The 125,791-nt window shown below is 41.9% G+C and overlaps 4 protein-coding genes and 1 long non-coding RNA gene across 7 annotated transcripts; 2 read left to right on the top strand and 3 right to left on the bottom strand.

The window, feature by feature from the left end:
- Positions 1-33,900: 33,900 nt before the first annotated feature.
- LOC115148219 (uncharacterized) lies at positions 33,901-34,481 on the top strand. Its single transcript, XR_003866600.1, has 2 exons — positions 33,901-34,092; positions 34,304-34,481. It is a non-coding gene; the product is annotated as an uncharacterized LOC115148219 (long non-coding RNA).
- Positions 34,482-41,407: 6,926 nt separating this feature from the next.
- LOC115149629 (stanniocalcin-2) lies at positions 41,408-68,268 on the top strand. Its single transcript, XM_029692579.1, has 7 exons — positions 41,408-41,743; positions 41,950-42,074; positions 42,280-42,478; positions 59,965-60,181; positions 63,428-63,570; positions 65,861-66,072; positions 66,207-68,268. The coding sequence occupies exons 1-7, from the start codon at positions 41,606-41,608 to the stop codon at positions 66,436-66,438; spliced, it is 1,266 nt and encodes a 421-aa protein (XP_029548439.1). The 5' UTR covers positions 41,408-41,605; the 3' UTR covers positions 66,439-68,268.
- A 1,084-nt stretch (positions 68,269-69,352) lies between these two features.
- bnip1b (BCL2 interacting protein 1b) lies at positions 69,353-75,990 on the bottom strand. Its single transcript, XM_029690439.1, has 6 exons — positions 75,875-75,990; positions 75,534-75,626; positions 75,344-75,435; positions 75,141-75,245; positions 74,751-74,869; positions 69,353-70,562 (listed from the first exon to the last, which is right to left on the bottom strand). Exons 1-6 carry the CDS (start codon positions 75,956-75,958, stop codon positions 70,366-70,368), a joined length of 690 nt encoding a protein of 229 aa, XP_029546299.1. The 5' UTR covers positions 75,959-75,990; the 3' UTR covers positions 69,353-70,365.
- Positions 75,991-90,412: 14,422 nt separating this feature from the next.
- Positions 90,413-113,563, bottom strand: crebrf (creb3 regulatory factor). 3 transcript variants are annotated; one of them, XM_029690435.1, is made up of 9 exons: positions 113,435-113,563; positions 105,628-105,814; positions 104,931-105,056; positions 103,412-104,663; positions 100,534-100,728; positions 97,752-97,941; positions 96,085-96,158; positions 91,602-91,721; positions 90,413-91,327 (listed from the first exon to the last, which is right to left on the bottom strand). In XM_029690435.1, the coding sequence occupies exons 2-9, from the start codon at positions 105,634-105,636 to the stop codon at positions 91,209-91,211; spliced, it is 2,085 nt and encodes a 694-aa protein (XP_029546295.1). In that variant the 5' UTR covers positions 105,637-105,814; positions 113,435-113,563; the 3' UTR covers positions 90,413-91,208. The 3 variants fall into 3 exon arrangements, with proteins under 3 accessions (XP_029546295.1, XP_029546296.1, XP_029546297.1); XM_029690436.1 differs by having other exon boundaries at positions 103,427-104,663; XM_029690437.1 differs by having other exon boundaries at positions 104,931-104,990.
- Positions 113,564-121,757: 8,194 nt separating this feature from the next.
- Positions 121,758-125,186, bottom strand: pcyox1l (prenylcysteine oxidase 1 like). The gene is made up of 6 exons (XM_029690434.1): positions 124,830-125,186; positions 124,339-124,545; positions 123,915-124,089; positions 123,540-123,751; positions 123,027-123,167; positions 121,758-122,892 (listed from the first exon to the last, which is right to left on the bottom strand). Exons 1-6 carry the CDS (start codon positions 124,936-124,938, stop codon positions 122,231-122,233), a joined length of 1,506 nt encoding a protein of 501 aa, XP_029546294.1. The 5' UTR covers positions 124,939-125,186; the 3' UTR covers positions 121,758-122,230.
- Positions 125,187-125,791: the final 605 nt, after the last annotated feature.

Here is a 125,791-nt window from a genome sequence, read left to right as displayed (position 1 = left end):
ACCCTCTACAACCACTGTGATTAGTATTTGACCCTGCTGGTCATCTATGAACGTTTGAACGTCTTGAAGAACGATCTAGCCTTAATGGCCATGTACTCTTATAATCTCTACCAGCACAGCCAGAAGAGGAATGACCTCCCCTCAGAGCCTGGTTCCTCTCTAGGTTTCTTCATAGGTTCCTGCCTTTCTAGGGAGTTTTTCCTAGCCACTGTGCTTCTACATCTGCATTGCTTGCTGTTTGGGGTTTTAGGCTGGGTTTCTGTATAAGCACTTTGTGACATCTGCTGATGTAAAAAGGGCTTTATAAATACATCTGATTCGATGACTAAGGTATGGAAATAACAGGGTTTGGATGTGCAGCAAATAGCTGGATATAGGTTACTGTTGGTTACTTGGAATACAGGCCAAAGGAAAGTGGGTAACAGGGCTGAGATAGGCAATTAACATGAATATTAACATGTATTGGCAAAATAACTGGGGTCTATGAGTAACAAATAGGGCATTTAGGGCTAGGATATGGGTGTATAGGTACTTGATTGTATCAGTATTAGGGTGTTGACATGTGGGTGTAGGGTTAGGGTATGGGAGTAACAGGGCTGGGGTGTGTGGGTAATTGGGTTTAGGTGTGTGGTTAAGTGGGCTGAGGTATATATAGATATTGGGGTTGAGGAATAGAGGTGAGTGTCTGTTAATTGTATTATAGGCAGAGCACTGTATGTTTTTTAAAGCAACATGTATTACATGTTAGGATTACTAATGGCAAAAGATTTGCATAGTGGCATGTCTGGTAAAAATGTGGGAACAAATGGTGCTACCTCACCGGGATTCACTTTGGTCTTAAACATAATGATCAAATATCCAGAAATTGCTATTTGAACAAACAAAAGCAGAATGCACAGGAGCTAGTTCAGAAGGCAAAACCTTTACAGGAAAGTGCCAGCCAGGAAGACCCTGTCATAGTGTATTTACATATACAGTAGCACAGGGACAGGGAAGGTCTGCTATAGGCTAAATGGATTGCGCTGTGGAGACTTTGATGTGCGTAGGGTGTGGTGCAGGGGGCTAGCGCCCACCCCAACCAACCCCACCCCATCCCACCCTTTCACAGTCCAAGACCAGACCAGGACCAGCCTAGGTCAACCCCACCCCATCTCATCTAACCCACCCCATCCTATCCCAGCCCGGTTTGGCACGGTTAACAGACAGGATGCATGTGAGAGCCATAAATAGAGGCACAGAGCTGCAGATCTCAGATCCCAGCCAAGCGGCCCAAGATTACACCTGCTGAGAGAGAGAGTGAGAGCGAGAGCGAGAGAGAGAGAGAGAGAGAGAGAGAGAGCTACTCTTCATAATATTCTCTTCCTGTTTCTGTCTTGTTCATAGATCATTAGATCTGCCATATTGAAGATATCCTGTACTGGAACATTGTTAGTTCCCATGTAGAAGCTGATATACAAACCACATCCTGATCCTCTACTGTTTTTATGTCATTTAGACCATCATCTTGGGTTTCTCCATCTCCTCTCTGTGTGATACAGTGTACCTCATCATTGCTGGCTAGATGAGCTTTTCAAATAAATCCTCTCTATAATTGACCATGGAAAACCTCTGTAGAGGAACTGTATTAATGAATCAGTCATGTGAAAGATGAATGTGATAAAGCATGAGAGTTTTAGCCTGAGAAAGACAGAGATTTTACAGGGACAAAGGAAAAGAGAAGAAGGGATAAGCCCCGCTCTCTTTAACCTTATTCTTTAACCATTTGTTTTACTATCCTTGTGGGGACCAAACAATAACAAATAAAAACATATTTTCCCTAACCTCAAACCCATAACCTTAACCTAATTGTAGCCCTAAACCTAATCCCTAAGCCTAAAATAGCCTTTTCCTTATGGGGACCGGCAAAATGTCCCCACTTTACGAATTGTCCTTGTTTTACTATCCTTGTGTGGATTTCTGGTCCCCGACATAGCTGGGGAGGGGGCACAGGGGAGACTGGGTCAGACGTATCCTTCTGCCTGCCTTTATCACAATCAAAGGCCAGAGAGGAACAGGGGGAGCTACAGGAAGTGTGTTCCTTTGGAGATTAGTTGCCATGGTCTGTGGTGGTACTAATAGCGAATTTAAAGCCCTGTTCTCTCTCTCTCTCCTGCTCTCTAGAACAACAAGCTCTAACTACAGTCTAACTGTAGCCTGCCAATATGATGGGAGCCTGAGAGTGGCACAGTGCCGTTCTACCATTCTACCAGCCATGACCGTCGTGTGCCCGAGGAGGGCTACACTCATGTGGTAATCAGACCTCGCATGTGCACCGGATCCCTACTAGTATTCATAGCCTATATTTAGAATCCTAATGGATGGAAAATGGGGGCATGAAAGGATTACGCTTATAATCAACTGAGATTTGAACATTTCTCAGAATGAGTTGCTCCTGAGCTCCTGCTGGATAATGCTGAATGGATAATGCATGGGATACCTGAATGGAAGCAATTTTATAGCTATAGCTGACCCTGCAGGAAACGCTATGAATACAATATGACTTGATATGAGATATATCAAATTCAGCATGGTTTATTGGTGACTAGCACCTGTTCCCAATGCCTATATCAGACAATATGGCCTTAGGCTGGCCATCATCTGATTCAGCCAAGTATGCATGCTCCGTATTTTAACTGGGTCTGGAGGGTACAATGGATTGTCACAGTATCACAGGACAGGAGTCTGGCAGGGGTACCACTCAGTCTGCAGGCTGCCTGCCTGGGATCCCATAAGCCAGAGGCAAGCAGCATATTGAGCTCTTCTCATTAAAGTGTCACCATGAGCTTACAATCTGGGCATTTTGGGCTTGCATCCATCACACCCACCCCCACCCCCACACACACCCACTGCTACATGAATCTCTCCCCGTCCCAACCAGGGCACAATACTGTCTCATGTGGAGGCAACAGAGACTAACACGCACGCATGCACAAACGCAAGTACACACACACACGCACACACACACACACACACAGAGAGAGAGAGCACAACACACAGTTGGTGTCTTAATTAGCTTTGGATTCGAGTACAGCATGTGCAGGAACAGAAGAATAGGGGAGAGGAGAGGGGAGAGGAGACTGGGGAATGTGGGAAGTGTGGCGTGGTTTTGGTGGGGAATCGGCTGTTTATTTCCATTTGGTCAGGCAATGTCGGGGAAGATACTCTGAAAATATAGCTTACCAAGCTACCAATTACTTCACACTGGAAGAAGTTAAGCTACACCAAAGCTACTCTTAAGAAAAATCTATCTTAGGCCAACTTAATAACATGTTCCGGAACTTTGGCAACTACTGAGTCATTTTTAAATCTCCCGCTTCGGACTGGATGTGTAGTTCATTCATGCATAATCTATGAGCAGAATTACTGTCTTACCTCAGTTAGCCACAAAATCCCTAGTTTGAAAGTGATCGTTTTTTCTGGAAGCCATGCTGCGCCATTTCCCCCCACGTGGGCAGGCCCCCGAGCACTTCAAGTTCTAGCCAATGAACTTCAGCCTCTCGCCATTTGAGTGACGGCTAGCAAGATACACACAGCAGAGAGAGAGCAATGACCAAATAAGGCCATCTTCTGTATGCCACCCCTACATTGTCACAGCACAACTGATTGGCTCAAACGCATTAAGAAGGAAAGAAATTCCACAAATTAGGCACACCTGTTAAAACCTGTTGGGGATAGGGGGCAGTATTTGCACGACCGGATAAAAAACGTACCCGATTTAATCTGGTTACTACTCCTGCCCAGTAACTAGAATATGCATATAATGAGTAGATTTGGATAGAAAACACTCTAAAGTTTCTAAAACTGTTTGAATGGTGTCTGTGAGTATAACAGAACTCATATGTCAGTCAAAACCCTGAGACAAATCCTAACAGGAAGTGGACATCTGATGTGTGGAATCACTTCAAACCTTTGCCATTGAAACACACAGGGACTTATTGATCATTTAGCACTTCCTAAGGCTTCCACTAGATGTCAACAGTCTTTACAAAGTGGTTTGAGTCTTCTATGGTAGAAACTGACCCAAAGAGAGGCTTGGGAAGTTGGTCACAGGGGGAGGGCCATTACTACTATGACGCGGGCGCCCATGGGAACCCTTTTGTTCCAAAACGTTTAGTAAGACAATGCAATCGTCCGCCTTGAATATTATTGAAGCTCTGGTTGAAAAAGGCCCTAAAGATTTATGTTATACAACGTTTGACATGTTTGAACGAACGTAAATATATATTTTTTGCACATTTGTGACAACAGGTCCCGCGCGCTTCAGTACATTATGAGTAGCCTTCGGAACGCGCTAACAAGAAGGAACTATTGGGACATAAATGATTAACTTTTTTGAACAAAACTACATTTGTTGTGGACCTGGGATTCCTGGAAGTGCCTTCTGATGAAGATAATCAAAGGTAAGGGAATATTTACAATAGTATTTTTGATTTTAGATGGTTCCAAGATGGCACTAACATGTATCGCCTAGCCTATTTTTCTGAGCATACCACGTCGTTTATTGCAAAGTGTGATTTCCTAGTAAAGTTATTTTTAAATCTGGCAATGCGGTTGCATTCACGAGATGTTAATCTATAATTCTTTGAATGACAATATTACCTTTGAACAATGTTTTCGAATAGTAATTTTGTAAATTGTAGCGCTGATTCACCGGAAGAATTTGAGGGAAAATATTTTCTGAACATCACGCGCCGATGTAAAATGCTGTTTTTATATATAAATATGAACTTTATCGAACAAAAAATGCATGTATTGTGTAACATGATGTCCTAGTAGTGTCATCTGATGAAGATTGTCAAAGGTTAGTGCTGCATTTAGCTGTGTTTTGGGTATTTGTGATGCATCTAGTTGCTTTGAAAATGGCAGTGTGATTTTTTTTGGCAGGGTACTAACATAACATAATAACATAATCTAACATAATCTAATGTTTTGCTTTTGCTGTAAAGCCTTTTTGAAATCGGACAACGTGGTTCGATTCAGGAGAGGTGTATCTATAAAATGGTGTAAAATAGTCATATGTTTGAGAAATTGAAGTTATAGCATTTATGAGGTTTTGTATTTCGCGCGACGCGATTCCACTGGCTGTTGACTAGGGTGGGACGCAAGCGTCCCACGTTCCCAGACAGGTTAATTGAAATGCATTCCAGGTGACTACCTCATGAAGCTGGTTGAGAGAATGCAAAATCGTGTGCAAAGCTGTCATCAAGGCAAAGGGTGGCTTCTTTGACGAATCTCAAATTTAAAATGTATTTTGATTTGTTTAACACTTTTTTGGTTACTACATGATTCCATATGTGTTATTTCATAGTTGTGATGTCTTAACTGTTATTCTACAATGTAGAAAATAGTCAAAATAAAGAAAAACCCTTGAATGAGTAGGTGTGTCCAAATTTTTGACTGGTACTGTACGTAACGTAGTATGCAATTGTCGGGGACTACTTTTTGCTTGTGCGCGCTACTTTCAGAACTACTGGCTAAAAAGTATACACAACTACCGGAGAATCTCTTTAACTGAAGTTACTTAGAAAAAGTAGTTCACTACATCCAAACTACTTAGTGAAAAATGTGCCTATCTAAATCTGAAATGTCATAGACTACAAATTGCAAGAACAGTTCAATCTGGAGTCAGATGTAAACAGAAGGTGTCATTTAGCCTATTAAACACAGTTTAATTAGGCACACAAACCATTTTTAAAGTGAGAATTAGGTTGGTCTGATGCTGAAAATGAAAGGACCTTCTTGCCTACTTCACCCATATTTAATTTTTTGCAAAAGAAAGTAATGTGTAGTTCCAGTAGTTAGCAACACCACTACGTGGCAAAAAAGTAATTAACTACTGAAAACACTACCAAGGTTTGAATTTAGTTCAACTACCACCAATCTACTGCAAAATGTAATGAAATGACTAGTTGAACTAAATGTTGTTCACTACTCCCCAACACTGTGGGCAGGTCCCAACAAGGTATGGTTGTTCAAACTGGACTGGGCAGGAGGAGGAGCAGGAGCAGGAGAACAGGACATGCCTCAACACACATGTCAGTGTTGGGGAAACCTGGCCCTGGCATTGGTTAGATTGGTGACCCTTGACCCCCCCCAAGCTGTATTGACATGTCATCTCTTTCTGCCTCCACAGACTTTTCAATAATTAATCCACTCCCACTTATTTCTTTATTGGACACAGAGGGAAAGAGGCAGGCTTCTCAAGTTGCCCCCTACTGAAAACAAAAGCACACAATCACAGATCACGGCCTGCCTGTAATGTCAACCCCCACACTAGCATAGAAACACACACACACAGTAACTCAAACAAATGCACACACACACACACACACACACCGGCAAACACATACACACTCATGCACACAGATATACACAAACAAAGACGCACACAGCCGCAGACACAAACACACACAGCACACACACACACACCTGCCCGCACTTTGTAAATCCGATCGGCCTCGGCTCGCCAACTCAATTGAATTACTGTTATCATACACCCCCGGCTGGGAGTGAGGTCCAGTCTGCCCGCCATGAACCATGCCCCATATGTCTGGCCTTCACTGGAGTACATACACAAGACCAAACACACACACAGACAAATGCAGGGCCAAACACACACACACACACACACACACACACAACCAAAAACAGAGACAAACACAAGCACCACCACTGCCTCCCATTATGGCAACCACTTACAGGCTGTATTGATTCCCCTTGAGCTCTGAGTCATAGTTTGGGCAGGAGAGATGTTACCCAGCTAACAATTCTAGGGAGAGTGTACATGTTTGTAATGTTACCCATAATGTTCCCCTGATGTTTGAGTGTCCAGTTTTCCGTTAGTTAAAGGAACATTCTATCTATGTTAGCAAAAACCTTCTGAGAACATTTTTAGCATGTTTTGGCATTAGAGGTAATGTCAAAGAGGACCTACCAATTTTCTGAGGGTTAGGAGAATATTCCATCAACGTCCCACCAAATATACACAGAACGTGGTTGCCATGTTCTCAGAATATAATATATACATTTCCAAGACACGTTTCATGAGAACGTTGCAAGAACATTCATGTTTCCAGTTTTCTGAGGGTTAGGAGAATATTTCATCAACGTTCCACCAAACAAACACAGAACATTGTTGCCATATTCTCAGAACATAAGATATTCATGTTCTAGACCCTTTTTTTATGGGAACGTTGCAAGAACATTCCTGTGTGTCAGTTGTCAGGTCATCGCCTGATGGAACCAATGAAACGTTCTCCCCGCCAAAAATGGTTCCATTACACATCACGCCTATCGCCGTGCCAACCGAGACCCTGATTGGGGAACTACTGATCCATTCACAGCTCTTTGTCTGTCGGCAAGGTTATGGATACTCACACACACAACGCTTTTAACATACAGCACACCGTTCCCACATCATTTCAACAACATAAAACTCTATGCGATGACGTTGAAAAGTCACCGACATAAGGGAATTTCATATTTTTTTCGCCCCAACTTTCAATCGAGATTCAAAGACATGGTGACATTTTTTGGTTGATTTCACGTTGAATTCACGTTAGTTGACAACTCAACCAAATGTAAATCAAAACTAGGTGTTGAAATGACATCTGTGCCCAGTGGGAGTGTTTCCAACTTGCATATTTGACACACTTGAGATACCTGATGACATTGTGCATTTTCATTTACACAGTAATTATTATTCAACATTCCTCACCTGGGATTTGAACTCAAAACCTCTTGGTTCACGGTACACCAATTGTCCTGCTACGACACTATGTTTGTGTCTTGTATCGGTTAGTCTAACTATTCTAATCATTGATTTGATTGACTTATTTCAGCAATTTAAGGGCTTTCAGTATAATTGTCTAATGTTGGTGGGGCATGATAACCTGATACTTCTGAATCCCTATCATCAATACAAGTGTATATTGAATGTACTTTTAACAGAACTGAGATTTACTTCAAAGTGCATTCACCCTATTGCTTACAGCCTTACACCTATCAAGTTGCTTCAGATCTACACAAGGACCTAGGGAGGACGGGGGTAGAGTTTCATCTGGACAGGACAGGGCCTAACTATTCTGAACAAAAATATTAATGTAACATGTAAAGTGTTGATCCCTGAAATAAATGACAAACAGATGCATATCTGGGGAAGGCCCTCTCTTGTTTCAGCGTGACAATAGCCCCATGCACAAAGCGAGGTCCATACAGAAATGGTTTGTCGAGATTGGTGTGAAAGAACTTGACTGGCTTGCACAGAGCCCTGACCTCAACCCCATACTTTTGGTAATGTATTGTATATATATATATCTTTGTCAGGTGAATGCTGTATATAAAAGTAACATTTATGTAGTATATAAAATGTAATATGTAAATTATATGTATAAGTAACAACAACAAAAAAGCTCAACAAAAAAAAGTGAGAGTAGGATGATTCTCCTAGTTAGTCTCGAATGCCCTAACCACTGTTCCAATAAGGGATATCGCTCATGTGCTTGTTGGGCCAGTATAGTTAGGCCCTGTCCAAAATAAACCATAACCCCTCCTCCCTAGGCACTTATGTAGATGAAACAACGTGATAGGTGTAAGCAATAGGGTGAATGCACTTTTCTGTAAATCTCAGCTCTGTTAAAAGTACACTCAAGAAAAAATATGTTATTCAGGAGTATCATTAAAACAGGTTAACATGCCCCACCAACATTAGACAACTTTACAAATTAACCAATACCTGACACAAGGTGGCGTAGCGGGAAGCTCAGTGTAACGTGAACCAAGTGGCTGTGAGTTCAAATCCCAGGCGAGGACATGTTGAATAATAATTACTGTATAAATGGATCAGTGGTTAACCAATCAGGGCCTTGATGGGCTTGGCAACAGTAACAAGGTGTAATTCAACTTTTTTTTTGGGGGGGGGAGAACGTTTCTTTGGGAATGTCCTAACAACTGATACACAGAAATGTTCTTGCAGCGTTCCCATTAAACGTGTATATAACATTAACATATTTTGTTCTGAGAACATGGAAACAACGCTCCGTGTACATGTTTGGTGGGACATGGATAAAATATTCTCCTTAACCATCAGAAAACTGGACACATGAATGTTCTTGAAACGTTCCCATGAAACGTGTCTAGAACATGAATATCTTCAATTCTGAGAACATAGTAACCACGTCCTGGGTAAGTTCTGTTTTACATGAAGGGAATAGTCTCTTGGAAACATTCTTTGCACATCACGGGAACGTTCCTATTAAAACGTTAGTTAATAACCTAATGAGACTCTTAAGGGAATGTCATCTAAAATTGTGGGGAGGTTTATTGTTAGCTGGGTAGATCCCAGGCTATTGATTTGTTCACTGTGGAAATTGCTGCCCAGCGTTACGCTGTTCTTTTCCTTCTGTTCTGTTTCATTCTGGCAGGTTTTTGTTGCTAGGCAAATGGAAAAGGAGATTAATGAAACCAGCCAGGCTCATGTATGGAAAACAAAAACACCAGTCCACTGCATTACAGAGGCAGGCAGAGAGGGCTGGAAGCAGAGAGGAAAACCCAACTGAATAATGAATCAACACACTTGGACCAAAGAGGCTGAAAAAGATGAGAGCGTACTGAAATACAGTAGCTGGTTTAACACACCTTATTCTTCCAGCCTCATTGACCATTTTACGTCATAAGAACATGCTTATAATTGGAACCACTGACACGTTTCTGAGCACACAATTATGTACACTGAACAAAAATAATAACACAACATGTAAAGCGTTGGTCCCACGTTTCATGAGCTGAAATAAAATATATATCACTGTTAGTGAGCATTTCTCCTTTGCCAAGATAATCCATCCACCGGTGTGGCATATCAAGAAGCTGATTAAACAGCATCATCATTAAACAGGTGCACCTTGTGCTGGGGACAATAAAAGGCCACAAAAAAAAAATGTGCGCACCACACAATGCCACAGATGTCTCAGGTTTTGAGGGAGCATGCAGTTGGCATGCTGACTGCAGGAATGTCCACCAGAGCTGTTGCCAGATAATTGAATGTTCATTTTTTGACCATAAGCTGACTGCCACGTCGTTTTAGAGAATTTTGCGCATACCATGTATTTCTGTCTCTAATAAAGCCCTTTTGTGGATAAAAACTAATTCTGGTTGGCTGGGCGTGGCTCCCTAGTGGGTGGGCCTGTCTGCCAAGTGGGTGGAACTATGCCTTCCCAGGCCCACCCATGGCTGCACCCCTGCAAAGTCATGTGAAATCCATAGAATAGGGTCTAATGAATGTATTTAAATTGACTGATTTCCTTATATGAAATGTAACTCAGTCAAATCTTTGAAATTGTTGCATGTTGCGTTTATATTTCTGTTCAGTATTAATGTGGAGCCTGAATCATTTTAGCGGATCTACTGAGGCAGATCTGCACAGTGTTAGCAACCATGCTAAGAGGACAGGAGAGGAAAGGAGAGGAGAAGAGAGAGAGAGAGAGAAGACACACTGGGGCTTTCCCCAGAGCCACTCTGTTCTGAGCCAAAGAGAAGGGGTTTCCATGGCAGCCACATCCACTCCCTCTCACGCTACATCCCACACCGCCCTCACCACGCTCCGCATGGGGGCACAGCCTTCACTACACCAGAAAAAAAGGTGCTATCTAGAACCTTAAAGAATTATTTGGCTGTCCCCATAGGATAACCCTTTTTGGTTCCATGTATAACCCTTTTGGTTTCAGGTAGAACTCATTTGGCTTCTACCTTCCCCTCTGTGGAAAGGGTTCTACATGGAACCCAAAAGGATTTCTACCTGAAACCCAAAAGGGTTCTCCTATGGGGACAGCCGAAGAACCTTTTCGGAACCCTTTTTTTGAAGAATGCACGCCCCCCCATGAACATGGCAGCCACAGACAGATTACCCATGCCCCCTAAAATAACTCATGTCTTATCGATGCTGCCGTATGCTAAGGAAGTCTTATACACAGACTATGCCAGGGCAGTCTGAAATCTGAATCATGCCCTGCTAGCTGGAGATGGTTCATTTGTTTCACCATGCAAGGGAGAGATATAGTCTATGACTCTTATCTATTAATGGGTCTGCCTTGCGCCCCCCAAATTCCCAGGGTCCTATCCACAAACTGTGCCATAAGCTTCTTTATGCTCTCCTGTTTTTATTGGACTCTGTGAATCGTGGAGAGATGGGAGTAATTGGAGAGCCCATCCCCCCTCTCACTGGTTCTAATGTACATATATCATGAATATTTTGTAATTTGATATCCCCCACCCGTTGTATTTGCTGCTAATTAGACAGTTGATGAGCTTTGCATGCTTGGTGATGTCTGCCAGACAGAGATTGACTTCTGGCTGATAATGTTTCACGATGCCAGGGATTTTTTTTGCATAACGATGCATAATGCATGTCTTCTATTGTTCTACATTAAACAACAACTAAATCAGTCAAATAGTCACTTATGTCAGAGCTAAGTCAAAGATGGTCTACATAATGAACAGGATTGATAGAAATCTATCAATCCACGCTGACACATAATTCATATCAGTACCTGCAAGCAGTTTAATACTGTAGTGTACAGATGGTGATGTGGAGTCACTTTACGTGTCGACAAGTCGATGGCGTTTAAGTAACAGAGAATGACTCAGCTGTTACCTACAACTAGAGCCACAGATCCAGAACATAAAACGTCCTACAGTGTAGTAGAACCACCCATCACTCTTATCCACCCTCCTGACTCCTGAGTAGCTGAAACAGAAGCAAGGGGGAATGGTTACGAGACACCTTGAAAAGGGATCATGGTTAGGGACCAATCCTATTGGCGTGACAGACCAGTGGCACGCACAAGCATGCTTTTAGCCCTCACCCCAGGGAGCTGTGACACCAGCCCGCAGGACCAGACCTGCAGTGCTGATCCAATGCACACCCATCCCATCCCAAGCATCAGTGGAGCTGGAGTATCTGGCCCTAGTGTGAAAGATCTAGACAAGCAACACGCTGATAGCTTCCTAAATCAAAGTTACCCGTTTGTGCATGAAAGCCTCTTTGATTGATACAATGCTGAAGCATCAATCATTTCCTCTCCCAATGCTCTCTGCCCCCCCCCCTCTCTCTCTCTATCTCTCTCTCTCTCTTTATATCATCCATCTACATTTTTAGCTACATTTCTTTCTCATAAAAAAAAAAGACAAGGCATGCATGCATGTTTAATTGACCAAGCCTCTGTTTTAGCTAATCAATCTGAGAGGTAGGAAGGCTTAACAGGCTTGCTAGAAAAGGAAGGCGAGGGAGGGGGGAGTGGAGGTCAACAGAAGAAGGGGCAGATGCTTGGGCCTCAGATGCCTGTGAGCAAATAATTATCCTGATGATATTTGTAGCACGACGCAGAGGAGAGGGCATCGGGATTTGGGGAATACCTCACAACACAAGAGGAGAGGGCATCGGGATTTGGGGAATACCTCACAACACAAGAGAAGAGGGCATCGGGATTTGGGGAATACCTCACAACACAAGAGGAGAGGGCATCAGGATTTGGGGAATACCTCACAACACAAGAGGAGAGGGCATCAGGATTTGGGGAATACCTCACAACACAAGAGGAGAGGGCATCAGGATTTGGGGAATACCTCACAACACAAGAGGAGAGGGCATCAGGATTTGGGGAATACCTCACAACACAAGAGGAGAGGGCATCGGGATTTGGGGAATACCTCACAACACAAGAGGAGAGGGCATCGGGATTTGGGGAATACCTCACAACACAAGAGGAGAGGGCATCGAGATTTGGGGAATACCTCACAACACAAGAGGAGAGGGCATCGGGATTTGGGGAATACCTCACAACACAAGAGGAGAGGGCATCGGGATTTGGGGAATACCTCACAACACAAGAGGAGAGGGCATCAGGATTTGGGGAATACCTCACAACACAAGAGGAGAGGGCATCGAGATTTGGGGAATACCTCACAACACAAGAGGAGAGGGAGAGAGAGGAGGAGAGAGTGGCTTTTAATTGCAGAGGGATATGCTGCCTGCCTCCCACACACTCTCTCTGTTCCTATTACTCTCTCTCTCTCCTGCTCTCTCTCTCCCCCGTTCTCCCGCTTCGTCATACATAGCGTGAGAAAGTGGAGCCTCGCTCCCGTGTTTGTAGTGGAGTCATGTCCTCCATAAAAACTCCTCCATTGATCCACACTAACACATTCATTTTCTGCGTAAAAATACAGATCTTTGGGGAAGCTAGCTTGCATTAGCATGGAATGTGCATTAAATACTGACAAGGAAACTGCTTTGAATTCACACCAGCACCCATCTGCAGGCCTTACACACAGACTGGAGAGTACAGAGATGCAACACAGAAAAAGCATGCAAAGCTCATCAACTGTCTAATTAGCAGCAAATAAAATGGGTGGGGAGATCAATAGACAGAGAGAGAGATATATACTGAGTGTAGAAAACATTAAGAACACCTTCCCCCCCTACAAGCAGGCGAAAAAATCCAGCAGCGTTGCAGTTCTTGACACAAACCGGTGGGCCGGCCTGGCACCTACTGCCATACCCCGTTCAAAGGCACTTAAATCTTTTGTCTTGCCCATTCACCCTCTCAATGGCACATGTACACACTCCATGCCTCAATTGTCTCAAGGCTTAAAAATCCTTCTTTAACCTGTCTCCTCCCCTTCATCTAAATCAAATCAAATCAAATGTATTTATATAGCCCTTCTTACATTAGCTGATATCACAAAGTGCTGTACAGAAACCCAGCCTAAAACCCCAAACAGCAAGCAATGCAGGTGTAGAAGCACGGTGGCTAGGAAAAACTCCCTAGAAAGGCCAAAACCTAGGAAGAAACCTAGAGAGGAACCAGGCTATGAGGGGTGGCCAGTCGTCTTCTGGCTGTGCCGGGTGGAGATTATAACAGCACATGGCCTAGATGTTCAAATGTTCATAAATGACCAGCATGGTCAAATAATAATAATCATAGTAGTTGTCGAGGGTGCAACAAGTCAGTAACACAAGAGTAAGTGCCAGTTGGCTTTTTCATAGCCGATCTTTGAGAGTATCTCTACCGCTCCTGCTGTCTCTAGAGAGTTGAAAACAGCAGGTCTGGGACAGATAGCACGTCCGGTGAACAGGTCAGGGTTCCATAGCTGCAGGCAGAACAGTTACTGATTGAAGTGAATTTAACAATTGACAACAATAAGGGATCATAGCTTTCATCTGGATTCACCTGGTCAGTCTATGTCATTGAAAGAGCAGATGTCCTTAATGTTTTGTACACTCAGTGTATATATATATCATTAGAAAACCTTTTTGCAATGATGTTAACACAGCTGAAAACTGTTGTTCTGATTATACGGGTATGGCTGAAATAGCCGAATCCACTAATTTGAAGGGTTGTACATTACTTATATATATATAAGTATGTACACACAAGCTCACAGAACAGGACCGCCGAGTGCTGAAGCGCATACCAGGTAAAAATTGTCTGTCCTCGGTTACCACGCTCACTACCGAATTAGCATCAGCACAACAACTGTTCATTGGGAGATTCATGAAATGGGTTTCCATGGCCGAGCAGCCTAAGCCTAAGATCCCCATGTGCAATGCCAAGCGTCGGCTGGAGTGGTGTAAAGCTCGCCGCCATTGGACTCTGGAGCAGTGGAAACGCGTTCTCTGGAGTGATGAATCACACTTCACCGTCTGGCAGTCAAACAGACGAATCTGGGTTTGGAGGATGTCATGAGAACACTACCTGCCTGAATACATAGTGCCAACTGTAAAGTTTGTTGGAGGAGGAATAATGGTCTGGACTGTTTTTTATGGTTCAGGCTAGGCCCCTTAGTTCCAGCCAGTGAAGGAAAATCTTAACGCTACAGCATACCATTACATTCTAGACGATTCTGTGCTTCTAACTTTGTGCCAACAATTTGGGGACGGTCCTTTCCTGTTTCAGCATGGCAATGCCCCCATTCACAAAGCGAAATCCATACAGAAATGGTTTGTCGAGATCAGTGTGGAAGAACTTGACTGACCTGCACAGAGCACTGATCTCAACCTCATCAAAAACCTTTGGGATGAATTGGAACGCCGAATGCGAACCAGACCTAATCGCCCAACAAGTCCCTGCAGCAATGTTCCAACATATAGTGGAAAGCCTTCCCTGAAGAGTGGAGTTTGTTATAGCAGCAAACGGGTGACCAACTCCATGTTAATGCCCATGATTTTGCAATGAGATGTTCGACGAGCAGGTGCCCATTTACTTTTGGTCATGTAGTGTATATAGAGCGAGAGAGGAAGAGAGAGACACCTTTTTAAATATTTCATACAGCGCTGAATTCCTATTAAAATAAGCCTATCAAAAAACAAAAGCCAGCTCTTTGTTTCGAGGGGGCTTGATCTCTCTCCAGAATATGGCAAGATGAAAAGAGATTTGGGAACTTTTGCTTCGGTACAAGAACCTTCCGGCCCCTTTGTGTGTCATCCTGCCTGCCCGCCCACCTATGATGTCCTCAAATGGGAGTCATTCTCATTACATTTGACACGACGTGACACATTGATCGATTGAGGTTTTATAAATGTCAGGAAGGTGACGATACTCCGGTGGTGCTGATTTGACCTGGTTTTCATGAATTCCTCTGATTTCTTTCTTGTTTGAGAGCATCAAACTTCACAGGCATATTTAGAAGTGGTTTGAGGAACCTATTTCTATTCAGATCCTATTGAATTATAGGTCATACTGCAGAAAGTTCCATTAGAACATGACTCTTCACAACTGAAAGAGACTTATCTCTCTGCGTTCTCTGAGTAATGAGTGAAGGGGTAAGGTGATGTGTAAAGTAGAGCAGGGAGTGAGCAGTGAGACACATGCCCTCTAGTGGCCGACGACGGCCTCCAGCTTCTGTCAAGGACGTTTCCTCCGTGCCTGCCTGACACCTGCAGTGGCTCAACCTGTCTGTTTCCTCAGTCTGTCTGTCTCCTCAGCCTGTCTGTCTCCTCAGCCTGCTTCAACCCAGCATAGCCAAATCACAAATACACACAATACTAAACTCACAAATTATGCATCTGGTGAGGAGAGCAGCCTCAGGCAAGCATATGGCCCAGGCCTGCTAACCAGCCAGGCAGACCTGCACATCTGGGTTTGAATTTGGTTTTCTCGATGTCACTTACAATCTCCATTTTATTGAGATTCACCATTTTGTTTGGGTTTCACACTTTGCTAAGGGAAGAAGGAGCCTGAGTTAATTCCAGCTGCAAGGAGACTGGCAACCTGGTGGGATAAGACAATGACATGTTAGTATCCTGAAGGCACACCAGCCTATCAGGCCCCAACGTTTCAGACTGACAGTCCCTCCTGTGACTGAGTGATGACTGTAATGTCTAATTGAATTAGCATGCATTTGCAAACATGGTTTGCAGATGTGAGTGAAGGTTTGCAGCAGACAATGTGGATAATCTCTGTCCCCACGATGATTAGCATAATTGGAGACTAACGGCATCAAATAGAACGACTTGGCTGCCAGGCAACAGAGGAACCCCTGCAGAAGTTTAAGAGACAGCTGTGCATTGTCTTGAGGTATAGTAAAACACACACATTCACACATGCACGCACACAAGCAGACACACGCATTTTGCATTAAAAAAAAACACCCAGTGCAGATGTACACGTTGTGTATACATTTTCAATGAACAGAGGGAAAATGTCATAGTTGGTTATTCACATTCAGTAAGAAAAGTCTAGCTAATGTAACAGGATGCGCCACCCCTGGATAGAGAACAGACTTTCCTCAAAGTAGACTTTTTGTGTTGGTTTAACATCACCTCAATTTCGCTGTTTGATTGGAGCGTCTAGTGTACGAATGTGTGAACGCGAGGACATGTCACATCATTTCCTCTCCCCTTAGTGGCTTGCCTTGAGACGACAGTGACTTAATATTTCACGGTCTCCTGTGCGCATAACACACACACGCTCGTGCTTCAAGCAGTGCAGCTCATCTATGAGGAAAACAAATGGGAGCGATTCTCTGGAGGCATGAATAAAACAACACACAGAATTCAATCTAGCACTTCAGCAGGATGCAGAGGACAATTTTCATCTCAAACAAAACCATTCACACCTGGGTTGGGAAAGGGGTGGGCAATCCGCAAATCAGATATTCATCCCCTTGATATTTACTTAATATCTCTGTAATGTCCGGCAGGAATGCATAAGATCATGTGACACTAGATGATGTCATCAGCTGCAGTTGCCATGACAGAGTACTGGCTTCTATCTGTGGAAGCCATTTTCCTCCAGCCCTATATTGTTCATCTATATTACAGAGCTATTAGAACCCCGTCAGGGTGTTAGAAGGATGGAGCATACAGACAGTAATTAGTGTTATTCTAGTAGCTGTGTGCACGTGCACGTGCGTGTGTCAGGAGATGACGACTGGAATCTGCTGCCATCCATCCCCCATGATCTCTTCCTCCTCCACCGCCTTGCCTCGCCTTGGATCTGTGGGCGTCATTTTTAAAGGCAACAATTTAATACTTCAAGGCTGTTAGCCCTCATTATTGTTCATGGATCTGTTTTACAATGACAGATATAAATCATCCATTCTTTTTTTTCAAAGCATCAATCTAAAAATGTAATTGTGCTTTTGTGAACTTCCAAATTCACCCCTCCCAACCTAATTCCAATTGCAGTAGAGGAAAAATCAATGAAGGGTTATCATGGCAGTTAACACGGCAGTTGCAGTGCATTCGGAAAGTATTCAGACCCCTTGACTTATTCCAATTGTTGTTACGTTACAGCCATATTATAAAATTGATTCAATCAGGGTTTTTTTTCCCTCATCAGTCTACACACAATACCCCATAATGACATGGCAAAAACAGGTTTTTAGAAATGTATCACATTTACATCCCCGAGTCTTCTTAGGTATGACGCTACACGTTTGGTACACCTGTATTTGGGGAGTTTGTCCCATTCTTCTCTGCAGATCCTCTCAAGCTCTGTCATGTTGGATGGGGAGCGTCGCTGCACAGCTATTTTCAGGTCTCTCCAGAGATGTTAGATTGGGTTCAAGTCCGGGCTCTGGCTGGGCCACTCAAGTACATTCAGAGACTTGTCCCGAAGCCACTTCTGTGATGTCTTGGCTGTGTGCTTAGGGTCATTGTCCTGTTGGAAGGTGAACCGTCGGCCCCAGTCTATGGTTCTGAGCATTCTGGAGCAGGGTTTCATCAAGGACCTCTCTGTACTTTGCTCCATTCATCTTTCACTTGATCCTGACTAGTCTCACAGTCCCTGCCGCTGAAAAACATTCCCCCATCATGATGCTGCCACCACCATGCTTCACCGTAGGGATAGTACCAGTTTTCCTCCAGACATGACACTTGGTATTCAGTCCAAAGAGTTCCAACTTGGTTTCATCAGATCAGAGAATTTTGTTTCTCATGGTCTGAGAGTCCTTTAGGTGCCTTTTGGCAAACTCCAAGTGGGCTGTCGTGTGCCTTTTACTGAGGAGGGGCTTCTGTCTGGCCAATCTACCATAAAGGCCTGATTGGTGGAGTGCTGCAGAGATGGTTGCCTTTCTGAAAGGTTTTCCCATCTCCACACAGGACCTCTGTAGCTCTGTCAGAGTGGCCATTGGGTTCTTGGTCACCTCCCTGACCAAGACCCTTCTCCCCCGATTGCTCAGTTTGGCTGGGCGGCCATCTCTAGGAAGAGTCTTGGTGGTTCCAAACTTCTTCCATTTAAGAATGATGGAGGCCACTGTGTTCTTGGGGACCTTCAATGCTGCAGACATTTTTTGGTACCCTTCCCCAGATCTGTGCCTTGACACAATCCTGTCTCGGAGCTCTGCAGACAAATCCTTCGACCTCATGGATTGGTTTTTGCTCTGACATGAACTATGAACTGTGGGACCTTATATAGACAGGTGTGTGCCTTTCCAAATCATGTCCAGTCAATTGAATTTACCACAGGTGGACTCCAATTAAGTTGTAGAAACATCCCAAGGATGATCAATTTCGAGTCTCTTAGCAAAGGGTCTGAATACTTATGTAAATAAGTTTTTATGTTTTTTGCAAAACAATTCTAAAAACCTGTTTTCACTTTGTCATTGGGGGGAATTGTGTGTAGATTAATGAGAAAAAAAATATTTAATCCATTTTAGAATAAGGCTGTAATGTAACAAAATGTGTAAAAAATCAAGGGGTGTGAATACTTTCCAAATGCACGGTACATCTTGCTCTTGATATGGGATGTCTCAGGATGCATTCTGTACAAGGCATACCATTTTAACCTGCCATTTTCAATTAGTAGAATATATGTGTTCACTGATTTAGTTTAGTTTATTAATTTGACAATTTTAAAAACAAGCGCACATCAAACTTGAAAAAGACATACAAGTACAAACTTGAAAAAGACATACAAGTACATGAGTAAAATCATCAAGGATAACACACAACAATGTCTGGGCCTTATTTCCATTGTGGTCCTCTTCCAGTAGTACATTTGCTGGTTTAGTAGAGACAGTCAGCAGGTCCTAATCAGGGCCACACACATCTGGGTAGTACTGTTTGTTGCTAGATGATACAGCTTTAAGACAGTGACACATTGAGTCAGCTACTGCAATCTCAAAATGGCTTCGCTCCAACTGTTTCCATCTGAGCAGAAAGAGAAGGAGCCATAATTCAGAGCTTTCCTGAAGCCTGCCTTATATCTATGGCCTTACTGCTATTAGTCTATAGAAACGCATTGAATAATACATTCAGCGACAACAATAAAACAACACTTCTTCAAAAAAAGCCTATTCAAGTGTATTCGTTTTCACTAATCATTTACCGCACAATTACGGGTGACCTTCTCACAAGTCCTGTTAATCTTGTGGGTGTCATAGTGGGGTCCATAGTGGGTTCACATTAGTTTGAAGCTCAAACCGTTCTGAATTTACAAAGCTTTAGTTAAAAAATATATAATTGGTACGCCGAAGGGACCGACTTCAGACGAGTCCTGTAAAGCTTATGGCCGTCGTAGAGCAAAACAGAGAACCGCTGCCCATGCAAAAACCTGGAAATCTCTAGCTTAATCAGATGGATTTTGATGAATAAAATGACAATTTAAATACAAATAAAACAATGATTCCAAGCGGACATTTCCTCTAGGGGGTTCTAGTCTCTTGGTCCTCTGGTTGGAGGATAAGCAAACGTCTTCAGAAGTCTTCTCTGCTCAGCAATGTAGTACCCAAACCTCACTGCACATCAAACCTCACTGCACATCAAACCTCACTGCACATCAAACCTCACTTGGCCTTGGGCTGGATGGCAGAGTGAGCATCAGACTTTTTGAAAAATACATTATTTTCTCTCGCTTTTTTTTTTTACCGCAAAATACTTACAGTTGAAGTCAGAAGTTTACATACACCTTAGCTGAATACATTTAAACTCCGTTTTTCACAATTCCTAGTAAAAATTCCCTGTCTTGGGTCAGTTTGGATCACCACTTTGTTTTAAGAATGTGAAATGTCAGAATAATAGTAGAGAGAATGATTTATTTCAGCTTTTATTTCTTTCATCACATTCCCAGTGGGTCAGAAGTTTACATACACTCAATTAGTATTTGGTAGCATTGCCTTTAAATTGTTTAACTTGGGTCAAACGTTTCGGGTAGCCTTCCACAACCTTCCCACAATAAGTTGGGTGTAACTGAGTCAGGTTTGTAGACCTCCTTGCTCGCACACGCTTTTTCAGTTCTGCCCACAAATTTCATATAGGATTGAGGTCAGGGCTTTGTGTTGGCCACTCCAATACCCTGACTTTGTTGTCCTTAAGCCATTTTGCCACAACTTTGGAAGTATGCTTGGGGTAATTGTCCATTTGGAAGACTCATTTGCGACCAAGCTTTAACTTCCTGACTGATGTCTTGAGATGTTGCTTCAATATATCCACAAAATTTCCTTCCTCATGATGCCATCTATTTTGTGAAGTGCACCTGTCCCTCCTGCAGCAAAGCACCCCCAACACATGATGCTGCCACCCCCGTGCTTCACGGTTGAGATGCTGTTCTTCGGCTTGCAAGCCTCCCCCTTTTTCCTCCAAACATAACGATGGTCATTATGGCCATTTTTGTTTCATCAGACCAGAGGACATTGTGCAGTTGCAAACCGTAGTCTGGCTTTTTTATGGCGGTTTTGGATCAGTGGCTTCTTCCTTGCTGAGCGGCCTTTCAGGTTATGTCGATATAGGACTCGTTTTACTGTGGATATAGATACCTTTGTACCTGTTTCCTCCAGCATCTTCACAAGGTCCTTTGCTGTTGTTCTGGGATTGATTTTCACTTTTCGCGACAAAGTACATTCATCTCTAGGAGACAGAACGCGTCTCCTTCAAGAACGGTGTGACGGCTGCGTGGTCCCATGGTGTTTATACTTACGTACTATTGTTTGTACAGATGACTCTGTAATTATTATTACGCGATTAAACTGATTAATCGTGTAACTGTAATTAACTAGGAGGTCGGGGCACCAAGGAAAATATTCAGATTACAAAGTTATAATTTTCCTAATATAACTTTCAGATATCATAATATCTGATCTCTGAGTCTTCTGATTTAATGACGTATTCTTTACCTCTCATTCCAAATGTCGTAAATTGTTGGTTATCTTCACGAACCCTGGCTAACAAGTTGAATCAGCAATACAAAATTGGGTTTAATTATTTATTTACCAAATACCTAAACTATTCACACAGAATTACATATACACAGAATATAAATTATGTCATACAGAAAACGTCCCTGGTGGACGGAAGATGTATGAAGCTTGTTACACAAAGAGAGGGGGTTGGGCTTGAATGAAAGAGCGGGAAGACTGAGAAACAAAGGGAGAAGCTGTGCTATCGTAAATACAGAATCTTATGCATTCTAAATTACCGCCCATTTGGAAAAGGAAAATGCAATAAATATTTACTCTGAGCTGCGCTTCGGTAGGTTGGTCGTAGATGCTGGCCGGGTTGGCCAACAGAGATCTTCCTGTCCTCGGAAGAATGTCTCTGGTGGTAAATTGGATACGTTGTAGTATCTTCGTTGTGTGTTAGACTGGATCCGTCGTCCGTCCTTTAATAGCCCACGTTTACAGTGGCCGCTGCTAACTCAACGGCTAGGAAGTATCACCTCTGTAGTGAATAAGAGTTCCAAGTTCATACCATTCACAACCAAAGCTCACGCCCGGAACAGGCTGGTTACCTTTTCGTCAAAGGCTTATATAGTGGAGAGGGAGAAGGGTGTGTTTCATCGTTTATAACCCATGTCTCTTCACAGGGGCGGGCCACTGATTAAGCAGGGCACTTTCCTTATGAAAACCCAATTCTCTCATTTGGAAGCTAAAATTACATTTAATCTTCTAACAAACAGTTTCAATATCAAACATTTAAATTGCACAACAATTCCATGTGAATCTGATAACTACAATGTGTAGACTTTCCCAGATACAGTTTATGTCGTCCTGTCATCAGTCATAATGTCTCAGATGACAACCAAACTGACATACATACTCATCAAGTTCCAACGCATATTTCCAACTGGTTCTATTACCGAAATATGGTTCCTTTCCCCCACTTGTTTGATGTTCCCAGACTCTCTATATTTAACAAAGGCTATTCAAAAGTCTTTCAGTAGGGTCAGAGAGAGAGGGGAAGGGAGAAAGTTATTTATGGGGGGGTCATAAACCTTACCCACAGGCCAACGTCATGACAGTGGCATGGTTGGTGCTTGCTCCTCTTGACCTGAGGATGGTGGGAGGGGATTCTTCACATTAAAGTCCAACATTACGAAGATGAATCATCTGTGAGGAGGAAATGGATACCCTGTCCCCATAGTGTGCACATAGATACACGCATGTGTTTGTGCATAAACACACATACACACACAAACTTCCAGAGCATTAGTCTGTCAGCACAGTACTGTGGGTCTGACCTCCCACTCTGTCTCACTTCCTATCAGTTGTGTTCTACAAAGTGTTTGAGTGGATAATTACTCAGGCGGGATTAGACACACAATCATGACGCACACATGCACGCACGCACACACGCACGCACGCACACACACACACACACACAAACGCACACACACACAAATATGCTGTGGAAGCTCAAATCTTTATAGCATACTTTACATATAGGCCCACTTGAATTAAGTGGAATTCTAACGAAAAAGCTGAAAAGAAAACTGCAACAACATTCTGAGCAGAACTCAGCAGCATCTACAGTCTCCTTGAACCAGGACTCTGCTCCATTGTTCCATTCCAGTAACCAAGCCAACCACACAGATGGCCATACAATCCATTCCAATCATACTGATTTGCACTGTAAAACCCACATAAATCATGCATGGTATCCATCGTTATCATAATCATTTGCCTTGATGAATTACGATGTTGTGTACAAGGGAGATGACGGATGGAACACTGCACAAACTTCATGCAGTGAAACAGGACCTCCATTTTGAGGTTGCTACTGAAACCCACAAGGATAATTTGCTGGGCCATGTGAGACTGGATGAGCACCAGTGGAGGGTAAATGGCCAGTGGATGAATGGGTGTTACAGGGATGAGTTTCAAGGACCATTGTGTGAGTATTCATGTCACTCAGACAGAGCATTACACTTTGTCTATGAGACTTGTGGGGTTGAGAGCTGATGCTAAGGTGTGACAGAGTATGGTGACCTATATAGGCAGAGAGAGAGAGAGAGAGAGAGAGAGAGAGAGAGAGAGAGAGAGAGAGAGAGTGATGAATGAATGAAGACAATGTTCTGGGTGGAGGTTAAATCTTAATGTCCAACGGAAAATGGACTCTTAACCAAACCATTTCCAACATTATCATCCTAAGAGAGCAATGCGTGCACTTCAAACAGTAAAATGGCTCTTTGGCTAGCTTTTGCTACAGCCTATGTCAATGAGCATTAGCATTCTAGCAAACTGCTGCTGCATCCAAAATAGGAATTTTGCAAAGATCACAACCAAATATAATCTTAACAAATGCTCAAGCAAAAAAAAACATTGTAGGGGTATGAAAACTGCAAAAAGTAGCTTTGTTTAGAAGTAAAAAAACAACAACATCTAGACTATGTTGAATGGGGCTTTCTTTCTGCAGCCATGAGTTGCGCGCATCTGTACGTGACGTCAGTGTGTCGTGTACTGAAAAGGGGCCTTTGATATAGACGTGACATTGCATATACTGTATATTGCCGTTGTTTGTCACAGTTATAGGAGTAATAAGAATATGAATTGAATAGGATCTCTGTGGTCACATTGCCCTAGAATCATTGTTGCCATGGAAATAGGCTAGGGGAGAGCTGGGACAAAAGGAACACGGGGTAAAAGCAACACCCATTTTCTCAGATAACACAGAAGCTACAATGACGTGGTGAAGTCAGCACATTCCTAATGCGGAGGACGAGTTCCCTGCAAAACAACTGCCCAGTCCGACCATGTTTTTCCGAGGTGTAAGTAAGAGAGGTGTAAGTAAAAAATGGACCCGGAGGGTTTTTCAGTTGTAGAGTTGTATTTAGCCATTTTCTTAACCCATCTAGTGACTAAATGACAGCATAGGTTTTAAGTATCATGCTAGCTAGTCTTGGGTGTTAGCCTTGGAGAAGCTACAGGAGAGACATTTGGGACGAAAGTAACACAATGTTAACTGATGACCTGGAATAAATCAAAATAAACATTTAATCGCAGGCGTTGTCTCCTCTAGTTCATATTGCTTTTATAATGTTAGCAAAATATCAACAAGTGTCAATGTTTGAAAATGATATATGACGTCATTAGAATTATGCCTTAATCAACTGAATGGATGGATCAGCTGCTCGCATAAGCTTTTATCGACAGGTTAGTGGTTAAAAATATATATCTTTGTGATTCTGGGGGTTCAATTACCTTGTGGCAAGCCATGGGGATGTGATAAGCATGATGAGTTTGCCATTTGTGAAGAGAATGATAACGTCTAGTCTATCAAGACACGAGGAGCACGCATGACAAGGACAGCCACAGAGCACCTGATTGGTGGGGCTAAGCATTAGTCAAGGAAAATGGTGAAAAACATCTCCTACTGCATTCCCATTGAAGTGAGATGAGAAAATGATGGTTAATATAGCAATGTTGCGATGTTGACGCATGGTTCATTTTCATATATTTCAAACCTATATCATGAATTATTCAAATCGACACTAACGTGAAATGATGGCTTATAGTACATTTGTTAAAAGTAACTAGCATTACAAACCAAAAACATGGAGATAATATGAATATTGCGTACTTCTCGCCAGCTATTACTTCCATCCCAAGGCTGTGTTACTCCCACCCTACAGGCAGGTACAAAGGTAACGTTGCAGTAGTTCTGTTCTCGGTCTATTTCATTTAAAGAACTACCCTAGAAATGAAATTACAGTTGCTAATGGTAGCTGATATATATACGTTGTTTGTCATAGAATATGGTGTCTTTAGCTCTATTGATCTCTGAGTAATTAGGAATGAAACAAAAAGTGTTACTTTCGTCCTGGTTCTCCCCTACTCTTGACTGTTCCAAAGATATCCGACCTCAGCATTCAGAAAAGTGAACTTCTGATATTTGACGTACATTATTAGCCTGATTTTTTTACCTCTGTAGCTACGCTGCTAATACCCCTGCTGTGTTATCTTCAGTTAGCATATGTAGTTACTTCCATACTTTCATACAGTCCTTTCTTACACTGCTGTTGTTTATTACATCTTGTTAGAAAACATGCTAGTTGTTTCTCTTGTGTTACTATGTAATACATGGTTACTAGATACAGTCCTTTCCTATTGTGCTATTGTTGTTTATCATGCTACTACACTGTTGTAGCTTATTCATGTTCATTCACTACTCTGCTCTATCCATTGTAGCTTGTATGTGAATTTTCAGTATTCCTTTCTCTGGAAAGTCCATCTACGTGGCAGTTCTGACTTTTGGTACTTGGTGTCGTAGGTGTGTGCTGACAACATAGCCCACCTTTGCATTCTTCTTGCAGCAAATGACGGAATCCCAGTATGCGATCCAAAGGTGCTCGTCAGGTGCTCCCGAGTATAGCAGCGGTGTGCGTCGCGGTGCTATAGGCGTTACTACAGACACGGGTTCATTCCCGGGCTATGCCACAACCGGCCGTGAGAGAGAGTCCCATAGGACAACGCACAATAGGCCCAGCGTTGTCCGGGTTAAGGGATGGGTTTGTCCGGGGTGGCTCTACGCTCTAGCGACTCCTTGTGGTGGGCCAGGTGCCTGCAGGCTGACCACGGTCACCAGTTGAACGGTGTTTCCTCTGACACATTTTTGCATGACTCCAATACGCATGATTCCACCTTTGCCTCTCCCGAGCCCGGTGGGTAGTTGCAGAGACGATACATGATCAAAATTGGGGAGAAAAGGGGGGGTAAAACACAACAACAACAAATAAAGAAAAAAGAAAGATGCTCATCAGCAGATGATGACCTGTAAGAAAGGTGTACTTCCTCCCATACAGATACTGGTGAACTTGCGTACTCCAAAAACAATGCTTAGGGCTTCTCATTCTATCTGTGCATAGTTACTTTCTGCTTTGTTCAATGTCCTCGATGCGAAAGCGATTGGCTTCTCTTCACCAGAAAGCATGATATGGGACATGACTGCTCCCACACTATATGGACTAGTATCACAAGCTAGTTGGATGGGCAATGATGGGTCAAAATGGGTCAGTGCCTCAGATTTTAGGAGTGTTTCCTTGGTTTTCATGAATGCTTCCTTGCATTGTTCAGTCCATTTCCATGTTTTGTCCTAACAAATCAACTGATGCAGTGGCTTCAGCTTCGTTGCTAAGTTCGGGATAAAGCCTCCTTAGTAATTCAGTAACCCCAGGAAAGAACGTAGTTGGCTCACGTTCTGAGGAGCTGGGGCGTCCAAGATAGCCTTGACCTTGGATGAAGCCTTGTGAAGGTCCGTGGCATTGATGACATGTCCAATGATTGGAAGAATACACATTCGTCCTTACGAACTTGCAGTCCGTAGTCCTTCAATCTTTGTAAGGTCACATTCAAGTTCTGGAGATGGTCCTCTTCATCTTTCGTGGATGTCATCCAGGTCATTCATTGTACTCCTGGCAATCCACGCAAGATCTGGTCCATCACCCTCTGGAACAGCGCTGGTGCATACTTGTGATGCCATACGGCAGACGACAGTACCTGAAGAGCCCCTCGTGTGTCACGACGGTCAGCAGATCCTTTGACTTTTCATCCACATGCATCTGCAAGTAGGCAGAGGTAGATTTTGCTGAACTTTTAACCCCCAGGTAAACTCGCAAAAAGGTTGTAGATGTGTGGTAGCGGATACTGCTCAGCAGACAACACAGGATTAACTGTGATTTGAGTTGTTTTCCCGTTCCAACGTCCATCTCAAATCATTTTCTGCCGTCCATCACGATGCTAACTCTCTCGCTTGGCTAGCTCTACTATGCACTTGCTTCTGCTAGCAATACACTGCTTACATTAGCCTAGATTGCACCACAAAAAATAACAGCTTTAAACTTATTTTTAAATTACTTATTCTGGACAGAATAGTTCCCGTAGGTTAGAGGTATTGGTAGGCAGGATAGATCACTTACATTCAGGGATCAATTTGGTATTTTGTTGGGGTTGAACTGTCAACATAATTAATGGATTTTCTATCACTATTTTTTTACTGTAACGTAACTCTATTCCATTCCATTGCTGTCACTACACCATGGTGGTGGAACTCTTTTCCATGCAGTTCCTCCCTATTTTACCCCAGTAAAAGCCCATAGGAATATCCATTCATGAATATTATCTGAACTGTAACTACTGCAGCACAGACTAAGACCTGATATGATAATTGATGTCATAATCCTAAAGACATAAAGTAAAGATAAATGAAGCCGTTAGTGCATAATGATGTAGGATCTTAATTTGAGCCAGTTTGCTACAGCAGGAAAATAATCCTACAGCAATAGGACATTACAAACTTCAGAAGCCTTTGTAAACCTCAAATACACTACACGTTTTACATTTCCAGCATTGCAGGAAAGTTCTCCTGCAACATGGTAATCAAATTAAGATCCTACATCCGTAAAATGTCTCTTCAGTTGAAAATGTTAAATCTGGAGAAGTTGCCTCAGACAATGGAGAAAATGTAAGTCGCTAAATGACTTAAATGTAATGTAAATGTAAATGGGTCTCTGTGGTCAACTGGTTTCATTTGTGTGCATTATACTACATTAACTATTCCCGGTGGTGGTAAGTGTCTACAATTAACATACAGATGTTAGATCATAAAATCTTAATTTGAGACAGTTTGCTACAGCAGGAAAATAATCCTGCAGCAATCATGTGAATTATTATGGGGATTATAATTAATGTAGGGGTTGATATTTCAAATTGGAAATGATAAACTTCAGAATCCTTTTTAAACTTCAAATAATATCACGTTTTAGGAAAGACCCAGATGCAGACAGTGTCGAAGTAAAAAAATGTCTTGCTAGAACAGGGGGCATGCAAAACGACAGGTCAAGGGCAGGCAGAGGTCAGTAATCCAGATCAGAGTCCAAAAGATACAGAACGGCAGGCAGTCTCAGGGTCAGGGCAGGCAGAATGGTCAAAATCAGGAAAACTAGAAACTAGAAACAGACAGGAGCAAGGGGGAAAACACTGGTAGACTTGATGTACAAAAACGAACTGGCAACAGACAAACAGAGAACAGAGGTATAAATACACTGGGGATAATGGGGAAGATAGGCGACACCTGGAGGGGGGTGGAGACAAGCACAAAGAAAGGTGAAACAGATCAGCGTGTGACTGTGCCTCACGAACCTGTTTCCCTATTCCCCAGCTGAGTGCCGTCACCAGGCACGAGGTGGGAAGGATGGTTCGGGTTCCGGGGTTGTAGCTGTGGAGCTATAGCGGCATGACTGTGTATCCGGCTTGACATTCTTGGATCCCGGTCGATACAAGAGGGAGAAGTTGAACTGGGTGAAAAGCAGGGCCCACCAAGCTTGACAGGAATTGAGACACTTGGCAGTGGGGAGATACTCCGGGTTCTTGTGATGATCGGTCCACACAATGAACGGATGTTCCACCCCCTCCAGCCAGTGCCTCCACTTGTCCAACGCCATCTTCACCGCAAGAAGCTCACGATTCCCCACATCGTAGTTCCTCCCAGTGGTGTTGAGGCGATGGGAGAAGAAGGCACAGGGATGTAACTTGAGGTCCAGGGCAGAATGCTGGGACAGGACAGCCCCCACTCCGACATCCGAAGCATTGGCCTCCACCACGAACTGGCGGGACGGGTCAAGATGAACCAAGATGGGAGCTGTGGTGAAATGGTGTTTGAGATCCCAGAACGCCCGGTCAGCAGCTGGAGACCACGTGAACGGAACCTTGGGAGAGGTGAGTGCAGGCAGAGGGGAAGCCAGGCTGCTGTAACCCCGGATAAAGCGCCGATAAAAGTTGGAATCCCAGGAAACGTTGCAGTTGCACCCTGGACGTAGGCTGGGGCCAATCCACCACCACTCTCACCTTCCCCGGGATCTATCTGTACACTCCCTGCAGCGATGATGTAACCCAGGAAGGGTATGGTGGAGCGATGGAATTTGCACTTCTCTGCTTTCACAAAAAGGTTCTCCAGGAGGCGTTGGAGAATGCCAGATGTGGAGCACGTGTTCTTGGGCGGAGCGGGAGAAGACGAAGATCAACCGGTTCAACGTGTCGCTGAGAACATCATTAACCAGAGCCTGGAACACAGCTGGGGCGTTGGTATGGCCAAAAGGCATGACCAGATACTCGTAGTGACCACTGGCCTTGTTGAAGGCCGTCTTCCACTTGTCCCCTTCCCGTATCAGCACCAGGTGGTAGGAGTTCCGTAGGTCCAGCTTGGAGAACACGGTGGCCCCCTGGAGCAGCTTGAAGGCCGAGGAGATGAGTGGTAGCGGGTAGCGGTTCTTCACTGTGATGTCGTTGAGGCCCCGGTAGTCGATGCACGGGAGCAGGGTTTTGACCTTCTTCTCCACAAAGAAGAACCCTGCACCGACGGGGGAGGCAGAAGGACGAATGAACCATGCAGCTAGAATGTCCTCAATGTAGGTCTCCATAGCCTTGGTCTCCAGACCCTACAGAGAGTTCAGTCATCCCTGGGGCATAGTGGTGCCTGGGAGAAGGTCAATCCCGCAGTCATAAGGTCGGTGTGTCCCGGGCCTTACTGAACACCTCCCAGAGGTCCTGGTACTCCGCGGGAATGGCAAAGAGGTCCGGAGCAACTTCCGAGCCCCCGGGAAGATGTCCCGGGGCAGGCTGCACTGACTTCAGGCAATGAGCATGGCAGAATGGACTCCAGCCCATGATGGCACCAGCAGACTAGTCAATAAGGGGATTGTGTCGCTGGAGCCAAAAGAATCCTAATACCATGTGAACCTGAAGAGACTTAATGAGTAGGAATTGTATCGTCTCGCTGTGGTTCCCTGACACACGTAGGTTGATGGGGGTGGTATTGTGGGTGACCCGGCCTATAGAGCGCCCGTCCAGTGCTCTAACATCCATGGGAATGGAGAGGGGCCGAGTGGGGATGCCCAGCTCGGACTCCAGGGTAGCGTCGATAGACCACTCATCGGCCCCAGAGTCGATGAGTACCCGCAGAGATTTCGACTGGTTTCCCCACAGCAAAATGGCACGAAAAGGGGTGCGAGCAAGGAGAGAGGAAAAGTTATCCGTATCGCCCACCAGAGTACTCGCTCCTACCGATGAGCCTGGTCTTTTAATGGACAGGTGGAGACGAAATGACCAGTAGTCCCGCAATCCATGCAACTCTGAGTGTGAAGCCTGGATAGCCGTTCGGCTGGAGACAGTCTAGCTATGCCTAGTTGCATTGGCTCAGGAAGCGGTGAATCGGCAGACTTCGGAGACTCTCAGGGACTTCCAGGATGCCTCAGAGGCAAGGTGGAATCCTTGGGCGGGCCCGTGAAATCGAATCTCGTCTCCTTCCTTCGTTCCCCATCAATCCGAATGGTCAAGGCGGTGAGCGAGTCGAGATCCGTCGATAGTTCCCAGGCTGCAAGGTCACCCTTTACTTCCTCCGATACCCTGTGCAGGAACATGTCAAACAGCGCTTCCGGGTTCCAGACACTCTCCGCTGCCAACATGCGGAAATCCACTGGATACTGTAGTCTGCCACAGTGCGGGAGTCTTGCCGAAGCTGGAGTCACTTCCGGGCAGCCTCTCTCCAGGACAATGGAGCATCGAAAACTTTCACCGGGAGGGGAGTGGAGACATTTTTTACATTTTAGTGATTTAGCAGACGCTCTTATCCAGAGCGAGTTACAGTAGTGAATGCATACATTTCGTACATATTTATTATATATATTTTTTTCCGTACTGGTCCCCCGTGGGAATCAAACCCACAACCCTGGCATTGCAAACACCATGCCCTACCAACTGAGCCACACGGGACCCCAACAAGCACAAAGACAGGTGAAACAGATCAGGGTGTGACAAATACACTACAAGTTAGAAATGTCCTGCATTGCAGGAAAGTTCTCCTGCAACAGGGTGATCAAATTACATAGGTAAATACATGCCCCATGTGAATCCACATTATACTGTCACAACTCAGCTTTACTTTTGTTGTGCCTTTGACACCTCTATCTCAGCGTATACTGTCCCCATAAGGGACTAAAATGCATTTGTAAATTGAATGGAATACAAATCTGGAAAAACCTTTCAGTTCCAAGCTCTCATATTCCCTCATATGCCAGATTGCCTGGACCATTTTTAGTTGGGTGGGCTGGTCGAAATTGCCACACAAAGAAATATGAAAAAGGTGACATGGCTGGCGACCAATCGGCCTGTTAAAGGGATACATCGGGATTTTGGCAATGATGCCCTTTATCTAGTTTCCCAGAGTTAGATGAACTAGTGGATACCATTTTTAAGTCTCTGTGTGCAGTATGAAAGAAGATAGAGGTAGTTTTGTGAGCCAATGCTAACTAGCGTTAGCACAATGACTGAAAGTCTATGGGTATCTAGCAGATAACAATAGACTTCCAGTTATTCTGCTAACGCTAGTGAGCAGTAGTTAGCAACTCCCCTAAAGCTAAACGAAACTGCTAAATTTCTCTTATACTAATCTATAATGAGCTTTTGGCTGATCAGTGATTAACGGCTGCCCCCCTACCAAGATGGGCCGGCCTGGTTTTCTGAGGTCGCGCAAACTCACATTCAAAGTCAAACACAGCATCAGCAAAGAGACCTGCTCCAACTCCTCATCAGTTAAATAGCAAAGATCAATGATCGTAAACAAGAGACCGAGCACATTTTTACCTCACTCAAAACGTCCTATTTTATGTGGCGGCTAAAACCATGATATGGTCAAACAGTAAAGTACACTATTCTCATGATTAATGTAATGAACGTGTCTGCACTGCCCCTGTGCCTCTCTGGGGCCTGTTGCTGTGATGAGCGAGCCACTCTCCTTCCATGACGTGCTCTAAAGAAAAATGTGTTTGATCATTTAACATTTCAAAACGAAAAACACAGCTTTGGAAGCTTCGTCCCCTTGTCCCTGTCGAATAGAGAGGTTCTCAGCTTTTTGTAGGTATTTTATTTCTCAAGTCTCAATATTCAGCTCAATAGCAACTATTTTACTACCAAGATATTTCATATGGCTTTGACATATGGAGCGGGGCGCTCGCACTATTTTAAGCTTTTCATTTGACGGGTCAAATAACACAATTCTATTATAGAATGTTGTGTGCGCTGAATTTGCATGCGCAAGACAAGCCCCACCACTACGGACAGTAGCACAGGACATCCTGCTGCTTCTGTCTGCCAGTCAGCCGCATCCCAAGCAGTTGCACTTGATTCATCCTACCTAGTCAACGCACTAAATAATCATCAAGCATCTTGTCAACATTGATGACAGTTTGGTAACTGGAGGTAGGTTGTCTCCCTACTACGTTGACTTCGGTTTGCAGTGTGACAAAGTCACATATCTTTGCACTGGGCGAAAAGGGTCCATATCAGGGGATATCTTTACATGACACGTTTTTGATTTTCTAGAGAATACAGACCATTTCCAATGCATATTTGGAGTTTTGTGGATATCCACTATATAATTGTCAGGTTCTGAATCCAGATGTGTCTTTAAGACCGATTTGATTTTGTGATTATTCAGAATATCACACATGGACATTTACTATGGCCGGGTATGGACTCATTAGATATCCTGAGATAAGTGAATTCCTATGTTCTCTCTTCATGTTGACAAATACTGACTGTATACATAGCATATGCGTTTTCTCAGCACATTTCTGATGCTTATTTGAGTTTTGAGGACATGCTCAATAATTTGAGAAATATTAAATCCATATCATTATTTCAGACACTAGGCCTATATTTTTATTTTTATTTTACTTCTGGATAAAGGCACACGCAAACCGCAAGCTAAAAAAAAGCATTAATTTGTAGCTTAGCAACAAGAATGACGTGTTTTCTGCCACAAATGAGTGCATAAACGGTGTGATTGAACTGACAACTAGAGAAACAAAGAAGTAAGAAGCTGTTCAGAAAATACCTCAATGAAGTAAATGCTAAAATGAGTAGCTAATTTGAGATCTGTTTTAATTATCTTAGTAACTTGAATCAATAACGCTAGTGTAACCGATGTGAAATGGCTAGTTAGTTAGCGGTGGTGCGCGCTAATAGTGTTTCAATCGGTGACGTCACTCTCTCTGAGACTTGAAGTAGGCGTTGCAAGGGCCGTGGCTCTTGTGGCGCGATGGGTAACGATGCTTCGGTGGGTGTCAGTTGTTGATGTGTGCAAGGGCCCCTGGTTCGAGCCCGGGTTGGGGCGAAGAGAGGGACGGAACCTACACTGTTACACTAACTAATTTGTCCAGTAGCAGTAGGGTTAGCTAGCTAGGCTTGATAGGGGGGGTAAAAGCTAACTGGTAACGTTAGCCTAGCTAACAAATAACGAAATCGCCTTCCCTTCAGGGGAAATATTTTTTTGCCCCCCAATCAAGCATCAAGGTGACAGCTAATGTTTTAAAACGTTTAGGCGTATTTTATATTACTAGTTAACATAAGCTAACTAGTTAGCTTGCTGGCTATCTGTCTAACGTTAGTTTCAGTTACTATAGTTATTTCGTCATGATGTAGCAGCTACAGTAGCGCTACCTTGTGGTATGGTTATGTGAAATTGCAATATCAGAATTTTGATTTACAATTTATGTATTGACAGTTTTGAGTGGATCACAGACCAACACTACCACCACGTTGGGTCTGAACTCCGAGGGACCACCGCTGACGACCCAATCTGCACCCATCGCATCGTCCATAATAACAAACAGGGCAGGCAGGGGTATTGAGCGTGTGCAACTTGGACTTTCTGTTAAATGAATAAAATAACTTTTGGCAAAGATTGGCCTACGTTTTTATCTTCCAGAAGAGGTTTTATGATTGGAGCTCTGGATTTTCTAGGCAGCATTTTTTTTTTTTTTTACAGAAATAGCAACTTGGATTAAATATGTCGATGTTTGCCTTTCCATGGCTTGTATAGCCTACTACTGAATGTGGTGCAAATGTATGCTCAGATATGTCACCTTCATGTGAAGAAGCACAATGATTTTCGGCGCCTGAACAGGTAACATCATTTGGGCGCTGGACATTTCATTAGCCCATTTTCAATCAGACATAGGAGGATAAAACATTAATCTGAGCACCCTGTTGCAGGATAACTTTGAGAATTTGAGGTTTAAAAAGGCTTCAGAAGTTTGTAATTTCCACTTTGAAATTTCAGACTTGAGTTTCCCTTGTGAAAAATGTATCAACCCCTACAAAAATGTCCATTAATTATAATCCACATAATAATTCACATTTCCTGTTGTGACTGGTTTGATTCCAGGCTGTATCACAACCTGCCGTGAATGGGAGGCCCATTGGGCGGCGTACAATTGGCCCAGTGTCATTGGGGTTTGGCCGGGGTAGGCCATCATAAATAAGAATTTGTTCTTAACTGACATGCCTAGTTAAAGATTAAATGAAATAAAATGTTCCTGCTTGACCAAACTGTCTCAAATTAAGATCCTACAACTGTTATTTATGAGTTGTATTGCCGGTGCTGTTTTTACATATTGTATTTGTTTTAAACATGCGCTGCTTAAAAAAGAGGACCATGTCTCACCAGTCACTGGTAAAGAAATGGTTGAGAAACGCTGTAGAGTACTGTACTGCCAATGTTATGTGTCAGCACTACTGCCTGTGTCTAACTAGGGTGTAGGGTCTGAGTTGTATGTGTGGGTTGAGTTGACACCGCGCACAATGATGTGGGCTGGTGTGAAAAAAATACCAGGGCTGAATTCTTGTCCCAGTCCACCCCTGATTACATTACGCCTGCCTGATTCTGATAAATTGGCAGAGTTATGCATTGGACTAGTTCCATTAAGAATTGTGTGTGTGGGCGTGCGTGTGTGTTTCTGCCGGAGTGCTTTGTTTTTGTTATTTGGTGGCCATTACAGAATATCTTATTCTAAAGATCAAATATACATATGCCGCTGCACATGTCGAAAACTGTCAACTACAACCGGAGAATAAATGAGAGGGTATTGCATAATTAAACCTCTGCTCAAACTGCTTTAACTCTGACACATATTGATGTTATGTCACCACCTTGTGGCCTAAATCTGGAAGATTAAATTACTTTTTCATATTAAATTGAACCTTTATTGAGATGAAATTACTTTGCTCGAACCAGGCTACTTTATGAAATTAATTCAATGGATTAATATGCATAACTGCATGTGAAAAAGACAATGCCGTACAGAAGTGTCTGAAAAATACGTTTGGATCATCTGGTTGGCCTCTACCTCTCCAAACACATTGACAATGGCAGAAGGGTTGTCATTTCACATTTGGCCTATTTGCATTTTTCATCTTCCAATGAGAGTCAAATTTACCAGGCCTTCAGGCTCCAGCCACAATACATAGAATGCTGTAGGGCTAAATAATATTTAACAATCTACATTTAACAAATCTGACTTAATACTTTTAATATTATGGTAAAACCATGTGCAATCAAGCATTATGAGTACCTGACTAAGATCAGGAAATAGTAATGAGAACGAATATCAAAGCAAGTATTTAAATAACATTGTAAGATGAACAAGTTCCATAATACAAGGTGAAATGATATGTTACAAGGCATTACTGGCATTAACCAGGCATTATTCAAGGCATACATATCCTAACACCTTAGGCGACAGCATCATTGTGCAAATTGACCAATAGCATTAGTGTAACTCAGCCTCAGACCTACAGGACCAGCAGAATCTGGTCCCCAGAGGTGTCAAGATTGGGGTGTTGGAAAGAAACACAGATAAGGTAGAATTCCTGAAAAGATAATAAACTCTCTTTCTTACAGTAGTTTAGAGTTCACTCTGAACGGATACAAGTTGCCACAGAGATCATACATCCATATAGATGGCATCAACGTTCTCCTTAGGGAAAAAGTTTCAGATACCAAACATGGATGCCATAGTATTACTCTAACACACATTTATTTTAGCAGTCAGTCCTCTGGGAACTGTGTGAGAGAGAGAGGGGCATTTTGACCTCTTGACGGGGGAAGGGCTGACTGGCCCTTGAGTATTATCCTTGTGTTCCTGGGCCATTTGCCTCATGGCCCCAGATGACAAAAAGCACATGAGTTGGGGCAAGGCCTACAAGGCCATTGTGTACTTAAATAGACCCAACGCTACAATACATTTGATATACTTGTCACGGCCCTCCTCATCAGATCCTCTTGTTTCTCCCCCCTCTTCCCTCAGGGTCACCATGGTTCCTCTCCCGAGTTGCCTGGCAACCAGCTCCTCCTGGAAATTGAGACTACAGTTGACTTCATAATTAAAGACCACGCCCACACTTTACAATAACTACATTTATTTGAGAAATAATTGCAAGGCCAAATCATATCGCCGTAGTTTATATTACAACTAGGCCTTACAAACACATTCACGTTCAAGTTCTTTATAAATCATCAACTTGACCAATAGTTTTCCAAACAACAATTGCCTCAATGGTTTTTAAAAGAGCCATTTGGAATTAATATTCAAATAAACAGAAGATGCTGTCTGACAATATGAGTCAGACATAATTGAGAATGTGCAAAGTGAGTGTGCAAAGTGCAATGTCGGTGTGATTAGGTGTGTCCAAACCTTTGACCGGTACTGTATATGTGATGGGATGTATAGACAATATGGACACTATATGGATACAATATGTAGTATACCTGAATAATAGTACACATGCAGCAACAGTTAAAAAGGATAGGCCTTGACTAGAATACAGTATACACATATGAAGTGGGTAAAACAGTATGTAAACATTCTTAAAGTGACCAGTATTCCATGACTATGTACATAGGGCAGCAGCCTCTAAAGTGCCAACCTTCTTTTTTTTCATCTTTATTTAACCAGGTAGGCTAGTTGAGAACAAGTTCTCATTTACAACCGCGATCTGGCCAAAATAAAGCAAAGCAGTGCGACACAAACAACAACACAGAGTTACACATGGAATAAGCAAGCATACAGTCAATAATACAATAGAAAAAGTCTATATACAGTCGTGGCCAAAAGTTTTGAGAATATACACTGCTCAAAAAAATAAAGGGAACACTTAAACAACACAATGTAACTCCAAGTCAATCACACTTCTGTGAAATCAAACTGTCCACTTAGGAAGCAACACTGATTGACAATAAATCTCACATGCTGTTGTGCAAATGGAATAGACAACAGGTGGAAATTATAGGCAATTAGCAAGACACCCCCAATAAAGGAGTGGTTTGGCAGGTGGTGACCACAGACCACAGACCACTTCTCAGTTCCTATGCTTCCTGGCTGATGTTTTGGTCACTTTTGAATGCTGGCGGTGCTTTCACTCTAGTGGTAGCATGAGACGGAGTCTACAACCCACACAAGTGGCTCAGGTAGTGCAGCTCATCCAGGATGGCACATCAATGCGAGCTGTGGCAAGAAGGTTTGCTGTGTCTGTCAGCGTAGTGTCCAGAGCATGGAGGCGCTACCAGGAGACAGGCCAGTACATCAGGAGACGTGGAGGAGGCCGTAGGAGGGCAACAACCCAGCAACAGGACCGCTACCTCCGCCTTTGTGCAAGGAGGAGCAGGAGGAGCACTGCCAGAGCCCTGCAAATTGACCTCCAGCAGGCCACAAATGTGCATGTGTCTGCTCAAACGGTCAGAAACAGACTCCATGAGGGTGGTATGAGGGCCCGACGTCCACAGGTGGGGGTTGTGCTTACAGCCCAACACCGTGCAGGACGTTTGGCATTTGCCAGAGAACACCAAGATTGGCAAATTCGCCACCGGCCCCCTGTGCTCTTCACAGATGAAAGCAGGTTCACACTGAGCACGTGACAGACGTGACAGAGTCTGGAGACGCCGTGGAGAACGTTCTGCTGCCTGCAACATCCTCCAGCATGACCGGTTTGGCGGTGGGTCAGTCATGGTGTGGGGTGGCATTTCTTTGGGGGGCCGCACAGCCCTCCATGTGCTCGCCAGAGGTAGCCTGACTGCCATTAGGTACCGAGATGAGATCCTCAGACCCCTTGTGAGACCATATGCTGGTGCGGTTGGCCCTGGGTTCCTCCTAATGCAAGACAATGCTAGACCTCATGTGGCTGGAGTGTGTCAGCAGTTCCTGCAAGAGGAAGGCATTGATGCTATGGACTGCCCCGCCCGTTCCCCAGACCTGAATCCAATAGAGCACATCTGGGACATCATGTCTCGCTCCATCCACCAACGCCACGTTGCACCACAGACTGTCCAAGAGTTGGCGGATGCTTTAGTCCAGGTCTGGGAGGAGATCCCTCAGGAGACCATCCGCCACCTCATCAGGAGCATGCCCAGGCGTTGTAGGGAGGTCATACAGGCACGTGGAGGCCACACACACTACTGAGCCTCATTTTGACTTGTTTTAAGGACATTACATCAATGTTGGATCAGCCTGTAGTGTGGTTTTCCACTTTAATTTTGAGTGTGACTCCAAATACAGACCTCCATGGGTTGATAAATTGGATTTCCATTGATTATTTTTGTGTGATTTTGTTGTCAGCACATTCAACTATGTAAAGAAAAAAGTATTTAATAAGATTATTTCTTTCATTCAGATCTAGGATGTGTTGTTGTTTAAGTGTTCCCTTTATTTTTTTGAGCAGTTTATATTAATTTTCACAAAGTTTGCTGCTTCAGTGTCTTTAGATATTTTTGTCAGATGTTACTATGGAATACTGACGTATAATTACAAGCATTTCATAAGTGTCAAAGCCTTTTATTGATAATTACATGAAGTTGATGCAAAGAGTCAATATTTGCAGTGTTGACCCTTCTTTTTCAAGACCTCTGCAATCCGCCCTGGCATGCTGTCAATTAACTTCTGGGCCACATCCTGACTGATGGCAGCCAATAATCAATGCTTGGAGTTTGTCAGAATTTGTGGGTTTTTGTTTGTCCACCCGCCTCTTGAAGATTGACCACAAGTTCTTGGGGAGTATTATGTACAGTGTGTGCAAATGAGGTAGGATAAGGGAGATAAGGCAATAAATAGGCCGTAGTGGCGAAATAATTACAATTTAGCAATTAAACACTGGAGTAATAGATGTGCAGAAGATGAGTGTGCAAGTAGAGATACTGGGGTGCAAAGGAGCAAAATAAATAAAATGAATAACAGTATGGGGTTGGATGTACAGGTGCAGTGATCTGTGAGCTGCTCTGACAGGTGGTGCTTAAAGTTAGTGAGGGAGATATTAGTCTCCAGTTTCAGTGATTTTTGCAGTTCGTTCCAGTCATTGGTAGCAGAGAACTGGAAGGAAAGGCAGCCAAAGGAGGAATTATACCTGCTGGAGCGCGTGTTACGGGTGGGTGCTGCTATGGTGACCAGTGAGCTGAGATAAGGCGGAGCTTTACCTAGCAAAGACTTATAGATGACCTGGAGCTAGTGGGTTTGGCGACGAATATGAAGCAAGGGCCAGCCAACGAGAGCATACAGGTCACAGTGGTGGGTAGTATATGGGGCTTTGGTGACAAAACGGATGGCACTGTGACAGACTGCATCCAATATGCTGAGTAGAGCGTTGGAGGCTATTTTGTAAATGACATCGCCGAAGTCAAGGATCGGTAGGATAGTCAGTTTTACAAGGGTATGTTTGGCAGCATGAGTGAAGGATGCTTTGTTGCGAAATAGGAAGCCAATTCTAGATTTAATTTTGGATTGGAGATGCTTGATGTGAGTCTGGAAGGAGAGTTTACAGTCTAACCTAGGTATTTGTAGTTGTCCACATATTCTAAGTCAGAACCGTCCAGAGTAGTGATGCTGGACGGGCGGGCAGGTGCGGGCAGCGATCGGTTGAAGAGCATGCATTTAGTTTTACTTTCATTTAAGAGCAGTTGGAGGCCACGGAAGGAGAGTTGTATGGCATTGAAGCTCGTCTGGAGGTTAGTTAACAGTGTCCAAAGAAAGGCCAGATGTATACAGAATGGTGTCGTCTGCGTAGAGGTGGATCAGAGAATCACCAGCAGCAAGAGCGACACCACCCGCCTTCTGGGTGGTAGCAGGGTGAATAGGCCATGGTTTGGGTGGCTGAGGTCCTTGATGATCTTCTTGGCCTTCCTGTGACACCGGGTGCTGTAGATGTCCTGGAGGTCAGGCAGTGTGCCCCCGGTGATGCGTTAGGCAGACCGCACCACCCTCTGAAGAACCCAATATTGATAAATGTCACCTTATCCTAGAGAGATTTACGAGGTTATCAAAACGTCACGCCAGGGTAACCTACACAAAAGTGTTTCTAAAATCTCATATGGGAAAAATGCATGGTGGAAAAACGATTGGAATAATTTCCCTGTTTGACCGCTAGGTTTTATGGGTATTATGACTCATACTGTTGTACTCTATATCACCTGTTTCCTCAAAAATGATCATGCAAATGATCTGGTCATACTCACTGTCATCAGTATATTTGGTCGTTTTTAGGCAGAACTGTGTGTAACCATGAAAAGATAATACAGTTCCTTCCCTCTGTAAACCAAAACTAAAGGTAAAACTAGCTAAGTAAATACTACATATCCCAAGATGCAATGTGCCTCTTCCCGCAATGTAATATATATTTTTTAATAACCCTTACAGTAGGTGGCGGAAATACACCAATATGTGTAGTCTACTATCATGCCCGTAACATAAAATGTTAAAGAAGACGCAATGGGCACGTTCGTAAATTCGCTCTGGCTATCTACTCCGATTTCAGAGCACTCCCGTCTGAGAGAGCAGAATAACTGATTAATTTAGGAACGCACCCAACGGAAGAGACTTCCTATTGCAAAGCATGTTGGTACTTGTGTACACTTCTAAATAATGTAGCTAGGTTTTAGAGCCACCAGCAGTTATTTTGTGTCATTTCTTGAAATTATATCGATACTGCTACACTTCTATATGTACAAAACTTATTGACGGGCTGAAATTCAACAAACATCGGTATGGCGGAGGGTGTCGGTAACGCAGTGAATCTTCCCCCCGGAGATCCGCAACTCATCGGGCTCATCGTGGAGCATCTCAAGAGCCGAGGCCTGTTCGACGAGTTCCGCAGAGACTGCCTGGCAGATGTGGATACAAAGGTAGCTAATCTAGCTTTAAACTTTTTCTGACTAGCTATCAACGTTCCTTTAAGCCTGCTATTTAACGTTAGATAGCAAATAGTTTCCGCTTTATTTGTCCCACCTTGTTGTTTTTAGCTTAGCTAACTAGCTAGCGAGCTGTTGGAAATGTTGCGGCTATTGATCAATGGGTAACGTAAATGATGTGCTTCTGTCATTGTCATCAGCCTGCCTACCAGAATCTACGACAGAAAGTTGACAACTTCGTCTCCACTCATTTGAACACCCAAGACTGGAACCCATCAATCAACAAAAATCAAGTGCGAAATGTGCTAAGACAAAGCGTCGTGCAGTGAGTAGCTACTATATATATGATTATAATTCTGCTTGTAAATGTCTAATGCATTGTAATTGTTGACAGTACATAACAATTAAATCACTTTCTCAAGCCAAAGACAGTTCCAACTGCTCATGTACCCAGTCTGGATTGCAATCAGGTGTTCCTGCTAATGCCAGTATATGTGACAGTCATATGTATTGTCTCTGTGGTGTGTCAGGTCAGGCATGCTGGAGTCCGGAGTGGACAGAATCATCACCCAGGTGGTGGATCCCAAGCTTAACCACACCTTCAGGCCCCACATTGAGGATGCCATTCACGACTTCCTGTCTGCTGAGAAGAAGGAGGAGGGTCCATCCAACACTCCATCAGAGACAGAACAGCAAGAGGCTCCAAGCCACACTGGACCCAAAACACCATGAGGTCAGTGTGTCACACCTATGGTCAACATTGCTGAAATCAACATAAACGTACAAATCATGGGAAAATCTATAGGTATTAAAACTAAAATCTCCTCAGAATGTTTCAGGTTCTCAGTTTGTCATTTATGTTTATTTCAGGTGCAGAGAAACATATTCTGCTAAAGGTAGACTTTTCTAGAGCTCCATCAGACTGGACAAGGAACTCCAACTTTAAAAACTAGTGTGGAGGAATCATGGCGCAAGGGCTTCGCAAGAGGTTTCCACAACTCTTAGTCATTCTTCATGTGGAGAAACCAAGCCATGGATTTTAGCAGTCAATGCTGGACACAGGAGGAATTGTGCAAATGACACTTTATTGTGTAGTTAGTACAATGGGCTAAATATGCCATTTTTTACTTCCAGATAAAGTTGTATAAATTGCTCTGATTTAAATTGCATTTGTGGTTATTGAATTAACAATAGAATGGTCACTTTTATTTCTTAAAAGCCAGAAGTAGTCATTGTTTGCTAACTGATTTTTTTCCCGCAATGTTTAGCAACTTTTCTTTGTGAATTTTGTAAATAAATGTTTTCAACAATAAATTATTTGGTAGAAATATTTACACTGCCCTTTCATTTTTAAACTGGGTCAATAGAAAATGTGCTGTACTGGCCATGGTAAGACTTCATTGCTGAGTTAGCCTAGATTAAATGATCCATACCTCTGCTACATTTGACTATATTCTTATTAGATTAGAATGATCTCAGCATTATTATCCAATTTGGAGCCATCCAGAGCACAGTCAGATCTCTTGAGGGGAGGGAGGTGCAATGTGTTCCTTATAGAGCACACAGTCCTGGGCAAAACCTTAGCCATAAAAGGGTGTTACAGTCTTTGCCAATTTGAGAATTGACATCTGGAGTACAACCGAGGTTATGAAACTAGCTCCCAGGGGGGGATCCAACAGGCTGCCTCTGACAGGTTTGTTGGCATTTCTCTGGGCAGACAGGGTGCAAGGTGATTGGCAGTGCCTGGGGGCACGACATGCTGCCGTCTCCACATCCATGCTATATTTCTCTTGCTACCCTCGGCCGTGTAGGAGAGGCTTAGCTCAATGGCCCTAAGATGCAGCCCCCAGGAAGGGGACGATGAGCTGTGCAGTGTTCCCACCTGGCTGGGACAAAGGTTAAATTGATAGAGCTGCTTCTGTCTTTCGCCACCTCGCCTTTGAGGACGTGCAGACTAGCAGGCCCTCTATGCTGCATCACTGAGAACTGGCAAGCAGGCCTTTCTGTTGTCTTTTTTAATATATCAGAGACTTCCACACACCCGACACAACAGAATGAGTTTTCTTTGCTCTCCTGATCTTTGTACAAGTAGTAGGAGAAAAGTCAAAAGAATGTCAGAAGGAAATTATATATACACTCCTATGTGTATTTATTTGGACAGTGAAGCTAAAACATTTATCTTGGCTCTATAATCTAGCATTTTGGATTTGAGATCAAATGTTTCATGACAACAGAATGTCACCTTTTATTTGAGGGTATTTTCATACATATGTTTTACCGTTTAGAAATTATAGCACGTTATGTATCTAGTCCCCCCCTTTTGAAGGTGTCTGTCATATATTTTTTGACAAATTTGCATATATATATATATATATATATATATATATATATATATATATATACAGGGGCACAAAAATCATACCCCCGAGACATGCTAACCTCTCAATTTTACCAATAACAGTGGAGGTTAGCCTTTTTTGGGGGGGGTTGGATATTTATACCTCTAACTTTCTCACTCAACATTATTCACGTTTCATTCATGATTATCTGTAATCATGGGAGCTTCCACATTAATGTGGAAGTGTTCAGAAACATATTCTATTCTTATTTACCATAAAAGTGACTCCAAAATGTCACAATACATTATTTACCATTTATTTCTATTAGGCACAACATAATCTGAAACACAACCAAAACAAACTGCAAACACATCCAAGTTTGTAGTCACAAGCTTGATGTAATTGCGTGCTAGGGCTATGGGACCAAATACTAAACTTTTGACCACTTTAATACAAATATAAGGGAATTTGCCCAAATACTTGACACCTTCAAATGGGGGGACTAGATACATAAAGTGCTTTCATTTCTAAACGGTAAAACAGATATGTATGAAAATACCATCAAATAAAAGGTGACATTCTGTACTGTCACCTCATATGAAACATTTGATCGCAAATCCAAAATGCTGGATTTGCTGGAAAATGCCCCCCCTCAACACATACCCACGTACACAGTTCACACACACACATATTAAATAAAGGTCCTTGTGGAAGTCTTACTGCCGTGTCAGGCTTACAGAGACCAGGGCCAAGGCTACGCGACTCCAGCCCCCCCTGACGTCAGTGTCTGCTCATGCTAATTAAGATGCTTTGCCACAGTTCCTCCATCTGGGGAAATCCGATCTTGTCCTGATTTTAACACTACAATTGTCAGCTGTCTGGCGTGAGTAATCAGAAATCAGGGCGAGGAATTGAATGACCTGGCTCCGTTGCACTCTAGCTGTCTGGCGTGAGTAATCAGAAATCAGGGCGAGGAATTGAATGACCTGGCTCCGTTGCACTCTAGCTGGAAGTCTCTCGTCCTCACTCCCTCCTGTCTGTACCTGTTATGCAGGTCATAGTATGTGGTTGGGATTATCGACTAACACTCTTTGTGTTTAGGCTAAGTCAAGTAAATCCACTTATTACACACGCATAATACCAGTAACTCAATTAAAAGCAACGGCAATTTACGACCAGATGGTCTGAACACAATACTTTCTTTCTGAATGGTAAAGGTCAAGTGGTGACGAAGTTGTGTTTCAGAACTCTCACGACAACTGCATCTTCCTCCCACACAATGGAGGAGTACTGTACAGTGTACAGGGCAACACAAGGCTGTGCTGAAGCAGATGCTTTGGCAGTATCTCAAATGTAAGACAAAACCCACAAAGGGGGCATAGTGATCCAAACTAGCTAAGGGACATCATCCTCTAGCCGTGTCTCTTGAGTCTGGCTTGACATAGCTGACAAAGTATGATGTATCATTTCTGGCGAAGAACAATGTACGCAACCAATACAACAGGAAGGGGTATTCATTGGGAGATAGCTGGTTGCCTGTGGGGTTACTTGTTGTGCCTCGGCTCTGGTACTGGCTACTACCACTATTTTGTCTATACTTGGGCAACAAATCATGACATGCAATCATGACTCCCTAATTGGAATTTTTCATATTGCATAATGATAACGATAAATTCAAGGTTTTTTATCATATTTGTAGGACAGAGCAAGTCAATAATTTATCATCACATATAAAAAACTCAAATCCACAGATGTACCCAATCACTCAGTGATGAGAGAGGACACCAGTACAAATAAAAATGTATCCACTCACTACTGTAAGTCGCTCTGGATAAGAGTGTCTGCTAAATGACTAAAATGTCAAATGCAAATGACACACATGGTTGAACAGTGCATTATGTAAGGAACCAAGTGACACAGCACTTTTGGCCTTAGAACTGCAGCAATTCAATTTGGGGTCCTTGGGGGGCACAGGTAATATAGTGTGAACTTGTGTGTTCACTGCACATCTTGGGTGGGGAAGTCTCAGTTGACGTTGCATTTGTCTTCTGGACATTTTAAATCACTAGAGTTATTATTGAAAGAGGACAGAGGGGAGATAAAGTCACCCCCCACGCCCCTCCCCTTACCCCCATTAGAGCACAGCTGCACGTTGGTCCCAGAGTTGGCTCTCAGAGGCCCAAGCCACAACAATTAAATCCCCGTTCCTCTGCAAAGCCTTAGTGCATCTGTTCATTTTATTGCCCCTCAGATTTTTATCACACATTAGTAGGGGGATTCATTACATAAAGTGGCAGACTGAGGTTGCCCGATCTAGGCAAGGTCACTTTTACCACTAGGCACAAGTTCCTCAGTCTCTTCTCTCCACTTCAGCCAGGGAATATGCAGACATAATGTGTATTGAAATCTGTGGTGTAGTGATTAGGGCGGCCGATAGGTGCAATCCTCTTTTAAAAGTTTGATGGAGGACATACATACAAACATAAAGTTTGATAGGTACAAAATTATTGGCACCCTTGATAAAGATGAGCAAAAAAACTGTAGAAAAATAAATAATACAAATACTGAGCTATAGTTAACTGACAAAGTAAAGGAAACACTTGAGTAAATGAGGGATACAAAGTATATTGAAAGCAGGTGCTTCCACACAGGTGTGGTCCATGAGTTAATTAACATCCCATCATGCTTAGGGTCATGTTTAAAAATGCTGGCAATTATTTTTATTTTGGCTACCATGGTAATGCCCCCATAGGATGACATTGTCCCCATCCCCAGGGCACAAGTGGTCACTGAATGGTTTGATGAGCATGAAAACAATGTAAACCATATGCCAAGGCAGTCTCAGTTACCAGATCTCAACCCAATTGAACACTAGAGTGGTGCCTGAGACAGCGTTTTCCACCATCATCAACAAAACCCCAAATTATGGAATTTCTCATGGAAGAATGGTGTTGCATTCCTCCAATAGAGTTCCAGACACTTGCGGAATATATGACAAGGTGCATTGAAGCTGCTCTGGCTTGTGGTGGCCCAACACCCAATTCATTAAGAAACTTTATATTGGTGTTTCCTGTATTTTGTCAGTTACCTGTATATTGCATTCACATTTATTTTGTTGAAATTGCATTATTTTATACTAATACAATTGCTCAGAGAAAGAGATTTTGTTTAACAGGTAATATACAAAATTATTGGCACCCCTGTTTTCAGTACTCAAGCACCCTCCCCTTGTGAGGATAAAAAAAAGGCTTTTTCTAAATTGTTTTATGAGTTGGAGAACACATTGGGAGGGATCTTAGACCATTGCTCCATACAGAATCTTTCCAGATCCTTGATATCTTTCGTCTGCGTTTATGGACTGCCCTCTTCAATTCAAACCACAGGTTTCTGAGATTGCCATTGCAAAATTTTGATTTTGTTGTCAATTAACCATGTCTTTATCGATTTTGATGTGTGCTTGAGGTTATTGTCTTGCTGGAAGATCCACTTGCAGCCAATTGTCAGCCTCCTGGCTAAAAGTTGATGATGCCGTTGACCTTAAGGGCCCCAGGACCAGTAGAAGCAAAATAGCCCCATAACATCAAACATCCACCATCATATTTTACAGTAGGTATGAGACCCTTTTCTGCATATGCTTCCGTTTTTCGACACCAAACCCACCACTGGTGTGTGTTTTAGACATTTTAGAAAAAGGCTCAGTATCCTTATCCCCACAATGGGAGGGTGCTCTAGTACTGAAAACAGCGGTGCCAATCATTTTGACTGTTTTTATTACTTGTTAAACCAAACCTCTTTCTCTGAGCAAATGTATTAGCAGAAAAGAATATAATTTTCAATCTTTTTTTTGCATACAATATAGCAGTATTCTTTGTATTTATTTTACAGGCCTACAGTCTTTTTTGCACATCTTTATCAACGTTGCCAATCATTTTGGACCTGACTGTACGCATGGTGAATATCTTAGCAAATTTTCTTAGCAAATTTGTGATTTATATCCTATTTGGAAAGTTATATTTTGAAGTAATTAGTTGCGGAATAAAGACTCAATAAGGACAGAGTATAGCGGCTGGCTACAGTATATATGTCCAAAAAAAAATGAAGGATCAATTCATTACACAGAGATAATTATTAGCAGGCGTATATACATATTAGGCAATTGTATTCATTGTACATTTTATTTAAAAAATATTATGAATTTGGCCATTACAAGCACATTCTGCTGTTTTTCAGTGAGAAAGAAGAAAGTAAGTTCGTAAACATGAGCACAGCTTGGCTATTCTATTCATCTGCAGATGTCAGCGCTGATGTAATTTCATTGATTTATCCACTTGTTTTTGGCATGAGTCTGAAGCACAATGCCCTAACAGGGCAAAGTGTATGCAACTCACATGTTTAATGTCAGGCAATGTGCAGATTTGAGTAGACGTTGTGTGTAGTGGGCCCTGTTGTCTTTTCCCACGTGCTTAGGGGCCGCTAGTAGGGGACAGGACAAATACTCTCTCTGTATGCATTGTCATGACCTACTGTATCACAGTGGAACACAAACCAGGTGCCTTCAACACTATCGGAAAGTTTTACTTCAGTGTCTCACAGAGTTCATTCTCAACCCACATCTTTCATCTATTCACTCCAATACTTTTGCTACCATTATTAGTTGATTTAGAATGGGGAAAATGTACCCAAATACATTTACATTTAAGTAAATTATTTCCAAAATGCCAATCCCAAATGCCACCGTAATTCAAGAATGACCCCAATATCAAAATTCAGTCTCTGGGATGCTTATACTACACCTGCATTACCTTTTCTTTTGTGTTTAATCCATCTTCATTTAAAAGCTACTCAAATTGTGTTCATACAGCATGCACACACAAGACTTGCATTTTACAACTCTGACAGTTAGACAATACATAAAACCAGTTTTACGTTTTGCATTTTTCATAATATCATCATGTGAGAGACAGGGGGTACAAGAAAGCACATGAACATTGTGTGTTTGAGACAATGTGTAGGCATATGTTTCTAGGGCAGGGGTCATTCAGTGGGTGATCAACACAGAGGCTGCCTGAAGTTGGAACTGTTCTCTTTGGTTGTTTTGAAAGCTCTCTGCGAGGATGAAAGAGAGCTGGACAGTCACCAGTCCGAACATGGGGCCCACTATGTGTAAACCCACCCACCCACACACACACACAAGACCTCTTCGCCCCCTTCCCAAAACAAAACAGCTCCCCCTCCCATCTTCAATCGCCCAGGGCCAGGGGGAGGAGATCGGAGATCACCATGTCTGTGTGGCGCTACTCCACTGGGACCATGTGATGTCATCATGGAGTGCTGAACATGATCATTCTGCCCTTGGGCTTTACTAAACTGTCACAAAGTCCAGGGGGATCGTTCACAAAAACAGGTTATGCACCCTGGGACTTTCCTCCAATGTGCCAGTCTCTGCTTCAAGACAGCACGCCCATCTGAGTTTTCCCCATAACACACAAGAAGCTGTTCTGTTTGACGGACAGTTCTTGTCGCAGCAAGATAGGCACTCAATGCCCTAACAGGGCAAAGTGTATGCAACTCACGACTCTCCAGTGAGGAGTAGGGAGGCGGGTGAAATGCTGCTATGATTAAGGGCTGGTTAACATGTGATGATGAAAGGACCTTTGGTAAGAATACTGGATTTGGTCAATGCTGGATTTGCCTTAGATCCATCTTCTGCTAAAGTGAGGCATGACGGATAGGTAGAAAGCGCATGTACTGTAATTCTCCAACACGCTTGGCTGAAACAATAGCCAATAGAACGGCAGTCTTGACTGAGAGCTCCCATAGCTCAAGTGAAGACGGGCTCAAATGGTAGACTCATAAATGATCGTACGACAACATCTAACTCCCATGAGGGTACTGAAGGAGCCTGAGGGCACCATTCATGAATTACGATACTAGAGGGTGTGCCCGTAGTAATGCATCCGTAATCTGGTCATGACCCATAGAGATGGCTGCCGTACACACTTTCAATGTAGATGAAAGCCATAAACTCCTGGAGGAAAGTAAAAATGACAGAAATTGGGCAGGAAGTTAACAATTCTGCATGGTCGACACACCACTTCCTGAACACACATCCCTTGTAGGAATACAGGGTTTGCATAGAGGATGCCTTGGCTGCCTGAATTGTATCAATTACCAAAGAAAGCAACCCTGCAGCTACAAGGCGGTTACTTTCAGGGGCCACATCCACAACTTCAGTATGCTGGTTTGGGGTGCCAAAGCTTGCCGTTCGCTTGTGACATGAGGTCCGCTCGAAGCAGGAGTTCCCATGGTTGGGAGGTTGTCAGCTGTATAAGGTCTGAAAACCAGTGAGACTGTGGCCTATGTGAAGCAACAAGCATAACTTACACACTCTCAAGACTGATCTTCTTCAAGACCTGAGGGAGCAAGGGAATTGGTGGAAACGCATACAGCAGCCCCTTTGGCCATCTGTGTGATAGGGCATCGCCCCAAGTGGGCCTGCAGGACCCTTGGAGAACTGCATAGGACAATGGGTTGAATCTTGCGATGCAAACAGATCGGTGACGTCCATTCTGAATCGCACCAAGATCCTCTCCACTACAGAGGAAGAAGGCCTCCTCTGGAGAAGAAGTTCTGCTGCCTGATTCTCCACCCATGGCAGGTGTATTGCTTTGAGGGATGTAAGGTGTCTGTTTGCCCAAAGCAGTAGCTCCTTTGCTAGTGCAGTGTCATTGACCTCAATCCTTCCCGGGTGGTTGATATGTGAAACCACGGTTGTGTTGTCTCTCCGTATCAGTGCATGTTGTCTTCTCAATACTGGGAGGAAGTGCCGGAGTGCAAGGTGAACCACCTTGAGCTCCAGTACGTTGATGTGAGCCGTTGTCCATGGTGCTGACCATACACCATGGACCCCAGACTGGTTCAAGACTACACCCCATCCCTGTAGGGAGGCTCTGTGGTCAAAGACCCGGTTGTGAACCGGGCGTAGGAGAACTCCACTGGGAGTTTGATGTGCTAGGCACCACCATTGTATTGCTCTCCAGTAACTCATTGAAATTGTCAGCTTTTTGTGTTTGTCCCTTTTGGGACATAGATTATGTCTGTTGTACCAGCATTGTATTGGCCGAATGTGGAGCAAGCCCAATGGTACAACATGGACTGCAGCAGCTAGGAGGCCTAGGAGCCTCACACTCTATAGTGCTGACACCTGTTTTTTCAGTTTGAATGTTGAAAGACAATTTGTCAAAGATACCACTCTTTCTGGAGACTGTTGCTCGCATGATTTGAGTGTACAGTGTCAAGGCCAGGAAGTGCACACACTGAGTTGGGACCAGAGAACTCTTTTCCAAGTTCATTGTTAGTCCCAACTCGGAGAGGTCATGTGAGATCATGGATGTGTGTGTCAAAGCTTGGTTTTGTGACCCTGCAAATACACTATATATACATAAGTCAGTTCATCAAATTTCTGCACTGCTAGAGCTGTCCCAGTCAACTGTAAGTGATTTTTATTGTGTAATGGAAATATCTAGGAGCAACAACGGCTCAGCCGCAAAGTGGTAGGAAACACAAGCTCACAGAATTGGACCGGCGTGTGCTGAAGCGCATAGCGTGTAAACATTGTCTGTTCTCAGTTGCTACACTCACTACCGAGTTCCAAACTGCCTCTGGAAGCAATGTCAGCACAACAACAGTTCGTCGGGAGCTTTATGAAATGGGTTTCCATGGCCAAGCAGCCGCACACAAGCCTAAGATCACCATGCGCAATGCAAGCGTCGGCTGGAGTGGTGTAAAGCTTGCTGCCATTGGACTCTGGAGCAGTGGAAACGCGTTCTCTGGAGTGATGAATCACGCTTCACCATCTGGCAGTCTGCCGGACGAATCTGGGTTTGGCGGATGCCAAGAGAACGCTACCTGCCCCAATGCATACTGACAACTGTAACGTTTGGTGGAGGAGGAATAATGGTCTGGGGCTGTTTTTCATGGTTCGTGCTAGGCCCCTTAGTTCCAGTGAAGGGAAATCTTAACGCTGCAGCATACAATGACATTCTAGACGATTCTGTGCTTCCAACTTTGTGGCAACAGTTTGGAGAAGGCCCTTTCCTGCTTCAGCATGACAATACTGCCGTGCACAAAGCGAAGTCCATACAGAAATGGTTTGTCGAGATCGGTGTGGAAGAACTTGACTGGCCTGCACAGACCCCTGACCTCAACCCGTGAATTGGAACGCCAACTGCGAGCCAGGCCTAACCGCCCAACATCAGTGCCCGACCTCACTAATACTCATGTGCCTGAATGGAAGCAAGTCCCCACAGCAATGTTCCAACATCTAGTGGAAAGCCTTCCCAGAAGAGTGGAGGCTGTTATTGCAGCAAAGGGGGGACCAACTCCACATTAATGCCCATGATTTTGGAATGAGATGTTCGACGAGCAGGTGTCCATATACTTTTGGTCATGTAGCGTATGATAGCAAAATGTGTTGAATTGCAGGAAAATAGCTTTAAAACTGCAACATTGTCTCTAAGCCTCATGGACAAATGGGAAAAATAGAGCTTTAAAATAGCCAATTTTTCTCTCTGACCCATGGCAAAAAGTGTAGAATTGCAGGAAATTTGCTTTTACTGCAAAATTCTCTCAGCCTCATGACAAAATGTGTAGAATAGCAGGAAACTTACTTTAAAACTGCAACATTTTCTCATAGACTCGTGAGGAAATTTGAAGAATAGCATTATAAAACTGCACAGAAGGTGTGTTCAAATGTGTAAAAGAAAAAGAAAACAGTTTTCAGGGGGCCAAATGCGGTAGTCCTGCCCTGGGGAAGGCCTGCCTGGCCCTGCAGCCTGTACTCTTTTATCAGCATGGTAAAGTGTGTTTAATTGAATAGCAGCAGCAACCCTCCTAAACCCAAACTTACCACCCTCCTGAGAAGCCTGCTCCTTTTCTTGGCAGCATGCGGGGCCTGTTAAATGTGTCCTGACATTAGAGGCTGAGACTATCGTTGCTTTCCTCTGACAGTTCAGATTCACTTTGCAGAGTCAGCATCTGCTGCCACCAGAGACCCGAGACCAGCTCCATTAGGCCCGCTGCCTGAGAGCAGCACACCCACAGCACACCCAGAGAACACCACCCCTTAACCACACCGTCAACAGTGTGGTTAATCCTATGTCATTGTGTTGCCACAGCTAATGAGGACATATGCGTGTAGGTCTGGAAAAGCAGGCTATTCAATACCTTCCACCAGTCAGCAATAGCCACTTTTATTGATGACAACTGTTTGCATGAAGTAATTTTGTTTAATCTGACTCCAGAGTGGTTACACAGGTTTTACATGTGGTGGTATCGGTATTACACAAGAGACATATGATGTAGACTGTTTTGAGGACCACATTCTTTGGATGTGTTGGGTGAGAGTCAGAAGGGTAAACAGTATACATTTACTACTGAACAACAGAGTATGGCCAGTATCCCTGTATCGGTTACCTGCATATGGGAAAAATGGAATCGGACTATTTCACAGTCATGATTGCACACAGAGAAATATTATTGTGGGAAAAACTGTGGCTGAGCAAAACCAGAGGTTTCAGATATTCTCTCTTCCAACACTTTAGATTAAAATCCCCTGATTTCAAGCAGAGGTCTTGGAAAAACAGGACACTATGGTAGTAATTAGCTACCAACATGGTCAATCGCTTTAGAACGTTACACCTTTTACTTGTTGATAAACCAAACATTGTATTCTTCCAACTCCCTGCTCATAACTCATCCATTGTAGGGTTCTATTGTCTCAAAGTAAGGAACAACCAACCACATTCCATGACAACGCATAGCTATAATGATGTGGTCCTTGTAGTCCACTTCATGGTTGATTGTCATCACCCCTGCCTGACATGCAGTAGATAGAGTGCATCCGCAAAGTATTCAGACCCTTTGATTTTTTCCACATTTTTGTTACGTTATTTTAAAATTGATTAAATTGTTTTTCTCATCAATCTACACATAATACCCCATAATGACAAAACAAAACCAGAAATGTTCGCAAATGTAAAAAAAAAAATGTAAAAATGAAATGTCACATTTACATAAGTATTCAGACCCTTTACTCATTACTTTGTTAAAGCACCTTTGGCAGCGATTACAGCATCAAGTCTTCTTGGGTAGGACGCAACAAGTTTGGCACACCTGTATTTGGGGAGTTTCTGCCATTCTTCTCTGCAGATCCTCTCAAGTTCTGTCAGGTTGGATGGGGAGTGTCGCTGCACAACAATTTTCAGGTCTCTCCAGAGATGTTCGATTGGGTTCATGTCCGGGCTCTGGCTGCGCCACTCAAGGACATTCAGAGACTTGTCCCGAAGCCATTCCTGCGTTGTCTTGGCTATGTGCTTAGGGTTGTTGTCCTGCTGGAAGGTGAACCTTCGCCCCAGTCTGAGGTCCTAAGCACTCTGGAGCAGGTTTTGATCAAGGATCTCTCTGTGCTTTGCTCCGTTCATCTTTCCCTCGATCCTGACTAGTCTCCCAGTCCCTACCGCTGAAAAACATCCCCACAGCATGATGCTGCCACCACCATGCCTCACCGTAGGGACAGTGCCAGGTTTCCTCCATTCTGGCCAAATAGTTTAATCTTGGTTTCATCAGACCAGTGAATCTTGTTTCTCATGGTCTGAGGCCTTTCTCCCCAGATTGCTCAGTTTGGCCGGGCAGCCAGCTCTAGGAAGAGTCTTGGTGGTTCCAAACTTCTTCCATTTAAGAATGATGGAGGCCACTGTGTTCTTGGGGACCTTCAATGCTCCAGAAATGTTTTGGTACCCTTCCCCAGATTTGTGCCTCGACACAATCCTGTCTCGGAGCTCTACAGGCAATTCCATCGACCTCATGGCTTGGTTTTTGCTCCGACATTATATAAACATGTGTGTGCCTTTCCAAATCATGTCCAATCAATTGAATTTACTACAACTCCAATAAATTTGTAGAAACATCTCAAGGATGATCAATGGAAACAGGATGCACCTGAGCTCAATTTTGAGTCTCATAGCAAAGGGTCTGAATACTTATGTCAATAAAATTAAAATATATTTTTTTTATACATTTGCAAAACCTGTTTTCGCTTTGTCATTATGGGGTATTGTATGTAGAGAGATGATAATGTTTTTTTATTTAATCAATTTTAGAATAAGGCTGAAATGTAACAAAATGTGGAAAAAGTAATTGGGTCTGAATACTTTCCGAATGTACTGTATGTCCCGATTTGACTGTTCTTCAGTGTCACTTATGCTCCTGGCGCCGTTATGGCACTGAACACTTTCACTAAGGAAGTTTAGAGAGTGATATGTCTATGCTATGTAAACACTTGAGCTGTTGTTAATAAAGTAAATATCGGTATATTCAACAGCCTAAACATTCAGCACCCACGCTATTGAGGGAATGAATTAAACTCGGTTTAACTGGAGTTGTGCAATCAGCTCGCAAAATTCTTTCAACCCTAAACCATTTACAGCCATTTCAGAGGGCCATAAAGTTATAGCACCATAACATTTGACCATATTTGGCAATGGAGGAACATACATCTTTGGAGAGAGGGTGAAAGCCGTTGCTGAACTTGCCTTCTGCTGGGAGACAGATAGCTTCTCATCCTATCCCATTACTGGATCTCACCCATTCTGTAACATTAATATTAGCCTAACTAAACACTGGGGCCATCCCTAGGGGCCTGCTACTACTGAGGGAAGTATGCCATTATTCCTAGACCTCAGTACACAGCCGTGAATGATATATACTTTGTAAACCTCAGACCCCCCCCCCCTCCTTACCAGGCCGCTGGGAGTAATGCTAATGATATTAACTAAGCCAATTGGACTTCTCAAAACAAACACAGGCCAACTACTCTATTGCTCAGAGGACTATTATAATATCTATTCTACACAATTATAGGATGATGGATGTAGGATGATGTGGAACCTCAATATATGCAATAATTTACAGAACACTTTGTGATTCACCATACAACTGATCTTAGTTCTCTTGGTTCTTGGAATCCATCCCCCCTTCCATTTTTCCAGAATTATATTTGGATGAGGTCAGTGTTGAGGTCATCAGCTTGTTCTACTCTGTTCTCTGTGTGACCTTCCCCTGACCTCCACCTTCTCTGACCACCAGACTCATATTTCAGCTGCGGTTTTGACATACTGAATCACTTGAACCACTGCCTCAGGTAATTGATCATCCAAAATTGAACCGCTTGGGCAAAGATTAGCATTCTTCTTTTCAAGTTGAGGTGCTGGTGCCTCTGAAAAGTTAACACATCTGGCACTGCACAAAAAAGGATACGTTACACCTGTTTGCTTACAGATGAGTGTAGTTGATTCTTCTGGGAGTAGTGGTGCAATGGAGGCAGATGGCTGTGTTTCCTGAGAGAGGGGGGTAGTATGACCCAGCGATCAGTGTGTGACCCTGTTAACAAGTGCAGGTCCTATATCAGCTAGAGTGATGGACGGTGCTTCGCGGGTTGGGTCAGCATTGCAACCAGACCTAGGTTTGATTCCCCCCTGATTTTCCAGTAATAATCATTCAATCTAATCTTCTATTAAGCACCTTACTACTGAAAGCAAAGACAAATTGTTTTGAAATGTAGCTATGACGTCTGAGTTGAAGATGTTGGTTGTGGGCATTTCTGTGGTCCTCTGTACCTCAGTTGGCAGCGCCAAGATAATGTGTTCGATTCCCGGGACCACCCATACATAAAATGTATGCATGAATGACTACGTCGCTTTGGATGAAAGCGTCTGCTGAATGTGAAAATATAAAAGCAACAATTTTAAAGATTTTACTGAGTTACAGTTCATGTATGGCAACCAGCCAATTGAAAACAATTAATTAGGCACTCATCTATGGATTTCACAACTCAGAATACAGATATGCATCTGGTGTTGGTCACAAATGAGCTTCCCTGAGACGGTTTCTGACAGTTTGTACAGAAATTCTTTGGTTGTGCAAGCCCACAGTTTCATCAGCTGCCCGGGTGGCTGGTCTCAGACCATCCCACAGGTGAAGAAGCCAGATGTGTAGGTCCTGGGCTGCCTTGGTTACAAGTCGTCTACGGTTGAGAGGCCGGTTGGACGTACTGCCAAATTCTCTAAAACAATGTTGGAGGTGGCTTATGGTAAAGAAATGAACATTCAATTACCTAGCAACAGCTCTGGTGAATATTCCTGCAGTCAGGATTCCAATTGCACACTCCCTCACAACTTGAGACATCTGTGGCATTGTGTTGTGTTTCAAAACTGCACATTTTAAAGTGGCCTTTAATTGCTCCCAGCACAAGGTGCACCTGTGTAATGATCATCCTGTCTAATCAGCTTCTTGATATGTCACACCTGTCAGGTGGATGGATTATCTTGGCAAAGGAGAAATGCTCACGAACAGGGTTGTAAACAAATTTGTGTACACAATTTGAGAGAAATAAGCTTTTTGTGCATATGGACAATTTCTTTGATATTTTATTTTAGCTCATGAAACTTGGGACCAACACTTTACCTGTTGCCTTTATATTTTTATTCAGTATATACTGTATATACACATTTCTAAACTGTACCGGAAGAGAATGAATTGTCACTCAAGTGACTTCAAGAGTCCGCTTTAAGGTACAGTGGTTTCAGAAAGTATTCACACCCCTTGACTTAGACTGATATTTTTTGGTCTTTTGTCACTGGCCTACACACAATACCCTATAATGTCAAAGTGGAATTATGTTTTTCGAAAATGTTCCTAATTAATACCAAAAATAAAAAGCTGAAATGTCTTGAGTCAATAAGTATTCAACCCCGTTGTTATGGCAAGCCTAAATAAGTTCAGGAGTAAACATGTGCTTAACAACTCAAATCATAAGTTGTAGGGACTCACTGTGTACAATAATAGTGTTTAACATTAATTTTGAATGACTACCTAATCTCTGTACACCCACACATACAATTATCTGTAAGGTCCCTCAGTCAAAGAGTGCATTTCAAACACAGATTCAACCACAAAGACAAGTGAGGTTTTCCAGTGCTGGAAAGAAGGGCACCTATTGATAGATGGGTAAAAAAAAGCAGATATTGAATATCCCCTTGAGCATGGTGAAGTTATGAATTACTTTTTGGATGGTGTATCGACACACCCAGTCACTACAAAGATACAGATACTCAGTTGCCAGAAAATAAGGAAACTGCTCAAGGATTTCACAATGAGGCTAATGGTGACTTTAAAACAGGTACAGAGTTTAACGGCTGTGATAAGAGAAAACTGAGGATGGATCCACAACATTGTAGTTACTCCACACTACTAACCTAATTGACAGCCTGTACAGAATAAAAATATTCCAAAACATGCATCCTGTTTGCAACAAGGCACTAAAGTAATACTGCAAAAGAAATTGCAAAGCAATTCCATTTTTGTCCTGAATACAAAGTGTTATGTTTGGGCAAATCCATTTCAACACATTACCGAGTACCACTCTCCATATTTTCAAGCATAGTGGTGGCTGCATCATGTTATGGGTATGCTTGTAATTCTTAATGACTGGGGTGTTTTTCAGGATAAAAAAGAAACAGAATGCAGCTAAGCACAGGTAAAATCCAAGAGTGAAAACTTGGTTCAGTCTGCTTTCCACCAGATAATGGGAGATTAATTCACCTTTCAACAGGACAATAAGTACAAATGTTAGAATTGTTCTGCCACTGACTGAGTATTTTTTGGGGGTGTAAACCCATGTTAATCCCACTTTGTAACACAACAAAGGGGTGTGAATACTTTCTGATGGCCTCCTGAAGTGTGCCTCTGACACACAGTGCCAATATAAGGATGACAGGGGATATGTTTGCCTTGGCACTGAGCCCTGGTAAAGGCATCGGATTCTCTCTCACCTCATGTTCCTTTGGGATTCTTTGGCACTATAGGCCACTTTGACACATTCTGTTTTCCATGGTATGTACTATGCCTCTCATGCATTTGTAACCTTGAGGCAAGACAGCAGGATGTTTCCCACAAATCACTGCCCAGGCTATGGGAACTAAGGCTCCTGATTTCCACTCAACTATTTTGAATAGCACCACTTCACAGTACACACCCCCTCATTGACTCTCTCTCCGTTAAAGACTCAAAACTAAGTAACATTTTTCTGGGGTATTGCAAAACTGATCCCTCAAGCATGTCCCTCATGAAGGCTACTACTTTGCAGCTGCCTACCGCCACACTGGCTGTCACGGCACGCTGACATTCTCTCACCCCCGTTAGCTGCCTTAATTGAGGCTGGAAGTGATAATCCCATCAGTGTAACTGATTTACAATGTGCTTAGGTTCTTTGGGGGTAAGGGACATTGCTTTCCTGTGCCACTGTAAACATTCAGGCAATGGCAATATCATGTGTCCTAGTAGTCCACAAGCCTTTGTTACCCATGTCTATGTGCATGCACACTCTTCAAGAAACTACATTTCAACATTTTATTCTGTCTTTTTCAAATGCCACCTCAACAGCAGTAATTACTAGCCTCCATTGTTATAACAAACAGCTCCGAATCCGAAAAACCTAACTCCACCCTTACTTTGTAGTTTTACATCACATAAATTCAAAACCACAAATGCATCACTGCGTTGTAATATGAAATATATTGCAGCCTTTGACTTCAATACTTCCAATTCTTTAGTACAGTATGGCGAAATGTTATTGAACGCAGGCCATTTAAACTTTGGCCGTGGATGCCTGACATGTGATTGGTCGGCAGCCACAAACGACAGCACCTGTTTAGCGCCTTCATTAAAACAGACGTAAGAGTTGAGGGGACTATAGGCAGCATCCATTCCCCAGCAATGCTCGTTTCGATTCACGTCTCTCCTGGAAAGTTTTCCATTTAGTTGAATTTAATACAAAAAAATATATATATATTCCAAATGCTGTTTTTTTCTTGGAGTGTATTAGTGCGAATGGAGATGCTACTTAAATGTTGTTTGGCGGTCTTTCTTTGTATAGCCTTTCAGCAAGTAAAGGCGACAGATCCAAACGAATTTCACGAAAGCCCTCAAGAGAAACAATTGAACCAGCAGAAAAGACGACTCTCACTGCAAAACACAGGTATGTCGGCTAAATGCTGCTTGTGGGCTATAACTACTGCCTCGTACTTGTATGTCAGAAATGCGGATTATACGTTCACCAGAGTCTAATAAATACCCTGCTTTAAACGTTTCACACGTTTTCATTAAATGGTCTGCACAATGCCCTTGTGACTCTCAGGTCGTATTCTTTGTAGGCCACATTTTAAACTATTTCACTGTGGAAGTGTTTACAAAATGCTGTCCCCGAAATGACCTGTGGTAGAACTTGGTTTTATAGTGTCGTCCTACGCAGGTACGCAGTGATCTCTAGTTCTGTCACTTCACTGTAATTCAATGCGCCAAGTGACCAACTCTTATCCAAGCACATTCCCGTTGAAATGCCAACACAAGCTCTGACAGCAAGCTGTTCTTACCCCCGGCGCAGCCACACACCACTGTGAATATGTTGACGACATTTTTTAACTTTTTTTTTTTTTTATGTCCTGGGTTTATGTAATCCATCAATGTAATGCCACATGGACGCGGGACCGTGCATAACTCGCGAATCATGGTCCCAGCGTTCCATGTGCCTTGTCTCCAGCAGAGTTTTAATTATTATTTTTTTGCTGCGGGGTATAGGCGCAGTGGCGATTTTAGCATGTAAATCTTGGTGCTCCTATTTTCTGCTGGCCTGCCCCACCACGACAAAGCAATGAGCTAGGCTGAAACGCCTGCATTTTGGAGCTGCCTGTTTTGTAAGCAGCTTTAACAAAATTACATTTTTTTTTTTTACATTGCATGTCACATCAGTTTGTGAACATTCAAAAAGTAGTACTAAGAACAGGTATAGCCCTTGGTTCACCCCAGATTTTGACTGCCCTTGACCAGCACAAAAACATCCTGTGGCGTTCTGCATTAGCATTGAATAGCCCCCACGATATGCAACTTTTCAGGCAAGTCAGGGACCAATATACACTGTCAGTTAGGAAAGCTAAGGCTAGCTTTTTCAAACAAATTTGCATCCTGTAGCACTAATTCTAAAAAGTTTTGGGACACTGAAAGTCCATGATGAATAAGAGCACCTCCTCCCAGCTGCCCACTGCACTGAGGCTAGGAGACACTGTCACCACCGATAACTCTACGATAATCGATCATTTCAATAAGCATTTTTCTACGGCTGGCCATACTTTCCACCTGGCTACCCCTACCCTGGCCAACAGCTCTGCACCCCCTACAGCAACTTGACCTCTTTCATATCGTCTGAGATCCCCAAAGAGTAGAAAGCTGCTGTGGTCATCCCCCTCTTCAAAGGGAGACGTTATAGGCCCACTGTTATAGGCCCACTGTTATAGGCCCACTGTTATAGGCCTGTCTTTCTAAAATCTTCGAAACCAAGTTAACAGATCACCGACCATTTCGAATCCCACCGTACCTTCTCCACTATGCAATCTGGTTTCTGAGCTGGTCATGGGTGCACCTCAGCCACGCTCAAGGTCCTAAAGGATATCATAACCGCCATCGATAAAAGACCGTACTTACTGTGCAGCCGTCTTTATCGAACTGGCCAAGGCTTTCGACACTGTCAATAACTGCATTCTTATCGGCAGACTGAATAGCCTTGGTTTCTCAAATGACAGCCTCGCCTGGTTCACCAACTACTTATCAGAGTTCAGTGTGAAATCGGAGGGGCTGTTGTCTGGACCTCTGGCATTCTCTATGGGGGTGCTACAGGGTTCAATTCTCGGGCCGACTCTTTTCTCTGTATATCAATGTCGCTCTTGCTGCTGGTGGTTCTCTGATCCACCTCTACGCAGACGACACCATTCTGTATACATCTGGCCCTTTGGACACTGTTTACAAACTTCCAAATGAGCTTCAATGCCATACAACACTCCTTCCATGGCCTCCAACTGCTCTTAAATGCAAGTAAAACTAAATGCATGCTCTTCAACCTGCCCGACTAGCATCACTACTCTGGACGGTTCTGACTTGAATATGTGGACAAATACCTAGGTGTCTGGTTAGACTGTAAACTCTCATATAGCATCTCCAATCCAAAATTAAATCTAGAATTGGTTTCCTATTTCACAACAAAGCCTCCTACACTCATGCTGGCAAACATTCCCTCGTAAAACTGACTATCCTACCGATACATGACTTTGGCTATGTCATTTACAAAATGGCCTCCAACACTCTACTCAGCAGATTGGATGCAGTCTGTCACAGTGCCATCCGTTTTGTCACCAAAGCCCCATATACTACCCACCACTTCGACCTGTATGCTCTCGTTGGCTGGCCCTCGCTACATATTCGTCGTCAAACTCACTGGCTCCAGGTCATCTATAAGTCTTTGCCAGGTAAAGTTCTGCCTTATCTCAGCTCGCTGGTCACCATAGCAACACCCACCCGTAGCACACGCACCAGCAGGTATATTTCACTGGTCATCCCCAAAGCCAATTCCTCCTTTGGCTGCCTTTCCTTCCAGTTATCTGCTGCCAATGACATGGAACGAATTGCAAAAATACAGCCCATCTGTAAATGGCACACCCAACTACCTCATCCCCCATATTGTTTATCTTCTTGGTCTTTTGCACCCCAGTATCTCTACTTGCACATCTATCACTTCAGTGTTTAATTGCTAAATTGTAATTATTTTCCACTATGGCCTATTTATTGCCTTATCTCCCTGATCTTACTACATTTGCATACAGTCTATATAGATTTGTTTATCCCATGTGTGACTGTTTGTCACGCTGCTTTGCGCCATCTTGGCCAGGTTGCAGTTGTAAATGAACTTGTTCTGGCCAACCTGGTTAAATAAAGGTGAAATAATTGTTTTAATAAAATGTATTAATACCAAAATTACATGCAAAACAGGCAAGCTCTACCTTTTTTGGGAGGGCAAAAAATGTGCCTGCCCTGAATGACAGGTCGCCACTGTATAGGAGGGACGCATTTTTCTTTGTCTCTAGGGCGGCAGAAAGACCAGGACCAGTCCTGACGGCACTAGTCTAATCCTATAATATTGTAGAAGTATTTTAGTTGGCTACTAAGGATCACATATTTAAAGTGTTTCATCTCTACAGTTGGCTGTATATTTCGTAAGAGGATTATTATTTACTGAAAAAGCAGCAGTCATATTTGGAGGACTTTTCAATTATTCCCTAGGAACCAGCACATTGACACAAGATCAACTGTTGCATTATTATTAACAAGCTACTGGTCTCTGAAGGGACCACAAACATGTTTGCCACCCTCATGTTAAGTAACACGTTCCCTCCATCAGCGGAGATCCAGCACTGTCTGGTGAATGCTGGGGATGTGGGCTGTGGCATGTTCGAATGCTTCAACAACAACTCCTGTGAAATACAAGGCCTACATGAGATCTGCGTGACATTTCTGCACAACGCCGGCAAGTTTGACTCCCAGGTATTCCACTTCTCCTAAACATATGATCTACCCTTCTGAAGTGTGCTGCTGTCAGAGTGCCAGTATCTATTCCACAAATGCTCTCCACTCTCTCAGATAAAGGGGTCCAAAAGTGTTCGTCTGTCCCCCCCGTAGAAAAAAAATATAATACCTTTGGGGTTCATGTTGAACCTGCTGTAGAAAGGGTTCTACATGCAGCAAAAAGGGTTCTCCTATGGGGACAGCTGAAGAACCTCAAGATTCTAGATAGAAAACAGGTGCTAAGAGTACTGCAGCCTACATACAGTACATCCTTTATGTAACTTTATGAACATGTTTATGTTATAGAACAACAACTTGGAAAATGACACCTATGATGTGACTATTCTGGAATTTGGTGTAACAATTGACATTTTTGTAAAACTATTGAGCTTATCATAATGCATCTTTGCAAATTAGCTACAACATGCAGTTGAAGTCGGAAGTTTACATACTCCTTAGCCAATTACATTTAAACTCCGTTTTTACAATTCCTGACATTTAATCCTAGTAAAAAATTCCGTCTTAGGTCAATTAGGATCACCACTTTATTTTATGAATGTGAAGTGTCAGAATAATAGTGGAGAATTATTTCAGCTTTTATTTCTTTCATCACATTCCCAGTGGGTCAGAAGTTTACATACACTCAATTAGTATTTGGTAGCATTGCCTTTACATTTAACTTGGATGAAATGTTTCGGGTAGCCTTCCACAAGCTTCGCACAATAAGTTGGGTGAATTTTGGCCTATTCCTCCTGACAGATGGTGTAACTGAGTCGGGTTTGTAGGCTTCCTTGCTCGCACACGCTTTCAGTTCTGCTCACAAATGTTCTATGGGATTGAGATCAGGGCTTTGTGATGGCCACTCCAATACCTTGACTTTATGGTCCTTAAGCCATTTTGCCGCAACGTTGGAAGTATGCTTGGGGTCATTGTCCATTTGGAAGACCCATTTGCGACCAAGCTTTAATTTCCTGACTGATGTCTTGAGATGTTGCTTCAATATAGCCACAATTTTCCTTATTATCCCATCTATTTTGTGAAATGCACCAGTCCCTCCTGCAGCAAAGCACCCCCAAACAACATGATGCTGCCACCCCGTGCTTCACGGTTGGGATGGTGTTCTTCGGCTTGTAAGCCTCCCCCTTTTCCTCCAAACATAACGATGGTCATTATGGCTAAACCTTTCTATTTTTGTTTCATCAGACCAGAGGCCATTTCTCCAAAAAGTACGATCTTTGTCCCCATGTGCAATTGCAAACCGTAGTCTGACTTTTTTTATGGTGGTTTTGGAGCAGTAGCTTCTTTGCTGTGCGGCCTTTCAGGTTGTCAATATAGGACTCGTTTTACTGTGGATATAGATGCCTTTGTACCCGTTTCTTCCAGCATCTTCACAGGGGCCTTTGCTGTTCTGGGATTAATTTGCTCTTTTCGCACCATCTCTAAGAGACAGAACATGTGTCCTTCCTGAATGGTATGACGGCTGCATGGTCTCATGGTGTTAATACTTCTGTACTATTGTTAGTATAGATGAATGTGGTACCTTCAGGCGTATGGAAATTGCGCCTAAGGATGAACTAGACTTGTGGAGGTCTACAATTTATTTTTCTGAGGTCTTGGCTGATTTTTCTTTTGATTTTCCGATGTCAAGCAGAGGCACTGAGTTTGAAGGTAGGCCTTAAAATGCATTCACAGGTACCTCCAATTGACTCAAATGATGTCAATTAGCATATCAGAAGCTTCTAAAGCCATGACGTCATTTTCTGGAATTTTCCAAGCTGTTTTAAAGGCAGTCAACTTAGTGTATGTAAACGTCTGACCCACTGGAATTGTGATACAGTGAAATCTGTCTGTAAACAATTGTTGGAAAATTACCTGTCATGCACGAAGTAGATGTCCTAACCGACTTGCCAAAACTATAGGTTGTTAACAAGAAATTTGTGGAGTGGTTGAAAAACGAGTTTTAATGACTCCAACCTAAGTGTTTGTAAGCTTCCGACTTCAACTGTATGTAATTAGTAGGGGTGTCGCCAAAGCTCTGTTCTGCTTCAAACAGTTTTGACTGCTTGGAACTTTTGGAAATTAAGATTCTCCTCCCGAACCTTCTGCTTGTAAAATGATTACCTGCTATTGGGTAAACTATATCGACTCAAATGAAATTGAACCCCTCAAATGTAGTATGACTTTTTGTCCATAATTGTAGGTTACATGATTATACAATTATTGTGCCAGCCCTGAAGTGACGTGTCAGCTGTTGTGTTGAACTCTGTAGGGGAAGTCCTTCATCAAGAATGCCCTGAAGTGCATGGCCCACAGCCTGAGGCACCGGTTCAGCTGTGTGAGCAGGAAGTGCCTGGCAGTGAAGGAGATGATGATCCACCTGCAGAGAGAGTGCTACGTCAAACACAACCTTTGTTCCGCCATCCAGGAGAACATCAACGTCATGGTGGAGATGATCCACTTCCAGGACCTCTTCCCCAAAGGGTGAGCATAAGAGGCCTTTTTCCATTTCATGCTAAACTCAGTAGGTTTCCAGGGTCCAGACTTCACATGATCCGAAATGCAATTACTGTAGTAGTCTGCATTCAGAAATATTTTTTTCCCCCCTCCTACCTCAGGACTCATGTGGAGCTGGTGAACATCCTGCTGGGCTGTGGTGAGGAGGTGAGGACGGCCATAGCACAGAGAGTGAGGATGCAGTGTGAGCAGAACTGGGGGGCCCTGTGTGACAGCCTGAGCCCGTGCTCCCTTGGTCGTTCAGATGACCCCCAACACATCACTGTCCCTCCCGCTGGACAGCTCTTCCTTCCAGACATTGAACAGAAGAAACCTAAGACAGCCCCTGTCTAGCTGGCCTACCTCCACCCCTCTGAGTTTCAGTCAGGAGCCCCTGGACAACGCCACAGACCTTGGGCTCGCTGTGGCCAGTCACCCACCCAATACCGCCATCCAGGGGTGAAACACTGAGTGCAATGTCTTTAGCTTGTAGACACACAACAGAGCAGCCACTAACCTCTAACCCCTTTCCCCCCCTCAAACAGCCCTACTACTGATAACCTCAGTGGTTACAAACAATGACAGAAAGGAAGAGTAATGGTCCTGTACCATGCTCCTCAATTCATACTCTCCTAAATTGTGAAGGTGACAGGGTATGTGTGGTCAAATGTAGATTTGAGACATGCACTTGTTTTTCAGTAGTAGTTCCTTTTGATTTGTTAATTACAGGTGCAATGCAAAACATTTTATTGTAAAATGGCTTTCATTTGATTCCTTTCAAAGTAAATAGGCATATACAATTTATAGTATGACCATTTTTATAAAGAGCCAGTTATCAATATTAGTTCAGTGACGACGTACGAGTGCTTGTCATAGCAAGGATTCTTGCAGAAAGTTGGAAGTTTTCCATTTCTTAATTGTGGCTGTAATCTAGTTTTAGCTGGACACTTAACTTGGTACACACACACAATGTATTGAGACCGCGAGCTATTGATTTTTCTAGATGCTATGATGTCTCTTAAAAGTACATTTCCTAATATACTTAAACACCCACATCTTGGATGGCTGACTCCAGGTCAAAGATTTCTAGGTATTCAGAAGATGAGGTAAATATAATTAAACTGTCCCTTTGCTACTACGCTTTACATTCTGTAAAATAGCTAATACTGCATTTGCTCTACCTATTTATACTGTCACTACTGAAAAACATGTGTATAGAGGTTAGTGCTTTTGCAAGCTCAACGTTTCTGTGGAAACATTTCTTTTCTACTTTTATTTGCAGCACAAAAGTGAACCGCATAAGGATTATTTTAATTTGTAGGTCTAAGACAGGTTTACGTTCTCTTCCAACTCTGTAATTGCACATCAACTCTGCAAAGAGAAGTCCATCTCTGGCACATATGATGCATTGTGCATGATCACTAATTACAAGGAAGAAGTGGCCTTCTACCACAATCAGGAAAGTTCGTAACGACTCTGCAACATGGTTATGCATGTTCACTCAAAGACAAACCTCAGGTCTCGTAACAAAACAATGAGACCCATTTCTTGGTTAAAATATTATGGGCCTTAGACTATTCTCACTGAGGTCTTTGATAATACGCATGTATCAAATAGGGTCTACTGCAATGTGTTTTTCAACTACAAAGTGTTTGTCACAGGATGACTACATAGTGTCTTGCCAGAACATTTTGCCACGGACAGTTCAACATTTTACTAGCTTTTGATGCAAATGGTTAGCTGCAGTACATCATAAATGCTTGTTCTAACTTCATTAGTACTCCAAGGAACCTACCTCACGCCATGCCAGCTCTAGAGATGTTTCATACTGTACACATTGAGGACATTGAACTGGTATGAATACAACTCAGCTATCTCACATTCATTTTTACATGCATTTTGTACAGTTGGCTTGTATGACAGTACTGACAGAAGTTGTCAGTACTATCACCTAATTGTAATCAAATGAATGACTTAATTTACTATTACTATCGGGAAATGAAGGTCTGTACTTGAAAAGGCAACTTATTTCTTATGAAGTTTGTACTCTGATTCAATGTCTGTATTTAAACCTTTTTTTATTTAGATTTTTCTTAAGCTACGCATAACAGGCCTTGATGCAAGCAAACCATTTTATACATCTCTTTTGTTCTGTACTTTTGGACATTAAACATTTTTACATACTTTGCTGTTTTGACTGCATTTATTGACAATTTTATAAGCAGAATAAAATGCTACTTGTTTGAGTGCAATTTGTCTAATTGAGACTAGTTGAAAGTAACTCGCACGCACAATTTGAAGTGGGAGCAGTCAACAAAACTGACTGCGCAAAAGTTGCAGTGTCAATTACATCGTAACACCAGAGGAAGGCGAAGGGAGAGGGCAGACTCCGCTCAAATATGTCAGCGTGAAAATAAAGCGTTATGACTGCCAAATTAGACAAGCCATTTCCAAATATCTATATAATGACGAGACAGGACTCAATGCCCTAACAATCTAAATATATTTCCAAAGGCGGAGACATACCAGCCAACCTTAAACATTACAAAACTTAGTCAATTAAGCCTCAAGCAAATTATAAATATTATTTTGACACTCCCATTGACCGCCATACAAACAAATCGTCTTCAGGATCGGTGGGTCCCGAGGTACACGAGCTAACGTGGGCTAATGCGATTAGCATGTAACAGAATTTCCCAGGACACAGACATCTGATATTGGCAAAGCTTAACAAGAATTTCATCTAACTGCACTGTCCAACTTTCAGTAGCTATTACATTGAAATAATACCATGCTATTGTTTGAGAGCGCAGTTTAACAAAAGTTATTAAACAAATTAGGCACATTTAGGCAGTCTTCATACAAAATTAACAGATGCAATTGGTTCATTGCCTAAAACTTTACACATACACTGCCATCTAGTGGCCACCTGGGCTGGAATAATACATTATGGCCTTTCTCTTGCATTTCAAAGATGATGGTACAAAAAATGTTTTTCTTTGATTTGGTAAAAGTTACAATGTTACATTCCTTTCACATTTCCACATGGTACCAAGAAAATGCATATCCTTGCTTCAGGGCCCGAGTTACGTCAATTTAAGTAAAACATTGAAAAAAAGGGTCCGCTCCTTAAGACATTTAACTGGCAAATCTGGCCATAATACCTTGGTTGCTTACTGCCATCTACTGGTAATATGTAGAACACGTATTGGAGGAATCCAAAGACTATCGAAGTCTTATGGAAAGCAAGATATTTCCGCTACCAAGCAATAAGAGACACAGGAAACATTTGTTTATTCAATACATTTTGAAGTTGAAAAACTAAACTCAATATCCTACACTAATGCGAAGAACTGACCAGAACCAGGTGGAGCAAGCAGAGCGGAAAGGACAGGACAGGACGAGCAGTGACTATTGTTAGCAGGATTGCAATGTTTCCATAAGTGGATGAATTGGTCTAATTTACCATGTATGGTAAAACCTCAACCCTTAGCTACCTCTTCCAAAAAAAGTGAATAATTGGCCACATTTTTGTTGTGACTAGCAGCACCAGCGATTAAAACTTTACAATGGAGACTTAATTGAGCGAGGCGTCAAAGTGGAAAACCCGCTCGGCTTCAGTTGAGTCATAATTCAAATTACACACACTTTGGTGAGTTTAGGCCATATGTAATGTTTTCTATCCAAAAACAATTTTTAGACATTACGTCCAAACTTTATTATTCTGTTTCGGGTGTACAGTAACCATTGTCATTTCCTCCTTGTATGGACTAACACCAGGTTGTACATTTGAGGTATACTATACAGTAAGAATAAGGTAATGGAATAAAAAAAAGTATTCCTGCCAGTAAATACTCAGCGAGATGACGTTGCATGCACGAAGTTAACGCACAGTGGATCAATTTCCGCAACTAAGAGCGTTGAAGCGCGAGGCTAAAGTTATGTTTTGGTCCTGTAGCTACCACGTCGTAGCAGCGTGAAGTGCACATGCTCAAGATGCTCTTGACTATTTCATCACGCTCATCTCAACATCTGCGGTGCAATGTCATCTCATTGAGTTTACCATTAAAGGTCATTCCTCTGTGGTATAGATAGATAATACATGTCAAACAGACAGTTTTGAAGATGCAAAATGGCCATGCACAAGACAATAGGGCACAAGGCTGTAGTAGGGCAAGAAAGGCATTGAAAGGTTAGAAATGCAGCATGACTGCAGTGACATTACAGATGGGGAGTAATATCAAAGGACAAAAAAAAACAGGCAATTACTTACAATTTCCTCTAAATGAATGGGAACAGCCTTTTTTTCAAAATGTACAAGACAGTTGCTAAAAACAAAGCTACTGCTAGAAAGATTAGTAGTTTGTCAGTCAATTCTCGTCGATTATACTTCGAGATCAGTTTCCTTCCCAAATGTATGGTTCCTGTCATGGATTTGAACTCTTCATCCGTTTCCAGGACTGTTCTTGAAGATGTAGCTACATAGAGGACAAGTACTGTATGAGTGAATGTGCATTTCTACAAAACATAATGACTACTGTAAAATGTCAATAACAGCTCGGGCGTTTATTTGCTGAAATCACTGAACACAACAGGCTCTTATTTGAGCCAGGCGTCTATTTCCTTAATGCACACAGCTTTTGCTCATTTGCATAGTTAATTGTTTAATTCCAGCATTCACTTCCAGCATATTAATACATTTCTTGGAGTAATGTGTTATCATTTACACACTGCGTCACATTTATTTATTTTTGATTAATTCATCCACCTCTTCCGAGGACATCTTTAGTTTTACAGCTTTTCTGCTACATACATGGTACTTTTATATAAAGCAATCACATAATACATTATCAAACAAACTCTTTAATCCCACCCCTTAGGCACTCTCCGCCCATCAACATAGACCACCCTCGTTTGGTTTCCATGTGCCATATATTTTCAAATTGTGCTGTTTTACATGAATTTTGAACCTTTCTAATCACATAGTATCCACAGGCTTTTTTAGCATCCCACAATAAGTTGGGTGAATTTTGGCCCATTCCTCCTGACAGAGCTGGAGTAACTGAGTCAGGTTACTCCAGCTCTGTTACTCCAGCTCCAGCTCTGAACACGCTTTCAGTTCTGCACACAAATGTTCTATGGGATTGAGGTCAGGGCTTTGTGATGGCCACTCCAATACCTTGACTTTATGGTCCTTAAGCCATTTTGCCACAACTTTGGAAGTATGCTTGGGGTCATTGTCCATTTGGAAGACCCATTTGTGACCAAGCTTTAACTTCCTGACTGATGTCTTGAGATGTTGCTTCAATGTATCCACATAATTTCCCTCCCTCATGATGCCATCTATTTTGTGAAGTGCACCAGTCCCTCCTGCAGCAAAGCACCCCCAAAACATGATGCTGCCACCCCCGTGCTTCACGGTTGGGATGCTGTTCTTCGGCTTGCAAGCCTCCCCCTTTTTCCTCCAAACATAACAATGGTCATTATGGCCAAACAGTTCTATTTTTGTTTCATCAGACCAGAGGACATTTCTCCAAAAAGTACGATCTTTGTCCCCATGTGCAGTTGCAAACCGTAGTCTGGCTTTTTTATGGTGGTTTTGGAGCAGTGGCTTCTTCCTTGCTGAGCGGCCATTCAGGTTATGTCGATATAGGACTCGTTTTACTGTGGCTATAGATACTTTTGTAACCGTTTCCTCCAGCATCTTCACGTTATTTGCTGTTGTTCTGGGATTGATTTGCACTTTTCGCACCAAAGTACGTTCATCTCTAGGAGACAGAACGTGTCTCCTTCCTGAACGGTATGACGGCTGTGTGGTCCCATGGTGTTTATACTTGCGTACTATTGTTTGTACAGATGAACGTGGTACCTTCAGGCGTTTGGAAATTGCTCCCAAGGATGAACCAGACTTGTGGAGGTCCACAATTTTTTTCTGGGGTCTTGCCTGATTTGATTTTCCCATGATGTCAAGCAAAGAGGCACTGAGTTTAAAGGTAGGCCTTAAAATACATCCACAGGTACACCTCCAATTGACTCAAATTATGTCAATTAGCCTATCAGAAGCTTTTAAAGCCATGACATAATTGTTTTGAATTTTCCAAGCTGTTTAAACGCAGAGTCAACTTAGTGTATGTACACTTCTGACCCAATGGAATTGTGATACAGTGAATTATAAGTGAAATAATCTATCTGTAAACAATTGTTGGAAAAATGACTTGTCATGCACAAAGTAGATGTCCTAACCGACTTGCCAAAATTATAGTTTGTTAACAAGAAATTTGTGGAGTGGTTGAAAAACTAGTTTTAATGACTCCAACATAAGTGTATGTAAACTTCTGACTTCAACTGTACATACATACACATAAACATTCATACATACATATACTTTTCTTAGAATATACCTTCATTATTCCATGCAAACCCTACCACCCCTCCCCCAATTGGAGTAAACTAACAAACAATAACACTTAGGCTTCTACCTTCAGTTTATACACATTTTAAAGACACAATCTATTTTACAATAGTTATATTTTCTTTGTTTTTAGTCCTTCCTCTATTTCTGATGTCCATCCAGTTTGATTTCTATTTGTAACTGTGCTATTTAACATTTCTGAACCTATATACATTTTGTTGTTATTAGTTGCTATTAGTCCCACCCTTCAGCTCCATTCAACCCTTCCCATCTATCTCTTAACACCATCCATTTTGGATTTCTATTTGCCATATATGTTTCAACTGTGCTGTGACGCTTCACAGAAGTACTAAACCTTTCTATTCTCATAGCTTATACACATTTTTTGCTAAAATAATTATTATATTATTGATTGATTGACTATGACTTTTCAAATCACCCAGTATTGCTATCTGCAGCGTTAGTTCTAGGCAAATGTTGCAATTCTTCAGCCATTCCTGGACCTGTGACCAAAAACGAGCTACATATGGACAGTACCAAAATAGATAAATGAAATAACATTCTATTAATTACAAAAATATTGTATAATCATTTAAATTGAAAAATTTGAAGTTTTGAATCCGGCATTGTTTTGCGTGTCAATTCATAAGCCATGTGCCATGGAATAGGTACATCGAAAATCTCTTCCCAACTATTTTGCAATTTATATGCCACAGCTGTCAACTTTTTGGTCCTTAAATTAAATTGGTATATGTTTTTATTTATCACAATTTTCTTTAACCATTTATGGTCTTTAATGCAGGGCCGACAGACAAGTTCCTTACTTTTTCGCCCTTCCACTTGCCTTTTCCTTTTTTGTGGTAATGCTAGGTTGTAATTTTGGGTAGAGCAGACATTTCCATATGTCTGTGTTAGCTGCATATGTGACATAACTCCAGCAGTCCTATTTATGATATAATTTACAAAAATTATCTTTTTTTTAAATCAATTAGTATATTTGAGTTTAACCACAATATTTGTAATATTTGTTCAGTTTTTTTCAGGTGGATTAAACTAAAATTGCAACCAACTTTCTAAGGCTTGTTTAAAAAATAACCATATTTTGGAGATGATTCCGTTTTCAAACAATCAAAAGTGAGCAGTTGTAATCTGAATAAAGGGAAAAAGGCAATTCTTGAACATGGGGTGAGACATTCCTACCAATTTACTAAAGAACCATTTCAGATTTAAATATTACTTTTGTATGACTGATGCCTTTTAGTGAGAGGTCTAGTGCTTTAATAATTTCTGCCCCACAAATTCATATTCGTTATATAAATAGGCCCTTTTAATTTTGTCTGGCTTGCCATTCCAAATAAAATTGAATATTTTTTGTTCATATAATTTAAAACGTTTAACCATAATATTTGTTCTATCTTTTCTGGAGGATGAAATTGTAACCAGCTTTGTATGGCTTGTTTAAGAAAGGGTGATACTTTAAACAAAGTTTCATTTTCAATTAGTCAGAAATGAAAAATTGTAATCTGTATAAAGGCAAAAAGGCCTCTATGGGAAAAAAATATTCTCCTCGACTGCATTTTCGGCGATTCTTACTTTCGCCGCTAGAGGGCGATCTGCCGATTTCTGGGGGTCTGTATCCCCGAAGTTCTGTTTTGTGCTTGCCACTTAGCTAGCAGTTTCTTACTGCTGATAAAAACAGATTAAATAATTCAGTAGTGACTCAAATTATGGCAATGTAACAAATCAAAGATTAAACCTCGGAAACGATTCATGTTAATTCATAGTAACCTCGTAAACAAGTCATTTAGAATTCATTTATTTTGAAACCAGCGTTTATTAGCTGAAATGTGTGCCGTTGCCTGGATAATAAAAAGGCATATGCGGCTATTTGAGACTCAGCGTTTAATTAAAGTTTTACAGTAATTTATCGTAGCTTAATAAGAGAGTGGCTTGCATGAATTAGAATAGATGCTGGAAATGCAAAGTGTTCTAGCCTAATGAACGAATTCTGGAACCACCCAGGGACACTGAGGACAGTATGCCAAAGGGACTAGGCATGTTAATGTGTTCTCACTTTCCAGCCATTTTTGGATTGCATTTTTTGTATTATAGTGTATTGATTGTGTATTTTGTATGCTAACTTTTTTTTTCTTGTGAATGGACAAAGTTATCGTATCTTATATTTGTCTTCAAGCCCTAACCACTGGCACCCATTTCGTGACTGTTCTCCCTTCCTGAATGAGTAGTCTCTTACCCAGAGTGCCGATGGTCTCCTCGCTCTGAGACACCGACTGGGCCATCATACGACTGATGCTCATCAGGCTCTCTGTGATGTCACCAGACGTCTGGACCAGACTCTCCTTAGTTGCCTTCCTGAGAACACACACACACAAACACAAACACACACACACACACACACACAGAGAGAGAGAGGGGATGACACACTAGAACTAAATTCAATGCAATCTCAACTTTCCGTCCCTGTCACCCTGTTAGAAGGGTATCTTTCAGCCTGTACATTAGGGTGTGTTGAAAATATGATTTTTCAGGCTGTGAAGAATAATGTTTGTAGGAATAAGAAACTGGACATTGAGCATTAATAAAATAGCTAACAGCTGTGTCTGATGAGAAGAGCACAACTCACCGCTGTCTCACAGTTGAGTCTCCACCATTCAGAAGTTGATCTTTCTCAAGGTTGTCAATGGACAGTTTACATGCCAAGTTTGCCTTCCTCCAAGCTGTCTGGTTACTGTAGATGGACATATTATGAAAATATTCAGTCAGGGAATTCCAAAAGGCGTGAGGTCAATGGCATGTTAAATAGGAATCTGGATCCCAATCTCTCACCTCAGATTCTGTCTGCGATGACTCTCTGTCTCACTCAGGATGGCTTGTTTGTCTGTCTCTCTGTCTTGTTCCTTAGCCATTTGTTCCATATTCTGTGAATGTAAATGTATAGTTCAGATGAGTTTTTCCTAGCTAGCTAAATCACAATAAATGCGATCTAAAATAAATTTGCATTGATTTACATAACTACCTGGATTCTCAGTCGCAGTTGATTTAATTTCTCTTTTACTTTGGAGTTGAAATCCATCAGCACACTTTGTGGCCCCGGACATTCTCTAATGTCCTAATCAAGAGAATATAGTATGTTTATTTTATGTAACTGTCCATTCAATATAATCCACATTCGTGAAACAGGCTATATTGCATCGCTTGCTCTTCACATTTAGCTAGTTAGCTAGCCAGCCAAAATGACCTAGATTAGACAGCTGGCCAAATGTACACTTGGCCATCTTGGCTCACAACCGCAAATTGAAATGACACAAGGTAAACCTAATAAATAAAATAAGTTAAAAGTTGTTAAGATGGAGGTACCTGAATGAGAGCTTTAATTTCGAGATCATATTTGATTATTTCTTGTCCACAAATACGGACGTGGACATCCTGGGAAGACGCCATTTCTGTTGTTGTTGTACGTCAACTAAACCACTAATCCAAAAAGCGCGCGATGCTTGAAGCGCGTTGTTTTATGAAAACGTTGACCGTGTTCATTCACTATAAATCGGACAAAATAACTAATGGACACATCTAATAAATAATATATAGCATAATATAGTGCATAGCCTATATATGAAAAGGTACTTATTTGAGTGATCACAAATAACGTTAGAAAACTAGACACAGTGATCCTATTAAAATTGTTCTATAGGCCAGTGTTTTAGGTTGGGTACTCCCATGTAATTAGCCTATCTTTGGCGTCATCCTAAGCAAACTACTGACAATGTCGTTTCAACAAACGTTTTCAGCAGCCTCACGTGTCTTTATTAACATACTTGGCTCTCACAACAACAAATGATTTGCATGATACATATTTCTGCCACTAATGTGTTACCCGACCTGCTAACACTGACAGTAATGCTGTGTTCAAAACAACTGGGAATTCAGAAAAAAAATAGGTCAAATCATGACGTACAGTACCAGTCAAAAGTTTGGACACACCTACTCATTCAAGGGTTTTTCTTTATTTTTACTATTTTCTACATTGTAGAATAATAGTGAAGACATCAACACTATGAAATAACACATATGGAATCATGTAGTAACAGAAAAGTAATTAAACAAATCAGAATATATTTTTATATTTGAGATTATTAAAAGTAGCCAACTTTTGCCCTGGTGACAGCTTTGCACACTCTTGGCATTCTCTCAACCAGCTTCACCTGGAATGCTTTTCCAAAATTCTTGAAGGAGTTCCCTTCAAGATGCGGAGATGATCCGTTCACCTACTCTGCATCTCACAAAGACATGGCGGTTGGAACCAAAAATCTCAAATTTGAAATGTATTCCAGGTGACTACCTCCTGAAGCTGGTTGAGAGAATGCCAAGAGTGTGCAAAGCTGTCAAGGCAAAGGGTGGCTACTTTTAATAATCAAATATAAAAAATATATTCTGATTTGTTTAATTACTTTTCTGTTACTACTGTACATGATTCCATATGTGTTATTTCATAGTTTTGATGTCTTCACTATTATTCCACAATGTAGAAAATAGTCCAAATAAAGAAAAACCCTTGCTTGAGTAGGTGTGTCCAAACTTTTGACTGGTACTGTAAGTGATCTTCAAGTCAGAGCTCTAGAAAGAGTCCTGAGTTTGAATTCCGAGTTGGACATCCATTTGGAAGCTTGTTTTATTCCCGAGTTCCCAGTTTTGAAAGAATGGAAGTCGGAGATTTCCCAGTTCCGAGTTGTTACGAATGCGCCATAAAGCTAGTAAAGCTGTTACATTATACTTATGTCACTGTTTGTTAACCCTAAGCTTTTTCCTAGTTAGCTGGCTGGCTAGCGAGATAAATTAATACATTTATTAAGATAATACATTCGCTAGTCTTAGATATGCCGCATAACTACTTCCAGTCTTTGCCTACCCTTGAACGGTCTAGGTATTTAAAAAAGTTGATTCTTGTTCACTTGCCTATATGTCCTTTCAACTTGCTTGAGACCAGATGTGCAGACAACCCTACCAAATGGCCCAAAGTAGCCTGTGGCAATATCTACACCTACTTCAAATCAAATTGTTTTAGTCACGTACACATATTTAGCTGATGTTATTGCAGGTCTAGCGAAATTAGTGTTCCTAGCTCCAACTATGCAGTAGTATCTAACAATTCACAACAATACACACAAATCAAGGTAAAATAATAAAATGAAGAAATATATCAATATTAGGACGAGCAATGTCGGAGTGGCATTGACTATAATACAGTAGAATACAGTATATTCATGTGCAATTAGTTAAACAGTATGTAAACATTATTAAAGTGACCAGTGATTCCATGTCTATGTACATAGGGCAGCAGCCTCTAAGGTGCATGGATGAGTAACCAGGTGGTAGCCGGCTAGTGACTGTGACTAAATTCAGGGCAGGGTACTGGGTGGAGGCCGGCTAGTGATGGCTATTTAAGAGTCTGATGGCCTTGAGATAAAAGCTGTTTTTCAGTCTCTCGGTCCCAGTACCCTGACCTGTACTGACCTCGCCTTCTAGATGATAGCGGGGTGAACAGTCAGTGGCTCGGGTGGTTGATGTCCTTGATGATCTTTTTGGCCTTCCTGTGACATCGGGAGCTGTAGGTGTCCTAGAGGAAAGGCAGTGTGCCAACGGTAATGCTTTGGGCAGACCACACCACCCTCTGGAGAGCTCTGCGGATGCAGGCGGTGCATTTGCCGTACCAGGTGGTGATACAGCCCGACAGGATGCTCTCAATGGTGTATCTGTAAAAGTGTGTGAGGGTCTTAGGGACCAAGCCAAATTTCTTCAGCCTCCTGAGGTTGAAGAGGCGCTGTTGCACCTTCTTCACAACACTGTGAGGGTGGAACATTTCAGATTGTCAGTGATGTGTACACCGAGGAACATGAAGCTTTTCACCTTCCCCAATGCAGTCCTGTCGATGTGGATGGGGCGTGCTCCCTCTGCTGTCTCCTGAAGTCCACTAACAGCGCCTTCATTTTGTTGACGTTGAGGGAGAGGTTATTTTCCTGGCACCACTTCGCCAAGGAACCTCACCTCCTCCCTGTAGGCTATCTCGTCATTGTTGGTAATTAGGCCTACTACTGTTGTGTCGTCTGCAAACTTGATGATTGAGTTGCAAGCGTGCGTGGCCACACAGTTATTGAATAACAGGGAGTACAGGAGGGGGCTGAGCACGCACCCTTGTGGGGCCCCTGTGTTGAGGATGAGCGTAGTGGAGGTGTTGCATCCTACCTTCACCACCTGGGGGCGGCCCGTCAGGAAGTCCAGGACCCAGTTACACAGGGTGGGGTTTAGACCCAGGGTCCCTAGCTTAATGAAGAGCTTGTAGGGTACTATAGTGTTGAAGGCTTAGCTATAGTCAAAGAACAGCCTTCTTACATACTCAACTAGTCTAAAGGACAGTAGTGTATCTGGAGCATCATCATTTGTGGGTTCGATTACAGGCTCAAAATGGCCAGAAACAAAGCCTTTCTTCTGAAACTCATCAGTCTATTCTTGTTCTGAGAAATTAAGGCTATTCCATGTGAGAAATTGCCAAGAAACTGAAGATCTCGTACAACACTGTGTACTACTCCCTTCACAGAACAGCGCAAACAGGCTCTAACCAGAATAGAAAGCAGAGTGGGAGGCCCCGGTGCACAACTGAGCAAGAGGACAAGTACATTAGAGTGTCTAGTTTGAGAAACAGACACCTCACAAGTCCTCAACTGGCAGCTTCATTAAATAGCACCCACAAAACACCAGTCTCAACGTCAACAGTGAAGAGGCGACTCCGGGATGCTGGCCTTCTAGGCTGAGTTGCAAAGAAAAAGCCATATCTCAGACTGGCCAATAAAAATAAAAGATTAAGATGGGCAAAAGAACACAGACACTGGACAGAGGAACTCTGCCTAGAAGGATCTATTTAGGCGGTATGCAGATTGAAGTGGGTCTAGGGTGTCAGGTAAGGTGGAGCTGATATGATCCTTAACTAGCCTCTCAAAGCACTCCATGATGACAGAAGTGAGTGCAATGGGGCGTTAGTCAATTACCTTTGCTTTCTTGGGTACAGGAAAAATAGTGGACACCTTGAAGCAAGCGTGGACAGCAGACTTGGATAGGGAGACATTTTAAATGTCCATAAACACTCCAGACAACTTGTCTATGCATGCCCTGAGGACGGCTAGGGATGTCGTCTTGGTGGAATCTCCAGGTTTACACAGGCAATACACAGCTAGTTTGCCACGCGGGTACACACAAAGATTGGAAAAGATCCCAAAGATTGGAAAACTGCCGCAGTCATCCCCTTGTTCAAAGGGGGAGACACTCTAGACCCAAACTGCTACAGACCTATATCTATCCTACCCTGCCTTTCTAAGATCTTTGAAAGCCAAGTTAACAAACAGATTACCGACCATTTCGAATCCCACCATACCTTCTCCGCTATGCAATCTGGTTTCAGAGCTGGTCATGAGTGCACCTCAGCCACGCTCAAGGTCCTAAACGATATCATAACCGCCATCGAAAGGAGACATTACTGTGCAGCCGTATTCATCGACCTGGCCAAGGCTTTCGACTCTGTCAATCACCACATTCTTATCGGCAGACTCAACAGCCTTGGTTTCTCAAATGATTGCCTCGCCTGGTTCACCAACTACTTCTCTGATAGAGTTCAGTGTGTTAAATCGGAGGGCCTGTGGTCCGGACCTCTGGCAGTCCCTATGGGGTGCCACAGGGTTCAATTCTCGGGCCGACTCTCTTCTCTGTATACATCAATGATGTCGCTCTTGCTGCTGGTGTTTCTCTGATCCACCTCTACGCAGACGACACCATTCTGTATACCTCTGGCCCTTCTTTGGACACTGTGTTAACACACCTCCAGACGAGCTTCAATACCATACAATTCTCCTTCCGTGGCCTCCAACTGCTCTTAAATGCAAGCAAAACTAAATGCATGCTCTTCAACCGATCGCTGCCCGCACCTGCCCGCCCGTCTAGCATCACTACTCTGGACGGTTCTGACTTAGAATATGTGAACAACTACAAATACCTAGGTGTCTGGTTAGACTGTAAACTCTCCTTCCAGACTCACATTAAGCATCTCCAATCCAAAATTAAATCTAGAATCGGCTTCCTATTTCGCAACAAAGCATCCTTCACTCATGCTGCCAAACATACCCTCGTAAAACTGACCATCCTACCGATCCTTGACTTCGGCGATGTCATTTACGAAATAGCCTCCAACACTCGACCCAAAGCCCCATACACTACCCACCACTGCGACCTGTATGCTCTCGTTGGCTGGCCCTCGCTTCATATTCATGGCCAAACCCACTGGCTCCAGGTCATCTATAAGTCTCTGCTAGGTAAAGCCCTGACTTATCTCAGCTCACTGGTCACCATAGCAGCACCCACCTGTAGCACGCACTCCAGCAGGTATATTTCACTGGTTACCCCCAAAGCCAATTCTTCCTTTGGCCGCCTTTACTTCCAGTTCTCTGCTGCCAATGACTGTAACAAACTGCAAAAAAAAAATCACTGAAGCTGGAGACTCATATCTCCCTCACTAGCTTTAAGCACCAGCTGTCAGAGCAGCTCACAGATCACTGCACATAGCCCATCTGTAAATAGTCCATCCAACTACCTCATCCCCATACTGTATTTATTTATCTTGCTCCTATGCACCCCAGAATCTCTACTTGCACATTCATCATTCCAGTGTTTAATTGCTATATTGTAATTACTTCGCCACCATGGCCTATTTATTGCCTTACCTCTCTTATCCTATCTCATTTGCACATACTGTATATAGACTTTTTTCTGCTGTATTATTGACTGTATGTTTGTTTATTCCATGTGTAACTCTGTGTTGTTGTATGTGTCGAACTGCTTTGCTTTATCTTGGCCAGGTCGCAGTTGCAAATGAGAACTTGTTCTCAACTAGCCTACCTGGTTAAATAAAGGTGAAATAAAAATAATTAAATGTGTTAGCTAGCCACTTACAGTGAATGAAGTGCTTGAAATGTAGAGTAACCGGTGCCCACAGATTTCCATCAATGGCGGTGTATAGCCTGAAACCATGAGAGGTTCGTCTATCCTGGTCCTTGGGCAGTTGATGAAACTTGATTTGGTGGTCTTTTTTCTTACTATTGTTCAAACAAAATGGTATGCAACAGCTTCTCTGCATTTTAGCTATAAAAGCAGGGTTAGTTAGCTAACGTTTGCTATCTGAAGAAAGTCATTTGGGATCGTCTCGCTGGCTGATAGTGACGTAGCTACATTCCATGCGACAGTCTCTGTTCATGCTAACATTTTTACATTTAGAATCAGTGTTTTTAGGTATGATGTAGTTTGTCATTTAAGACACGGAAATGTTAAAAATGACTAACCAAGCATATCCAAAATGTATATAGACTAAAATAAAGAATACAGCCGTTGTCTGGTTGAGTTAAGTAGACAATTTAACATGGGAGTAAGGGGAGTGCCCCACGTCTGCACCCTACTCGGGGCCGTGGTCACGTTAAGCCACGCCTCGTCGTGTATCTATGTAATTCCATGAAATAAGAAATTCATTGAAAATTTAGAGTTGTAGTAAGATGACCACAAATCAAGTCTAATACAATTACCTAAGTCAGTGGTTCCCAAACTGTGAGGTGCGCCCCCTAGGAAACTAAGTCCGGCTTTAAACATACTCTTGAAAGTTTAATAGTGGAATGCACAAGGTGCAATTTCTAAATTGGGTAGTGCATCATCAGTTCCTCTTGTCATGTTTGTCATTGTATACATTAGAGAGCTATTTATAACTTGTCAGACATGTCCAGATCAACTACCCCACAACCGCTAACTTTTTTTGAACGTAGGTTTGTGTGTCACTCCTATCAAATGAATACACATTAGACATGGAAAAATGTAAAGAATTGCAAGAAAAGTAGCTTTAAAACTGCAACATTTTCTTTTCACCCCATTTTCTTTCCACTCTTTTTCACCCACCCCAGCAAGATCTGAGATGATACTGGAATTCATCCAAGACAAGAAATACGAAAAAATAAATATACAGGAGGCGACAGAACAGTTAGTGGCAGAAAAAGGAAATGTGAATCACAATGCAAAGTGAAGCTGACAGGCTATTTGAACTTGTTTGTCAGTACAGTAGGTCAGTCAGCCCACAGAACTAGAATGTGATTATATTTCTATGATTCAGCCTCTAACATCAATGCTTATGCAATAACATGTTATGGCAGATATGTCTGGACTGAATTTCAACTATGCAAGACATACGGTCATGAATGTGCATCAGTGTCAATCATACAATTAAACTAATATCCTACACAAACAAACAATTGTAAAACATGAGGCAAATTGTGGTTTGTAAATGTTTTTTTTATTATTTTTATATTAAAATCAATAGTAGATTTAGACTATCATGGTTACAAGCAAAACTGGGTTGTGGCTAGATGGAGTACAGCTACGGACCAAAAGTGACATGTTTGAGTCGCAATGAGAACAACTGTAGCATTTTAGCTAACCCTTACCCTAACCGAATTCTCCTCACCTGCTACGTAACGTCACTTCTGTCCGTAGCTGTACTCTATCTGACCAAAACCGCAAAACTGTGGTACAAACTCTGAGCTGAGTTGGTACCTGTGAGAAAAAGGAGGATAAAAAAAAAAGAGGCACAATTACACAAGCAGACCCATTTTCCAAATCAAATTTTATTTTTTTTAAACTAGGCAAGTCAGTTAAGAACAAATTCTTATTTACAATGACGGCCTACTAGGGAACACTGCCTTGTTCAGGGGCAGAACAACAGATTTTTTACCTTGTCAGCTCGGGGATTCGATCCAGCAACCTTTCGGTTACTGGCCCAACACTAAATACTAGGCTACCTGCCAGTTCACAACTGAACCTAGCCTAAATCACATCTGTACAGTTTCAAGGCGCATTATCCATAACAGTTCTCCAACTAATTGTGCCTCCAAAAAATAAAAAAAATAGAGTACGACAAAAGTATAAACCCAGTACAACATTTAAAACACATATGACAACTGTCAAGATAATGTATTTGAACAAGCACTTGAACTACAAATATACATTGCTAATAGGATCAAGTTACTGTTAGTTTCAGCAAGATATACTTCTGCAGATTTTCTTATGAATATCACCAAGAGATCTATTACAGAGAACTTAGCAATGACATACAGCCTTCCTACTGTGACAAATACTCTACACTTGGGGAGTACACACACTACTACATGCTAAACGATCAATTTAAATACCATACATCAGAAGCATTACATCAAGGGCAGGAATTGTGTCGTTTTTAGAATGGGTTTTCAATAGAACTCGTCGAGAGTTGTAAGGATTTTCCAAAATAATTTGGAGTTAACCTTACAAAAACCACAAATAAATGTTAGGTACATTTCCCTCTCACTCCATGCATTTGGCAAGTTTGGAAGGAAATGTATATCATTGCAGTGTGAATATGATGCGTTTATGGTGTTTGGAAAGAGGGTTATACCCATTTTCTCAGCGGCATTGGTAATCATTGAATTGGTCTGCATGCGTCACATGCAGGAGTACATACCTCAACACTTCAGTGCAGGGATGAGAGATCTCTGCCCAGCAGCCCTAGCGACTCTAACCGATCTCTATGCCTTTCCTGAAGTAAAAATAATTCTATTAAAAGCACCACCACTGGCCAATCCACTTCAATCAAATTCAAACATGGTCGTCGGTGACCATTACTGAGGACAAGGCCTTATTGGCACTGATACCTCAGTGGCTAGTGCAGGTCTTAAAGCAAATCAGTCACTGTCCAAAGAAGTTCTCTGGGAACTGGTAAAGAGTTGCAACGCTCCCACGCAGCGTGCAAACATGCCAACAGGAGCCGAGTGGCAGCTCTTGAGTGAGCTCAAGTACGTCTGAGATTCAGCACCATGGCTGGTGAGTGGTGACTCCTATCAGCTGTTTGCATTGTTTGTTTAAAACTCACTCTCCAATTAGTGCTCCCTTCAACCTTAGGTGATATAAAAGGGAACTGTGCGGTGGCACCACTTTGGAGAAAATTGGGGAAAATCAAGGAAACTGATTATGTGCAGAGGCCCACCACTTCACGATTATCATCGCTTTAAGTGTTATACAGGGGTTGCCATGTTTAAAACCTTGCCTACCTCGGTCTCTAGTGAAAAATATTTATGCAGGAGGTTTGTTTCCTGGAGCTCCATGGTTAATATAGATCTAAAGTTGAACAATGCAAACCTCGGTGTGTCATTAAGAGTTATTTCAAACCGTATTTGTTCAGAACGGCTGCTAAAGGCCACCTGCTTGTATGCGCCACTGCTCCAGGTAAAGTGCAACCCAGCCGTTTGTGGAACAGTAGAAAATGATGAACAAAGAGGCACAATTATCTTGATAATTTGTGAGGGGACACAATAGGTTAGAAAAGGTTGGACATCGTCTTTGCAAAGCAGATCTACCGGTTCTATATAAAAAAATAAATCATTGGTGCTCTGGGTCTGCTAAATGTATTTCAGCAAGAACGTATAGCTCGCTGCAGTATCATGAATATCTAAAATAATTCCTGTACGTAAAGTAATTTCTTTAGGTTAAAAGTAAATATAATAAAATAAATGGTATGGCAAGTCGGAAAGTACAAAAGGCACAAAAAAACAAGAAAAATCTACAAATTCAAACATGTGCAACAACTTACAGATTTAAAGCATAAATACCAAAGAAATAATAAAAGGTTCACAGAAATAAGGACGACAAAGTTCCTCCGACTCATGATTGCAGCACTCTTTGGATAGTCTCTCTCACCCAGTGTTACACTAGGATATTTTTGAGTATGAACACATCCTTATATTGAATTGAATCCTTCGCAGGAAGACTACATTCAACTTATAAGAAAACTGTCTGAGGCAAAGCAGCAACAATTTTCATAAGTACATGAGATCACCACTCTACACTGTTAAAACACCAGACAGAGTAAATGTCAGAATTCTTAGCATCGTGGGCAGAAAGATAGTAAATCTTGTATCCATACAAAACTTCCAAGACTTTGAAGGGTGTAGATCAAGTTTGGATTATTTTATTTTTTTGTAAGGCACCTGGTTTAGCAGGCATTGTATTAAAAATAATGTTTGACATTTTGTAAAACCAAGTGCAATGTGGGTATGCTTCTGTTTGTACCATTTGTTGTCATAACAGTGGGTAAGCAATGGAAAATAGTTTGGTCTGAATATATTGATCAACATCCAAAACAAAATCTCTTTGCGCTCATTCTTTTATGTTGAAATATCTTGAATATAGTCCGAGATTTACAAAATCATTGGACTCAGGGTGAAGACGCACCCATTGCTAGTAAATGTTTTACCAATAAACAAATACATTAGATGAGTGAGATTTTCATGCACGATGTTCATTCCCTATGAAATATTCGCTGCATGTATTTATCAAACAATATATTACATGAAAATGGTTATACTACAAATAAAGCATAGAACCTTGGAGTATGAGGATTTCTACAAGCAATAGGGGAAGTTGAGCAAGTTATGACATGAAACGAGGCTTTTCGAAATGCTTCTGCAATACTTAAGCATTGAAGAAAAGTAAAAAATACAGCCCATGACAATTTGCTATAAAAGTGTTGAATTTCTATAGACAACGTGGGTGTAGGGGAAAAGGTATATGTAATGGCAGAATGCATTTTACAGGGTCCTTTAAAATGACAGTTTAAAACAAAAAACACAAAAGCATTCCACTGGTTAGATAAGATGGAGAGAAGCACATGTCAATTTAGCAGTGTTGGACAAGACAGGCCTTTCTCCGTTACACACGCACAGCTCCTCCATTTCAGAGGAAATACCTCCAATCCCCACCTGCCTTTCACCACTAGGAACAACTCCATCGGGTTATGGAGACAGAGTAAATGTCTTTGTAGAACGTCAAATAAAAATGGTCTGCTCAGACACGAGACAGCAGAAAACTAAAGAAACACTGTCTTACTGACACGAGTAAGACCTGCATAGTGCACCATTTATAAACATTGTCATCACACACTACAAACCACTACATACAAAAGCAAGCCAAAATCATATCAGGAACTGAAGAAAAAAAGTGGACAAGACACGCTTGCCGCCTCCTCTCTAGTTTACTGTAGCCATTTGGAACAAATCGAGTATGGTCACATTCGCATTGTGATCTAACTGTTGGGTAACGCTGCCATTAGACATCTATAGACTTAGCATAAGGTCTAAGACTATAGCATAAGGTTGACTCAAATGTGATCACTTGTTAGAAAATAAAAAGGTCTATGTATCATAAACAATAATATTTCAGACATTAAACATTTAGGAATTACCAACCATAGATGACCAGCAGCATGGTAAAACCCAGGTTGGATCAAAACTATAAAGCAAAATTATTTCCCTTTTGAAAAATACATTTTTGTATGTTTAAACATGTTAAGAGTATAAAGAAAAGCAAATCTAGGAAAAATATTTCTACTTACAAGTCCATTGGCCGTTGACTATTCTTATCCACCGCACCATTTTGTTTTACATCGATTCTCCATTAACGCACACAATATTATTGAACTGCAGAAATAAATCGCAACAATTTGATTACATAAATATATTTTACTTTGATTTAATATTTCGTTACATATATATTTCTGATAGAAGAATGGTAGTTACCCTGATTCGCTGCAGAAAAGACCATAATGGATTCAATTATCAGACGAGAGTAAGCACATAATTACACTATCTATTAGCTTAATATCTGTTTATATATGTTTGATGTCAATAGAGCAGAAGGAATATTTACTGGCTTTGAATGACAACCACTTCCTTGACTGTTAAAATGCCACAGAGTCTCCTGGCTAGAATGTAAAGTTGCACAGCTTGCGCCCATCATGTTAAATGTGAAAACCTGCGTGGAAACACCTCTGATGCTGGAATCAGCTACTCACAGCACTCTTTCTAGAGGTTTTACTGGCATCTTTCATAACATCAATTCCCCTAACTCAACCTCACTTGCCATCAATGATCCCAATGGAGAGGCCATCATTAATTTGAGCATATCACCAGGTTGAAGATCTTGGTTGTAGACTGTACAATGTTGGCTGAGATCGGTTTCCACAGCAACACTGCTGTGCAATTGAACCAACTATTGGCCATCTTAAGTGAATGGATGGGTGTTTGAAAAGGCAAAAAGTATCCGGATTACATTTCCACCACAAATTACTTGCCATACAGTACATTGATAGTTTTCCTTCTGAGGCACTCACAAAAGGACATGGGCCTTTGTGAGTACCTCAGTCTCCCCCTCCCCATTAAGTTACAAGTACAAATTACTAAAAAAAATTATAACAATATAACTCTGGCAAATGCCCAGAAGAAATGAGTCTACACTGTACATCAACCTGAAGAAAAACCCAAAGCAGAATTTGTTTTTCCATAGGAAATCTCTACTGAAGGCAAATTAATTCATGACGTTAGACTCAGAGTCATTCAAAACATAGGGGCCTTGTAACCAAAATGTTAATTGCCCTCTTAAGACCTCCCCAACACACTGTCCTGATCAGGTTACAGAAGTCAAGCACTCACTGCAGCATTCAAACAAGGTCGGTTTAGCAGCAAATGGAAGGAAAAAAATATTTACTTTATGTTTGTATTTTCCACTTTTTCTTTTAACAAAGTGCTTTCTTTTTCCATAGACGTAATATATAATATACAAATATAATATTTAGAAGATACATTTCAGCTTAATCTATTTACAAAATGAAACACTACAAAAAACAAACCATGGATGGTATATAGAGAATCTTGACTACACTAACAAAGTAGAATAAGATTGTTTATAATAAAATAAGTATCATTCTAGTTTCAGAGAAAGTATATTTTCTCCCTTTTTAATTCAAATCATGAGTTAATCAGTCTATGGCGTGCAGTGTGGGAGACCTGCTTTGCAGAACAACAACATTGTCCCTCTACAGCAAACGAAAGGCATGTTCAGATAATGTAACTAAAATAAGATGCTCACTGGATAAAATAAAACATTTTCAATTAAACACGCCTTTTTTTCAGCATAGGGACAATGGTACTGTTCCGCAGGGAGGGTTTGCAGCTGTGCCAGTTTGATTAAATCCAGCCTTAAGTCACCATATTCTCTTGGAATTAGAAAACCTAGTCTTTCAAATTGAGAAGATCGACAAGTTGCAGCAGCAAAGAGAGATGCTTGAGCTAAAAGCATTCTCTCTCTAAAAGCTGCTCGTCTCATTTCATCTGGGCTGAGATTGTAACAGGTTAAGACTACAATTGCAAGTACTCAATTGAGAATCCTCATCCATACATTTCCTACCAAATCTTCCCCATGACAGTGCAACGGAGCAGCTTTGTGTCAAAAAACCGAGGCTGAGGGCACAAAGAAACCAGAACAATATCCATGATATTCAACCACTTACTTTCAGAACGCCTAAAAAAACTATACCGTCTTCACAAAAAACAGAGGAACCCTTCCTTATCTTATGCAGAGTCACACTCCAGAAATGTACATCTCTCTCAAATGAAATACCTGCACACCAACAGAAAAAGGTCAAGGCAAATATTACAAAAATATTTTTTTTCTTTGTCCCCCCTCTCCAAAGTTTCTCTGAATGTGAGGATAGACCTTAGAAATGTGTCATGCTTATTAAACATATCAATTTGAAAAAGTGGCAATTCATAATAGATATACGTGTACTGTATGCATGAATGGACAGTACTATAAATACGCAACATAAATCACGTAATGTCAATGATGTACGTGTATCCATCTCACCTACATAAATGATACAAGTTATATACCTTTTGGTTATTTGTGATTGACTTGACAGGCAAAAAAAAAAAAAAAAACATTATCCAAATTGCGCTCCATCCCTTTTCTACTTTGTGCCAAAGCACAATAAAAAGAGGCGGGAGTAGTAACTTCAGGAATCTATCAATGTTTCCAAGTAATCTACTTGAGAAGCCAACTGACAGAGCAAGAGCCTTTTTAGAAAAATGTGAATGAATGCTTCTTTCAGGACATAATTGGACCCAAGCGAATTTCACAGTTCAATGAAACTCCCCGACCCTACCACATTTCCTACATTCAATACGGTGTCAGGTAAGCTGTGCAAAACCTTACTTTATCTAGTCACCGTTTTTGTTGCATGTGTCTTTGGTACAAAAAAAAAAAAAATGTAAATATAGTGTGCAAATATTTTAAATTCTATACGAATATTTTTTTTGTTGTTTTTTTTAAACCCTCCCATTCCCAAAGTCCAAGTACCGATAACCAAAGTAAATGTTTGTCAGAGCCATCTTATAATACAATGCACAGACTCTGTGGCATATATCTACATGTTCCAAGTTCATATGTACATTCAGAATATTTTTAAAGAGCAGAAATACATTACAAACCCACACCTTGACGTTCCCTGCACCATGTTCTGCTCTTCCTCATTGTAAAATGGTCCACTATCCTTCAACCTCTGGGAGTTTTTGTAATCATCTCACTTTAAATACAAGGCACAATGAATAGTACTCTTATCAAATACAAATATGAACACCCCAAACTAAGGAATTTCGAACTTTTAGCGCTCTCATCCCTACTTCGCAAGAAGCCAATGGCATTTTCATTTGAAGACACTTCAAACAAAGTGTATATAGAAAGAGAAAATTGATTGTTGTAATCACATCACCTAGCTTATAGTCAGACGACTTAGGATCTTAGCCATGAATATAGTGGCCTTCTGCTCAAGTCCATTTGAAATATCTTCTCAACTGCAAAAACACAGGACATTGGAAACAGAACGATCAGGCTAAATCGCAAACCAACCTTCCTCACTGCATTCATGTCCTAAATGTGTAACCCCCAAACATTTACTTTTTTTTTTTAATCATTCCGTCAAAATATACTATTTATTTTCTTAATATTAGTAGTATTTCAGGTGCTTCTGTGTTTTTGTTGCCTTATGATGTGGTTTGCAGGTTGACATGTATAGGGTTACATTTTCTCCTCCTATGTAAATACCGTGGTACAAGAATGGGAAAGCAGACAACTGGCATCAATAGGTATTAGGTGTTCCTAACAGTATACACTATGGAATACACAGTGGCTGTTCTTCACTGGGAACACAGCTCAGTAAGGTGACATAATAACAAGGCAGTTGATTAAAGGACATGGGATTGACAGGAGACTATTTATATTGAATATCTCCTGTCGGCTCACTCTAAATAGAACTGCATCCTGTGTTGGCGTTCCCACTCTGGTACGCAGACATGAAACGGGTCGTTTGAACGCTACAGGAAATGGCTACAGCAAGAACTGATGATCATTCTGTTTTGCTTCACTTCTCAACATAAAACATTTCAGGAGGTATCGTTTCATATATTGGCTTTGAATTCGCAACGCTGTGGCTCGTGAAGGTCACTAGCCACTTGCACAAATGGCAAGTAACAGACTACTAAGTGCAGAGATAGCTACTAGTTTCATTTCTGTACATGCGCATTGTGTGAATACATACATTTGAAGCTATGGTATATGTATGTCTTCCCACTCAGCATTGGGAATGCGTTTCCGGATGGAATGGGCATGCAGAGGGTGTGCTGTTACAGTGTGGGACAAGAATGGTGCGGATGGCTTGGAGTGTGCCATCACCAGGTCTCTCTACAGGGCCTGTCTACACTCTAGATGTGGGTACGCGCAGCCCGACCAGACCTCCGGTGGGATCCCCCTTGCCAGTGTTCTCCAGGATCTGGTTCACAAAGTCAGAAGTCTCCCCGGCAACTGGGGACTTCACTGCAGAAAGAAACGTTTATCGTGTGCTGGTTATTTAGCTGCTTTTAACAGCCATTGTTAAAAATGTGTTTGAACTCAAAACTGTGTTTGGCCCCAAAACTCTCTGCAATCTTGATCAAATGCTGACTCTCCAAAATATACTCAATAAGCTCAGGTTAGCTAAGGACAAGAGAGAGACTGTCTGTACCTCATTTCATGGCCATTTACTGAAGACAATCTACTGCACACTATATTTCTGTTGCTACTTACGAAATACAAATCATCCTCATCTTACCAAGGGTTTCTTCGATGAGTTTATCCAACGTTTCAGTCATGCTTGTTCCCTTGTCACAGATATCCTGCACTCTGATCACCATCTCTTCCTTTATGGCGTTGATGACAAACAGAAGCCGATCTGAAAAAAAATAACAGCAATTACATTTTAAAAGAGAGGGGTTGGCAAAAAGCCTTCCTTCCCTAAACCTCAAGGACATATTCCAGCCTACCAATCACACAATGTACAAAACTGAAGAGGGAAATTGACAATGAGAAAAGTGTATTATTCAACCTAACTGGTAAACCTATAAGGCGTTCACTCACTGCTCTAGAATTTAGTGAAAAGCGGGTAAATTCAAGAGGGTGCTACGAAATTAATGTCTAAACCTAATTTCCTCTAGCCTATGTCATTATGAGTCACACAATGAATCATTAGATATTTCCCTACAATATTACAACCTTAATAGGCTTGTAGTTAACAGTGTTGATTAAATAAGAAAGATTATTTAGTGACCATTGCTGATTTAGACGGTGCAGCTCTTGGTTTTATCTCCTCCATATTTCGGCGTTGGGAGGTGGTAAAATTAGGATGCGTTTCCGCACTTTGGACCAATCAAAATCAACTTGATACTCTAGTAATTTCATCTCAAGATCCGTGGATTTCTATTTCTCTAACTCTGGTCAATCAATGTTGAGAGGGGTCGTTTTTAATGGCAATTAAAAAAAAAGGGAAAGAGTCAGAAATTCACAATGAACCTCAACTACCCTGTACCCCCGCACACTGACTCTGTACCGGTACCCCCTGTATATAGCCTCATTAATGTTATTCTTATTGTGTTACTTTCTATTTTAGTCTACTTGGTAAATCATTTCTTCTTCTTGAACTGCACTGTTGGTTAAGGGCTTGTAAGTAAGCATTTCACAGTAAAGTCTACACATGTTGTATTTGGCGCATGTGATAAAAAGTTTGCTTTGAAAATCTGGATCAGATTTTTTCGGAGGGTAGATATTGAAATTCAGTCTGTTAGCTTTGTTTATTTGTAGATATATAGTACCAGTCAAAAGTTTGGACACCTACTCAATCAAGGGTTTTTAATTTTCTTTATTCTACATTGTAGAATAATAGTGAAGACATCAAAACTATGAAATAACACATATGGAATCACGTAGTTACCAAAAAAAAAAAAAAAAAAAAAAGTGTTAAACAAATCAAAATATATGTTTTAGATTTCACATTCTTCAAAGAAGATACCCTTTGCCTTGATGAAAGCTTTGCACACTCTTGACATTCTCTCAACCAGCTACATTAGATGGTCACCTGGAATGCATGTCAATTAAAAGGTGTGCCTTGTTAAATGTTAAGTTGTGGAATTTCTTTCCTTCTTAATGCGTTTGAGCCAATCTGTTGTGTTGTGAAAAGGTAGGGGTGGTATACAGAAGATGGTCTTTTACCAAATAGGGCGAAGTCCATATTATGGCAAGAACAGCTCAAATAAGCAAAGAGAAATGACAGTCCTCCATTACTTTAAGACATGAAGGTCAGTCAATCTGAAAAATGTCAAGAACTTTGAAAGTTTCTTCAAGTACAGTCGCAAAGAAACCATCAAGCGCTATGATGAAACTGGCTCTCATGAGGGCCGCCACAGGAAAGGAAGACCCAGAGTTACCTCTGCTGTAGAGGATAAGTTCATTAGAGTTACCAGCCTCATAAATTGCAGCCTAAATAGACCTCAAATTACAGCCCAAGAGTTCAAGTAACAGACATTTCAACATCAACTGTTCAGAGGAGACTGCGTGAAATCAGGCCTTCATGGTCAAATTGCTGCAAAGAAACCACGACTAAAAGACACCAATAAGCATAAGAGACTTGCTTGGGCCAAGAAACACGAGCAATGGATATTAGACCGGTGGAAATCAGTCCTTTGGTCTGATGAGTCCAAATTTGAGATGTTTGGTTCCAACCGCTGAGTCTTTTTGAGAAGCAGATTGGATGAATGGATGATCTCCGCATGTGTGGTTACCACTGTGAAGCATTGAGGTGGTGTGATGGTGCTTTGCTGGTGACACTGTCTGTGATTTATTTAGAATTAAAAAAGGCACAGTTAACCAGCATGGCTATCACAGCATTCTTCAGCGATACGCCATCCCATCTGGTTTGTGCTTAGTGAGACTATAATTTGTTTTTCAACAGGACAATGACCCAACACACCTCCAGGCTGTGTAAGGGCTATTTGACCAAGAAGGAGAGTGATGGAGTGCTACATCAGATGACCTGGCATCCACAATCACCCGACCTCAACCCAATTGAGATGGTTTGGGAGGAGTTGGACCGCTGAGTGAAGGAAAAGCAGCTAACAAGTGCTCAGCATATGTGGGAACTCCTTCAAGACTGTTGGAAAAGCATTCCAGGTGAAGCTGGATGTGAGAATGCCAAGAGTATGCAAAGCTGTCATCAAGGAAAAAAAGAGTGGCTACTTTGAAGAATCTAAAATATATTTTGATTTGTTTAACACTTTTTTGGTTACTACATGATTCCATGTGTTACTTCATAGTTTTGATGTCTTCACTATTATTATACAAATGTAGAAAATAGTAATTAAAAAAAAAAAACGTGAATGAGTAGGTGTGTCCAAAATTTGACTGGTACTGTAAGTTTCACCAGCAAATTTAACTTTTCTGGAAAAACATTGATAAGGAATAATAGTTATTAATAGCGCGTCCAAACTTGACAGGTACTGTACACACACACAGCAGTCGGAAAATATTCCTACCCTTTCCCTTTTTACACATTGCTACGTTACAGCCTAATCCTAAAATGGATGTAAAAAAAAAAAAAATGGAATCCTCAAATCTACACACAATACCCCATAATGAAAAATTGAAAACAGGTTTAGACATTTTTGCCATTTTATTCAAAATAAAACAGAAATAACTTATTTATAAGTAATCAGACCCGTTGCTATGAGACTCGAAATTGAGCTCAGGTACATCCTGTTTCCATGAATCATTCTTGAGATGTTTCTACAACTTGATTGGACATGATTTGGAAAGGCACACACCTGTCTATATTAAAGGTCCCACAGTTGACAGTGCATGTCAGAGCAAAAACCAAGCACGAGGTCGAATTTCTGCAGCATTGAAGGTCCCCAAGGTCCCCAAGAACTGAGCTATCAGGGGAGAAGGGCCTTGGTCAGGAAGGTGACCAAGAACCAGATTGTCACTCTGACAGAGCTCCAGAGTTGCTCTGTGGAGATGGGAGAACCTTCCAGAAGGACAACCATCTCTGCAGCACTCCACCAATCAGGCCTTTATGGTAGAGTGGTCCAGATGGAAGCCACTCCTCAGTAAAAGGCACAGGACAGCCTGTTTGGAGTTTGCCAAAAGGTTTTCAAGGACGCTCAGACCATGAGAAACAAGACTCTCTGGTCTGATGAAAGATTGAACTCTTTGGCCTGAATACCAAGCGTCACGTCTGGAGGAAACCTGGCACCATCCCTACGGCAAAGCATGGTGGTGGCAGCATCATGCTGTGGGCGGCAAGGACTGGGAGAATAGTCAGGATCGAGAGATCCTTGATTAAATTCTGCTCCAGAGTGCTCAGGACCTCAGACTGGGGCAAAGGTTCACCTTCCAACAGGACAATGACCCTAAGCACACAGCCAAGACAATGCAGGAATGGCTTCGGGACAAGTCTCTGAATGTCCTGGAGCAGCCCAGCCAGAGCCCGGACTTGAACCCGACACCAATTTTCAGGTCTCTGGAGAGACCTGAAAATAGCTATGCAGCAACGCTCCCCATACAACCAGACAGAGCTTGAGAGGATCTGCAGAGAATGGGGGAAACTCCGCAAATACAAGTGTGCTACGCTTGTAGCGTCATACCCAAGACGACTCTAGGCTGTAATCACTGCAAAAGACGCTTCAACAAAGTACTGAGTAAACAGTCTGAATACTTATGAAAATGTGATACTTCAGTTTCTTTTTATTATAAAATTTGCAAACATTTCTAAAAACCTGTTTTTTTTCTCTTTTGTGATTATGGGGTATCGTGTAGATTGATGAGAGAAAAAAAAACAATTTAATGCATTTCAAAATAATCCTGTAATATGTGGAAAAGGTCAACGGGTCTGAAAACTTTCCAAACACCCTCACTATCTATCAGCTTAATTTAGTTTTGCATTTCAATTAGAAAAAGCCCATGTTATCACACACGAATCTGCAGCCACTAGATCGAATGTCAACTGACAAGCTAAGTTAGCGCTGTTCTTCCCAAAAGCAGTGACCACTTTTTGTCCGTAATTACATTCTATTCACTCTAATCGCGTTAAATTCTCTGAGTATATAGTCTAAGTTTTGAAATAAAGAAATATATATATATATATATATATATGGTAGAGACATAGGGTTTGGACTATCATTTTCTGATGCAATTCTTTACTGAATTGCATTTTCATAAACATTGAATTAAATAATAATTTTATGGACAAACACCCTAAAACCTACCATACTCTGTGCCCAGACCCCACAGCTTGACTTTATTGGCCTCATACTGAGCCTTCTTCTTCAGCCGACAGGCCCTGAAAAGAAAGACAAACAAGTGGTTTAAAGGCATAGTAGCATTAGTGGTCGTGGTGGTGGTAGTTAGTGGTCGTGGTGGTGGTAGTTAGTGGTCGTGGTGGTGGTAGTTAGTGGTCGTGGTGGTAGTAGTTAGTGGTCGTGGTGGTAGTTAGTGGTCGTGGTGGTAGTTAGTGGTCGTGGTGGTAGTTAGTGGTCGTGGTGGTAGTTAGTGGTCGTGGTGGTAGTTAGTGGTGTGTATCAAAGTTAACAAAGCAGAAAGGGACGGTTCTTGAGAGTGAGCATTGAACATATATAGTGGAGTCTGAAATTACTGATACCCTTGATAGAGATGAGCAAAAATGACTGTACATAAAAAAAATATTCAAATACAGATATTGTATGTTAAAACAATTGGGAAATGATTGTATACTAATACAATTGCTCAGAAAAAATATATATATTTTAACAAGTGAATTTACTTTCTCAAAGTTAGACACCCTTTAATTCAATAATTTTCAATATCTACACCTCACGAGAATAACGGCACTGAGCCTTTTAAATATATGTTTTATGAGTTGGAAAACACATTGGCAGGGATCTTAGACCATTCCTCCATACAGAATCTTTCCAGATCCTTGGTGGCACAACATGTGTTCGCTAACAGATCACGTGACTTCCATCTGCTTAGAGATTGGACAATACAGACTCTTTGAAATGGAAACTGACAGTAAAACACAATTTCTCAACACAGAGGTTGAAACATTCATAACCGATGAGCACTACAACATACGAATTGATTTGCAATCTCGTTAGAAAATAGAACATATAGGTTGCACAGTAATATCGCTATCGCTAATATTTGATATCACCACTGGTTTTCAAGGATTGAGAATCCACCTCAGGAAGCCCCTGTTGGAGCCCTATTGCAAAATGTTGATGTTATGGCCGATTAACCATTTCTTTATGTGCGTTTGGGGTTATGGTCTTGCTGGAAGATCCACTTGTGGCAAAGTTTCAGACTCCTGGCTGAAACTTTACCATGTACCAGGATATTTTAGCCAAAAACCTGCTTGCCTCTGCCAGGAGGCAAAAACTTGGCCGCAATTGGTTCTTCCAGCAAGACAACTCCAAGCACAATCAAAATCCACAAAGAAATTATTAATAGGCCACAAAAATCAACATTTTGCAATGGCCATCTCAGTCTCCGGACTAGAACCCCATTGAAAACCTGTGGTTTGAATTGAAGAGGGCAGTCCATAAGCGCAAACAAAGGATCTCAAGGATCTGGAAAGATTCTGTATGGAGCAATGGTCTAAGATCCCTCCCATGTGTTCTCCAACTCATAAAACATTATGCTCACGAGGTGAGGTATTGAAAACAGGTGTCAATTTTTATACCTACCTTTAAGAAAAAAAATTGCGTACCTATTAAACTAATTGTCTTTGTCTAAGCAATTGTATTAGTATAAAATAATATAATTTCCCCCAAAAAATATACATACAATATAGCTCGGTAGTTTTTGCTCATCTTCATCAAGGGTGTCAATAATTTCAGACCCCGCTGTCACTACTGAGTGTTGAACATATGGAGGTTGAAAGGTGAGAATCCAGTACCTGGAGGCCAGTTTGTTCTTCTCCTTGCGGGAGCGAGGGCGGGCTGTGATGGGCAGCTCGCTGACCGGGGTCAGGTCACTGATCACCTTGTTGAGCTTACGCAACTCATTACCGATCTGCAGCAGCTTCCGAGGGTTAGGGGTTAAGTCCTCCACGTCCGTCCGTCGAGACTTCTTCAGATTGTACTTCCCTGTTCAAACAGCCAATCACCGAGCTGGTTAACCACTGAAACATTTCCCCTTTGTCAGCAGGGACAGTCAGATGCATTTGTATCCAAAATGGATTCATCCAAAACCCATGAATGTACATTATGAATAATGGAACAGCCATGTTACATGTATAACCTGTGATCAATTAATTAACTATGAAGCATGTGGCTTTGATCAGGTACAACTATAAATGTGAGAATTCATACTTCAACAGGTAGTATGTGGTGTGTGCTTCTATACTGAACCAAAATATAAGCGCAACATGTAAAGTGTTCCCTGAAAATGTTTCATACGCACAAAAAAAAAACATTTTAAAATTTTGTGCACACATTCTTTTACATCTCTGTGAGCATTTCTCCTTTGCCTAGATTATCCATCCACCTGACAGGTGTAGCATATCAAGAAGCTGATTAAACAGCACGATTATTACACAGGTGCACCTTGCGCTGTGGACAATAAAAGGCCCCTACAAATGTGCAGTTTTGTCACACAACACAATGCCACAGACATCTCAAGTTCTGAGGGAGTGTGAAATTGGCAGGCTGACTGAAGGAATGTTCACCAGTGCTGTTGCCAGAGAATTTAATGTTAATTTCTCTGCCATAGGCCGCCTCCAACATCCTTTTAGAGAATTTGGCAGTACGTCCAACTGGCCTCACAACCGCAGACCACTTGTAACCGTGCCAGCCCAGGACCTCCACATCCGGCTTCTTCACCTGCGGGATGGTCTGAGACCAGCCACCCGGACAGCTGATGCAACTGTGGGTTTGCACAAGCAAAGAACTTCTGCACAAACTGTCAGAAACCGTCTCAGGAAAGCACATCAGCATGCTCGTCGTCCTCACCAGAGTCTTGACCTGACTGCAGTTCAGCATCGTAACCAACTTCAGTTGGCAAATGCTCACCTTCGATGGCTCACCTGGAGAAGTGTGCGCTTCATGCCAATAGGCTGAAAAAAGGCCTCGATGATATAAAAATCAGTGAAACTCAATCAGCCATTAAAGGAAGGAGTATTCATAACCATATGATGAGTTTTAGATATTTTAGATTACAGTGAGTTCATAGAAGATGATGGCTTTATATTGTTTTTAGATTTTTTAAGGCTTTTGACACTTTAGAGCACAACTTTGTATTTAGAACTCTCTACTTTTGGGTTCGGGAGTAATGGAACATCCCCTCGTCTTCTCTATTGCTAGAGGAATTATACAGAGTTGTCCAATATCCCCTCTTACTTATTTTAGTAAGATTTACAAGCCGTATTTCTTAACAAATTTAAAAAGGGATCCGCTGTGTTTTTTTGAGGTGCAGAGTAGGTGAACGGATGCTCTCCGCATGTGTGGTTCCCACCGTGAAACATGGAGAGGGTGGTGTGATGGTGCCATGATTCCATGTGTTATTTCATAGTTTAAGTCTTCACTATTATTCTACAATGTAGAAAATAGTAAAAATAAAGAAAAAGCCCTTGAATGAGTGGGTGTCCAAACCTTTGACTGGTACTGTAAGTTTCACCAGCAAATTTAACTTTTCTGGAAAACATTAATTTTAATAACTATTATTCCAAATCAATAGGAAATCAATTTTCAAAAGGCCTTTGGTTTGACAAGGGTTTTCATTTTGTATGTGATTTGGTTAGACAACACTGGGGAGTTTCTGCCGTTTGAGGAGTTCATTGGTAAATTTCAGGTTAATATTAAATCAGAGAATATATGAAGGTTTGCAAAGCAATTCCACTTCCTTTACATGGACTTATTAAGAACACTTTGATAATATTATGAGGTTGTTCCTACTTTTCCAAGTTTACAAATTAATGACTTGAACCTTTTGGATAAAAAAAACTTCAACAATAAGTGGATACGATTGGCAGTTAAGTAATTTTTGATGATTATAATTCAATATATTGCTATGGAAGTTACCAACCCATGCTATGGCTAAAAGTGACTACCTTTTACCTTAATTGACCAGTTATCCCAAAAGTTAGACACTCATTTTAAAATATACCGTTAATGATTTCTAGCCATAAGCAACGGAAAACAAACACAATTTTATCAATGGCAATTTGAATGCACAAAGATACCATGACGAAATCCTGAGGTCCATTGTCGTGCCATTCATCACCTCATGTTTCAGCATGATAATGCATGGCCCCATGTCGCAAGGATCTGTACACAATTCCTAGAAGCTGAAAATGTCACAGTTCTTCCGTGGCCTGCATACTCACCAGACATGTCACCCATTTAGCATGTTTGGGATGCTCTGGTTTGACGTGTACGTCAGTGTGTTCCAGTTCCCGACAATATCCAGCAACTTCACACAGCCATTGAAGAGGAGTGGAACAACATTCCACAATCAACAGCCTGATCAACTCTACGCAAAAGAGGAGTGTCGCGCTGCATCTGATCACACCAGATACCGACTGGTTTTCTGATTCACACCCCTTTCCTTATATGAACTGTAACTTAGTCAAATCTTTGAAATTGGTGCATGTTGCATTTAAATATTTTTTTCAGTGCACATGTTACCACTGACCAGTATGAGTGTGTGTGTTAATGAGAGAGATAAAGTGTGTGTCTCACCGTGGTGTGGGCCGTTCCTCTGGTAGAGGTTGCTGGGCAGGGTCTGTCTGTCCCACTCGGAGGGCTTGAGCATGCGCTCCTGCTTGGAGGGGGTGAGCTGCTCGCTGTACTCCCAGAAGTAGCGGCGTTTGCCCCTCTTCCTGGAGATTCCTGCTGTCAGCCCCTTCACGTCCCCCACCGTGTCATTGTCACATCCTGATCACAACAGATAGGCCAGGGACAGGGATGAGGGAGAGAGAGGCGAGGGAACAACACAAGAAAGATCAGAAAGAAAAGATTAGAGGGAGATAAGGGTGAGAAGAAGAGATGAAGAGTGAGGATGAGAAAAGTGCATAGAGGTTCAGTTGATCAGAGACCCCCCACACACACTTATTAAACAGTATAAATAAACCATTGAGCCTGATGATCATACTGTCCCAATCGCATAGGGGGGATTCCAACTCAAGTTAAGCATGCACTTTTCTTTCTATGTGTATTCTGACCCTGAACTTAAACAGGAGAATAGCATGATATTCACCCGCTATACGTTTTGGGGTGGAGATCAAAGAAATTAAAGGTGTGTCTACAAATATGCCGTATTCTGACAGACTTAATTCCTATTCTGACCTTGACTTAATTCCTACATAATCCCACCACCTTTACGCGCAATGAAATTATGAACTTGTCGGTTCCAAGTGGAACAACCTTTTTTTTCTCCCTCTGATAGAAATAACACCATTCACTGTAATTTACAAATTGATAAGCACTTTTGGTAAGAGCAAGGTAAATGAGTAAGCCATTTGGATAAGGGGATTGTAAATATACAGTAAATTACAATTGTTTTAGATCTAATTTACCCTATGGCACTAATGGCAGAAAACTGAAACATATCAACATATTAACTTTTCCACAGTGAAGTTTATGAAATGCTGGCTTTATAATTTGCAGGGATGAAATGTGGAGACCCAAGCTACAGGCTTCTGTAGCCATGCGCAAATGACAGTATAGTGGCAAACGTACCGGGTTGATTTCTAGAATGTTTTATTATATGCCCGGACTTTTCACTATATTTATCATCATTTGCATCGTGTTAAATATCAGCCACTATCGGTAGCCACCGTCAGTTATACCCACATATATTTATAACTGTCACTTCATTGTTAGTTTCCTTACATTTAGCGTCATTCCATTACATAGTTTACCTTTATTTCCTCTGTCACGTTTGTGTTGTTGTTCCTGAGGATCGCTAGCAATAGCGGATCATATTAGGCTAACGTATTACAAGTTGTGCAATAATTTGGGACATGTAGCCTATTTGAATCATTATGGAAGGCAGACCATACAGAGCAGTTTAAACCTGGAGCCTGGCACACAGTTGACGAGGACTGGACCGTTGTCGTCGCAGTTCCATGATTAGTGAGGATTTATAGACTACTATATAGACTACTGTTCAACCCCTATTGTACACTTTTTTCCACCTTACAATATTTCATGGATTGAACAATTGAATATGGCAACTTTCAGGGTGAATCAAACCGCTATTTTTGATTCACAAATATATTTTGTGTGTAAAGGCTCTCCAAACCTGTGTTTTAATTATTCACAAACACTTTCCTAACCCTAAATAATATTACAAGATCAGAGTATTTTTATCTGCCAAATTGGTGCTGAAAAGGAGAGGAATTTGAGTGTATTTACATGGCTTTCTTTCATTGATCCCTCATATTCTGAACCGTTCTCTCCATATATTCTGGGGAGTCTGTTGAGAAAAGTCTAATTAAAAAAAAGGTACACCAAATTTAAAGGGAATGCTTCAGATAAATCGACGAGAAAACCTGTTTGCCAGCAAGTGGGAAGGTTCTCAGCGGTTGAATGAAATGGTATTCAGCACTCGCAAGGGAAGCATGCATGCAAAGCCCGTTACGCACCTGCATAAGTATTCAAAAATCGGAACACCAACTACTGAGAAGTGCGTAGGAAAGGCGTACATTTCTTAAGTCTGAATCAGGCCCATAGAGAACGGCAAGGCTCACAAAGACACCCAAAACACAAACATGACCCCATTCTCCAGATCCCTTTACAACAGGGGTATTCAACCAGGGGTCCGAGGTACTGCTGGGGGTTTGCGAAAATATGTTAGGAATTTTGCTATCAACAGAATATTAAAAAATATATATACATATCTACAGTAGAGCAAATGACACTCATTGGAGCAAATTACTCTCACTGCAGTATCTAAAAGGTTTTGAAAAAGCACCCGCGAATAGACTGATGGCAAGCTTCCTTGACTTGGACATTTTTGCCAACACATGGCTAACATTTGTTTAACCAGCTAAATAGCAGCTCATACCGAAAATGTGTTTTGAGTCACCCTTGTAGCTAAAAGGCTGTTAGAGTTTACACTTCCTCTTCCAATTATAATGTGGGGAGGTCAAAATAATGAAAAACTATCTACCAAATCTATTCATTTAAAAATGTTCATTACTTCTCCTTGCCATTATCATTCACAAGACGTGAAGAAGAAAAAAATAAGTTTGCTAACGAACGATGGGGGTCCTTGGGTCGCCAGTTTGCCTGGGGGGGTCCCTGGACAAGAAAAGGTTGAAATCCCCTGCTTTACAATACAGAATGACTCACTAACACAATGGGCCAGATCAAGGATTTCCAACAGGGAACTAGTCAACCTATCACAAATGTTACTTTAATTACATTTTCCAGGCCTTCAGCTACAAAGAGATTCTCCATCTAGAAATATAGGTGACGTTTTCTTTACAGGGAGCTGACATTAGTAATATACCCGCCGTTCTGAAGTGGGAACCTTCAGCGACTAACTTTACTTCACATGAAAAACAAAAAATGGTTACTATAATTCAAGGTGCATGGACATTGAAATGACTACCTGATACATGGCTACCTGGCTCGGAGAAGGTGTCACTCATGTCGTCATCTTTATCCCCCTCATAATCATCATCCTCCTCATCATCATCATCATCCTCCTCCTCATCATCATCATCATCGTTCTCAGAGAGCTCATGCTCGCTGCCGAAACCCTCATCATGATCTTCATCCAGCTCCACCCCCTCAGCATCTTCTTCATCCTCCATCTCCATCTCCCCCACCTCTTCTTCTTCTTCCTCCTCCTCCATCTCAGTGAGGGTTTTCCCAGCCAGCCTGGCTCGGGTTAGGAACAGGGAGTAGTTGTGCTCCTCTTCCTTCTTCTTGTCAGAGACTGGGTCAGGTCCCAGGGCACTCCCACTGGCAGTCAGCAGAGTCTCGCTGGCCTTGGCCCCAGCCACAGGATAGTGGAGGATGGGGGGCACAGCTCCAGATGTGCCCACTGAGGCGGGGGGCATCTCCCGGCAAGGCAGCTCTTCTCTCTTCTCATAGGCCAGGATGCTGGCAGAGGCTGCAGTAGCAGGAGCAGCCACAGGGGCAGCACAGCCAGACGTGGTGGCCACCTCAGGGGGCTTGCTGGGGTACGGGGAGCGGTCTTCAGACTCAATCTGATGGGAGGCCAGGGGCATGTCAACTAGGGGCCGGCGAGGCATGCTGACGCGAACCGTGGCCTTGCGCACATAATCGTTGCAGTGGTGGCCCAGAGCAGCCATCTTGCTGGGACCCTGGGCCTTGGACATAGTCTCTGTGCTGGAGGGGACAGGCCAAGTGGCGCTCAGGGAACCCTCTGCAAAGTCGCCCAGGGGGTCCCTGACCAGGTTGGAGCAGGAGGCGGAGAACGAGGGGCCAGGACGGGCGGCCATCTTCTTGCCCAGGGAGAGTGGGGGGAGGGAGGTGTGCTGCTTCTGGCCCCCCATCAGCAGATCAGGGTGGTAAAGCGTGTCACACACAGGTGGTTGCGAGTCCTCGCTGTTGAGCTGGGCCAGGGTGGGGGTCTGGCCAATCACCTCCTCGTCCTGGTAGGGGCTGGAGAAGTCATCCAGGCCTCCCTCCTTGGTGCCCCAGATGTCACAGCTGGTAAAGCGGGTGTACTTGGTCATGTCCTCCCAGTACGTGTCCCACTGCTCAAAGTTAGAGCTGTAGTCCGGGTCACTGTCCACCAGCTCCAAGAGGTACTCCCCACACTCCATCTCCTTGCAGTCCCCCACTGTGAAGTGATCACCTTTAGGGCTTTGGCGATTGGTCATATCTCTATCCTGGGGAGGAAAGGGAAGTATAGAGATTTAAACGACATTAAATGTATGTTATTGTCTTATCCTTTGACAGATGTGTGATAAGGCTAAGTACGCAACCATATTCCACTCAACAATATTGTATGCGTAAATAAAGAGATGTTACATCTTTATAATTGTATTGCCATAGCGGGTTGTGTTCTCTACTAGGCCACCTGTCTATCCTGATTCTCTGTGAGCTCTGTAAACTGTGATCGTGCCCGGAGGCCGCTTTGCACGGAGAACACTTACCAGTTCGTACATGAAGTCTGGGTCTGTGTTACTCGCCAACAGGTCCGTGCTGGTCAGCGCCTGGTCAGCAAAAGTATAATTTTGAAAGAAATCCCCAAAGGGAAGATCCATTCCACTGATGCTGGGCTAAGGAGAAATAAACATTCCAAACTTTTGAAACGGTGAACAGAGATGATTAGTCGTAGTTTAAAGAGGCAATCTGTTTTTAGGCTTTACAAACGACGGAGTAACACAAGCTTATATTTTAGGTACTGATGGGGTATGACAGTTCATGAGGCATTTATAAATGTATATTCTTCAAGAATCAGTGGGTATGTAAATAGTACCACTTTAAACATTTAGTTAAGCATGGAGAGTAACAATGAACATACAACATTTATGGTGTTGTGTAAGCCAGGATGAATGTGGGAATGTTCCCATGAACGTTCCCATGACCAACGTGGGAACTCGCCATATATCATCCACGTTGTAATTGCAGGGCAACTAGGAGGAGGTCTGTCAGTGTTAAGCTACAGACTCAGGAAAACAATGTGTGAACATTTGTGATACATCGTTATGGATAATGGTAATCAACTGTCCAGCAACCTAGTTGTTTTGCTGAAGAGGTTATTTGTGCTGAAAGATGGTCAATTGTAAGATAATGGCGAGACCAGTGACTAAAGTTGGACCACTTCTAAAGAACCCTCCCTTCCATTACCTGAGGCATCGCCGAGCACCGATCTCTGTTCCTTATGGTGAATTATTCTTCCACCTCGTGTCCCAGTCGTCTTTGGATGATATCAACCACCAGTAGAAAAATAGATGGGTTAAGCAACAAAGTCTTCTTTATTGTGGAAAACTCAGTGACTCATGTAAGTCTCGCCTTCTCTTCTGATCCCTGGTGTCTGGAGCGAGATGAGAGAACACAGGGGGAATGGAAGGGTTAAATTGGCAAGATGTTTGCACATTTCACTACTTCACACTAGGTGCACTTGACAGCATATGGCACTCCTACAATCTTATACGCAATAATGTAACTTCGCCTACAAGCTGAGATTCTGTGCAGATCGTCAAACACTGCTTCTAAAAGTGCCTGTCAAGACCGGCTGTTCATTTAAATCAGAACACAGCCTACTTCTATCAACTCTAGTGTGAGCGAGCTTAACTCAGGACTGCGTTGGTGACGCTCAGTGCAAACTGGGGGCCCTTCAATGCTTGTCCATGTAAAAAAAAAAAAAAAGAGACCTTGTCGAAGCCGAGTGAAGTTGCAGACATTGTCCGGTTGCAGCCTTTCGAACCAGAAAATGAGTTTGATGCGAAACAGAATGAGCTTTGAACCAACACTCTGTCTAGGCTATTTTTAAATGATTCTAGCTAGCTACCTTTCCCCACTGCCTACTAAGAGTCACAAACAGAGGGAGCAGAGTCGCTGGGTGCCGTTTGCATAACAAATCATAAGAAATATGCTGGGGAGAGCGAGCACTGTGCTGGCCAGCTGCAACACCAAGCAAAACAATCCAGCTCCTTAAACATTTTTTTGATTCAAATTAAGCAAAAAATGTTTTGCCAACATATCCAGGAGAAGATTGAATGTCTCTGCTGTAACCAAGAAGCTTGATCTTGACATCTAGCAAGTTAGCAAACCAAATGCATAGCTGAAGCCCTGAGCTGGATATCATTTATTTGACATGCATCTTAGATTTCTTATAGTTAAACTTAAGTTATAATTAAGCACGCAGGTGCCCCAACCCCCAAAATACCCCGGTATAAACGGTATATCGCCCAAGCCTAGCGGATGACGTCATTTCCTCCTGGTGTGCGTATCACCTCAGTCTGCTTTTGCATACATCTCAGCCCGCAAAATAATACAATTTTTTTTTTAAACTCTCCCCAAGCCAGCTAGCACACTTTAGGAGTTAACAGAGTCGTGATATGCCACGCAAAGGAAAACTTTTGAGCCATCCGTATGAGTGCAGTCCTGGTCCTGCGAAAATCCACCCACCTGTTAGAGCAACTCAAATGACGGCGATTGTGTTTTGGGAGGCACTGTGGGGAAGCCCTTGCTGCAATCGGCTGATGCCATGCAAAACTGCCTGCCTGGCTACTGCACTGAACTGCCATTTTAATATCTTTGTCCTCTCTACACAGGCATCCCCCTGGAAGTTAAACACACTGCATGATGTATTGCCTTCTGCAACCATTTCTAAAATCCACGCTACAGAGTAGGTCTCTCGCTTATGTTTATGATTGACCACTCACTTCCTAGTCAGATTTCTGATGATCGGTTTCTGTTGACGGCCGAATAAGGAACTGAAAGGAAGGCGAAAGGGCAGAAATAATAGCAGAATTCAGACAAACTACTATGTGCCACACACCCTGTATTGACAGCAGTGTATTCCATTCAGATTAGGGTAGGCTACATGTTTTAGCCTTTTGGGTGCATGAACTAACATTTTGAAACTAGATATCACCAGAGACTAAAGCACAATGGCTTCTTCATTATCCTAAGCACACAGGCGGACAGGTTAAGTCAGTTTACTATGGGCACTAAACTGATATGGATAACAATGGATGTCACCAGCTGATCCTGATGAACACAACTTCACTCTGTATTGGCTGGCTTCAAAAGGTCTCTCAACACAATTGGAAAGGCATTAAGCCCTTCAAGGCCTTAGGAAACATGAGCCCACCTTTACAATCTGATTGTGTGGGATAAAAGAGACAGCCACACTCCTGAAACCAACTACAAGGTGAAAGGATCTCACTCACAGGCACACAAACATCAACATCAGCGTTCTCCCTATATTAATTTTGCAGCAACAGGCAAAAAATAACATTGAGATTGTAAAATGTTTTCAGAATAAAATGTAAATGACGAAAACGAGAAAAAGTATGTAGAAAATCAATTTTTAAATAAGATCATATTTGAGAACTAAACTGAACAAAAATATAACGGAACTTGTAAAGCGTTGGTCCCATGTTTCATGAGCTGAAATAAAAGATCCCTGAAATGTTCCATACGCACAAAAAGCTTTTCTCAAAAATGCTGTGTATACATTTGTTTACATCCCTGTTTGTGAATCTTTCTCCTTTGCCAAGATAATCCATCCACCTGACAGGTGTGGCACATCAAGAAGATGATTAAACAGCATGATCATTACATAGGTACACCCTGTGCTGAGGACAATTAAATGCCACTCTAAAATGTGAAGTTGTGTCACAACACAATACCACAGATGTCTCAAGTTGAGGGAGTGAGCGTTTGGCATGCTGACTGCAAGAACGTACACCAGAGCTGTTGCCAGAGAATTTAATGTTCATTTCTCTACCATAAGCCGCCTCCAATGTCCGGGGGTATCATCGGATGGGGCCACAGTGTCTTCTGATCCCTCCTGTCTCAGCCTCCAGTATTTATGCTGCAGTAGTTTATGTGTCGGGGGGCTAGGGTCAGTCTGTTACATCTGGAGTATTCTCTTGTCTTATCCGGTGTCCTGTGTGAATGTAAATATGCTCTCTCTAATTCTCTCTTACTCTCTTTCTTTCTTTCTCTCGGAGGACCTGAGCCCTAGGACCATGCCTCAGGACTACCTGGCATGATGACTCCTTGCTGTCCCCAGTCCACCTGGCCATGCTGCTGCTCCAGTTTCAACTGTTCTGCCTGCGGCTACGGAACCCTGACCTGTTCACCGGACGTGCTTGTTGCACCCTCGACAACTACTATGATTATTATTATTTGACCATGCTGGTCATTTACGAACATTTTAACATCTTGACCATGTTCTGTTATAATATCCACCCGGCACAGCCAGAAGAGGACTGGCCACCCCTCATAGCCTGGTTCCTCTCTAGGTTTCTTCCTAGGTTTTTGGCCTTTCTCAGGAGTTTTTCCTAGGGAGTTTTTCCCAGCCACCGTGCTTCTTTCACATGCATTGCTTGCTGTTTGGGGTTTTAGGCTGGGTTTCTGTACAGCACTTTGAGATTTCAGCTGATGTACGAAGGGCTATATAAATAAATTTGATTTGATTTGATTTGAGAGAATTTGGCAGTACGTCCAACCGGCCTCACAACCGCAGACCATGTGTATAGTGTCGTGTGGGCGAGCGGTTTGCTGATGTCAACGTTGTGAAAAGAGTGCCCCATGGTGGTGGTGGGGTTAAGGTATGGGAAGGCATAAGCTACGGAAAACAAACGCAATTGCATTTTACCAATGGCAATTGGAATGCACAGAGATATCTTGATGAGATCCTGAGGCCCATTGTCATGACATTCATCTGCCGTCATCACCTCATGTTACAGCATTATAATGCACTGCCCCATGTTGCAAGGACCTGTACACAAATCCTGGAAGCTGAAAATGTCCCAGTTCTTCCATGGCCTGCATACTCACTAGACATGTCACCCATTGAGCATGTGTGGGATGCTCTGGATTAGAGGTCGACCGATTAATCGGAATGGCTGATTAATTTGGGCCGATTTCAAGTTTTCATAACAACTGGTAATCTGCATTTTTGGACAACGATTGTGGCCTATTACATTGCACTCCACGAGGAGACTGCGTGGCAGGCTGAATTACCTGTTACACGAGTGCAGCAAGAAGCCAAGGTAAGTTGCTAGCTAGCATTAAACTTATCTTATAAAAAACAATCAATCTTAACATAATCACTAGTTAACAACACATGGTTGATGTTATTACTAGTTTATCTAGCTTGTCCTGCGTTGCATATAATCGATGCGGTGCCTGTTAATTTCTCAACGAATCACAGCCTACTTTGCCAAACGGGTGATGATTTAACAAGCGCATTCGTGAAAAAAAGCACTGTCGTTGCACCAATGTGTACCTAGCCATAAACATCAATGCCTTTCTCTAAAATCAATACACAAGTATATATTTTTAAACCTGCATATTTAGTTAATATTGCCTGCTAACATGAATTTCTTTTAACTAGGGAAATTGTGTCACTTCTCTTGCGTTCCGTGCAAGCAGAGTCAGGGCCATTTCAGACCAAACAAACACAATGCTTGGTTATTATCGCTTAATCTTATTAAGATTGTCTCTTTTGTTTTTTGCAGCAGTTTGGGCCGCCTGGCTCGTTGCGAACTGTGTGAAGACCATTTATTCCTAACAAAGACCGTAATTAATTTGCCAGAATTGTACATAATTATGACATAACATTGAAGGTTGTGCAATCTAACAGCAATATTTAGACTTGGGGATGCCACCCGTTAGGTAAAATACATAAAGGTTCCATATTTTGAAAGAATAAACGTTTTGTTTTGGAAAATATAGTTTCCGGATTTGCCCATATTAATGACCTAAGGCTCGTATTTCTGTGTTATTATGTTATAATTAAGTCTATGATTTGATAGAGCAGTCTGACTAAGCGGTGGTAGGCAGCAGCAGGCTCTTAAGCATTAATTTAAACAGCACTTTCGTGTGTTTGCCAGCAGCTCTTCGCAGTGCTTCAAGCATTGAGCTGTTTATGACTTCAAGCCTATCAACTCCCGAGATTAGGCTGGTGTAACTGATGTGAAATGGCTAGCTAGTTAGCGGGGTGCGCGCTAATAGCGTTTCAATCGGTGACGTCACTCGCTCTGAGACCTTGAAGTAGTTGTTCCCCTTGCTCTGCAAGGGCCGCGGCTTTTGCGGAGCGATGGGTAACGATGCATCGAGGGTGGCTGTTGTCGATGTGTTCCTGGTTCGAGCCCAGGTAGGGGCGAGGAGAGGAACGGAAGCTATACTGTTACACTGGCAATACTATAGTGCCTGTAAGAACATCCAATAGTCAAAGGTATATGAAATACAAATGGTATAGAGAGAAATAGTCCTATAATTCCAATAATAACTACAACCTAAAACTTCTTACCTGGGAATATTGAAGACTCATGTTAAAAGGAACCACCAGCTTTCATATGTTCTCATTTTCTGAGCAAGAAACTTAAACATTATTTTTTTTACATGGCACATATTGCACTTTTACTTTCTTCTCCAACAGTTTGTTTTTGCATTATTTAAATCAAATTGAACATGTTTCATTATTTATTTGTTAAGTTAAAAGTTAAAATAAAAGTGCTCATTAAAAGAATTGTCATCACAAATAAATTGTTTTAATATAATAAAAAATATATATATAATTATTTATTTTTTTTTGCAAAAAATTTTTTTAAATCGGCATCGGCTTTTTTTGGTCCTCCAATAGTCGGTATTGGCGTAGAAAAATCATAATCGGTCGACCTCTACTCTGGATCAACAGCATGTTCCAGTTCCCGCCAATATCCAGCAACTTCGCACAGCCATTGAAGGGGAATGGGACAACATTCCACAATCAATAGCCTGATCAACTCTACGCCAATGAGATATGGTTCTGATCCACGCACCTACCTTCTTTTTTTTTAAGTATCTTAAAATCTATCCATTTGGGCCTCATTTATTTATTTAAATTGACTGATTTCCTTATACGAACTGTAACTCAGTAAAATCTTAAATTCTGGCATGTTGCGTTAAAATTTTGGTTCAGTATAACAACCAAAATAAAAACTAGACAGTAAGGGAAAATATTAAATTCCCAAAATGTTATGGCATTGGGCCCCTGTTGATTTTTTTATCATGTTTGAGTCACTAATTGCAGGAAATTCGTTTTAAAAACAGCAACATTTTGTTCAAGAAAAAGGCCTCTAAAATTGTAAGTGTTAGACCACGCCACTGGCCACGTCCATTAACCCCCGCACTCTAACTTTGCCACCTATGTCGATAAAAGACATCTAGGGGAAACACTGAACATAACACCATTCTCAGAAAGGGCAAATCATAGAGCACGTCAAATCAAATCTTATTTGTCAAATGCCCTGAATAAAACAGGTGTAGACCTTAGAGTGAAATGCACGTGATGTGATATGATATATGAATGCGCTCTCATAGTTCACCCTGTTTTGGACTGATAGATACCACAGTTTGATACCTGCCTACAAAACCAACTCAGGCATGCTGCAATGTTTCATTGCCTGCTTTCATACCAGTATGATGGCCATGCCATTTTCAGAACTGACATGTCACAGGATGAATCTTACTGTAAAGCAGACAGGCTGTTATCTCTGTGGCCTCAACGTGAAACCTGGTCGTACTCTGTGGCTTTGCTTGTCAACAGGAAGAACCGATCATATATACCCAGACTACTTGCATTGCCCACCCCCCCCCTTTAACACCTATGGTACTCTGTGTTGTCGTCATCATCTATGCATAGTCACTTTAATAACTACCTACATGTACATATTACCTCACCTAACCAGTGCCCCCACACATTGACAACTATATATATATATATATATATATATATATATATATATATATATATATATATATATATATATATATATATATATATAGTTGTTCCCCTATATATACAGGCTTGTAGATAAATAAACCGTAAAAACTACAATAACTCATCAACTGAATTAATATATTTTTTAGGCTGACCCACTAACACTCTACACTCAACACGGACCCTGACACAAACAAACAAACACAACGTCAAACCAACGTACTACTTGGGCCAACGCCCACGCAATCCTACAGTCCTATTGGTCAAAACGCAGTCATAGCCCGCCTTAAAATATGCGCGAATGGTCGACATTGATGTCAATCGTAGGAGATACTTCAGTGAAAAACACAGGCCATCTCAATATAACTAGGTTGAGACAGAAAACAACAAATTCAAAGGCTTGTTTGTGTGGCCTAAATAGCTAATTAAATACATGCAAAATGACCCCATGACACGTAGAATTCGCATAGGGGATAATTTTACAGAAGTCTATGTTATCCTCTTATTATAATCTTACAGAAGACACGCATGTCTAGCTTTGTCATATAGTCAATATAACAAACACACGACACGGAGATCTCGGTAACTGAACAAAAGTAGCACGCTAAGCATTGACGGCTGTCCGGACCAGTTGACGCCTTCAAATCCCCGAAATGCCAATCTGTCAACTGTTGTATTTTTTCTCTACTCAGTTTACCTAGAATGTTCTCGATCTCTCTCTAGCAGCATACTGGTTGTGGTTGGGGAGGGGGAGGGGGGTGTGTACCCTGAGAGGATTTTGATGTGTGTTGATTTTAGTTGACTAATACATGTATCAAATTGGGGAATGCCTGATTGGCAGCACCTGGCTTCAACATCGTCATGATTAATCAAGTTTACACTTTTAATCTTGTAAACACCCCAAAAAAAATGTTTGTAAAATAAAGCTCTTGTAACGAGCTACATTGCTCCTGCACATATAGTACCTATTCGTGATACATTTAAAAAAAAAAAATAAACATCAAATAGTTAAGCGGTTTTAGTTCACCAGGATTTCACACGAAACAAGCTAAATATTGTTCCCTACCAACTACAGTATGGCCTCCGTCCCGCCCCTCTCACAGCAGCAGATACAACTAGCTAACGTTAGCTTACCAAGAGGTGAGAAGCATCCAGCGAAAAAACATGATGCACAAAGTTTTCAAATGGTTTGAAAAACGTTCAACTCACCGTTAGAAACCCCATGTGAAAGTTTGGTGTCGTGTTTCGCTTCGTGTTTAATCCTATCTGAGCAATAATAAAGCCATTTCAATGGAGTCCACGCTGCCTTCCTCTTGCATTTGTTTTGTTTATCTTCTTCCTGACGGGTTCCTTGAAAGCGCGTGACTTGCTAGTCATGTGGTGATTCACGGACCAATCGCAGCTAGGCTTTAGGATTGACCCAAAACATTGTACATACATTACAGTGGGCTACTGCACACCATGGATATCATAACACACACTTCAGATGCTATAATACAGTTATGCAGAAATGTTAATTATATTTTTTCCAAAAGCTCTAGGTTACAGTTATTTGGCAAGAAACCAAAGTCTTGTTTCCTAAGGGTTCACAAATGAAAGACTAGAAATACCATCTTTGATTAGATCTGCCATAATACTATCTCTTATGTACTGTGATTTGACTATTGTTACCTCTTGGGGAAAATCACACAGACTAGGTTAACTTCACATAAAACATGCAAATACATGACAAAGAAGTACAAAACAGTTATAAACAAAAAACAGTTATAAACAAGGAAAGTTATATATTGGAATTCTATTTCCACACTATTCATATGTGCATATTCATAGTGTTATATACAGTTAAATATGATCTTTAGAGTGAGGCGCTGTGATACAATATGTTTTTTATCTGCTTTTTAAAGCTACATTTTATTTTTGCCTGAGTGACCTGAGTAACCTCTGGTGGCAGAGTATTCCACTATGACATGCCTTGCTATATAACTGAGCGGCGCATTAAACCTGTTTTTGGTTTGGGTACAGTGAAGAAACCCATAGTGGCGTGTCTGGTGGGGTATCTATGTCTGTTTGAAGTGTATGCAAATAGATTATACAAGTGGTTAGGCATTTTCAACACACAAATGTTTCTTAAAAAGACTACAAGAGAAGTAGTCAATTTCTCCTCAACCCTCAACCATGAAAGACTATTATGCATGTTGTTGATGTTAGGTCTGTGTGCGCAGTTATGGGCAAAGTGTGCTGCTTTGTTTTGAGCAGGCTGCAACTTGCTTGGTCTTTCTTTACTGCACCTGACCATATTACTGGGTCAGTTGTAAAAGTTAAATAATTCAAATAAGAAACCACCTAGAAAGCTGTTATTCAATTTGCTAATGCTTGGCTAGTGTCTATACATAGCTGAGAAGTTTTAGGAGTACCCATAAATACATTTTAGGCCTAAAGTGAAGTATTAACATTTTCGCTACTCCGTTTTAGGTCAATATGACATGCCTAAAAGATCAAAAAAAATTGTTGTTGTTATCAATTTTGTGTATTTTCATCCAAATATCAGTTTCAAATCATAACATTTTTCAATTACCCTTAATTGCTACCGTTGAAGACGGTATTACATTTAATCCTGCAGCCTGTTACATTTAACAATTGTAAAATTTCACTTCAGCCACTCTTGGTTGAATTATAAACAACTGGTATGTCCTAGAAAGTAGTTACAGTGTCTAATGGTCTAACATATATGTTGTTTGTGTGCAGGGTTGGGGAGTAACAGATTACATGTAACGGATTACATATAATCCGTTACATGTAAGGGATTACAAAAACGGCAACCGTAATACTTTACGTTGCCACCAAAAAAAACTAGATGATTACTTCGAGGATTACTTTTATATTCTGAAAGGAAGTTTGCGAAAAAAAATCTTTGACACTTCTCTGTTTTCTCAATGACATTCAAATCAGCATTAAAAAAAGACGCACATTTAAATTTGTTCCACCTGAGTGAGACTGACCGCAAGTGAGAGACCACTATGATCACACACCAAATGTGTTTGATCGATCCCGGGAAAAGCGCAGGAATAGGCTTTTGTAGGCTACAGTCCAAGGTATGTCTTCCAATGGTGTGACTGCTGTCGGCATCCAAAGATTATCCAACTTGAATAAACGCTTGGAGGTAAGATGACAGCAATGGTGTAATCTACGGCGATACGGCTATCACGTATTATTGATGTCTAAATAGCGAGTTGATGCGAATCACACTGCTGCTCTCTCATTTAGCTATTTGCGCCTTACGGATTGTGGTTGTTGTGGATGCCTGTTTACAAATCCAAATATGTATTTGAACCCAATAATGGTTGAATTCAAGAAGTTTAAGCTGCCTGTCATTCATCGTTTTTTTAAACCAGTGAACAGCCAGTGAAAAATGCGCTCTTGCAACAGTTGCAAAGTGCGGATCCCAGTTTATGGAATACAAATGGGGCTTTTATTGCTAAATCCAATTCATACTGATAGACTTAAAGGGCCAGTCTGTAGTTGCTACATCCATTGACTTCTTTCCTTCTTAATGTGTTTGAGACAATCAGTTGTGTTGTGACAAGGTAGGGGTGGTATACAGAAGATAGCCCTATTTGGTAAAAGTCCAAGTCCATATTATGGCAAGAACAGCTCAAATAAGCAAAGACAAACGATAGTCCATCATTACTTTAAGACATGAAAGTCAGTCAATCCGGAAAATGTCAAGAACTTTGATATTTTCTTCAAGTGCAGTCACAAAAACCATCAAGCGCTATAGTGAAACTGCCTCTCATGAGGACCGCCACATGAAAGAAAGACCCAGAGTTATCTCTGCTGCAGAGGATAAGTTCATTAGAGTTACCAGTCTTAGAAATTGCAGCCCAAATAAATGCTTCACAGAGTTCAAGTAACAGACATTTCAACATCAACTGTTCAGAGGAGAACGCGTGAATCAGGCCTACATGGTCGAATTGCTGCAAAGAAACCACTACTAAAGGACACCAATAAGAAGAGACTTGCTTGGGCCAAGAAACATGAGCAATGGACATTAGACCGGTCCAAATTTGAGATTTTTGGTTCCAACCACACAGAGTAGGTGAACGGATGATCTTCGCATGGAGGAGGAGGTGTGACGGTGTGGAGGTGCTTTGCTGGTGACAATGTCAGTAATTTATTTAGAATTCAAGGCACACTTAACCAGCATGGCTACCACAGCATTCATTTTGCAGCGATACGCCATCCCATCTGGTTTGCGCTTAGTGGGACTATCATTTGATTTTCAACAGGACAATAACCCAACACACCTCCAGGCTGTGTAAAGACTATTTGACCAAGAAGGAGAGTGATGGAGTGCTACATCAGATGACCTGGCATCCACAATCACCTGACCTCAACCCAATTTTGATGGTTTGGGATGAGTTTGACCGCAGAGTGAAGGAAAAGCAGCCAACAAGTGCTCAGCATATGTGGGAACTCCTTCAAAACTGTTGGAAAAGCATTCCTCATGAAGCTGGTTTTGAGAATGCCAAGAGTGTGCAAAGCTGTCATCAGGGCAAAGGGTGGCTACTTTGAAGAATCTCAAATGTAAAATATATTTTGATTTGTTTAACACTTTTTTGCTTACTACATGATTCTACATGTGCTATTTCATAGTTTTGATGTCTTCACTATTATTCTACAATGTCTACAATGTAAATAAAGAAAAACCCTTGAATGAGTAGGTGTGTCCAAACCTTTGACTGGTACTGTACATTTTTGTCTTCTTCTAATGCCTCTTAAGGGGAAAGTAATCTAAAAGTAACTGAATATAATCAGTTTGGGTAATCCAAAAGTTAATTTACTGATTACAATTTTGGACAGGTAACTAGTAACTGTAACGGATTGCATTTAGAAAGTAACCTACCCAACCCTGTTTGTATGTATATTGTTAATCTAACTCAAACAATCTTTTCATAAATAAGCAAAATGCAAATTGTGTTACATTTAGCCCCGGTCTCCCATACTGCCTTACAGGAAGTGCTTGGGCACGTTGTGTTTCTACATAGGAGGTCCCCAAAATGTACAGCACAAAAAAACATCACAAAGTGGATTTTGTGGCAACTACACATATTCATTGTAACAGACAAGTTTGGTCAAATAATTACACAATACAACATGAGTTCTGAGAAAAACTTAAATCGGATAGGATGAGCAAGGTAATGTGCATTCAACCATGACTGAAGGTCCTATATCATATATTCAGAGAGCATTTTCCCAAAAAGGGATAGTAACTATGTGGGTTATTAAAAATAAATAAAAACTAAGCCAAGGATTCCATCTGTGGGAGGGTCTGAACTCAGGACTAGTCTGGAAACTCCGCAGTGCACAGCCTGCTTAGATCAGTCTGCTTAGATCTGCCTGCGCTCCCGGGACACAAGCCAGCTCACTCTCTCTCTCTCTCAATAGAAGAGACTATTACTCAGCAGTAAGAAATATAATGAATACACTTTCACTTTGAATGACACTTTGTATCTCAACTACTTGCCCCCTCGTTTTCAGATTCCTACACAGATATAGCTTCCAAAACAGCATCACTAGATGCTGCTCAGTGACTTACAGGCTGAGCAGAGTTCCATCTTGCGAGCTATTGCAGTATATTCATGACCTTTATTATCTTAGGTAAACCAAGTGGCAGATTTAAAGTTGAAAAAAGTTAAATGGACAGGTTTATAATGCCTTTGTTCTTGATCCTCCTAGGCCTTTCTCAGTCATTGAGGGCAGAGTCGAGGACAGAGTCAGGGCCAGTGGAATCACAGGTACCAAGTGGTGTCATTACTCAACGCAGGTCCAAACCGTGGATTCAGCTGGGAGAGAATAGCTGTCAACCAGCTGTGGAAGAACAGGGATGAGAAAAACACATTATGATAACATTGAGTCAATTCAATTATCTTATTCATAATGTACTCTCCTGATCTGCTTCAAGCACTCTTATCCCCTTTGTATTGAATTCATCTTTAATATGACCAAAGCTAGAACGTGGATCATTTTTTGATCCACTGATTAAAAACAAATTGTCAACATACTATAATAGTTAGTGCTATGGAGTGATAAACAAAATGGGATCAAATAGGTTGTTCAGCAAACCAGCCTCTCTTCATTATAATAGGGCAGCAGGTAGCCTAGTGGTTAGAGTGTTGGACTAGTAACCAAAAGATTGCAAGATCGAATCCCTGAGCTGACAAGGTACAAATCTGTCGTTCTGCCCCTGAACAAGGCAGTTAACCCACTGTTCCTAGGCTGTCATTGAAAATAAGAATTTGTAATTAACTGACTTGCCTAGTTAAATAAAGGTTAAAAAAAGTATGAATTCCCCAAATGTTATTGAGGAGACAAGCACTGTGCTTGTTTTCTACATTTGCCTTCAATGTTGTGGTCAGCTGCTGTCGTCAGCTGGTTCAGTAACACAAAGGCTCAGTAACACACAGACATAGGCAGCTCCACAAGCTCAATATTTATCAATTTGTTCGGAAGCACAGAGACCCTTACAATATCCATCAAAACACTGATAACTGGTAAGAGTGGTTTCATTAGGCTACAAGGTTTAAGTGGTGATATCTGTAAAATATGAATACAGGCCAAACAGGCACAGTGAACAGGTACTCATAAGTACTACCTTGTTGCGCAAGTTGAACAAACCCCCAATTAAAGAAGGGGATTTGTAACAAATATGTGGCTCATTGCATTTCCTCACAGTTTCAGGGCAAAGGTCCACAGTTTGATCCTCTTGTGAATCACACTAGTTTCTCCCACACTTGTATACAAAAGACTATTCTGTTTCTTTCACATTCTTGGCAGAGCTATGGGTGACATGTAGCCTAGTGGTTAAGAGCGTTAGGCCAGTGACCAAAATGTTGCCGATTTTAAAATCTAGAGCAGACTAGGTGAAAAATCTTTTGATGTGCCCTTGAGCAAGGCCCTTAAACCCAATTGCTCCTGTAAGTCTCTCTGGATAAGAGCGTCTGATAAATTACTAAAACGTGAACCAATGAACACACATGATATCTGGTATTTACTGCCTCTTAATGCATACAGGTGGAACAATATTGCACACCTTCAGAAAGTATTCATACCCCTTAACTTAGTCCACATTTAGTTTTGTATTCAAAATGTATTACATTGATTCCCCCCCTTCACCCATCTACACACAATACCCCATAATGAGAAAGTGAAAACTTGTTTAGAAATGTTTTCAAATGTATTGAAAATGAAATACAGAAATAGTATTCACACCCCTGAGTCTATACTTTGTAGAAGCACCTTTGGCAGAGATTACAGCTTTGAGTCTTCTTGGGTATGCACATCTGGATTTGGGGATTTACTCCCATTCTTCCTTGCAGAGTTTCTCAAGCTCTGTTAAGTTAGATAGGGAGTGGCAGTGAACAGCATTCTTCAAGTCTTTCCACAGATTTTCAATGGGATTCAAGTCTGGACTTTGGTTGGGCCACTCAATGACTTTTACATTCTTCTTCTGAAGCCATTCCAGTGATGCTTTGGCTGTATGCTTGGGGTCATTGTCCTGTTGGAACGCACATTACATTATCACCCCAGTCTAAGGTCGTTTGCACTCTGAAGCAGGTTCTCATCAAGGATTTGCCTGTATTTGACTCCATTCACTGTTCCCTCTATCCTTACCAGTCTCCCCGTTCCTGCCGCCTAAAAGCATCCCCATAGCATGATGCTGCCACCACTTTGCTTCACGGTAGGGATGGTGTCCGACGGGTGATGAGCTGTGCCTGGTTTTCTCCAGACCAAAGAGTTACATTTTTGTCTCATCAGACCACAGAATCTTTCGCTTTATGCTTCGTCTTTCACATGCCTTTTTGCAAACTCCGAGCATGCTCTCATGTGCCTTTTTCTCATGAGTGGCTTCCGTCTGGCCACTCTCCCATAAAGCCCAGATTGGTGAAGTGCCGTAGAGACTGTTGTCCTTCTGGCAGGTTCCACCATTTCAGTGGTCATTGGGTTCTTGGTCAATTCCCTGACCAAGGTCCTTCTTGCTTGCATAGTTTCTGCTCTGACATGCACTTCTTATTTTTCTTCTTTGGTATTATGACGGTCCGCAAACAAATATTATAGTTGCATGCCGTATGACTGTATTGGCTGTGTTTCAGCCTACTATTCTGTAGTATGAATACATTACACTTTCTGACATGCACTGTCAACTGTGGGACCTTATATAGACAGGTGTTTCTTTCTAAATCATGTCCGAACAATTGAATTGACCCAAGGTGGACTCCAATCAAGTTGTAGCGACGTCTCAAGAATGATCAAAGGAAATTGTATGCACCTGAGCTCAATTGGCGTGTCATAGCGAAGAGGTGTGAATACAATTTGTAAATGAGATATTTCTGTATTTAATTTTCAATAAATTTGCTAACCTTTCTAAAAACCTCTTTTCACTTTGTCAGTATGGGGTGTAGATGGGGTGGAAAAAAAGTATATTTAATCCATTTTGAATTCAGGCTGTAACACAACAAAATGTGGAATCAAGGGGTAAGGGTTAAGAATACTTTCTGAAGGCACTGTATGCTTGCCTGTCACTGCTCTGTCTTTAAAATATTTCAACACACAAGTTGAAGCCTGTGATACACAGCAAAACCTCCATGAATTCCGTCACATGGTTATACTTACAAGTATCAGCAAACTGCAGTCAATACTAGCAAGATAAAGATGACCCTTTGAAAAGCAGACATAGCCATTCAAACAGTAGTACAATGGAAGTGAAGATTAAAACCACATCATCAAAAAGTTGCCCATAATAATAACTTAATTTGCTCATTTCATAAACCTTTTGTGATGTAATATCAATATTATGCAATAGAATCCTACATTTAGCCAAGACTATTTTCATTGTCAACTCATTTACATTTCCTGCACCCTAGAAAAGGAATTCTGCCATACTAGAGGCTAGACATTCGGTTTGGTCCCTTGGGATTAAACCATTGTACCACCCCTTCAACAAATGACCAAAACAGAGTAAATACAGTACAACCATAGGAATGGCAAAAGCCATGTTGCGTCTTAAGATTTGTTTGTTAATTTAAGAATGTGGATTTAGAACTACATTAGACTAACTTCACGAGAATTACAGTATCTCTGTGAGAACTACAGACAAATCAGGAATCAGGTCACGTGATGAAGTGCCTATGTCAAGAATCATAATGTATAATGTAGCCTATTGTTGATACATTGTAGTAATGTGTAAATAATGAATGCAGTTAGACTATTATATTTGTCATTAGAGATAACAATGTTCCAATTTGTCACTATGCAGCAGAGATGCAACTATGTAACAACTATGCAACAGGCTTCAAGCATTGATGACTGTAGCAACAGAAGAAGCTGCTTCCAGAGGGAAGTTCCATTTTAAAACTCAGTTTAAAACTAGATTGCATGCACACCATCGCCAAATGGTGCATCAGAAAGTGAATCGAAATAACATTAGTAAAGATGACACAGCGCATTTTAAAAAGGATAACACATGACAGAGCAAACAAATTAAGAACCATTTTAATTTCTTGTCAGGCAAACACGTGTACAATCGGTTAGTTATTACTTGAACTCATGAAGAAATAAAAGCAATTATTAAAACTGGCCTTTAAATCAGTGCATTAATGAAAGTAGCTTAGTTGAGTAAATCAATTCTAACCATATTGTATTTGTTTATCAGAATGCAGTAGTAAGCCTTATGACTATAAGCATTTAGTTTGAATAAAGTCCATATTATTTGCATATCAAGTCAAACCGCTGAGAATGAGCCACTTTCCATGGAATGCAACGTGGCATTAAATTAAAACATGTTTTATTTTGCATTGCAGCCAGCAGCAGTAACTTAATAAAACACAACTCCTTAGAGTTAGGCATCATGCTACTACATCATTGTATTGCTGGCAACCTTTCAGCAAGGTTCCATAGAAACAATCCCCGCAGCTAGCCGGCGGAGCCTGAGTCTGCGGAGTTGAGGTGTCACAGCTCAGTCTTGATCTTGTGCATCAGGTCTTTCTGGTCGACCATCTCCAGCTGCCTGCTCCAGCGGTGGTAGGCCAGCAGAGCAATGTTTTTGGCTGCCACTGAGCTCATTTCCATGGCGCTGCCGGCCCACTCAATGCCGTTGAGGTAGTACAGGCTGTCGTGAAGGACAACTGGCGGCAGGTCCTGGGTGCTCCCATAATGTGGGTAAGCCTGCCAGTCTGTCACCTGCACAGAGTAGTAGGACCTGAACAGCGTCTTCAGCGCTGGCTTATCTAAGGGTTGGGGGGAGAATACCTTGTAAACACCAGCCTCCTGGGGCTGCTTGCGGCGGAATCCAGTGCTGATGTTGACGGGACAGATGCTAGCAGCACTGTTGAAGAAGAGTCCGGGTGAGTCTGTGGTGAGAACACTAGCAAAGGGGAAGAGCTTGGGGTCTGGGAAGCCAAAGTAGGAGCAGTTGAGGTAGCCGTGAACGATGGAGGCCACTGTGTGGTGGTAGGAACCAGCAATATCAGGCAGCTGAGGCTCAAAGCCCTGGAAGGAGATACCTGAGCCCACACTGGACTGCAGGGGAGTCGCCACCACCACAATGTCATAGAACTCAGATCCTTTCTCAGTCAGAGTGGCATAGTTGAGCTGATACTGGGTAGACTCTCCTTCAATTCACGTAAAGAAATAATGACATTAGAGCAAGTAAATGAATATGTGCTGAAACGCAGTTTTGCGAAACATGTCCGTTCACCGTGGTTTACACTATGTTATAAACATAAATCTATGTTTAGTCACTTACCAGCTGCATGGGGGGAGATGGTTGTGACCTGGGCCTGGATAAGGTTGGCCTTAGCCAGTTTTAACAGCCCAGAGCAGACCAGCTTGTTCCCTCCCTCCACTGCCCACAGGTTGGCCTGTGCACCTGCCAATGACACGGCACCTATAACACAGATTAAAACATGTGACCATGATGAGCAACTGCAGCGGTAGACCGGCAGAACGTTATGACCTGAACGGCACAACAACAACTACAAATGTACTTCAAGTTCCTACTAATGCTGCGACGACACCATTATCGCTACATTTTTTTCCCATGGCAAAAAAATGAAAACGCGAAGCAGACCTAACTTTTTGGTCCTTTAAAAACCTGCTGTATGTAAAATATTGTCTGGTATAGCTTGGATGTTTGTTTTCAACATTCCAACATTAGGGCTGTTTTCCTAAAGAAGTTAAATCCACTTTGTGTTTTGTTTCCTTGCCACGATACTAATGAGTATCGCGATACTGGTATCCTCCTGGCCTTAGTTCCTACCGACAAAAGCTGGTATGCTGATATTCTGTCCGTAATTGACCCTCATGACGGGGGCGATGACTTCGTCAATGAAGCGTTGTGATACGCCCAGCTCCAGCAGAGACTCAGAGAGAGAGCGGTGAGTCATATTCAGGAACCCTGACCCGCCCAGGGAGTGCAGCAGCTCCTCCACTGAACTGAAGGCATAGCCATGGCCCTGGTACTTATAAATCCTGAACACATAGACACAGAAAGGAGAGAGACAGATTGTATAGGGGATGTAAAGGCATGTTGAATAGCTTGACAGCGCTCTGAAATCAATAGTAAATCAATTTACAGCGAGAAGGATTTCCTCTGTCTGTCTCGTCTGAGCTCTCTTCCCTTGCTGCCGCTCACCTCATGAACTTCTCCATGATCTCCTCCACCCACATCTGCAGGCGGATGAAGCTGATGCCGTAGCGCCACCACAGGCGGAATAGATCCAGCAGGTACCAGTCAGTCTCCTCCAGGATGAACTCCTCCCCGTTAAACACAGCCGTCTTCCCTGCCACATTCTTACGATACTTAAGACCTGTAACAAAAATAGAATAGTGTGATGGGTGGAATAGCATACCGTAGTTACCAGCAAAGCAGTAAGCCAACGGAAGATTATCCTACAACCCTCAGTTTCTCCTCTGCTTTGATGTCCATGTAATGGCAATGAACAGAACACCTTTTTGTCTTTGTGGTCTTCACTTGTACTTTCTCAGAGGGATCTGGACAGATAAAAAGCGGTGGTACTAAAATGTACCATCTATGAACAGGACAGCGATGGACCCACCCAGTTGCTTGACAAAGTCCTGCATGTGCAGGTTTAGGGAATGGATAATGGAGCCCCCGGACTCATAGTCCTGATGGTTCACGGTGACTGTGGCCAGGCGCCCTCCGACTGTCCCCTTCTCGAACACATCAATGTGCACTTCTGGCCCGAAGTGCTGCCGTAGAAAATGTGCTGTGGCGGTCCCGCCTATCCCAGCGCCTACAATGGCTGCGGACATCAGAAGAAACACATCAGTAAGCTACAATTTAATGATCTGTCAAAAAAAACAGGTCATCCCCAACCAGGGAATTTACATGGCAGTTTTGGTAGCTATTCCATTTCTCTGTGGCTGAATAGCCCTCTGAAAGAGCTATAGGCAGCTACTAGGCTAATTTGTCATTAGCTAGCTAGCAAACCCAACTAGCTAACGTTAGCAGCACTGCAAGCCACACATGTCCTCAAAACTATAGCTAACTTACATTAGCTAGACAAAATAGAGCTAGCTACTTTACCTATTTTTGAAGGTGGAGCACCATCAAGTTGTGCAAATCCAGAGTCTCCTAGTGCCAAGATTGACGATAGTAATGTTAGAAGAAATCGGAAAGGAAGACACCAGTGCATGATGCAGGAATGGATGCTAGAATTGTGATGCGACAGCCAGCGAGTCACTGCATGTGTTGTCTGTCGCCCAAATACGCCAATTGCGAATGAAATTAGTTATCAATCGTAAACGAAAGAGGCACTATATGATTATCCCCGTAATAGAATACACATGTAAAGTATGTCAAATTTTGAGATTAATACAAAAAACGATTATGAATGGTTTATACCGTTGACAAGATGTGGATCAATATCCGGCAACATTACCACGTGATCGGGAAAAGGCTGTTAGCTCGACAAATGGCATTGCACGAGAGCATCCTTGGCATCTCAGTGACCCAGGAGCATCCCCACCCTCGTCTTCAACATCGGGAAGAACATTTCACTGAATGAGTATAATCTAATCCGAGTTTTCCATTATAATCTAATCCGAGTTTTCAATTTTCCATTGTGCTTTATTGTCCATTGAAATAAAATGATCAATCAAATGCTGGGGTTTGAACCAGGCTACCATTGTCATGAGATAAATACACAATTATGTATCTGTTTTTTAGCCTACTGTGACGTGCTAGTATCAAGTGATGCATATAAACCCTGGATTGTTAATGCTATGTATTGGCTACTGAGAGGCTTTGAAGCCAACAGTCGGCCTTATTGGCCCTCCCCAGGAGGTGTCCTCCATAGGAATGAATGGAATTCTACAGTATTTCAATTAAATGTTTTAGTAATAAAAAATGTTATACTATAAGATGTTTATATATAATATTATGTTTAGCTCACATAATATAATTTAAAAGTATGCATTAAGATGTCTGTAATAGTAGAAATGTAGCAAAACGAATATAGGCATTAATAAATTAATTTATATAGCTTC

This window comes from Salmo trutta, chromosome 15 (assembly GCF_901001165.1).
Source record: "Salmo trutta chromosome 15, fSalTru1.1, whole genome shotgun sequence".
In the NCBI taxonomy this organism is placed as follows: domain Eukaryota; kingdom Metazoa; phylum Chordata; class Actinopteri; order Salmoniformes; family Salmonidae; genus Salmo; species Salmo trutta.
The sequence above is the reverse complement of the archived record's forward strand: the minus strand, read 5'-3'. Positions and strand labels throughout refer to the sequence as shown.

Excerpts from the sequence above, each read along its gene's own strand:
- LOC115149629 (XM_029692579.1), top strand. The coding sequence starts at position 41,606 with ATGGCGGAGGGTGTCGGTAACGCAGTGAATCTTCCCCCCGGAGATCCG. Across the intron at positions 42,075-42,279 it reads CTAAGACAAAGCGTCGTGCA|GTCAGGCATGCTGGAGTCCG; the intron begins GTGAGTAGCTAC and ends GTGGTGTGTCAG. Across the intron at positions 60,182-63,427 it reads ACTCTCACTGCAAAACACAG|CGGAGATCCAGCACTGTCTG; the intron begins GTATGTCGGCTA and ends TCCCTCCATCAG.
- bnip1b (XM_029690439.1), bottom strand. The coding sequence starts at position 75,958 with ATGGCGTCTTCCCAGGATGTCCACGTCCGTATTTGTGGACAAGAAATA. Across the intron at positions 75,627-75,874 it reads AAATTAAAGCTCTCATTCAG|GACATTAGAGAATGTCCGGG; the intron begins GTACCTCCATCT and ends TCTCTTGATTAG. Across the intron at positions 74,870-75,140 it reads GACTCAACTGTGAGACAGCG|GAAGGCAACTAAGGAGAGTC; the intron begins GTGAGTTGTGCT and ends GTGTGTTCTCAG.
- pcyox1l (XM_029690434.1), bottom strand. The coding sequence starts at position 124,938 with ATGCACTGGTGTCTTCCTTTCCGATTTCTTCTAACATTACTATCGTCA. Across the intron at positions 123,752-123,914 it reads ATCATGGAGAAGTTCATGAG|GATTTATAAGTACCAGGGCC; the intron begins GTGAGCGGCAGC and ends CTATGTGTTCAG. Across the intron at positions 122,893-123,026 it reads CATCTCCCCCCATGCAGCTG|GAGAGTCTACCCAGTATCAG; the intron begins GTAAGTGACTAA and ends CGTGAATTGAAG.
- crebrf (XM_029690435.1), bottom strand. Across the intron at positions 104,664-104,930 it reads CAGACTTCATGTACGAACTG|GATAGAGATATGACCAATCG; the intron begins GTAAGTGTTCTC and ends TTTCCTCCCCAG. Across the intron at positions 96,159-97,751 it reads AAGAACAAACTGGCCTCCAG|GGCCTGTCGGCTGAAGAAGA; the intron begins GTACTGGATTCT and ends CTTTCTTTTCAG.